Source organism: Chenopodium album, chromosome 5, assembly GCF_948465745.1.
Source record: "Chenopodium album chromosome 5, dcCheAlbu1.1, whole genome shotgun sequence".
Taxonomy (NCBI): domain Eukaryota; kingdom Viridiplantae; phylum Streptophyta; class Magnoliopsida; order Caryophyllales; family Amaranthaceae; genus Chenopodium; species Chenopodium album.
Genome location: NC_137838.1, coordinates 75,469,235 through 75,613,413, shown reverse-complemented (window position 1 = coordinate 75,613,413; position 144,179 = coordinate 75,469,235). Strand labels below are relative to the sequence as shown.

General features: G+C 35.6%; 10 protein-coding genes and 2 long non-coding RNA genes across 13 annotated transcripts in view; 1 reads left to right on the top strand and 11 right to left on the bottom strand.

Moving 5' to 3' along the window:
- The window catches only part of LOC145633178 (uncharacterized), a 2,286-nt gene extending 2,261 nt beyond the window's left edge, over positions 1–25 (bottom strand). The window contains exon 1 of the mRNA XM_081685456.1: positions 1–25. This exon is cut by the window's left edge and continues 1,629 nt beyond it. Coding sequence (XP_081541582.1) covers positions 1–25 — 25 coding nt within the window.
- Positions 26–34,137: 34,112 nt separating this feature from the next.
- LOC145633177 (transcription factor bHLH101-like) lies at positions 34,138–35,581 on the bottom strand. Its single transcript, XM_081685455.1, has 3 exons — positions 35,240–35,581; positions 34,519–34,884; positions 34,138–34,245 (listed from the first exon to the last, which is right to left on the bottom strand). The coding sequence occupies exons 1-3, from the start codon at positions 35,579–35,581 to the stop codon at positions 34,138–34,140; spliced, it is 816 nt and encodes a 271-aa protein (XP_081541581.1).
- A 2,771-nt stretch (positions 35,582–38,352) lies between these two features.
- On the bottom strand, positions 38,353–43,361 carry LOC145631099 (uncharacterized). The gene is made up of 2 exons (XR_014112340.1): positions 42,927–43,361; positions 38,353–38,582 (listed from the first exon to the last, which is right to left on the bottom strand). It is a non-coding gene; the product is annotated as an uncharacterized LOC145631099 (long non-coding RNA).
- Positions 43,362–51,281: 7,920 nt separating this feature from the next.
- On the bottom strand, positions 51,282–70,508 carry LOC145633176 (uncharacterized). The gene is made up of 4 exons (XM_081685454.1): positions 70,167–70,508; positions 68,718–69,092; positions 67,833–67,918; positions 51,282–51,648 (listed from the first exon to the last, which is right to left on the bottom strand). The coding sequence occupies exons 1-4, from the start codon at positions 70,506–70,508 to the stop codon at positions 51,282–51,284; spliced, it is 1,170 nt and encodes a 389-aa protein (XP_081541580.1).
- A 3,339-nt stretch (positions 70,509–73,847) lies between these two features.
- On the bottom strand, positions 73,848–76,005 carry LOC145631098 (transcription factor bHLH101-like). Its single transcript, XM_081683197.1, has 3 exons — positions 75,661–76,005; positions 74,783–75,148; positions 73,848–73,946 (listed from the first exon to the last, which is right to left on the bottom strand). The coding sequence occupies exons 1-3, from the start codon at positions 76,003–76,005 to the stop codon at positions 73,848–73,850; spliced, it is 810 nt and encodes a 269-aa protein (XP_081539323.1).
- Positions 76,006–78,416: 2,411 nt separating this feature from the next.
- On the bottom strand, positions 78,417–80,100 carry LOC145633175 (transcription factor ORG2-like). Its single transcript, XM_081685453.1, has 3 exons — positions 79,750–80,100; positions 79,089–79,457; positions 78,417–78,539 (listed from the first exon to the last, which is right to left on the bottom strand). Exons 1-3 carry the CDS (start codon positions 80,098–80,100, stop codon positions 78,417–78,419), a joined length of 843 nt encoding a protein of 280 aa, XP_081541579.1.
- Positions 80,101–86,895: 6,795 nt separating this feature from the next.
- Positions 86,896–88,312, bottom strand: LOC145631097 (transcription factor ORG2-like). The gene is made up of 3 exons (XM_081683196.1): positions 87,989–88,312; positions 87,488–87,859; positions 86,896–87,030 (listed from the first exon to the last, which is right to left on the bottom strand). The coding sequence occupies exons 1-3, from the start codon at positions 88,310–88,312 to the stop codon at positions 86,938–86,940; spliced, it is 789 nt and encodes a 262-aa protein (XP_081539322.1). The 3' UTR covers positions 86,896–86,937.
- Positions 88,313–112,030: 23,718 nt separating this feature from the next.
- On the bottom strand, positions 112,031–116,986 carry LOC145631096 (uncharacterized). The gene is made up of 4 exons (XR_014112339.1): positions 116,751–116,986; positions 113,499–113,607; positions 112,865–112,999; positions 112,031–112,709 (listed from the first exon to the last, which is right to left on the bottom strand). It is a non-coding gene; the product is annotated as an uncharacterized LOC145631096 (long non-coding RNA).
- Positions 116,987–117,981: 995 nt separating this feature from the next.
- Positions 117,982–121,857, bottom strand: LOC145631095 (26S proteasome regulatory subunit 7-like). The gene is made up of 10 exons (XM_081683195.1): positions 121,565–121,857; positions 121,347–121,428; positions 120,666–120,757; positions 120,496–120,573; positions 120,112–120,179; positions 119,438–119,582; positions 119,110–119,328; positions 118,831–119,012; positions 118,567–118,742; positions 117,982–118,236 (listed from the first exon to the last, which is right to left on the bottom strand). Exons 1-10 carry the CDS (start codon positions 121,646–121,648, stop codon positions 118,079–118,081), a joined length of 1,284 nt encoding a protein of 427 aa, XP_081539321.1. The 5' UTR covers positions 121,649–121,857; the 3' UTR covers positions 117,982–118,078.
- A 911-nt stretch (positions 121,858–122,768) lies between these two features.
- On the bottom strand, positions 122,769–126,060 carry LOC145631094 (AUGMIN subunit 1-like). 2 transcript variants are annotated; one of them, XM_081683194.1, is made up of 7 exons: positions 125,886–126,060; positions 125,359–125,756; positions 124,878–125,010; positions 124,646–124,780; positions 124,340–124,463; positions 123,412–123,549; positions 122,769–123,311 (listed from the first exon to the last, which is right to left on the bottom strand). In XM_081683194.1, the coding sequence occupies exons 2-7, from the start codon at positions 125,621–125,623 to the stop codon at positions 123,204–123,206; spliced, it is 903 nt and encodes a 300-aa protein (XP_081539320.1). In that variant the 5' UTR covers positions 125,624–125,756; positions 125,886–126,060; the 3' UTR covers positions 122,769–123,203. The 2 variants fall into 2 exon arrangements, with proteins under 2 accessions (XP_081539320.1, XP_081539319.1); XM_081683193.1 differs by having other exon boundaries at positions 125,359–126,060.
- Positions 126,061–127,275: 1,215 nt separating this feature from the next.
- On the top strand, positions 127,276–131,446 carry LOC145631093 (uncharacterized). Its single transcript, XM_081683191.1, has 7 exons — positions 127,276–127,413; positions 128,439–128,519; positions 129,483–129,530; positions 129,641–129,754; positions 129,849–129,892; positions 130,880–130,937; positions 131,019–131,446. The coding sequence occupies exons 2-7, from the start codon at positions 128,460–128,462 to the stop codon at positions 131,067–131,069; spliced, it is 375 nt and encodes a 124-aa protein (XP_081539317.1). The 5' UTR covers positions 127,276–127,413; positions 128,439–128,459; the 3' UTR covers positions 131,070–131,446.
- Positions 131,447–134,138: 2,692 nt separating this feature from the next.
- LOC145631092 (DNA-directed RNA polymerase V subunit 5A-like) lies at positions 134,139–137,772 on the bottom strand. The gene is made up of 4 exons (XM_081683190.1): positions 137,400–137,772; positions 135,587–135,763; positions 135,331–135,444; positions 134,139–134,567 (listed from the first exon to the last, which is right to left on the bottom strand). The coding sequence occupies exons 1-4, from the start codon at positions 137,655–137,657 to the stop codon at positions 134,442–134,444; spliced, it is 675 nt and encodes a 224-aa protein (XP_081539316.1). The 5' UTR covers positions 137,658–137,772; the 3' UTR covers positions 134,139–134,441.
- Between the last annotated feature and the right edge of the window lie 6,407 nt (positions 137,773–144,179).

Sequence of the window (144,179 nt, the reverse complement as noted above, 5' to 3'; positions counted from 1 at the left end):
GAGATTTTGTTCCTGGGTCGACCATGTTCTTATATTTCGATTTCTCCTTCTTCTACCTCTTCATCTTCTTGCAGTAGCTTCGATCTCAGAATCAAAAGGTGTTAAATCATCTGAACCTGAACTTCGAGTTTGCATGCAACAAAGAAACTAAAACGGGAGATCAAAGACACAAGGAACCATAGCCGAAGCAACAAAATATATGCTTAGTAAAACAAATCACAAATAACTAGAATGAAACCGTTAGTCCCCGGCAATGGCGCCAAAATTTAATAGGCGTGTCGCGTACCTAACAAAAATAAACCTAACTAGACCACTACTATGTAGACGGGCAAGCAAGGGTCGGATCCCAAGAGACTATGGTTCAACTAATTAAATAGACTCAAGCAATTACTAAGCAAGTAACCAAATCAAATAAGTGGGAATCAATATCTAAAGAACTAATTAAAACTATAAAATCTAATAAAATGCACAATTCAATGCTAAAAACATCCAAGATCAAGCTTCACCACAATACAATTAATGCAATAGTCGTTCTACCCCTAACACATAATTCAATTGATTAAAGAGGAAAAGTAATCCATGAATAATACCAATGGTCTCTCCCGAGTTATCAATGGCTTCTCTAATCACAATCAAGCCTACTTCCGTGGAATCATGTAAATTAGAGACCTTAAGCACATTACTCTAACTTCCTAATCATCCATTCAACTACTCCCGTGATGAACTTCAAACCCTTAATTGATTTATTCAAATCCGTCAAAACCCAACTCCCGTTGCGATTAAAACAAAGGATTAATAACAATACCAATTATCCCTAATCTAGTATTGGCATAAAGCATAATCAATTAAGCAAATCAATTATAATTATTATTAGAGAATTTAAAGAATTAAATCAAGCATTAATCATATTCGGGTTCCGCTAGATCTTGGAATAAAGAACTACTCACACATATTAATGGAAGCAAAAACAATAATCAATGAAGAAAACATGATTAATAAGCAATTAAAAGTAAAAGAAGAATTAAAGATGAATACCAATTGCTTGAATGAAGAAAAGTACCACTTGTTGATGAATAAAGATTAAAATTTGAAAGTAGAATGTAATCTAGATCTAGAGAGAATATTAGGGTTCTAATAAAGGTTTTAAAACTAGAAAATAATAACTAAGTATGTTTTAGTCGGGCTTTACAAAGGGTATTTATATCCTTTAATTAAGAAAACCCGAAAAAATAGGAAAATGCGGCCATTGACACTCCGCCCGGTCGGGCGCGAGAAGCAAAAACGACCTTACGCCTTCAAGAAATCTTTCATATGCAGTGCTTTTGTCCGCCCGGTCTGCCAGGGCAATGTCGCCCGGTCTGGGCGGATGGAAGTTGAACTCTTCCATTCTTTCTCATGACTTCTCTTCTTTTCCTTCTTCGCCCTAGCTGCCAGGGCAATGTTGCCCTCCAGGGCGGACACGGGTAAAATTCTCCTCCATCTTAATAAGCTTTCGTGGCTATCCAAAACTAGTCCAAATCATCCGGAAATCTTCATATGCCTACAAAATCAATCAAATAGACCAAGCCACACTAGAGAGGAAAATATTAGCGAGAAATAGCTCCGTAGAGCTTAGAAATCATACGAAAATAGCTACAAATCGAGGGTAAAATATGGTATAGAATGTGTACAGCAACCAACCATCCCAGAAGAAAAAGAAAGAATTTAAACCGTACGTTCCCAAGTAAGAGTTTAATAAAGACTGCAACTCCATCCTCATGGAGGTAAAGGACCGGCTGTCTATTGAAAAGCCGAATCCAATGAAGAGTTCTGTCCAGTCACGGAACAAAAATAAATTCTGTCAATTTCATGAGGAGGTTGGCCATGACACCAACGACTGCTTTAGTCTTCAGCGGACGTTGGGTCGTCTGGCTAACAAAGGGTTGTTGAAGTCCAACATCTCTAAGTCCCCAGCCGGGGCAAAAAAGAAAAACAAGGGTCAGTCCTCCAAGACTACCCCCCAGCCTGCTAGTAGTTCGGATACTGACAAGGAGCCGGTCTACACTATAGCAGGCGGGTTCTCATGTGGTGGGCCTACCATCCAGGGCACCAAGAACCATCTTCGAAAGATGGACAAAGATGATGATGAGCAGGCGTCTGCAAGCTCCTCCTTCCCAGACGTCTTGATCACTGAGAAGGATAGGGGCAGCGTCCTCCGTCCGCATAATGACCCGGTTGTCATTGAATGTAAGGTGGCCAATCAGTTGGTTGGACGGATCCTTATTGACACCGGCTGCTCTTCGGACATCATCAGTCTCCGGTGCCTGCAGAATCTGAAATACAATGTCAGCAGCATGCATCCGGTCACCCACCCCTTGGTTGGTTTTGGGGGTGGGATGGTCTACCCAGCCGGTAGAATTGACTTACCCATCCGGCTGGGAGAGAAAGGCCAGGGACGACATATTGTCGTCAGATTCTTGGTCGTTGAGGAGTTGACCGCCTACAACATTATCCTTGGCCGGCCAACCCTCAATGTAGCCAAGGCAGTAATCATCCCGTCTCTCATGCTCATCAAGTATAAGAGGGATGACGGCTCTGTTGGTTCCCTGAATGGGGATCAGAAGACGGCCCGAGAGTGCTATCTCTCAGCCGTCAGAGACACTGTGGCCCCAGGCGGCCAGGAACCAATAGACCTTGACAATGTCAAGGATGCCGACCCAGCACCTGCCCCACCAGCAGCCGGGAAGAAAAGAAAGGCACCTCTGCTGGTGGAGGTGAAAAAAGAGAAAAAATAGCAATCACTGATCGGTGAACGGTCAGATGAGCTCCATCCCCAACCGGCTGGTGAAAACATTTACCTCGTGCTGGATGACAGCCGTCCAGAACGTACTGTAAAGGTTGGGACGGTTGCTCATGCTACCTTGGGTGCAAGTTTGCACCTCCTGCTGAAGGAATTCAAAGACATTTTTGCCTTTGAAGTGGAAGAGATGCCAGGTGTCAGTCTGGATCTCGCTGTCCACAAACTCGCCGTGGACCCCAAAAAGAAGCCCATCCGGCAAAAGAAAAGAAACCATGGCAAGGAAAAAAGTCAGGCGGCAGTTGCCGAAGTCAAAAAGCTACTAGACGCCAGGTTCATTCGGCCTTGTAATTTCCCCGACTGGGTGGCCAATGTGGTCCTTGTTAAGAAACCGAATGGGACCTGGCGCATGTGTGTTGATTACACAGACCTCAACAAGGCGTGTCCAAAGGACAGTTACCCGCTTCCAAAGATCGACAGTCTGGTTGACTCTACAGCCGGTCACGCCTTGATCTCCGGTTTCCATCAGATACCCCTGTGGAAGAAAAATCAAGAGAAGACGACCTTCGTCACTGATCAGGGGTTATTCTGTTATACTGTGATGTCGTTTGGCTTGAAAAATGCGCCTGCCACTTTCAACCGGATGATTAATATAGTCTTCATTAATCAAATTGGGAGAAATGTGGAGGCGTACATTGATGACATGATAGTCAAATCCAAGCTACAGATGGATCATCTTGCTGATCTCTGAGAAACATTCACCACCCTCAGGCGGCATAAGGTCATGTTGAATCCAAAGAAATGCGTCTTTGGTGTTGAGTCTGGGAAGTTTCTCGGATTCCTGATTGATCAAAGGGGGATAGAGGCTAACCCCGAAAAGATACAGGCGGTGATTGACATGAAGTCACCCCATTCTGTCAAGGAAGTTCAGAGACTCACCGGTTGTCTGGCCGCCTTGGGGAGGTTCCCCAGCCGGTCAGGCGACAAATGCCTCTACTTCTTCCAAGCAATCAGGAAGAAGACCAGATTTGAATGGGGGGATGATGCCGAGGCGGCGTTCCAGAGGTTGAAAGAGCATTTACATTCTCTACCTAGGTTGGTCAGTCCTTTGCCTAGGGAGACGTTGTATATGTATTTAGCCGTCTCAGATCATGCCCTCAGTGTCGTTCTCCTTGTTGAGCGAGACGACGTGCAGCTCCCGGTTTACTTCATTAGCCATGTTCTTAAAAATGCTGAACTCCGGTACCCTATGGTTGAAAAATTTGGCCTTGCTTTGTATATGGCATTCAAAAAATTGAAGCCTTATTTTTTGGCACATTCGGTGGTGATTTACACTGACCAGCCACTCAAGCAGCCAATGTCCACCTTGGATTCATCCGGGAGAATGTTGAAATGGGCTATTGAAATGCAAAGTCTTGAAATCACTTACGAACCAAGAAAGACAGTGAAAGGTCAGGCGTTTGCCGACTTCATTGTTGAAATGACCCGTTCGGTGGCTCCGGATAATCTTGATCAGGTTTGGAAAGTGTACGTAGACGGGAGCTCTACAAAGAACGGCTGTGGTGCAGGCGTAATCTACGAGTCTCCTAAAGGGAACAGATTTGAGTATGCGCTACGCTTCAAGTTTTAGGCCTCTAACAATGAGGCGGAATATGAAGCCCTGCTAGCCGGCATTCGCATGTGTAAGGCGGCAGGGGCCATGAAAATTGACGCCTACTTTGATTCCCAATTGGTTGTTAGCCAGTATGAGGGAAGCTTTGAGGCTACTCATCCGGCTATGATCAAATATCTTCTGGCAGTCAAAGAAGAGGCCGGGGCACTTGAGGAATTCCGGCTGAATCAAGTGCCTAGGTCGGAAAACAACCAGGCAGATGCATTGTCAAAACTGGCGTCTTCCGCCTGCCATGATACACCTCGGTCTGTCTTTTGGGAAGTTCTTGAAAAGAGAAGCATCTATGAAGATCCCATTGGATTTCTGGACCGAAGCTCTACCTAGATGGATGGCATCGGGGCTTATCTTTCAGACGGCACACTTCCTGATTCACCACAAGAAGCAGCCATCCTGAAGAAACGAGCTGCGAGCTTCGAGTTGAGAAACGGAGAACTCTTCAAGGTCGGGTTTCTTAAGCCCCTGTTGAAGTGTGTCACCCCAGAAAAGGGGAAGGAAGTTCTCGAAGACTTGCACTCGGGATTCTGCGCCTCCCACATAGGCGGCAGCCGGCAGGTCCCTAGCCGTCAGAGCCAGACGACATTACTTTTGGCCCACTCTTAAGGCAGACGCCAAGGAGTTGGTGAAGAAATGTGACAAGTGCGGCGATCCACAGCCCAATCCCGTTTGCAAAATGAGGCATGGACATTCTAGGTCCTTACACGCCTGCTCCAGGCGGAAAGCGCTACATCTTGGTGGCTGTGGATTATTTCACCAAGTGGGTGGAGGCTGAGGCGGTTAAGAATATCAAGACCTCAGACGTAATTTCCTTCATCTGGAAGAACATTATCACCCGGTATGGGATACCTATGTCTATGGTGTTTGATAATGGTCCTCAGTTTGAGACGCCTCAACTAAAAACTTGGTTGGGAGATCAGGGGATCTCAAGTTGTTTTGCATCCGTCGGCCAGCCCCAAGCAAACGGCCAAGTTGAAGCCTTCAACAAACTCATCTCAGACGGAATTAAGAAGAAAATAGAAAGAGCCGGTGGCTTGTGGGCACAAGAGTTAATCCATGTCCTATGGGCCATCCGGACAACAGAAAAAGGGGCAACCGGTGAAACCACATTTCTCATGGTTTACGGTGCTGAAGCCGTCTTGCCCATCGAACTTTACGAGCCGACTCTCAGAGTTATGCTATATGATGAAGAGGCAAACTGGGAAGCAATGCGCCTGGCATTGGATTCACTCCCAGAACGCTGGGGCAATGCCGTCTTGCGTCATGAGATTTACCGTCTGAGAATGACCAGAGCGTACAACAAAAAAGTACACAAGCGTCCCTTGAAAGTTGACGACTTAGTGTTACGAAAAATGGAGGCAACCGGTAGGGCCACTGAGCTGGGGAAGCTAACTCCAAATTGGGAAGGCCCCTACCGGATCTATGAAGAAGTAAGGGACGGCACCTACTGCCTGGAAACTCCAGACGGCAGGCGGCTGCCTAGAACTTGGAATGTAGACAATCTGAAAAAGTACTACTTCTGAGAATGTAAATTTTTTGTAAACAATGAGTCAATTAATGAGAAATCAAACTTTGTTTGCAAGCTAGTTCTGTTTTTCCACCTAGGTAATACTCAGATGGAATCTTTATTTTTACTAAGTTTGACTTAATAATTGCCTGTTCGCCTGGGTAATGACCCAGACGAATTTTTTGTGTTTAACTAAGTTCGATACTTAGTGTAATTCAATGACATTCGGCTAAAAACTAAGCAAAAAAACTTTTAGTGGCTACACAACCGGTCTCAAACAAGACCAGAGGCTAAAATGGCCGGATGGTTGCTCGTTTTATAAAATCGCCTGTTTCAACATGGACAAAGGCGTCCGGCGACACCCCTACGGGTGCAATCGTCGCAGAGAACAGACCATTTGTCGGTTCTACGTACCCATGCAGACGACAGAAATTGAACGACCAAATTGGTCAAACTCATAGTCGTCTGACCAAAATAACCTGTGAAGAACGATCAAGTTACCAAATACCGGATGCCCTAAGGCATCAGTCGGTCACCGGCTGAATTTTTCACTTAGGTTATTTATTGCACTTCCTACCCCAATTGGGGCAAAAGAGTTGTTCAATGGCTATGAAATCTCTGCCAAGACGGACAAACGCCGTCTGGGTAGTAATTGGATCGCCTGTTGGTGTACGGCTGTGCACTTGGTTAGGGGCAATCACTATTGTGATTGATTGACTTAAAAACATATCATGCTCTTTGCAGCATCAGACGTTTTCAAGTCAATCAACCAACTCCACTTGAAACTAATCACACAGCCGTCCAGGGGCAAGGATAGCCATACTATTGATTAGTTAAAAATTGCCGCATGCTTTTGATAAGTTAGGCAAAAATAAAAAATTAAAATTTGCAAAAATTAAAATTCAGACGCAAAAGGATCTAAACCGACTTAGTCGGTGCATTTCATAAAAGTCCACCCAACCAAACGATTGTAGTGGATTAAATATTAACCGGACCCCGTCCGGGAGAAAGAGAAATTGTTAATAAACTCGGCTCCTTAGCCGGTAAATACAAATATACTCGGCACACAGGCCGGAAAAACAAGTTTTGGCATATTGCCGCTGAACAAAAGAAAAAATAAAAATAGAGACTGGCATACTGCCGCTGAATGGTCACTTCTTGCCTGCAGACAGTCCCTTTTGGTCCTCCTCCTCATCATCTGAGGGTATCTCCTGTGCTTCACCCGGACCAGGTAGCTGAGGCGCGGACGGTTCGTTGTTGGAGTTGACCCAGGCTTCGAAAGAGTCAGGCTCTGGCTCGCCTCTATCCCTTAAGTACACCACGCTCGACATAGCTGTGAGCCAGTGCCCAGACGATGTAATCCGCGTTTGGGTACAAGGCAGCCCAGGCGATCTTCATACGGGCGTCATTGTCAGCGTCACTCTCAGCAACAAGGCGGTTTTGCTCTGCCTCCAGGGTTGCTGCAAAGTTCTTCTGAGCCTGAGCAGCCTCCTTCTCTAGTTTTTCAACCTTGGCCTTCAGGTTGGTGTTCTCTTCAGAAACACCCTGAAGTGTACCAAGGTCCGTCTGGGCCTTCTTGAGCGCCTCATCAGCCTTTTTGGCGCTCTCATCCGCCTTCTTCTGGGCCTCCTTTGCTTTCTTCCGGGCCGTGTCAGCATCAGTCGCCCACTGTTTGGCCGTCTCCAGATCCGACTCCAGCTGCTGGATTCTAGACGTCTGTGTCATAATGATTGCTTTAGTTTCAAGTTCATTTACGATAGTCGAGTGTAAAGCAATATTATCAGCGTCTATGGCGGACTTCTTGGCCCTTTTTACCTCTTCCCGTTTGCGGGAATAAGGACGTTTGAGCCCGTCCACCCGCAACATGGCCTGCAAAAACAAAAGTGGTATAAGTATTGCAGGCGGGATAAAACACTTGGAAAGAAATAAATTTGACAAGTTTCTTACCTCAGCCAGAAGGGATAGAATGCGTTCCAAATTGAACGTCTCTATCCCAGGGATACTGTCTTTATCCCTCTTCCGGACGGCTTCCAGCATGGCCTTGGCATGCTTCTGGACGTCTGGCCAGCGGGGAGATTGATCTGCACCACAATCAATACGTGATGAGTGCAAAACTAAGGCGGCACCTATCTGTTGCCGACCGTCTGAGGATGACGTTTATTACCTTGGCCTTGACCTCAGCCGCAGCTTTCTCCGCAAGCTGCTTGCGGATGAGTGCAGAAGATCGCTGGGGAGTCTTCTCAGTTGGCAACATGTTTAGAGCTTCTTCTGCAAAAAAGAAAGAAATTGGTCAATATCATAAATCAATTCCGATACAATAATACTACAGACGGATATAAACTCAGGCGCATACGTTTGGTAAACATGTGTCCTAGCCCACCGGCGGCTAGGAAACACTCGTCCCTGAACCAAGCGCTCTTGGGGATCCAGTTCTTGGGGACCTTTATTGTTTCCCCGGTTGACAAGGTCGCGTATGTGAGGCCGAAAAAGTCTGCCTCAATGATCTTGTCAAAATCCTCCTCTAAGATCAGGGGAAGAGCACACTTTCGGCCCATCAAGTCGGGCTTCTTATTGTACTGACGGAATTCGTAATTCTCCCGTCTGGTGGGAGCTAACATAAAATAGAACCTGTGTTTCCAGCCGTCGAATTTCGAGACCTTGTCCAAGGTCATCATATATTGGGGATGCGTGGTTAGAGTGTACCACGCCCTCCAGCCGCCTGGGCTTCTGCTAAGATAATGCATACTAGCAAAAGCCTCCCAACCGGGGTTAAGCCCCTGGAACTCGCAGGCGGCAACATACCCCAGAATGTTTGTCCAAGAGTTGGGGGTAAGTTGCCAGACTCCGAGGTCGTAGCCTCTCAAAATTGCCTTCACCACCTGGTGAAGGGGGAAGCGAAGACCAGCCTTGAACGCCGCCTCATAGCAGCCGAAATAGCTGTTGGCGTTCTCTTGATCGTCCTCCCAGGCGATGGTGCCATTCTCAGGCGGCACCCGGATCCTATACCCGTCTCCTAGCGGGTGCATTTGAGTAAAATTCTTTAAGTTCTCCTCCATTTGGATCCGGTCCTTGGAGGAGACGTGGATGTTGAAGGGATCATCCTTCTCGTTCCATTTTTTCCTTTCTTCCTCCTCGCTATCCTCAAGCGGGGGTAAATCGTCACTGCTCTCAGAGGTAGAGGCGGAGCTGTCGCTCTCCGTCTCTTCCTCATTTTGGGTCAAGGGGGCAGAGACGGCCTCATCGCCGCCTTGGTCGCACTCTTCCAAAAAAGAATCAGCGGGAGTTGAAGGGGCGCGCGGAGGGGATATCTCCAGATCCGTCTGGTCTCCCTGACCAGACGTTTCTCCCTCAGGCGTTTGGCCACCTGAGCCTTCGCTTCTGTAATTTGGATCAGTTGTCGTCTGCATTGTCCGAGCCATTGTGTCCTGCATAGACACATAACTGGTCGGAATCCAAGGCAAAGGGTGGTCCCAACACCCCGAGACGGCACTCCCAGTCCTAGACTCAGCCGTCCCTGGTGACCGGCTGGACTCTAACCTAGGTTGTGCCGTGTGTGTTGGTGATGCATGCATTTATTGCAAGAAATATGTACAAGCGGTGAAAAAGAAAAAGAGCTGAGAGAGGCAGAGACGGTACCTTTTGAAGTGATATCGGAAACTAGGCGGGTCCGGCTGGGTCGATGGAAAGCGAGCTTCTTGCTTGCGCCTGACTCAAACGAATGACTTCTGCTCTCTCAAAGTTCTTTCTCTGGGATATTTTTGTAAACGTACAAAATTATCAGGGTAAACGGCTATATATAGAGGGTAAATACGGGGGCATTCTCGTAATTTACTCGGAAGGTGAACGGTTACTCCTTAATGGTAAAATTACCACCAATCGGAGTGTGACATGTGTCACAGATGCCACGTGGCCACGTGGCGTGCCACGTCACATCTGTGAGGGGCAAATGTTTAGGGTAATTTTACCCTGCCATGTGGCCCAATCAGAGGGTGACACGTGTCAGCCTCAGGATGGCCCAAAGTGGACCAATCCCTGCTTGACACGTGTCATCCCCGAAGTTAAGGGAAAAAAGGCGGCCTTCAGGCCCAAATCCTGAGAAAGCTGCAATGCGGCGCAGCCCACCAATGATTAGGGATTAATGACCTAATTAGGGGCACAAATCCCGAGAACCCTATAAATAAGGAGATTTCCCTCTTTTGGAGGGCACGTTTTGATCATTTATTATTACACTGTCCCTGTGATAGAGACATCTAAGCTTGGAATCCGAGCAGATACCCACCTAAATTTCCGTACTCTTTATTTCTTTTCAAGTTACTAACTTGACCGTCGGAGGCGGAGCTCCAACCACCCGGAGTCTTCGTTATTTTGCAGGTGCAGCTCAAGCCGGATCAGTCTTCGTGTTGTAACTCTCCCGAGGGACAAAAACACCCAAAACACCTAGGGCTCCCATTAAAAAATCTGTTTTGAATCGAGGTTTTTTCGCACCGTTTTGGTTGCCGATATTTTGAGTTAATCGATAACTTCTCATACAACCCAACTTCCATGGCAACCGAATTCATCCAAGTAATCCAAAACCCCTATGACAAGAGATTGGATGATCGCTAAAAGTTCCCGGGTCATCTTATCCCTACCCCAAGTCTTATACTCAGCCACTTAGGTAGCCGTCTTGACTCTTCCGTGAGATGGCCTTTATACCACTCAACTAGTGAAAAAGGTGTAGGAGTTTATAGGTACTACGTAGCGGAAAATCATGAATCACATTCAATCAAGTACCTAATTCCAAGATCACATGCATAACACACAAGACCCATAATCATACCTTTGAAGCGTGAATTCCACGTAGCAATTTGATTGAAAAATCAGGGAGATAATAGAGACCCAAGCATTGCTCCTCTACTTAGTCCACGAGCTTTGAACGAGTCATCCACCAATACTAGATTGGTCGAGTGATTGAGGAAAACCGCGATCACCACCTTTAATGGACTAAGCCGACCACCAGCACCCACCACCACCACGAACCACCACACTGGCGCCGAGGGAGGAGAGAAAGCCGTGTGATAGAGGAGAGTTTGAAAGGGGTTGGTCTTGTGTTTACTAATTTAGGTTTTTGATCTTACTGATCAACTGAATTCAAGTTATTGCAAAACCCTAGGCACCTAGTCTATTTATAATCACATTATAATTAGACTAGGGTTAGGAAGCCCAAAACCCTTCAATCCACTCCATGTGGCCGTCCATACTAGAGGATGAGGCCCATCTAGGCCTTGTCCTCTCGTGCTCGATCTAAACCCGTTATGTGACCTTATAGGATCCGTCCAATTGGAATTTGGTTATTTTACTAGCCCAAAGATCATTAGTACCTCTAGCTATGATAAAACGACGACTCAAATGTCCGAACTTAATTATCTCCAAAATTTGATCAATTGATATATCTAGTAATTGCACACGACAAAGACATAAATCCTTCAAAAGGGTGTTCATAAAATAAAATATCATCACCATCTGAGTATTTGGGAAAATTAGACAAAACAACCGGAGTTATTTCTATTATATCCGGCTCATCCAGCTCCACAAACCCCTTTTTCTTAGTCTATCTTGCTCACGACATCAGCCTCAAACCTATGTTTTACGTAATTTGTTCTAGAAGGTTCTAGTTTATCCTATTTTTGAAAAGAACTAGATGTAAGCACGTGCAATGCACGGTTCTAGTAAATCTTTTTATTTAATTTAAATTTTGTATATTTTTGAAAATCATTCATCAAATATATGGATAAAATTCCTAATAACATATGATAGTTTTTAATTGTAACACTAAAGTTATCTTTTGTTGTTTTATTTATTTTATGTGACGGTTGATTTTAAAATACCAAACATTATTCACTACTTTTGCTTATGTAAAAACTTAAATTATTAATTCAAAAAAGAAACGACAAATCTCATTTTTTTTACTGATCAAAATAAGTCTTTTGGCTATGTGTTTATTAAATTACTCATTATGTTTAAATGTTAGTATTATTTATAATTGATTAACTATTAAAAATTATGTGGAATTAGTCATATGACATTTAGTTTTATTTATCTCGATAAGTACATTATTAAAATCAAACTTTTATAATATTTACTACGGAGATATTAAAGATATTTGCGATAAAAAAATCTGCATCCATATATATAAAAAAGATAATTATTACTTAAGTTTTTTTTTTTTTTAAGAGAAGATAATTATTGGTTTTTTAAAATAATTTATTTTAATAATTCTCTATTCATTGTTTTTACTTAGATGTCAAAATTATGAAATCTTATTTGTCAATTTTGTTTAGGTGGCGAGTAAACTTTTTAATTCTAAAATAAATTATTAATCTAATTTTTTAGCGGAAAAAATAATATCTTTTCTTATGTAGTGTGCCAAATACTCCCGAAAAATGCCTACTTTATTTATATATATTAGATTTGTTCTATAAAGTTCTAATTACGTAAAACTTATTTGTCAATTAACAAATTATGTTAAAATTATTCGTAAATTAACAAATTTACGTAAAACTAATATATATATATATATATATATATATATGTATATATATATATATATATATATGTATATATATATATATGTATATATATATATATGTACATATATATATATATATGTACATATATATATATATGTACATATATATATATATATATGTATATATATATATGTATATATGTATATATATATGTACATATATATATATATGTACATATATATATATATGTACATATATATATATATATATATATATATATATATAAGAATTCCATCCATTTAGTCTGTGATACGAAGTCATTACATTCTTCCATTTGAGAAGTATTGTACATAACTGCTGATCAAGTAATTTTGAATTTGAATATTTTGTATTAATTGACTATTTAAAAGACATTAATTATTTGACTTATTTTTTCAGATTAATCCCTGCAACGGATGCCTACCTGTGTCGCTGAATCAAATAGCTCCTGCTCCTTTGTTGATAAAAGCTCGGGTCAATGACGAACTTCGTGTAAAGAATGAAGTTCCGGTTGAGAATCAAGTTTCAATGCCTCCTCCATTTTTGGTCTCCTAATTTGAGGGCATGACCCTCAATCAGCCGGAAGAGCAGCAGCCGCGGATGATAGGGAGAAATAGAGTACCAACCAGAAGGCTGCGGAGGTAGCTCAACAGCTGCGGCGGGCCAAAGCAGCTTGCTGGCATTTGCTAGCTATCTTAATCATGTATAGGAGAACCTCTATGAACTTTTATTGTTATGAACTTCTATTATTATTATAAGTATGAACTTTTTATTACCTAGCCATTAATCGGGTACGTAGGTTAGCTAGGCCGTCGAGCCAACCTAATATATATATATATATATATATATATATATATATATATATATATATATATATATATATTAAGCCTAACGAAAATCGCTACATCGTTGTCGCTTGCCGTCACACTTTTCAACCACCGTCCAATGGTCTCGACTCATACAACATTTTAGGTAACTTTGATGGTTTTCAAGTTTCTAATTTCGTATTAAACATTAATTGTTGAGTTGTTAGGTTGATTTAACTGGTCAATTAGTGTGTATGTTCTTTGAAATTGTTGATTTTATATATATATATATATATATATATATATATATAAATGGTTTTAGAAATATAATTAATATTAATGGACCCTCTATATGATCATTGGGCTCGTATATAAAGTTAGATTGAGTTCATTTTAGTATTGTATCAAATCTGAATATGGTGGAAAGTTCAATAGAGTATTGTCACTAACCTGTTTTTCGATGGTGTAATTTGCCTTCGTTGAATGTATTTGTTAAAGGTATTAATGCTCATGAACATGGAGACATATACATATGGCGATATTGCGACTACAAGCTTCATATGACGCGTGAACTACTACCACTACAAGCTTAATGAGTAATTATTTAATTTTTCTATATGCTCTATTTTTTATTTTATTTTTTTAATATTTGATGTATTATTTATTTTGAAAATTTTGATATAAAAATATAAACAATTTTTTTTAACAAAATAATTTTTTCAAATCATGTATAATTAAGTTCATGTGACTATTATAATTCTCACCCAATATAATAATTTTATATTATATAGTACTTGTATCAGAGGGATTGAATTAATTAATACATACAATTGAAAACCCAAAGAGTACATGGTTCCAGATTACTACACCTAATTAGCACCAATTTAGTGTTAGAAAAATACATGTTGATTCTATGAAAATATTAGCCAAAATAACAAATTTGTCATACTCGAATTCAAAGACTTGTTCTCCTTCAATTGTGTTGTGGTTTGGAACTCAATGATTTGGAAGTGAAATACACTACCACCAGTACAAGTGTTTTAGTGACGCATCCCACCCAAGTTTTACACAACGACCTTCATAATTCGCGTACCCAAATTCGAAGGTTGGAATTGCTTCGGAATAGATCTTAAAAGGGTATATTTTTTGTTTGTGTGTTTATGGTTCAATGATATTGTATTGTGTATCAACGACAATAAAGTGATACGCGCGTCGTAAATATATGTCTCTAAAAATAGGAGACAAATCATACAAATCTACTTCAAAAAAAAATGTAATACTCAAATATTTTATGATTTTATATGTACATCAACACACCATGTTTTGGTTTTTCAAGGTAATCATACGACCTTAATTTTTGGATTTGTTTGATTATAAATTGTTAGTATTAATTGTACTTCATATTATTATGACTAAATTTTATTGTTTGTGAATTATATATGATCATGATTTATAAATACATGGTTAGTGCGTGGTATCATGTTATGAAATAATTTTTCGTAGTTTCTATTAGAGTAGAGAAGCATATTTATACAACCTAACAAGAGATTAGGGCTCATGAGATAGGCCCGTTAGCTATACATTATATATAATAAATATAGGCCCCAACATTTAATATGATTTTAATTTTCGTATTATTTTTGTGGTATTGATTGACCATTTTATTTTTTTTGGGGTTTTTAATGTTGTTGCTACAAGGAGCATTGTTTTATCGAGGTTTTAGTGTTGTTAATGTAGAATATTGTTTTTGGGTTGTGAGAGTTAATTATATTTGGGTATTATTTTTAATGCCTTATAAGAGTTGAGATATGCTATGATTAACTTGAGTTTGAATTGTTATGTTATTAGGGAACATGCGCCATTATTAAGATATTATTGTTTATTTGTTTGTGAATGATTATGGGTGTTGTTATTTGTCGCTCCCATTTTACCGGGTAACGCTCCCTTTTTGTCTTGAAATTCCAATTTTACCCCTAATATATAAATATGGTTTTTTCCTTCCCGACCAACATTTCTCACTTTCTTACTTCTCTCTCTAACTCTCTTACTCTCAAACTCTCTTACTCTCTAACTCTATAAAACAATTTTTTTTTAAAAAAAAAAATTCAAAAATTTTTCTTTCGAGGCGGATTAGGCTGAGATTCGGAGGGAGGACCTTCGGCGGCGTTGGTGGCAGCGACGGAGGCGGCGGCGGCGATGGTGAAGACGAGGTAAATTTTTTTTTTTTAATTTCGGATCCCAGGAACTTCCGCCCAAAAAATCCGGAAGTTCCATGGAGGATCCGCCTGGAATTTCCGGATCCTCCATGGTACATCCGGAATTTTTGGGCGGAAGTTCCAATTTTTTTTTTTTTTTTTTTTTTTTTTTTTTTTTTTTTTGCCCATTAATAAAATTGTTAATTTTAATTTTTTTTTCGGATTTTGTTTTTTTTTTTTTTGTTATTTTGAAGTGTTATGGTGATTATTGTTGATATTATTATTATTGTTGTTGTTATTATTGTGCTTATTATATTTTGTAATGTAATTATTTTAAAAATATGATAATTTTTATTATTTTGTTGATATTAGGTTTTTATTATTAATGTTAAGGTTATTGTTGTTGTTGTTAATTTGTTTTTTTTTTTTTTGGATTTTGTTATTTTGTTGTTATTTTGAAGTGTTATGGTTAGTATTATTATTATTATTGTTATTATTATTGTTGATATTATTATTATTATTATTATTATTATTATTATTATTATTATTGTTATTATTATTGTTATTGTTATTGTTATTGTTATTGTTATTGTTATTGTTATTGTTATTGTTATTGTTATTGTTATTGTTATTATTATTATTATTATTATTATTATTATTATTATTATTATTATTATTATTATTATTATTATTATTATTATTATTATTATTATTATTATTATTATTATTATTATTATTATTATTATTATTAGTGTTATTATTTTTAAAAATATGATTAGTATTATTATTAAACTAATTTGATATTAGGGTTTTATGGTTATTGTTGTTGTTTAATTTTTTTTTTTTTGATGTTGTTGTTGTTATAATAATATTATTATTATTGTTATTAGTAGTACTATTATTAATATTTTTAATTATGATTAGTATTATAGTTTTTGATATTAGTGTTATTATTATTGTTATTATGGTTATTGTTGTTGTTGTTAATTTGTATTTGTTGTTGTTGTTGTTGTTGTTAGTTATTATTGTTGTTAAGTTTATTTGTTGTTGTTAATTTGTATTTGTTGTTGTTGTTGTTGTTGTTATTATTGTTATTATGGTTATTGTTATTACTAAAATCGGATTATTTTTTTATTTTATGTAGATCGAGGGTTCTGGTGCTCGACATGCAATATCACGACGTCTGAATGCGTCTGTTAGGAGACAGACATCTCGATTTTCACCGCTTCAGCCCGAGCAACAGCAATACGGGTCTACTTGTGGTTGGTCGAGAGACCAACAGTGTGGTAGTAGTCGGCCCTTGTACTCTGCAAGTGGAGCACCCATATCTGACGAGGAAGACGAATGTTCGGCTAGTCATGCTGGTGACCGGGATGAAGAACAGGACCCTCAGGATTTCCATATGGTATATAGGGGTCAGTTTGGGAGATTTGTTGGTAGTGGGTCGAGTCAGCCTACTTCCAACTCTGCAGAGGCATGGTTAGTGCAGGAACCGATGCCGGGTGGGCCTGAGGATGGGTCAGTTATCCCTAGTTTTGGCGGTCACGTGGCACGGTATATCTGGATGGAGCAGGAGCGTAGTGTTTTGCGCTGTTTGAGTAGGACAAAGTTATGTTCTGACTTGTTCACTTGGTGAGGTCGTCAATCTGTGGAGGACATTGCGGCGATTGATGCTAGTTGGTTGTCTCACTTGCCCAGCCTGATGTTTAAGAGACTTGATTGGCCGTTGATTTCTGCTTTTGTTGAGAGGTGGCAGCCAGATACGAACACCTTTCACATGCCATTTGGGGAGATTACGATCTTGCTGCACGACGTGTATAACATACTTGGGTTACGGGTTGCAGGCAATATGGTGACCACTACTCCTAGCACGGACGTGTTACGGGACGCGTGCTCGGTCACCATGGATATGACTCCAGATGATCTGTCTAAGGTTTGCGGCACAAAGACCATTTGGTAGGGTAGTGGGGTGTTGACTGATAAGATTTTTGAGTCGACATTGGCGGTTGACCGGGATTTTAGTGAGCAGCTTGATGCATACTTGTGGTTAGTGCTTGGAGGTACACTGTTTGTAGACAAGAGTGGTAACCGTACGCATCCTTCCTTCCTCCACGAGTTATGTCCCTATTAACGAGTATGCTTGGGGAACAGCTGCACTGGCCTACTTGTATCGGCAACTGGGCACGGCATCACGGAAAGGTGCTGATTCGATTGCTAGTTGTCTCACGCTTCTGCAAGCGTGGATTTACGAGTACTTTCCGTGCTTTCGGCCACAGTAGGGTACCTTGACCCGGGACCTTCAAATTCCTCGTGCGTCTACTTGGGATGTAGGAGCGGGATGTCCTAGCAAGAACCTGGAGCGCCTGTTAGCTTTTCGTACTAGGATTGATGCGCTTACTAACCGTGAGGTGAACTGGCTACCGTACGGAGCTGATCCTGCATTACGACACTTTATTCATTGGCTGCATCCAGTACCGTAACATCATTGAGTCGTACATGCCTGATAGAGTGGTGCGCCAGCTTGGTTTCGTGCAAGGCATTCCCCGCGAGATCATCAGGCCAGAGAAGGCCAAGAGGCCGACTAACTTGAAGATGTATCGGGTAGACTTCCCGACTGAGATGACAGCTGTGATGTGGAATAGGTTTGTCCCTGGGGTATCTCAGAGTGTTGTTTTAGGTGCCCTACCCAGGCTTAGTGCTGCAACTCCTTCGGTTGCGCCCGGTTACATGTAGTGGCTGTACAGGTTTTCTCACCCGCGGGTATCTCCAGGTCCAGGAGTTACAAGCAACCTGCCTGAGCGGTCTAACACTGATTACGTAAGTATTTATGCTTATTATTATATTAACAATGACTTCTATGAATTTTTGTGTTTATAATATGTTATTGTTTGATTTGCAGTGGATGGGTCGGTCCATGCAGATTCACCAAAGAGCACTAGCTGAGTATCCTGAAATGTCGAGTGAGACTCGAACAATGACTGAGCAGCTTGTATTTGATTGGAAGTAAAAAATGGGACTTTAGATTATTTTGATTAGATGTTCTGTTAGTGGTTTTAATTATGTTATGAACTTATTTTTATTTTAATTTTTTAAATGTAATGTATAAACTGGACACTTATTTTATTTTATATTTGACGTTTTGTTGCATATCATGTTAGATTAAAAGCAAATACATTTAAAATTAATTTCATAATTCTAATTTTCTTACAAATGTTCAAAGTTAGTGAATGTACATTACAAACTACCTAACTAATGCATCCCACATGTCCCTTCTCAATTGATATGCTTGATCCCATCCATTGACACTATCCTCGTGGTGTTCCGTCCACCAACCGGCGATCGGCGGGAGTGGTGAATCAGGTACAAGGTCAAGACGGATAAAATGTGATCCACCAACTGTAGCAATCACAAACTCTCGAGTCAGTGACCGAACCCCGTTGTGTGCCCTAAGCGGTAAGACTGTCACTTGGATCTACAACACAAAATTAAAAGATAAATTATTAGTAAAGCTACAAGTATTAAGTTTACATATTTTTATATTAAATATAGAATTTTAGTATTACCTGGTTCTGGGTTACCACCACGTTGAGTGTGTTGACGGTTCACATGCTCGAAATAGCTACGATCACGCCTGGTGTTATTTCTCCTCGGTCGACCACGAGTGTTAAGGTTGATATGTGGTTCTTCAAGGTGTGAATGATCTGGATGTAGCTCCTTTTCAATGATTCGCGTTACATTTCGACGTACGGCCGGGTCACTTTCCATGACTTCGTCGATTAGGGACCGAAAATGTGCAGCCTCCTCGGTCAAATCATTTACCACTTCAGGAATGTTAACACCATCACCAATAACCAGTATCTTCCAGAAAGAATGAATTTGGCTACTATACAATCCTGTCTGTGCAACTATCGAATCATGTATCTGGCAAGCACATGGAAGTCCATGGCTCACACGCATAGCACATCCACACCGTTCATGGACCTGGTAACTCAAATCTCGCATCCTTTTCGTCTCCTTATCCAGAACTTTCAAGCAATGTTGAGACACTTTGCCATTTATACGTGACAGTGGCAACTGTCTTTACATCTGACCAATTTTAGACCTTGATGCCTCCAAGTCATTACGAATTTGTATGATGCGATTACTGATATGACAATGGACTCGGGCCCATACGGTAACCAAAGCACCTGCCAATGATTCTAATTAGTAAATTCAAATACAATTACAATTAATACAATTACAATTACGTAACAACGAGAACAACTAATAAAATAATACAACTAACATGTGGATGATTCTAACCAAGTTTTCACTGCTGAATGTTGGCTCTCAACTCTGCAGTTGGTGGTGTTACCAAAATGAAGAACCTGGTTCGTCGAAAATTTCAAAAATTTCTCCTTATGACAAAACCATGTTCTCTGAACATACTGAATCACTTCCGGATATTTTCCCCACCTCACTTGCATGGCAGTTATAGCACGATCATACTCCGCCTGTGTTGTTGCATTCACGATTTTGAACCATCTCCCAGCTCTAAAACTGACACCAACCGTCTTGTTTCCAAACATTTTCGTCACCTTAGCCTCCACATCTCTGTTGATGTGCCATAGACAGAGTAAATGTGACGTCCCTGGAAAGACTACTCTCAAAGCCGCACATAGACCAAGATCACGGTCTGAAATAAATACAGATGGCTCTTTATCAAACCCAATCAACTCCCTTAATCTCTGCAACACCCACCGATAGCTAGTCGTGCACTCGTCGCGCATGAAAACATATCCAACTAGAAAATTCTGGTTTGTCGGTGTCACGCCTACTATCTCAAAGAAAGGCATGTTATATCGATTGGTCTTGTAAGTAGAATCCATACCTATGACATGTGGGTATGTGCGGAGTATGTTGACCATGATCGGGTGCACCATAAATGCATGTTGCAAAACGTTGTGATCATCGTTCGTGACCCAGTAAATGTATTTACTCTCTCTCTCGCTAGATGAAGAAATTGTTGAACAACTCCTCTTCCTTCGGACATCTCCATCCTGAAGTCATTTCGGCAATTGTAAATGTGTCGGATGTTTGGTTGATCATCAGGAAATTGCTCGGCAATAGTGGACATGATGTTACGGGGAGCAACCTTGGACTTTGTCATGTCCCGCACAACCTGTTTTGCATTCGGACTCAATCCGCTCACTTTACGGTGACCCTCTGGGTACACAATCATTGGGTGGTTATGTGTCCCGGTGTGATCATTTTTCGCAATGATCTTCCAACTTTCGGTGCTGACATTATAATATATCTTGATGTAGAATGGACAACCATTAGCTTTGGTTTTGGTGTCCTTCCGAATCGCGTTCTCCAAATCTCTCGGCTTGCTCCTTCGTGACCGATCAAATTGCAAATACCGATACGGCCGACCATCTCTGGTTTTGTTATAAGACGATTTCACCAATATAAATCCCAATTTTATGGAAACACCATCAGCCCATGTAACAGCATCGTCAAATGTAGGAAAAAACGTATCGGTGACAAAATTCCCACTATAATTCACACCGTCACCGCCTTCCTCAGATTCCATATCCTATACAAATTAAACAAAACATGCTTTATGTCAAAATAATAATAATAAAAACAACAATAATAATAATAATAATAATTATTATTATTATTATTATTATAATAATAATAATAATAATAAAAACAATACTAATAATAATAATAATAATAATAATAATAACAATAGTAATAACAATACTAATAATAATAACAACAAATACAAAACAATAACAATATTAATGATAATAAAAAATTATAACAACAACTACAAAACAATTTATAAGACCATAACATTAATTAATTAATTAATTAATTAATTAATAATAATAATAATAATAATAATAATATTAAAATTATATTTCTACTAATTAATAATAACAATATCAACAACAACAACAATAAAAATAACAGCAACAACAACAATAATAATATCAACTACAACAACAACAACAACAACAATAATATCAACAACAACTACGATGATGATGATAATAATAATAATAATAATAATAATAATAATAATAATAATAATAATAATAATAATAATAATAATAATAATAATAATAATAATAATAATAATAATAATAATAATAATATTTTCAATAATAATAATAATAATAATGAAACTAAAAATAAACATATTACTAATAATCATATTAATACAACAAAATTACATTAATTATCAAATACTAAATCACAACAATAATCACAAGACCACGAAAAAAAAATACATAAAAAAAAAACTTAATAAACATATAAAAAATTAAATAAACGTACTTAACATTTAAAAAAAATATATGAATAGGGACATCCGCCTAAAATTTCCGGATGTCCCTTGGTACATCCGCCTAAAATTTCCGGATGTACCATGGAACATCCGGATTTTTTAGGCGGATCCCATCTTCCGCTTGAAATTTCCGGATGTTCCATGGTACATCCGGAAATTTTAGGCGGATGTACCTAGGACATCCGGAAATTTTAGGCGGATGTCCTAATTACCGAAAATAAAAAATAAAAAAAAAACTTACAGAATGATCCGACGCATTCTCCGGCGTACGTATGTTCCACTCGCCGTCCATGACCCAAGACCCGTCGGAAAATTTAACGATTTTGTAAAATAGAAAATTTAGGTGGTCGTGGGGACCGATTTGGTTGCAAGGTCGTGGGGACCGATTTTGGGAAGCTCGGGACAGCAATGTCGTGAAGTGAGGGGACCGTTTCATGTATTGTGTCCAAATGGGGAACAAAGTCCTTTGTATAACACAAATTGCATAAAGGGCATAGTGGTCCATTCAAGTAAAAAAGGGAGCGTTGCCTGGTAATTTGGGAGCGACAAATAGCAGTTGAGATGATTATTTGATCAAATTATGAGATCAAAAGGTTGAGCACTATTATTTTGTTTTTGGTTTGAGGCTTGATGTTATATACCTTAGTCTTTGGCACGTTGGTAAGAGGATAATAATTAAGAGTTAAGAATGAGGTACAATCTTTATACTACCTCCGTTAACGGTAATTTGCAACATAAACTATAAATGGATGCTAACTATTATGTGCAACAAATGTTTTTTTTCCTTTTTAGGTAATCATTTCTCTCTATCTCTCTCCTCATCACATGCACCCAACTTTTTCTCTCTCCATTTTACTCTCACAAACAAATTTTGCCTAGGAATCCGCAAACACCACCTTTGTTGCAAATAATAGTTAACGGAGGAAGTATATATTTTTCTATGTTCCCCTACAGTGGGATTTGACCCATATTGGTCATGGTTTAAGGTGTTTTTTGGTTATTGAGAGTATTCAAGATTTTATACTTTTGGTTTATTTATTAGAATTACCCATGTCTAAGGCTAGGTATAAAACAAAGAGCATGACACACTTATGGGATTAGATGAGTTAATGGAGTAAATGATTGTATTGATATTCGAGGTTGAATACAAGGTTATTTTCAGAGTACGATGTGTATGTATAGTTTTGAACTACATTGTTTAAGTGAGCAAATAATATTTATTTTCTATTAATTATTCCCTATATTCTAATATGTGATGATTACTCAACTCTTTGCTGACGTGTGTTTTTGTTTGTTGTGTTACTTGTGTTTGCGACCATGTCTTTTTCTTATGGTGGCCATGCAACGATCTATTTTGGAATTTGTCCTTAATGGTGAGTAGTCAAGTTTGTCTAAGCAGGTTAACCAAGTGATCGTAGCTAAAGGAGCTCAAATGTTTCGATTAGTTTGTTTATAACGAGTTTGTAAGGGTTTATTAATAGCTCGCCTAGTTTATTGAGTTGTAACTTTTGGAATATTGTAAGCCTTAGCACTTGACAGGCTCTCGAGTGTGGCGGTAATACCTCCGATTAAGTGTATGATTCCGCAATTTTATTTAACGGTTGTTTTTTTTTTTAATTCTCATTTATTTGTAGTTAGTAAATCGGGGGTGTTACAAAAGGTGTGTTGGTCAGGCCACCCATTGCCCGGCCGGGCACGAGGGCAACCTCCTACGCTTGCAAATCTTTACATCTCACCACATTCTTGTAGTCAATTCGTTAGTCTTTCAAAAACGCTTTAATCCGCCCGATCGGGCGCAGCTCACCCTACCATGCACGAGTGAGGATCGAACTAGTTGCAATCTAATCATCCGATTGCATTACTATTTCCAACGTTCAGTTCATGCATTATTATCTTGTTTGTATGTTCTAATTTCTAATCCTCAAACACAAATTTCAAACAGTTTGTAATATTTTTATTCAAGCTAAATTAGATTTGAAAATCACTACCTCCGTTTCATATTTTTGCAACTTAAAGTATTACTTGTGAGATATAAAATATTCCAAAGTTACAAAAATATAAGATGGGGGTAGTAATTAATTTTAGATTGTTATAAAATCAAGGTACATATGCTTTTTAATACTGCATCACATTCATTGTTAAGGGGTCGTTTAGAAACTGCCCCTTAACCCATGTGATATACAGCGTGTGTAAGAAGAAGCAAGTTTTCAATTGATATAAAACTAGATATACATAAATGTAGCAATAGATAACATCCATTTCTTTGTGTTCTTAATGTATCTTTGTATTACAAAAATTTGACTTTGATTATATTTACGTATTCTACATTAACATATATAATGACTTATTTAAAACATCCAACGAAAAACAAAGTCACCTGAGATTGTTAAGAATTAATATGGCTTATAAGCTAGATATATAATACTTCCTCCGTTCTGTTAATATTGCAACAATGGACTTTTTGCACTATTCATCACTCTAGTTTGACCATATAATATGATTCATTCATCAAGCAAAATATAGTCATGTGAGATCTTGTTGGATTCATCTCATAAAATACTTTCACAATATCAACTTTTTATAATTTTTACTCTTACAAAATTATAAATATTTAGCATATAAAATGTGCATAGGGATGCGTAATTTCCTCCTTGTTGCAATATTAATAGAACGGAGGAAGTACAACACTAGCCTACTAAATACAAGTACAATACATTGCTTAACAGAGGTCCAGTTTAATTCGTCTTTATGAACTTTTTAAATATTGCTACTGAATAGTGATCAAAGATAATGCATTACAATTCCAGAAAATTTAAAGTGACTCAACCAATAAACAAAGAAAATAAAGAACTAAGGTAGTACACTAGTACTCCATAAAGGTTTACAAGAATTTGAAGTGATACAGCAAACAAAGAAAAGAAAAGGTTTATGTTCTTTGATTCAACACAAGACAAGACCTCTTGAAGGTATAAGGCCACAAGAAGTGGAAGTCTCAACTCATTTGGACCAAAGTTATTAAGGCCTACCACGGTACCGCCCCATAATTACAAGTCTCCATCCCCCAAAAAAAAAAAAAAAAAGACTTGCACTTTAATTTTTTCTAATAATAATAAATAACGGCTATTTCACCAAATGCCACTGAGCACTTTAAAAATTCACCAAATGCCATCGGAGTTTTCAGAATTCACCAAATGCCACCCAGTTTTATAAAAATTCACCGAGTGCCATTAATTACCAACGGCCGTTAACTCCGTTAGTCATTAGGGGTTAATCATGACACATGTCATGATATAATTGGTCCATTTATCTTAATTCATAAAAATTAAAAACAAAAACCCCAAAATTTTCCCAGCCACCCCCACCACCGCCAAAACCTAGTTCCTCCCCTTATCTCGCCAGAAAACGGCCGGCCACCACATTAACCACCAAATATCGGCCGACCGGCTCTTTCACACCCCCACCTAACCCACCGTCGACCCCCAAAACCACCCACACAAACTGCCCCGACCCCAAAAACCAACAGCGAGCACGAGCTTTGACAACAACATGACCACCGCGCAAAACCACTCATATCCTCCACCCTTGAAACGACGAAATCGGCCATAGAAATTGACCATTCTGGATTTCCATGGTCGATTTTGGCCGTTTGAGGGTGAAGGGTTTCCATAGTCGGGTTCAATTTTGGGTTTCCATGGTCGATTTCAGTGGCTATGGTGATGCGTCGTGTTGGTGCGTGAGGTGGTTGCGGGGGCTGGGGTGGGGATCACAGCGGGGGTGTCGGGTAGGCGAAGTTCTGTAGGTCGTCGTCAAGGTGTTGTAGTCGTCGGGCAGGCGGAATTGTGGGCAACTGGGCATTGTGTGAGACGGTTGCGGACTTGCGGTGGCTGGGGTGATTTATTTGGAGGAGGAAAGGGGGATTAAGTGGAGTCAGTGGTTTTGGTGGGGTCAATGGGTTCAAGAGGGAGGTTAGGGGGTTCCGGCGGATTCCCACAAGAGGTTAGGGGATTCTGTCGGTTGGCTTTGGGCGGTGCTTATGGTAGTGGGGGCTGTTTGGGTTAAGATTTAGAGTTTTTTTTAAAAATTTTTAAACCAATAGCTGACTGACACGTGTCCACATGTGTCATGATTAAGCCCTAGTTATTAACGGAGTTAACTCCGTTAGACAATAATGGCACTTTGTGAATTTTTTTAAAACTCGGTGGCATTTGGTGAATTTTGAAAAATTCGATGGCATTTGGTGAATTTTAATAATAATAATAATAATAATAATAATAATAATAATAATAATAATAATAATAATAATAATAATAATAATAATAATAATAATACATTGTTAAATAAAGATGATTGTAGAAAATGTAAATTATCAAGGGACTTTTAACTCTCTCTTTTTTTTTTTATCAATGTGAGACACTTACATGTGTTATTTGGTAGGATAAACTTCAACCCTCCCCCTCACATGTAAGGTTCCTTTAACTCAAGGATCACTTGATCCAATTCCATTTGGCCCAGAATACTTTAATGTCATTAAAGGTCCCAAACTTTGGGCCTTGGCAATATACTCAAACCATTAGAGGTCCTATACCACCATTAGAGGTCCCATACCGTGGGTCTGACTCTAATACCATATTAAACGCAGGTCTAGGCCGTACCCTGTCAAGAATGTGAATCCTTGGTTTGTGTATTACGTATAAGGGTATATTTATACAACCTAAGATCGGGCTAAAACATAAGCCCAATAGAAGCTAAATACATAAGTCTAGCTCAACACCCCCCCTCAAGTTGGAGCATGCAAATCACAAATGCCCAACTTGCCAAGTAAATACAAAAATTGTTGCTTGCTTAACGCCTTAGTGAAGATGTCCGCTAGTTGGTCCGTGGTCTTCACATATGATGGTCTAATAATCCCTTCCTGAATTGCATCCCGTACATAATGACAATCAACCTCAATATGCTTAGTACGTTCGTGAAAAACCGGATTCTGCGCAATATACAACGCAGACTGACTGTCACAAAATAAACTCATCGCTTGCGGATGTGAAACTCCCAAACTATCAAGAAGACCCTTCAACCACTTCAACTCATCAGTGGCCTTAGACATCGTACGGTACTCAGATTCTGCAGAAGATTTAGCAAAAGTATCCTGCTTCTTAGTTTTCCAAGAAATAGAAGAATTTCCAAGAAACACCAAATAACCTATAATCGAACGTCTCGTAAGAGGGCAACTAGCCCAATCTGCGTCACACCAACCTGTCAATTGTAAGTCACAATCTGACCTCAAAAGAATACCCTGACCCGGGAAACCCTTCAAATAGCGTACCGTACGAAGAGCTGCCTCCCAATGATCTTGACGAGGTTGATGCATAAATTGAGACAAAATATGAACCGTGTATGCCAAATCTGGTCTAGTGAAAGACAAATAGATCAGACGACCCACAAGACGCCGATACATTTCGGGGTCCGCAATAGGTGGTGCCCCTGACTTTGCCAGAGTGTGGTTTTGCTCAATTGGAGTACCTGCCGGGCGTGCCCCTAATAAACCAGACTCTGCAATAATATCAAGTGTATATTTCCGTTGGCACAGAAATATGCCTTCCGGACTACGGGCAACCTCAATACCAAGAAAGTATTTCAACACACCCAAATCTTTCATATGAAAACAATCACTCAAATACGCCTTAAAATCAGAAATCACAGAAGCAGAATTGCCAGAAATTAATAAATCATCAACATACACCAGAACACTAAGATGGACATTCCCTTGATTCAGAGTAAATAGAGAATAATCAGAATATGACTGTTTAAAGCCATACCTTTTGAGTGACCCTGCAAGTTTGGCAAACCAGCAGCGAGGTGCCTGACGAAGACCATAAAGAGATTTCTGAAGACGAAAAACCATTCCTGGTTTGCTACCATGAAACCCAGGAGGTGGCTTCATATATACCTCCTCATCAAGATCACCATGAAGAAAGGCGTTATGAACATCCATTTGATGCAATTCCCAATTTTTCGCAGCCGCAACCGCTAAGAAAGTTCGAACTGTAACCATTTTAGCCACAGGAGCAAACGTCTCATTATAATCAATGCCCTCAACCTGATGATTGCCAAATATGACCAGACGAGCCTTTAATCGTTCAACTGTACCATCAGAATTGTACTTGATTTTATAGACCCATCTGCAACCAAGAGACTTCTTCCCTGGAGGTAATTGAGCCATCACCCAAGTCTGATTGTCTTCCAATGCTGCAATTTCTTTCTGCATTGCTTCTCTCCACCCTGCATCTTGCATAGCCTCTTTGAAATTACGAGGCTCAGTCCCTGCAATTACAGCTGCAAGAAATATACGGTGTCGCAGGGAAAAATTTTCACAATTCACATAATGTGCTATAGGATAGGGAGTACCTGAGGAGCATGGAGAAGGTGAACTAGGAGGACTCGTCGCTTGTACAATATGTGCCACATAATTTTTATGCCACCCAGGGGGGTGTCTTCCTCGATTGTCACGCCCAAGCTCAAGAGCATTTGGTTCGGCTGTTGTGGCAGCACCATTTCCCGCCACAACCGAACCGCCAGCAGCCATGGAGCTGCTCTGACCCTCACTGCCACCCGCAGCAGCAGCAGCAGGGGAGACCACACCTTGGCTGCGGCTGCTGCATTCTGTCACAGGGAAGCTGCCAGCAGCAGCAGCAGCAGGGGACACCACACCCTGGCTGCGGCTGCTGCAATCAGCCACAGGGGAGCTGCGGTGTGAGCTGCCAGCAGCGTCCCCCACATCCAAGGCAGCAGTAGCCCCTCCCAACGCACCATGCATTGTGTTGTCATCATGGGCATGAGCACTCTCACTAACCTCCAACACCGTCTCCAAGTCATCCAAGAAGTCAAAATCCACCCCTTGGTCATTCTCACTCAAAGATGTCAATACCACATTATTTTCGGATGCTTAGGTTAAAGAATCATCACTAGCAAAGGGAAACTCATTCTCAAAAAATTTCACATCGCGAGATACAAAAATGTCACCCGTGTCAATGTCATAAAGCTTCCAACCCTTTTTCCCATGGGGATAGCCCACAAAAACACATTTTCGACTCCTAGGGGCAAACTTATCTCCCTTAGCTCTCTGATTATGTGCAAAGCAAAGCGAACCAAAGACTCGTAACTCATCAAAGCTAGGTTCTTTCCCGAATAAAATCTCATATGGTGTTTTGTTTTGCAGTAAACGAGATGGAGTACGATTGATTAAATAAACCGCCCCAAGAATACACTCACCCCAAAAACCAACAGGTAAATTCCCTTGAAACATCAAAGCACGCCCCACATTCAATATATGTTGATGTTTGCGCTCAACACGCCCATTTTGTTGAGGTGTCCCAACACAAGAAGTTTGGAAAATAATGCCATGTTCATTCAAATAAGGAAGCATGCAATTAAATTCAGTTCCGTTGTCACTCCTTACTATTTTAACAGATTTTTCAAATTGGCGCTCAATCATAGCAAAGAAGGATAAAAATGCGGAATAAACTTCTGTTTCAGAATTCAACAAATAAACCCAAACACCTCTTGAATAATCATCAACTAAAGTCAAAAAATAGTGTGCACCACAAGTGGAAGGAGTTTTATACGACCCCCACAAATCACAATGTATCAACTCAAAAATTTGACTAGCTCTACTATCACTATTTGGAAAAACATCCCTAGACTGTTTAGCTTGAGGACACACTACACAAGCTTTATTTAAATGTTTCTTATCAGAACTACTAAGAATTGCAGGAACTAACTTGACAACTCTATCAGACGGATGCCCAAGTCTTCTATGCCACAGCTCAAAATCCGACAGTTGAGGAACTTGCACCGCACATACTGTAGGAATCCGCCTAAAGTAATAGATTCCATCCTTCCGTTCACCGGCTCCAATCAGGCTCCCCGAATGTTGGTCCTGTATAGCACATAAAGAATTAGTGAAACGAACAAAACAATTTGAGTCATCAATCATTTTTGACACCGATATTAAATTGCATTTTAATTGTGGAACAAAAAGAACATGCTCCAAGATTAAGTCATCGGCCAAACAAACACGACCTTCCTTGAAATCCACTGCTTGTTCACCATTAGGAAGACCCACGGGACAAGGTGAGATCATACACACATCCACTAAGCAAGATTCGTTCCCAGTCACATGATGAGAAGCCCCCGTATCTATAATCCAGGACGAAGACGACTCACCTTGCATTCGGTCTTTTGAATTGCCGTTTACCATGTTTAGCAGGGCTCGAACATCCTCGGGCTTGAGGTCTGCCAAGGAGACATTGTCCTCACCAACCTGTGAAGGTGTGGTGAGAACGTTAGCGCGCACAGCAGCTGGAGCAGGGGCAGCAGCCTTCGACTGAGCAGCAGCAGGTTTCGAGGACTGTCGCGAGCTGCTAGCACCCCCCTTACGTTGCTTCAATTCGAACCACCATTCCGGATAACCGTGAAGGTCAAAATAACCCGCATTGTCATGTCCCGATTTTTGGCAGTGGGTGCAAAACAATTTGGTTTTATCTCGGCGATCAATATTCCCTTTCCCACACATTGATGGTACAGCAAATACGTGAGCATCCTTGGGTTTCTCCTTCTCTGCCTTCCCCTTAGCAATACCACGAGACTCCTCCTCTTGAAGGAGAGCCTGGTATGCGCGATTTAAATCAGCTGGAGGCTGCTGGGATAGCAAGTTCGTACGCACAGCAGCATACTTGCTATCATCAAGGCTAATCAAGAATTGATGAAGCTGCTCTTCTTCCCTATCCTTAGCAATTTTGCCCGCAACATTGCACTCGCATTTGCCACATTCGCAACCATGAAGGGGCTTGAGTCTCGTGAGATCATCAAACAAGCCCATCAGAGTTGTGTAATATTCAGAGATCGACACACCATCGATCTGTCTACAATCAATTATTTTTGACCGAAGCTGTTGAAGCCGAGGTCCACTAGAGATGCAATATCTCTGTTCAAAGTAATCCCAGAGGCGTTTTGCCTCATCGAAATACGGCAGAGAAGCCGCAATTTTAGGGTCCATAGACCGTAATATCCAAGAGACTAGCATTGAATTCACCGTATCCCAATCCAACAATTTCCCTTTCTCAGCAGGTTTTTGGATTGTGCCATCGACAAATCCGAATTTTCGACGAGATCGAAGGGACAAAGTGATAGCCCGTGACCAAGCCAAGTAGTTGTCTCCAATCAAGACCACGTGAGTGATCAAATTTCCCGGTTGATCACCGGCTCTAAGGTAAAACGGAGAAGAAGGGTCAAGCTTCCCGTCACCAGACATGATTGTCGATCAAACAGGTGAAGAAAAAAAAATTCAGTTTTTAGGGTTTTTGGAGTGTTTTGGCTCCGATACCATGTCAAGAATGTGAATCCTTGGTTTGTGTATTACGTATAAGGGTATATTTATACAACCTAAGATCGGGCTAAAACATAAGCCCAATAGAAGCTAAATACATAAGCCTAGCTCAACATACCCGCAAACCAAGAGAGAGAGAGAGAGTCCACTTCACAGATCCAAGGAGGTTCCATCCCAAAACTATATGACAATAGGAGGAGTAGCCCCTTAGCCTTATAAAGTGTTTAACTCTTTTTTTTTTTTTTTTTTTTTATCAATGTAGGACACTTACATGTGTTATTTGGTAGGATAAAATTCAACAAATAATGCTCTATAAAATAACTAAATATCAATTTTGGTATACATGGCTAATAAGTAATAACTAGGAAACTAATGACACCAAGCCACCGACTATTGACGTATCGCCGTATCGGCCCATGACCCATGTATAAGCTTGCAAATTGCAATAGGAAAATAGAACGTGATGTGCTTGGAGACGAGGGGACGTATTGTTTAGAAAGTGTTTGTGCATGTTTTCTTTTTGTCCCAAATTAAAGCATGCAAAAGCAAAAGGAGCAAATTTGTAAAGCATGAAATGGCTAGTGTAAAGGATTTGATCAAATCATATTAATTGATATTGTTTATAGTTAACAATCCCTTGATTTACTCTTTAAATTGATAGTCAAAGATATCCCTTATTCTTAGCTAATGTTCCTAGACAAGTACTCCAATGTATCTAGTCGTATTATATTGCTTACTCATGTACTATATATACTCATGGAATCACATCAATATAATTAAAGCTTTCCAACATTCTCTTTCTCATAACTCTATCAGCTAGTAGTTGATATTGTTATATGCATCTCTTATTGAGTCTTGACTTGCCTCTCTTTACTCTTTAATTTATAATCATTTTATTAATTATTTTCCATTGGATTTGGTCACTTTGAAGATTTTTCGAGATTAGATGTATATCAAGGAAGTACGGATACACCTGTCAACTATCATATTTGTAATTGTATCTTATATTAAAAGTATCCAAGCCTCGATCCAACCTAGAAAGCATTATTTTCTATTTTTAGGTTTGTGGCTAAGAATCAAGTAATTCACTTTCAAAAATAAATATTCATAACAAACTAAAAAGTTATTATGTGTTAAATCTTTTAAAGGTTAAAGTTTATGCTACTTACTAAAGTTTTTAGAATTTTAATAGATTGACATACAAGTTATATATATTCTCAACTAAATTTTGATCAAATTCAAATTATGCATTATATAAAGAATAATATAAGTTGATAAAAAAAAATGTCTAAACATATATTTGATCTATAATAAACCAATCAATTAGCAGATTAACAAACATAAACATCTTTAAAATTCACAATCACTTGTCAAAAAAAAAAAAAAAAATCACAATCTCAGTGTCCCATTATTCTCTCTTATCCCTTAAATCAATAATTGTACTTTCAATTTGGTTTCTACTTTATAATTTGCTCTTAGCATATCTTCTTATGTTTCAATAGACTTATAACTAGAGCTATTGAATCAAGCATGTAAGTTAAATTATTCGATTTGGATCTTGTATGTTTAGGTCATATCAATTGGGTCATGTTAGATTAGTGTGTGTATATAAATTAGATCTGGGTTTGATTCTTTTAGAATTTGTTTGGGCCATTTTTAAATTGAAAAAATTGTTGAGAATAATCCTAATTTTCAACTATCCACTCAAAATAATCCCAACTATTACTACTCTCAATATAATTCCAAATTTAACAAAATCTGCTCAATTTGATCCAATTAACCGTTTACTAGCTAAGTTGGTTGTAAAATTAATTAATTCCCCCCCCCCCCCCCCCCCCTCTTTTTTAAGTTTATTATTGAAAAAAAAAGAAAAAAAATATATTGCAACTACGTTCATCTTTTTCAATCTCTTTACTACTTTTGTTGTGGGTGGTGGTCACCATACATATCCTTCGTCCTCATGCACCGTCGTACACTTATTCTTTTTTTTTTTTTTTTAAATGGTAATTCTAGTTATCAAGTAAAGTACAATTCAGGCTATGACACTGATGGTGGAGTTGTGGTGGGGCAATGATGGTGGTGGTTTGGTGTGTCATGGTAGTGGACTGGTGGGTGGCTATAGACCTATAGTGTGGGTTGGGTAACTAAACTCAGACTCTCAGAGGCTAATTTATTCAAGTTAATTATATAAAACATTGATTAATTAAATTAGAATCAATGAAAACAAAACACTTGTCTAATTAACCTATTTTACAGGTTACTAACATCTCTCAACAAGTTAAGAACCAAATTGAGCTGATTTTTTCAAAGTTGGGATTATACTGAAAATAATGATTATTGTGATTATTTTGAGAAGATCGCTGAAAGTTGAGATAATTGCTATCAAATTTTCCTTTTTAATTTAAATTAGGTTGATATTTGACGATTCTTCATTAAGCAAAAAAAGCTCAAGGCACATAAAAAAAGTGCTCTACCCCAAACAACTAAGGCATTTTTTTTTTCTTCTTATTTTTAATTTTTTTTTTTAACATCTTTCTTGCTAAAGTTGATTTTAAATATATTGGCCATATACTAATATACTTGAATGAAAATCTATAGACATGAATCTTTTTAACATAAGATAATATTTATGTGCGTATGATTGAAATCTACTGCTCTAGTCTCTAGACATTTCAATAAGTTTTATAACTGCTCTTAAAACACTTAAATTACATGAATGTTAACTAACATAGATCATTAAATCTTGTAAGTTGATAACTAGGATTTGGATTAATCTCCAACTATATATATATTGCTCCACTATATATATCCTTTATATATAGCTTTCTATACAAGAAGCAAAACGAAACGAAAAAAAAAAAGAAGCATTTGCATATACGAGTTGTATATATACTTGGTCATTCCTCCACCAAATACACTAGGAATACATCTGCATTTGCATCTGCTTTTGCTCTTGAAGCAAAGACAACAACACTTCATTTAACTTTTCCAAGTTTACGTTGTACCTTCCTTGACCTCCTTCCGTCTGTTATAACAACATACACATATCAGAATGTGTCACATGACTGGATTGATACTTTACTTTACATAGGTTTGGTAGGGTAATTATAATTTAAACAATACAGGTCACGCAAATAGAGACGATAACAATTTCAAAATTAGTGAGTTTTAAAGTGGACCAACCATAATTCTAATTGGACTAGTGATTTCAATTATTCCACGTAAATTATCTAATTCGTCCTAGACACCTTTTATGCTAAATAATTAATAATGAAATACAGGAATTCAAAAAACTTACCCACAAATAGATATTGTAGAAAGTCCTTCCTCCAAAAGATTGAAAAGATGAAACATCAATAACAAGATAACCATTCTTCTCAAGCACCAAAAGTACCTCACATATTGATATCCTCTCAACTGTTGATATTTGGATCACCATTTCTTTATCACCCAATTTATTTGAAGAAATCGAACACGACGTCGTTTCATCAATTATGCATTTTTTAGGGTTTTCTTCTTGAATAATTTTCCCAACATTTCCTTGTAATGCTGATATTTTTGATAAAAATACTTCTTTCTTACGAGCTAATTTATCCACTTCCTTTTGTAGTTGAGGTATATATTCAAGCACACGTCCAACTGTTGCTGGAATGCTTAGTTTTTTCTGCAACGTAATTTAAGCATGTTAGAAATTAATTAATGATTGCAATAATAGGTAACATATATATTTGCACGTAAGAATAATGTATGTTGGATAAGAACACCATATAATTAACGTTATTTTTACGTCTTGTGAAAATTTATGTCAATAAATTAACACGGAAAATATATCTTTATAGTTTATACTCCGTAATAACTTTGTCTTAACAACGGTAAATATTGTACTAGTTTGAATAATAGATTTTCCTTATAAACTAGCAATTTTATTATATGTTATAAATACACTATAAACCCTTTTTCTTGTAAAAATTAGAGGAAAAATGAGAGAAAAAATAATTGTTTTTAAAAAAAGTACTTACCCTCTGATCAGTTGCAGGGAGCAAAGCACGTAGAGAGGAATACATGTCATTGATCTTCTTTCTTCGATCTCTTTCACTTGCATTATGATTAAGCTTCTTCGATAACAAAGGATTTTTATCAAATTGATCTGTTGAGCTTGTATTTTGTGGCGATTCGCTTTGCTTAACATGATCACTAGACACTACTTGATGACTAACGCCACAATCTTGAGCTTGAGAAGTAACAAGAAACATAGAATCAATATCAAAATCGAAATTATCAAAATCTTGGTTTGTGTCTAATTCTAAGGGATACTCCCATCCCAAATTAGTAGGGCATAACAAAGGAGACATTGCCAACATTTTTTTAATAAAGTTTTTTCTTGGGTTTATTTACTTTGATAAGATGCAATGTATGACAATAATATGGTAATTTAGTTATTAGATCGATTATATATATAGGTGGTTTAATTTAATAATGTTTATGAATGTATTTGGATTGTAACAAGTAATTAAAAATAAAGAGTGACGATTAAACCTGCTTGGCTCGTGAATTCTTACGCCGTTATTAAAATTAATCATCATTAATCTTATTTTAAACAAAGTATAACTTTACATATAAATTTTATAATCCATGATTATATTATTATGCTTGTAATGAGCTTGTGCATTTCTTGTGAAAGCTTGTGGAGTAATTATTTTTTATAGTGTTTAATCATTTTTGTTGGTATCACATCTTAAGGATAACTGTATACTATAATTTTATACTGTAAGATTAAAATAAATAAAGAAATATACACTTGTCAAATTGGAGTATTTAAGATAAGTATGTACAATAACTACTCTCTAGCATCTTATGTCTTTATCGAATAAATTTGATGCTAATTTATTAATAAAGAAGACGTTGAAGGATGATGTTCAATCATTGACTTTAAGAGTGTCAACTCCTCCCTTAGTTAAATGATTTAAGAGTTATTATAATGTATTAAAATGTTGATAAGATTAAAGAATACTTTTTTTTTTTTTGACAACCAAGATTAAAGAATACTTTTATTTGTATAAAATGTATAGAAATGGTTAAACCTTACCGTACTTCATACCAATATTAATTGAGTTCGGAGTTATTAGATAATTTTTTGAAAGTTAATTGCTTTATAAGATACTTATATAAAATATATGAAAATGGTTAAACCTTATCGTACTTCATATTAATTGAGTTCAGGGTTATTAGATAATTTTTGTTCGATTCTATGGATGTACCCTTCTAAAATTAAACGCATATAAATTGGATCTTGTCAAGTTAATATGGGAAAAAAAAAAAAAAAAAAAAAAATTGTACATAATGTCTTATAATCATGCTTTGAAAATCACAAATAGGAAAAAGTATTAACTATTCTGATCTCATTCTCAATAAATATACGGAGTATAAATTTATGCTTATGTCAAAGCCTAATTATTTTTCAACTACATTGAATTTAATCAGTAATTGACCTACTTATAATTAAAATGATAACGGTCAACTAATGAATTATATAAATTTGATAAAATTTCGTAGAAAATTCAAATGAGAAGAAATCTATAAATTTTTCAATTGAAATTAGCCAAATTGTAACAAGAATTTAGAAGTAGAAGATTCTGAATGACACCAAGATCTCAACATTGCTGCATAGTGGGGTGCATGCAAGTAGTTAGGCCAGTTGAATTAGAATATTAGAATAAATACAAAGAGCACTGCATCCTCAAATATGGATCGAATGAAGGGAAGTCCTCTAAATTAATGGCATTTTAAGTGCTCGTGCCAAGCTTAAGCATAGAGTCGACTTTAAGCACCTTATCCTATTTGACCTAACGCAGGGCACGTGCCCCTCACAAATGTAGGCCCCTTTTAGCTCTCATCTTGTATGGTATCTGCCTCTCTGGCGGACTGACATCAACAATTCAGATAATATTACATGAATTAAACAGAGCCTAGCTTATTTGAACTTATTTGGATTTAAAAATAAAAAATAAAAAAAATAAAAAATAAAAAAAACCTTATTTGAGCTCCTATTAACCTTATATTTTGTATTTATTTAAACTTATTTGAGTTTATTTTGTATGAACTTATTTAAATTTTTCTAAAATCAGCTACAATTCTATCAGAAGATTTTGAGGGGGAAAATGTCTCAACTTATCTTAACTATTAAGATGACATAAATATGCCCTGGTCTTTAATCTAAATTCGTTTTTAGTTATAAACTTCATTGTGAAAGAAAGGAAAGCTATAACGTCCTTGTCAAAATCTTCACATTGATTAACGCGTAGAATACAAATGATGTTAGGCTCTATATCATATTATCATGAAATTGAACCCATTTCACAAAACTCAATCCTCAACCTCAAAATTTGAAGTAATTTTAAGGCATTTTTTATTCTTAGTTTAAATATTTGGGAAATGGTATTGATAAACTGATATAGCTATTTTTTCTAACGTATTATTAATTGATTTTTGTCATTTATATCATGTATATAGCGTGCAGCGTGCTGACTTAATTTTTGTTCTAACAAGTTATTTCTTCCATTTAAAATTAGATAATACAATTTAATTTTGTACACTATTCACATAACTTGCTTTGACTTCGTTTTATGGTTTTGTGTTGAAAAAAAAGTCATGTAAAATCTTGTTAAATTCATCTCAATAGTTACTTTTTAAATATCAAAAAATTTACAGAGTATAATTTTTGCTAATATGTAACCAAAGATATTTGCATGAGAAAGTATACATTAGCAAACATATCGAAATGAAATGGATCATCTAATATGAAAATGGAGCAGTATTTAAGATGCTCCCTTATTTTTGAATGTTTTTTTAGCTGGGTTTAGAATCTTTAGACCAACCAACGTTTTACACCTGTTTTTTTTAGCTCGGTTTAGACCAGCCAACGTTTTACACTTCTACTTCAGGTATACAATAATCAATTAATCATCAATTCATCGTACACTTATGTCCAGCTTCTAACTATTGCACTTGATTATGTGACATGATGCATATGACCACGCTGTGGTAAGAAACAGGTTCTTTAGAGAGTTACAACAGGCATTAGAAGGATAAGTGCACTGCAGTAAACAGCATAGCAAAAAAGGATAATTACCCATGTAGTAAAAACGCTACATTTCCACAAAACTGGAAAAATTAATTTTCAACATGTAGAACAGAGATTCAATTGATTTTCAGAGGTTTACAATATCAACCTCACCCATCAATATGTTCCCAAAAATTATTATTTTTTTGGTTAATGCTGTGAAGCACTCTACAAATTCAACAGGCAAAAGCAACAAAACAACTTGACGGACTCCAACAACCTCCCAAACATGCAACTTCAACCTGCATACATGAAATAACAGATCTGGTAAGACAACATTCATATGGAAAGAAAGTCGAGCAAAGGGCAACCCATGCTCACAAGAAATATCAATAAATGCACTTCGAAAGCAATCACCCCAAAACAGCAATCAAATGAAATCAAGAGGAAATATAACCTCCAAAAAACATAACCATCTTCAGATCATTTTCATTACAAAACAGTATACAGTGTAAATGATAAGCCCCGACCAAATCATTGTTGACTGACCCACATGATAGTTGTAAGCAAAGCTTACTTACAAATAGCTCTTCCAACTTCCAAGATACAAATATTCAGTCATGTGCCCAAGTCATCCACCAAACTTACAAAAGGGAATAAGAGAATATTAACAAAGTAAAAAAAAGAAACAAGAACATGAGCTCAAGTTACAAATCCACCCATAGAACAATCCACTATAAGAGATCAACTCCGACGTCAAAATAATCCTATAAATGAAAGATAAATCTACTTATGACTTTGTGCAACACAATTCCATAGCTCTAAATTATACTTCGTAGGATATAGAATGTGTCATTAATGAACCGAGAGAGGATGTTTAAGGATCTGCCTCTTTCAGTTGGACTTGAGAGTTATTGATTTTGGTTATCAATGAAGGGTAGAATTCAAGTTTGCACTAAGTTGATTAAAACACCTAAGTCAAGTTGGATATTTACTTAAATTTCATCACATAGGTCATCATTAAACTAAGCAGGTCAGCTTTTATTTGCTTGATTTGTTGATTTTCAAAGACACCTCTTAAAATAACCGTAACTTGCAACATAAAGTAAAGCTTTCACCAACCCCATTCAAAGAACACACCAGCCAGCATTTCAGTTCGTTATTCTCTCCATCCCCCAAAGACTGCATAAATAGGCTTGTCAGATTGTCTCTAATAGAATTAGTGAATCTATTAGTAAAAAGGAAGAAGTTAAGTTGGGATAGTAGATTATAATTTAATAAGGTTCACATTATGAGTCTTTCAAGTAGCTAGACACTCCCTGATACATTCTAACCTCCTTTCTCTCTAATAAATTCTCTGCTCTAATTGACTAATCTGCATAACCAAAAGTGCTTCCCCCGGAGCCACACAACCAGGATATCGTCCTACCCTACACCCTTTTTCCTCTCTCAAACTTGGGTTGAATGAAAACCCTCTTGTGGTTCTGGATACCTCTAGGAGTGTCCGCAGTTCAGTTTGGAATTTTCCAAGACCAAACTGACTGCAAAATGCGGTTCGGTGCAGCTTACGGTTTAAAAATTGTGGTGCGGTTTCAAAATTATGTTGCGGCTTAGAATTTTGACCAAACCTTGGTTACTGATTTAGGTGCGGTAAAAAACAGTTAGGTTTGCAGTCTAGACCACGCTCTGAACAACCCTAAATACCTCCACCACACCACCACATGTAGAGTTTATAAAGCCACCATCTTCACCAACGCATTATCTGCAACCTCTAAACTCATCTGATAAGAGATGCCACACTACCACCATGGCTACTGCAGGCAAAAGGCCACCAGACAGATGCCATCAGCATCACCTCTCTCAAAAATGCTCAACATCTGCAAAACAACCAGACTCCTACCTACTGTACCACAATCGAGATCTCCTCGACCCGTCAACAGTAGAATTTCATTATGTAACTCTGTATAACAACAAACATATTTGACTGTCACAGGTATAACCACCGACATATTTGCCTAAAATGCTTGCTCAAACTCTTTGATCACTCACTCTCCACCTCGGGATGGGAAATCGCCACCACCAGGAGAGATCCTTCATCCAATGAAAAAGGTGGTAGTTGTTTTGAGTCATGAGTAACACCGTGACTTGGTGGTCCTCCTCTTCAAGCTCCCACTAATCAAAATGTAATTTGGGTACAGAGTATTTTTCCAGGACTTTTTGTAAAGGTTCTCAAAGCATGTCCTCATTATTTCCTCCATTTATTGTTCAAATGTTGGTAACGATGCAAGAACTCCAATAAAATCCATTTCATCAAATTCAAATCAGGAATAATAGTATAATAATCCAAAAGCCATAAATCCTAAATCGTACCGTCAAATACAAATAATAGACCAAAATTTTTGAAATGTAAAAATAAGGAAGATGTAAAGTTAGGGGAAATTGATAGTAGACTGAAATTCGATACAATTAAATCATCAAATGGGGTCCAAGACATTTTAGTGGCAGCAAACTCCACATGCTAAGAAAAGTTAAGTAAACTCAACCAACTAAAGCTTACATCATCCTTTCTTCCTAATAGCCTGTATGTATACACTCTTTCTTTTTCTCTTCTCTTCACCCCCCCCCCCAAATAAAAATAAATAAATAAATAAATAAAACAAAAAATAAATAAACAAAATAATAAAATAATAAAAAAAAAAAAAAAAAAAAAAAAAACACTAATTTGACTAATTTGCATAACCAAAAGTGTCCCTTGCCCCTATGCTAGTTTATTACACTAGAAAACATGCAGAATCCAACCCAAAATAATCTACAAGATACAAAGTTCAATAATAGTCACATTGTAAACACAACTGCCCAACCTCATATACTAACTTCCCCTACATATCTATATAGAGGACACAAGTAGACACACATGCACATACAACTAGAAGAGAATTAGCTAGGTTGTTTCAGTACTTGTAATCATTGTACCTATTAAATTTAAATCAAGAAAACAATGGTTCTTCATGGACACTATTGAAACGCTATTTAAAACATTAAGTGGTACTACAACATTTATCATACATTGATAATCAGCAAACTATGCATTTGAGAAAAAGCATAAATCATGGATATCTACTTCCTCAAACACAAAGCTCCATTCTATTACTTCATTACTCCACCCCTGCATCTATTTCAATATCCACATAATCATAGACATCCTTCATGACTTTACTACCTAGTATCAAACATCATAGATAAGTAGCCAATCATTCTGGTTCACATATGGCAAGATCTCTCTCCAAAATGGACGAATGCATACTCATAATCAGAATCTAATTAATTAAGCACATTTCCTATACGGTAAAAAGTAGAAACTCATAAAATCCTATCAGCAGTTCATAATTATAAATTGTTATCACCAAATACTCCCTCGAGCACAGTACACCATTTCCAAGCACCAGACTACCCTTGCCTTGACCCCTATCCCCCTTGCATCTACTACAATATCGACATCTTCATAATTTTACTACCTAGTATTACACATCATACATAAATAGTCAATGCAAGATCGACTGTAGCTCTCCAAAACGGAAGAATGCATCCTCATAATTAGAATCTCATTAGTTGCATTGTATCTCTGATAATAGGCATACACAGTAAAATGAAGCAACCCATAAAATCCTATCATCAGTTCATAATGTAAAAAAGGCTACACCAAATACTTCCTCGAGAACAAAACACCATTTCCAAGCACCAGACTACTTCCTCGCCCTGCCCCCAATCCCCCTTGCATCTACTTCAATATTCACATAATCACAGATATCTTCATAGTTCACCTAGTTTCACACACCATACATAAGTAGCGAAATATTATGGTTAGCATAAGGCATAATCAACTGCAGCTCTCCAAAATGGATGAAATTCACACTCATAATCAGAATCTAATTAGTTGCATTGCGAGTTTGAGACATCTCTGCTCTTCACACATTTTCTGAACAGCAATATGTAGCAACTCGTGTCAAAACGGCTGTCAACCAAACATCACAAAGCACCATTTGGAAGCACCAGATTACTTCCCCGTCCATCTAGCTCCTTTGCATCTTCGTAAAAAGATGCCTCAATAAGCGTCTTAACTCTTTGCTCATGACAGAATACAAAACTTGGTATCATAGCTGTTAACTTGAAACACCAGATACATATTTCTAGACAAAGGCAGCATCAGCCTGACAAATCATTTTACTCATCAGACTTTCTTCTCAGCGAGACGAGGAAATCCTACCTAAACCCTCAAAGATTCAAACCAAACCAATAAAGAAATGAACAAAATTCAAGTTAACAATGACCACCATTTCACCTAAAATGGAGTGATTGTGGTAACTCGAATCATTACAGGCCTTAAGCATTAAAAGGAAAAGGCACACCAATTACCAAATTCAAAGTTATCCAATTTCAACTAAAAAAAACTCAGAATTCAACATTATAACCCAAAAAGTGAGTACAAATCAATCAATCAAAAGCCACATTTCATCAAAAATCCCAAATCACCAAACCCTAAAACATAAAACCCAATAATTTCAAGATCAAAATCGCGATCCAATCAATTTAACCAGCTCCAAATTCAATCAATTAGAATCAATTTGAAACAATGAAAACCTAATTACCTGAAAAAGGAGGAAGATCAATGACCATGTTTCTGGGCATGCTCAAGATGACGGCGTTCCTCGGGAAGAGCAACAAGGTAAGAGAAGGCCATACCACCAAAGCAAACATGGTAAAGAGGCATGATTGAATCAGTCTCGATGTATTTAGCATGGTAACTGTCAATTCCTTTGGTGAATGATTCCTTGAGGTAGGAGAAAGATAGCATAGGCTTCACCTTGTCGGGAACTTCCTTCACTGTAACACCTCGAAGCTCGTTGATGAATCTACGGAACGCCATTGTTGTTCGATGAGAGAGAAAGAGAGGAGAGAGAGAAATTGGGGATCGAATTTAGATTGTAACCCTAGGTCAAAGATTGAATTTTGATTGGGATGTGAAGATTGAATGTGAAATGGGTATTATAGACCTGAGCCTATTTTTTGCTCTTTTAGTTCACTTAGTGGTTTTAACCAATTGGCCCAAAGCTTATTTCTAGTGATTATTAAGGAAACAAGTTAAGCCCTATTCTCGTCAGATTATTTTCATTTTAGTTTAGCTCTTAATTTCCTACTCTCATAAAATATTCATTTCAGTTCAGTTCAGTTCAATTCAATTTAGATCTAATAAGTTCAGTTCATTTCAGTCAATGAGAATATGCCAATAGGCTCACGAACTACTAGTGAACTAGGTTGGTTACTCTGTATAGCTCGTTTATGTTGACTAAAGGTGTTAATTCATATGTTCAAGTTAGGTTGGGTGACGTCGAGTTAAGTCAAGTTGGGTCGGATTTATTTCAAATTTGAGTCATGCTTTTTTTTAGTGTCTAGCAAGTCGAAATTTGAATCGATTTTTTTTTTTTTTTTTTTTTTTTTGGATTGGGTTTGAATCAGGTCGGCCAGATCTGGTTTCAACAACTTTATGTTAAGTGGATTCGAACAAATTCTAAAGTTTGCTTTGTAAATAGGTATAACTCAAACAACTTCTCGTATGATTCGTTAATGTTCATGAACCATTCATTTACGTTGTAATCATGTCTTATGGTGCGTGCCATCTAGTGGGAAAACCTTTCATATCCAAGTTGTGACAATGTTGTGTTACACAGGCCTGACCCTTAGCAGGGTGAGCAAGGCTCATAAATTACTAGGGCCTTAAATAAGTTTTTAAATATAAGGAAATTAGTTGTTATGTTTGAGAATATTAGCGTATAACTCAATGGTCAAATAAAGGAGTATTTTTTTCAAGCAGTTTCAAGTTCGATATAATCCTATTTTCTTAACTAATGGGTTTGATCTTATACTTTGGGTATCAACCCTTAAAAGCTTTAACAAACTAGATATATCATCCACAATTTGCTAATTGCTAGTAATGGTGATTGTTGAAAAATTACAATTAATCTTTTATTGTATAATATATTGAAGGAGGACCCATTTATTTTTAATTGCATAGGGCCTCCATATACTTTATTTGGGACGCCCTAATGTCACATCACTCCTTTACTTGATATCTCCTTCCTAGCTAGACATGTTACACAACCTATGCATTGGTGGATCTCTTGTTACTTTGTTAGGCCACAAACATCGTCACAACTCACAAAGGGTTTAGCTTAGCTTCATGATACTAATGCTTAAGAAGTTCTTGAAAAGTGGTTGTTAGTTTTTGCTCAACTCGTGCTTAAATGGTTATTGATATACTTAGTAGAGACTAGCTAGAGAGATGCAGTATGTACTATTATGAGGTTGTGATATACTTCCTACATTTGTAAGCAACATATATGATGTGTGTAAGTTTCATTTTGTTCACTTGTGGGTACTTGAATATTCTCTTCACGAGAGTAATAGTTGGTGAGAGAATGGTAAACTTAAAAGGGTGAGAAATTAGACTATCTACATGTTGAAAGAAAGCTACAACAACCAAAATCAATTGACATGTGGCACGAGAGAAAGTAATCCTAAATTTTATATGTAGTTGATTGTTTTTTTTTTTTTTTTTTTTTTTTTGAAGACATATGTAGTTGATTTTTTTTTAACATAACTAGTAGATATATAGATTAAAAGGCTATAGCCTTAATATTTACAATGAGCATCCCATAATTACAATGAAGATCGATAATGCAGCAAAAGACGCCTATGCAACAGGCTATAAATACATCCGAATTAAAGCTAAAACAAGGAGCTATATGTACAACAGTAGTGAACCAAAAAACTTCCAGCCACCAAAAAATTAAACTAACAGTTATTTTCAACCATACTTCCAACCCAAAAGCTATAGACATCCAAGACTAAGAGAAGAACACCCACATGACTAGTGATCAGCTGTTGCCTCTGCAACACGCTCTTTTTCTGCTTCATACAATTCAGAAACGCAATCAGGAACCAAGTAGTGGTGTTTTGTATCCAACCGCCATCTCTCTTCCAAAAACAGCAAGGCGATGGGGTAATTCATTAGCCTCTCTTGGGATATAAGTCACCACAGCTACTTCAAACTTGGAAAGAACAGTAGCAACATCACATATTGCTGCAGCTAACTCGTGGTGAGGATTAGGACCTGCTGTCATGAGCATATCCCTAAGTACCTTGGCGTCAGTTTCCACGATCACTTTCTTAACCCTTAGATCATCAGCGATCGAGAGACCGTCATTCAAGGCATACAACTCAGTAAGAAGGGGAGAGATAGCATCGTATTTGCAAGAAAAGCCCACATACCAAGAACCATCAGACCTTCTAATGACACCCCCTCCAGAAGAGACAGTTGAGTTGAGCCAAGCACCATCAGTATTTATTTTAAAATAACCATCCCTAGGCGCTTCCCAAACTGTGGCAGAGGAACTTGACTCATTGTTTTTCCTTTTGCTATTCACCTGCAACAAGGAGTTAGAAATCTTATAGCCGAAATAGAGCTTAGTAAAAAGAGAAATCGGACCAATTTGCTTATTCTCAAAAATGGTATTGTTTCTATGTAACCAGATATGCCACAAAGCAGTACTAAAAATTAGTTTCCATCTCCTATCCAAACTTAGATTATAATTAATCCAAATCTTCCAAGTCGAATTTTTAAAAATATTAAAATCAAAATTTTTTGGAAGATAAACTTTCCCAAAGATATCATTCCATAAGATAGAAGAAGCAAAACAATCCCTAAAGATATGCATGTGAGATTCTGAGAAAAGATTGCATCTTGAGCATATAGGAGAAATTAGAGGCATATAACTCGCCAAAGTTTCAGCCACTGGAAAAATCGAATGAGCACAATTCCACAAAAACATTCTATATTTAAAAGGAGTCTGAATTTTCCATAGACTTTTCCAGGAATTTAAATTAGATGAAGCTAAACACTTCCCTTTTAGAAGAAAATGGTAAGCTGATCTAATATTAAAAATACCATCCTTGCTCAAATCCCATGTGATGAAATCTTCTAGGTTTGCAAACCTTGATAAAGGAGTGGCCTTGATCATATTGAGAATATGTTGTGGAAGAAGATGTTCTATATCATTCAAGTACCAAGCTTTATTCCTGATTATATTAGACACCTTCCAATTGATCATGTGAGGAGGGATATCACAAATCATGATATCTTTCAAGGGAGCATTACCTAACCAATGATGGTGCCATAAAGAGGTAGAAGACCCATTACCAATCCCCACCCTTAAACCCGAGGCAAGTAATTCCCTCCCTCTCAAAATATCTTTCCAGATTTGAGAATTCGAAGAACTAACATGACAATCAAATAAACCTGCTTTCTTTAGATATTTTTCATTGAAAATCCTAACCCAAAGTTTTTCAGGTTTTGTAAGAATAGTCCATCCTAATTTAGCCATAAAAGCTATATTCCACAATTTTAATTTCCTCACCCCTAAACCCCCTATTTCCATGGGCTTAGTAACATGATTCCAGGCTATTCTTGTTGAATATCTAGTTTTATCAACCTTATTCCACAAGAATTTTCGACAATTCCTTTCAATATCATCACAAATAGCAATCGGAAGAATACTAGTTTGCATTAAATAAATAGGAAAAGAGGAGAGAACAGATTTAACCAAGGTACATCTCCCTGCCATATTCAATAATCTAGATTGCCATCCTTTAATCTGATTAAAAGTTTTATCAAGCAAACCAAAATAATCACTTTTTTTCAATTTGTTAGGATGAATTTCAACTCCTAAATATTTACCAAAAGAAGTAGTGGAGGTGAAACTAAATTCAGTGATCAAATCCTTTCTTATATTATGATTCATTTTCCTTGGAAATATAACAGTTGATTTATTCTGATTAACTCTTAAACCAGATATATTTCCAAAATCCTGCAAAACTTGCATAATTATTTGAATATTACTTTTTGAGGCCTGTCCAAAAAGGAAAACATCATCAGCATAAAAAATATGAGACAAAGAAATTGATTTTGTAACCTTTAAAGGCTTCCAAAGCTTCTGATTAACCTTGTTTTCTATCATCAAAGAAAGCCTTTCAAGGCATAAAACAAAAATGTAAGAAGACATGGGATCTCCTTGTCTAATACCTCGCGAAGGAGAAAACTCACTAGTTATTTCTCCATTCCAAAGGACTGAAATTTGAGGAGAAGTGATACAATACATGATCAAATTGACAAAATTCATGGGAAAATTAAAACCAATTAGGGTTTCTTTAATGAAATTCCATTCCAAGCTATCATATGCCTTTGTTAGGTCAAGCTTTAGAGCCTAATATTTTTCCCAATTTTAGCCTTATGAAAAATATGAGACATTTTTTTAATTATGATCACATTATCCTCAATTTCCCTACCTTGAATGAAACTGGATTGTAAGGGACTAATCAAATTATCCAAAAAGAATCGAAGTTTACAAGAAATTAACTTAGTTATCAACTTATAAACTGTATTACACAATCCTATTGGTCTAAATTGAGTCAAGTTAATCGGATTATCAATCTTAGGGATTAAAGAAATATAAGATTTATTGATATCCGGATTAAAAGATCCCTTAGTAAAACTATCAACACATAATTTGTGAAGAATATGACTCAAAGAATCCCAATTTGCTTGAAAAAAATCTCGGTTGAACTCCATCAGGACCCGGACATTTCATAGGTTCCATGCTAAATAAACAATTTTTAACCTCAACCAAACTTGGGATATAATTAGCTAAATACCTATTATCATCAACAGATATATGATTAGAGGGATTAAAAGAACCAGAACCACTTCTATTCCTAATTTTAGATTGAAAAATATTTTTATAAAAGTCAGTAGCCATGTCCTTTAAAATTGAATCATCAGTGATCCAATTATCATTCGAATCCTTAAGACACAAAATCTTTCCTCTACTTTTTTTAATTTTGACCAAAATATGGAAGTATTTAGTATTTAAATCACCATGTTTTCGCCAATTAATCCCTTCTTTTTGAGCCCATATTATTCTCTCTTTATCATATATATCTTTTAATTCCTTTAATAAATCTTTCTCCAAATTCATAAAAAAATCGAATTTTTAGTTGCCAAAAATTTCTGGATACCTCCTATTCTAGCCAAAAGTATATATTTTTTGTATTTAAGATTTCCAAAAATATTATGATTCCAATTTTTTATCTTACTGTGAAAATTCGACATACCTAAAACATAATCATCACAAGGCTCCATCCAATTACTAATAAAAAAACTATTGAAATCAGGGTAAGAAAGCCAAATTTCTTTACATCTTAGAGGAAAAGGACCATTAACTCTAGGATTAGAACAATCAATCAAAATAGGGGAGTGATCAGAATAGGTAAAAGGAAGATGAAAAACCTTAGTATGAGGAAATTGTTCCACCGAAGCCGCGTTTCCTAGTGCCCGATCAAGTCGTTGCCTGATAAGAGAAGTTCCCTCCCTAGCATTGCTCCATGTAAATGGATTCTCATTATAGCCCATATCAAACAAACCGGCTGCATTAGTGAAATTAGTCATATCCCTACACTGAGCATGCCTAAAACCTAGCCCTCCAGACTTCTCACTTTACGAGGTTACATCATTCGAATCTCCAAACAAGAGCCAAGGAGTATCCGGAGGGGGAAGATCAGATTGCATCTCCCTCCACATTGCATGCCTTTCCCTAGGTGTAGACGGAGCATGCATTCCAGTAACCAAAGCTTCCTTATTGGTATTCTTAAAATGAAACAAGGCGTGAAAAAAAGAGAAATCCTCCTTGAAATCAGCCACATCTACCACATTCCTCCAGAATAACCAAATACCACCTCTTCTATAATTAGCCTCAACAGCTTTGAAATCATGAAAACCAAGTTGTAACATTACTTGCCTAGCCCTTAGATCATCAGATTTTGTTTCAAGAAAAACAAAGACAGCAGGACGATGAATGTTTACCAAATGACGTGCATGTGGGATAAACTCATCCCTACAAGCTCCTCGCACATTCCACAAAATAAATTTCATCTTCAAGTTTGGTAAAGGCCGCTGCAGAGTAACCGACGGGCGATCATAAGGACTAGGATTCGGGGGAAGGTAGTACTCCTCCCAATCCTTCCAAAACGCACCCATCCCTATTGGTAACACATCCTCTAACGACAATGGGGTCATTTGAGCTACAATTTCCCTCGGTCCCTGTAGGTATCTGTAATGTCGTATCTGCAATTGCATCCCCACCACCGCATTCTGAGAGATGAATGTTGCGATAAGGCGATTTTCCATGTTTTGACCTCTGGTTTCTAATTGCAAGTGAAAAACCGGAATTCTTCTTGGAATTTGAAAGGGAAAAGTTCGATCCCTTTCCTCCGCCCGAAGAATAGACAGAGCCTCCTGCTTCCTTTTCAATGCGTCTAACAGTCTCACTGCACCGGTGATCTCCGTCGGAGATTCTGGTCGTCTCTTGATCAACAATGTTTTTATCATTGGTGAAGTCGGAAACAACTAAAGCGTATTCAATTTCGACCCCGATCCCTGATGCAATTCGTGAATTGGTATCCCCTGAAGAATCGGTTCCTTTCCTCGAGAATTCGAGTTTATCTCCTGATCCGAATTTTTGCGTCTTTGATAAGTTATCATGGGAAGAGCTTGTGAAAATGGCGGATGATTTTGATTTTGCATGGTTAGAATTTGGGGAGTTTTCGTTGTTTGAATTGGAATTAGCACTGAAGTCTAATAAACTAGTATGAGGGAGTGGATTGTGTGTGACAACCTCACTATAAGAAAGCTGAGGTTTTAAAATCAAGGGAGCAGATGAATCATCTAATTGCGTTTCCTCTAAGTGTCCAATTGGTTTTGACAACTGAGCATTAATGACACCTGTCTCCTCCAAAGCTTTGATAGGATTAACATCCACCATCATATTCTCTGAACCTTCATTAACTTCACTAACCCCTTTATAATTGGCATTAGAAACATCAGAAGCATTCTTTTCTTCTAAGCCCAACTCGTTAGAGTCCTCCTTATTAAGGCCCAAATCAGCAGAGTTTGAGCCCAAAATGGGACCAAACTTAACAGGCTGATGATTAGTAACACCTATTTCTCCTGTGTCTTTCTTTTTATACACATAATTATTTTTAACATTGCTAAAATTCTTCTTATTGTTGTTATTATCAACAATATTTGGTTTAACAATCTTTTGGTTGTTATTATCAACCTTATTAATCTTTTTAATATTATTTTTTCTGTTGTTATTATCAACAGATTTAGAAATCTTTTTTTTATTCGTTACTAATGTCCATGGACCAAATTCACCATGTGAGTCAGAATCAGCTAACACTTGAAATGAATTGGACTTAGAAGAAGGCCCAATTAAATTAATGGGCTGAGAAAAACTTGCAGCAGTAGGCTGAAGCCCAAAATCCTGAACAGAAGAAGAAGCCAAATCTAACTTCTCTGCTGCTGAAACTTGCTTATCAACACCTATTGATGTAGGTGCCACCACTTGCTTTTTATTTAACATGCAATTGGATTGAATATGTCCCACTTTGCCACATGTGAAGCAAAGAGTAGTAATATTCTCATAAGCAATTTGTTGCCACACGCCACCAATCCAGACCTTGGTCACCAAGGGTTTGCTCAAATCGATTTCAATACACACCCGGGCGTATCTACCTCTAGTTAATCTATCAGTAGCATAATCTACTCGAATTGGTGTACCTGCAACTTTCGCAATCTGAAATAAGGTTGATTTATCAAAGTACTCCACTGGCAACTCAGTGAATCGAATCCAAACTGTCATTTTATCGAACGGATTCTCAGAAGCTCTAAAATTCGGCTTCCATTTCGCCATCATCAAGTAATGATCGAACACAAACCAAGGACCCCTAAACAAAGCCCTTTCATAATCATCCTCCATTGTAAAGCAAAATAAGAACACATTATGACCAAGATCTATTGTTTCCAAACCTCCTTTAATTTTCCACATAATTCACGCACGACTAGGCATGAAAGCAGGCCTAATTGTTGTACCCAAACACTTGTCCATTAAAGTTAAACCCCATGCTTTCCTTAATCGATCAAGAGTTTCTTTGTCAAATCTGACCGATAAACCTGAATCAGGACCAAAATCTTCATCCTGAGACCATTCAGTCGAAGTTGCAACAATCTTCCTCGCTTCCTGAAACCATTGAGAAGAGCTAGCTACTACTTCACGGAAACTCACAACAGAAGGAGCATCCTTTAGGTCAGAATCCACCATCTCTTGATCGGAAAGAGGTGGTGGATCTGGTGGAATCGAGACATCCACCATCAGAAATAGCACAAAAGAACAAGAAAGGACTTGCTTTTCTTTTCCACTGAGAGAAAAAAAAAATTCTAGAGAGAGAAACTTTTACTATTTTCTCATTCGGTTTCGATATGTAGTTGATTGTTATAACTTCTTGTCTACTTTTTCCTTTTTTTTTTATATTTATTTAAAAAAAAAAATAAATAAGTTTTAACTGACTTTAATAAGAATTATAATGATTTACATACTCCTAAATACAAAACAAGGCAAATAATAACCTATATTTTTCTTTACGCACAATTGACCTAAACAATTTTTTAATTAAGAAATATTGATGCAATTAAAATGGGGAACCTTAGATATCTCTTGATGCATGCATGGTGAATTGTAGCATACGAAGTAATTCTTTCAGTTCTATTGTACAATTAAACCTAGCTTGCTTATATTTAGAATTGAGTAGAACACAATAAGGACATGTTCCACTCACCTAATTATATTATACGAGTATATCAATTAGTTGCGAAAATATAAAATTTAGTAATAAGTCTAAATAGTTTTTACGACAGTTTTAAACAAGTTCGAGAAATATAAATTCATTTTTATATGTGGTGGCATGACTAGCCACCATGGGATTACTCGATTGTGTTATATGGGTTAATCTGCTATAGTTGTATGGGGTTACTATGGTACAGTTATAAGGGTTACTAAAATTAGTAATACTAGTATAAGGGTTAATCTACCAATGTTGTAGAGGTTACTTTATTATTTAAGGGTGTTTCAATAAGTATAATAAGGGGTTAATTTGTCAATATAATAGAGGTTACTTTGTCAATATTATAGGAATTAGGAACTACTCCGTATTTTTACAAGTGGCCACACATTGTGTCAAGCCGCACAAAACAAGCGCCGTAAATTTAGATAAAGGTGAATAAGCTAGGGCTATTCATGTGTATTCAATGTACAACTGAAAGAAATTTTAATAAAATCTAATAAATTTTGATAAGTTCAAGTTCTTATGAGGGTTAAAAAATTACCCAAATTCAAATTACCACTATAATAAGTTCTAATAAACAAACTTTGGCAGAAATGGACAGTCCTTAAGTAATACATGCTCCGTTTGCCTTAAAAAAAGTTCTAATAAATCTAATAAGTTTACCTTAAAATAAGATAACTTCAAATAAATATAAATCAAACAAATTGAGCACATCATAAGTTAAAGGAAATTTTGACTTAGCTTTTAGTACCTCGAAAAAGACCCTTATTGATTTTTGGTACCCATTTAAAATTTTGTTTTTTTGGTAACCATCAAAGTTACAAAATATAGATTTTGGTACCACTTAACAGAATCCGTTAGGGTTCCGTTTAGTGGGACCTCTTATCTAGTTATTTTATGATTTAATTTATTTTTAAAAAAAAAACTTAAAAAAAAACATCCACTGACACACCTCCCCCCTCGCTGTGTCGGCTGCTGATGCTAGGGATGGCAATATTAGATGAGTATACGCTAACCCGATCCACTCGCTTCAAATAAATGGACGAAAATCCGAAATAAATAGATGAAAAGTGGGTGATGGATGAAGTGGATGATGGATTGAATCAGACGTGGATGATTATTTTTTAACTCGCTAACCATCCAACAACCCGTTTAACAATTTGTAATCTAAGAATTTAAATTAAAAAAAAAAATGAAGTATACAACAAAAATACTTTGTTTGTTGCAAATTAATGTTTTCAAATAGACAAAGAGTATGTAGTTAGTAGTTCTTCATTTTTATTTAAAAAATAATAATAACTTACGATAGAAATAACCATAAATTAATTTTATGCAAATTTTTTTTCATAAAATGTTCATCCATTAGTCACCCGATCCACCCATTTCATCTGTGGATGATGGATGGAGGGATACGGATGAATGGATGATGGGTGAAGCGGGTGATGGATTTGTGTATGATGGGATTAAAATGATGGATGGATGAGGGTGAAACCACACTCGATCCGAATCTAATTCATTGTCATCTCTAGCCGGTGCCCTAACGTTGCGGTGCCGACGCCGACGACCCCACCCCCTACCTTTCCCTCCTCCAATCTTAGTAGCCGCAACCCCTATTTTTCCCCTTCCCCAAAACCCTAGCGTAACCACCATGTACGGAAACCACCACAAAACCCTTTCTTCCCTCCCATAAACCCTGAATTGGTCCTTCCCCCCACCCTGAAACCCTAGCAACTGGGGTTTTCGATGGTGGGGGATGAGTGTTTTGCCTATTGTTGGGCAGCAATACTGGTTGCGGATGCGACGAAGAAAATTGTAAGGCTGCTGCGAATTGATGTTGTTGCTAGCCGACGGTCAGGGGGAGATTGAGGGTGAATTCTGTGGTTGGGCGTGAGGCTAAGATGACCAGTTTTGCGGATTGCGATTGTTGGTATTTGCAGTGGCTTTGTGTGTTGGAGTGGGTTGCAGTTTGTAGCGAGGTGGAGTAGGTGGAGCTGTGGTGTTGCTGCAATTAAGAGGGCAGCAAGAGGTGGTTGTTGATGAGGCTGTTGTTGTGGATTGTATTGGTGGTTGGAGTCTGTGGTGCGTTGGAGGTGAAGGGGTGGTTTTTGGGGTCGCCGGCAGCCGTTATGGGGAAGGGGGCTAGCAGTGTAGGGGCTGAGAAGGAGGAAGGGTGGCTGGAAGGTGGTTGGACGATGGCTGGGCCCTACTAATGGAAACCGTAACAAAAGTTAGACGGAGGTACCAAAAGCTTTACTTTTAGAATTTGATAGGTACCAAAATAAAATAAAATTTTAGATGGGTACCAAAAATCAATAGGGGTCATTTTTGAGGTTTTAAAAGTCAAAATTTCCTAAGTTAAATTCACATAATATAAGTAAAAATCAAGTGAGTAGAATGCTCCCTAATTTATTTACAAGAAACTAAAGACCAAAATTAGACACCCAAGCAATCATCTTCTCTATTAAATTCGTCATTAATTTGATAAACACAAATTCTTTCAAATTGATGGATATAAGCCTAAAAACGTACTTCATCTTTAAGTAAATTCTCCAACTAACTTTCAGAAAGAAATCCGCTTGAATTGATATTATTATCACCTTCAATTTCTACATCAGAAATACTTGTTCAAACTCTTTAACATTAACCTACTTCAAGGATATACATTTCCAAAAATATAATATATAAAAAAAATAAAATTAAGTGAATTGTACACCATAATATATGCTAAAGGTAGAAATATATACTAATTTCTTACAACTTTTTTTTTTATGATAATTGATCAACACCAAAAAAACTCAGCAACATCAGATCAAAGAAGCAGCTAGCTTAGCTTGTTCTTTATGGATCAAATGCAAGCACAATCCGCATCAATTATGATAGGAACTTTAGGAGATAAACACAAGGCAAAATGCAACAAAGCCACCATTATTACGACCGGAAGGAAGAGCAACAACGACGGCGGTGGCGGCAACGTAGGCGGCAACACTTGTGGCAACACCAACAAGAGCAAGGCTGCTACAAGCATCCCCATAATTGATCTAAACCCACTACTTCTTACATAAATATTTTGTTTCATCTTCATTGTGTTTGAATATAATAATTTATGTTCATGATCACCATTAGAATAATAATCCATATAAAAAAAAAAGTATATAATAAAAAAACTTAGGATATGTTTTTGACTAATCAAAAAGAGGTTTTGGAGGCAATTTATATATGGGAAAGAAGAAAATGTAACAAGGGAGATTATATTGGTGTAATGGGGTCCATATGGAATAAAGATGGAGGAAAAATGTGGGGGATATTGAGGGAGTAAGGTGGACCAAAATGGTCATGAAAGTATGCTAATTTCTTTTCATTGTTTCTTGTCTCCTAATATTTGTATGTCTTGATACAAATAACCAATAATGCATGTGTATTAGGACATGGCTAAGATGGGTTTTGATGGACTCATGTACTACATGCATATTGGACGGTTTGTGTATTTGTATGTATAGCCTTAATTTTTTGGTAGTGGAATTAATTACTTGTACTAACTATGCCTCGGTTCATTATTTATGGTAGTTACATAACTTACATTGCATACTCTATATGTTTCTAAATACTTCCTCTGTTTTCTTTTAGATGCAACAGACCCTTTAGCGCGGTAATTAAGAAAGGTGGGGTTTACTTTATATAATAAAGTTTAAAATAAGATGAGTAGTTGTTAGAAGTGTAATTTTGCGGGCCATGTGTTTTAAATAAAGGATATAGTATAGTTATTCCCTAAAGTAACTTTCCTTTTTATAGTATGTTGCAAGTATTGTGACATTTCCTTTTTAGGGAAGTGTGGCAAGTAAAAGAAAACGGAGGAAGTTATAAGTAGTATTTTTTTCTTTTTTTTTTTTCATTTGAAAGTTGTATTTTTCACCTTTTGGGAATCAACTCTGGCAATTTGATTATTTTTAAAGTAGACAAAGTCGACTTGATAAAAATTATAAAAGGGGTAGAGAGAAATAGAAACCGAAAAAAAAAAAAAAAATAAAAGACATATATGATGAGAATTATTCAAGGGAGATAAAAAGGGAATTCGGAAAAAAAAAATGTAAAAAAAAAAATTAATGCATCCCAAAAGAAACTTTATTAACACAAAATTGTGTGATGGATGTCAAAGAAAGACATATTTTTTCACTTTGTTTACTCCAATCAATTAAAACTGTCTTAAGTCTTAAGACAGTGAGGGATAGTTCAAATGGTTAGTGCTTTCCTCCTTATTTCAGGAAATCTTGAGATCAATTCTCATCCCCGTCTTTGTAGTCTCTAAAAAAAAAAAATTGTCTTAAATAATAGTTATATACTGTATTCAACATACATGGCCATATCATAAGGCATTGTATGTATAAGGGACGAAGGGAATAGTTCATCGTCTGTATTTTCATATGTAACAATCAATGGAGTATTAATCTGCTAATTTGTGGAGTAACTTGTATGTAAGGTTGATGTAAAGACTTATATAATCCACATTTCGCTCTCTCCTCCCTATTTAACCGACAGACGCAATTTGGAGGTGACATTGACATGCATGATTATAATTTATAATTAAATCCGTGTAATCTAGAATCTCCATATGAAGGTTACAACGGTATTATGACAGCCTCTTTGGTACTTTGAATGTTTTTCATTTTCTTTTCTTTTCATTTTCATTTGACAAGCGGTTTTTGATGTAAAAATGTTTGATTTTGCACAATGCTATATGACTAATCGGGTTGTTCATGGTCCAATTTGAATGTGCTTTGGCATCAAAACCACAACAAATTTGGAAACCACACCTAACTTATTAACCGTACATCACAATTTAGTTGAAATTCCAAACAATATATATTATACATTATTACCTCCGTTGCATATTATGTGCAACTTTTGATTATTATTTTTTGTGATATATAAATTAATATGTAATTGAGGTAAAAATATTTTGGAACCACAAAAAGCAATATGTTATGGTCCAAGCCTCTAGGTAGGGAGTTCATGAATGCAAAGTAATAACCACTTCAACTAAAAGTTTAAGTTATAATTAGAGTCCGCGATTGGGTTTATATCATCATGCCCTCTTACAAAATCGTTAATGGACTAACTCAACTAATACTTTAGGCTTGAAATGTAAATGCTAAATATTTCACTTTCAAATAAGAGTGGATGACATTTGAACATTTTGACTCTTGATTGGATTATAACACTAATTATATCACAACTTAATATTACGATTTAAGATAGTAACATATCGAAGTATGATGTATGTACATTAATTTTACCTATTATTAGTCAATGTCATGTCGGTTGATATCATAAAAAATTCAACACAAATTAATCAAATAAAATGTCCATCGTTTTCCCTAACGTACGTTGATCGTTAAAGGATCATTGAAGCTCAACCAAATATACTTTATGATAACCAAAAAAAAAAAAAAAAAAAAAAAAACTGTAGAAAAAATCTTAGATTTGACGGTACATGAGACATGTCTTCCTTATTAGCCACAAAACGTAAGAAGGCCATAATAATTAAGAAATATGTGATGATTATGTTTTAACTATTACTCTAATTCTAGAACTTACGACTTCATTCAATTAATCTACTGTACTTTTTATTGCAAAGGTTACCTACTAAATTGACCTTCAATTTAATTATTACATCACCAAAAAAATATTCCTTTTCATAGGTTGTCATTTTCCAAGTTCTTTTTGTTTGTTTTTAGGTTTTTTCTAGCCCAATTTCTAAGTCTAATCTCATCAAATAATTCAATTATTTCATTATTACCAATTTCTTATGTTGGTAATTAAAATCGTAACCCTAATTTTAAATGTCTAAAGTCTAATGATCTTATCTAATTCTAGCAAGGGAGATCATGTATAATGTAGTCAAGCCCATCCTTTATCCTTTTTACATCCTTTTCTTGTATTAAGGATTCATTTAATTAAAACGTAACATATTGATTTAAAATTATTAGGAAGGTATAAATTCAAAATCGCATACTAATAATTTGAAGTGATTTGATTTAATAATAGTATGATTTTCAAGTAGAATGAATTGTGAGCCTTAGGATATGAAGAGTGCGTAGGACTCTAGGGGGATGGAGCCATTGGGGTTAGAACAAACTCCCTTAATATGCTCCATAGTTAAAAGCTTAACCAAATAAGATAACTCTGATCAACGTAATTAAGCATTATATTAGCCATTACTTCATAGTTCATACTAGAAATATTTCACTATTCGAGTTTTATTCTTTTGTACTCAACTTAAATTTATTAAAAGTAAACTAATAAATTGATATGAAGGGTCTGTTCACTTCAGCTTAATTTCAGTTCAGTTCAATTCAGTTCAGCTCCAATTAGTTTAGTTCAATACATGTTATTTTCTATTTTTTGTTTCTTAGTTAACATTTCTTTCAATTCTTTTCAGATTAAAGATTACTGGTACAAACAAAAAGAGAATGAAATGAAGAAGTAGCATTATATTAGCGTTAAAAATATTATGGTTAATTTTTTTTAGTTGTATAGGCATTTTCTTCATTATTGTTCATTGAGACTACTCCACTATGGTAAGAATAAAGGTAGAAAAAATTAACTATGTGACTAACTACCAAAATTTTGAATAAGTTTGAATTTGGTAGACATACATTGCACCGACTGAATAAATTGAATTTGTGTATAAGGGTTACAATTCAATGGAGTACGATTTCAATCGAGATGACAAAAAGAAAATGTGGAACGTGATGTGCTTTTAGGCAAAGAGACGGCTTTATTGAAATCTTAATTATGATGCATTTTTATGATTATTTGTCAAAGCATATAATAATGTACAATGGCAAGTTATACATAAATCACTTGATTTGGTCATGCACTTTAATTTAATTTGCTGAAGATTTCAAATTTGGTGATTCTTTTTCATTGGATTTGGTCATTTGAGAATTATATCAATAATAGGTAGAAGTAATGTACTTGGAAAATCGATCTTTTAACTCTATATGAACATGTGATGAGGTTTTGCTATAAGCGCTAAGTTTCTTAGAAAATGTCACCATATATTTAAAGCAGTTACTAAAGCTTCTTCTATCTCTTAGATGTACGTAGAATTTTATTCAAAGCTATCAAGCAATGAGCAACCCATAATATAATGCACATTCAATGCTCCAATAGTCGAATTATTCATCACCATATATTTAAAGATGTTAGAGACGTGTTGAATAGTATTGAATCCTAACGCATAGATCAAACTAATTATCAAGTTTAAATTAGCTTAGCTTGTCTGTGTAGATTAAATGTTAATGGATTTGTTTGTAGTCTTTGTAAATCTTTCCCAAAAAAGATTATGGGGTATAACTTTGATATGGACTTTGCCCACCCTATCATATCTTTTTTTTTTTTCTTTTTTTAATTTAATTTGACCTAATCCTACTTATATTAGATTTGATAGAGAATATCCATAGAATATTCTCATCTTAGGTTTAGGATATATTTTGTATAAGATTATCTTTGATATCTATACATATCTTATGTTACCTAATATGATTAGGTTTCTCATTGTAACCCTATAAATATTGATCAATGGAAATCACTCTGATCAAGGAGTTTTACATTATTTGACAAGGTATCACAGCTTAGGTGAGATCTTGGGATCATATACAAAAAATTCTCACCCTGCCGGTGGGTTAGAAAATTAAACCCACCGGCGGTATATACAAAGTTTTTTATGCTTCCGCAAACACACATATAGATTTTTTTTCTTTTCTCAAAGTTTTTTTTTTAGAATCTTTATGTAACCTTGCGCCTCCTACCAACAGTAGCAATCGCGAAAGCCTCCTCCATCTTTGTTGGCAATCGCATACACTACCGCCTCCCACTACTGGCAGTAACCACATCTGCCAACCTACTCCATGTGCCGCACTCTATTTCCACCTCCCCATGACCAACAATGATTCTTACATTGCCTCATTGGTTTTTTTTTACACATAATCACATAGATTTTGTTTTGGTGGTGGTATATCACAATAAGGTCAACTTTTGCACATCTCTTTTGCTATCAAGTTTGCTCCTTTTATTGTTGCAGCACTTGGAATCTTTGTGGAGTATTAATTCTTGCTACCCGGTTTCTCTTTTGAGAATTGATTAATTTCAAGCGGTGGGATTTAATCTTTTCTTGCGCAATTTTATTTGTTTTTCTTCAACTGTGATTTCACGTAGTAGTGTAGTGTCTTCTTCCCGATGATGGTTTGATCCCTTAACTTCTTCTTCTCTGGATCTGCAACTTAGCCCAAGCCTGTGTGCGACTCTTCTCCTTCTCCTCCGACCTAGCAGTGCTTATCTCTACTCTACGTAGGTCGTGGTTGTTGCTTCTCATCGTCATCATCGGCACATGTCTACTACTTCCCTTTTGATCATGGGTTACCATACTATCCTTACCGCTCGATGCGTGATTCAGATCCAGTCTAAGCATCCGATTTTCTCCCGCTCCGACTGCGGGGGTGTGATTAGGGATGTCAATGGGGCGGGGGGGGGGGGCGGATGTTGGTCTTCCCATCCCCATCCCCACCTATTATTTTCATCCCCATCCCCATCCCCGCGGCGGGTCCAATTTTCATCCCCATCCCCGCCCCACCGGGTACAACTCCAAAACCATCCCCGCCCCACCCCCCACTTGGATATCCATCCCCACCTAATCCCCACCAAAGACCCGCCTAATCCCCACCCAAGATCCACCTAATATCCGTATCTTAAATACACAATCTTACATTATTAATACGAATTATAAAATAAAACATTCTATACACATTTTTGTGTTGTAATGTAAGTGTCGTACAAAGTATTATAATTAATATTGTATTTTATGTAATTATTTTATAGAATAAAAGTATGTAATTTTGCTTTAAAAGATATATAGTTGTGGGTATGAGGTGGGGATGGGGCGGGTACGAAGTGGGGCGGGTGGGGCGGGGCGGGGCGGGGATGGGGCGGGTACAACTTAAAATCCACCCCCGCCCCATCACCCATGGCGGGTATGGTTTTTATCCCCATCCCCGCCCCATCACCCGCCAAATCGAGACCCATCCTCGCCCCATTGGGGTGGGGATGGGGCGGGTCTCCTACTTGACCCGCCCCACTGACATCCCTAGGTGTGATAGAGAATATCCATAGAATATTCTCATCTTAGGTTTAGGATATATTTTGTATAAGATTATCTTTGATATCTATACATATCTTATGTTACCTAATATGATTAGGTTTCTCATTGTAACCCTATAAATATTGATTAATGGAAATCACTCTGATCAAGGAGTTTATATTATCTGACAAGATTATTAGTTAATGTAACTATGCAAACTTAAAAAAAAAAAAAAAAAAAAAAAAAAAGGTAAAAATGGAGACCATGCACATGTAGGTCCTTTGACTATAAAAAGGAGAGAGATAATGAGTAAGGGAATTACATTATGAATACAATTGGTCTCAGGTCGCAAAATGGGGTTGTAGATGATTAAAAAAATAATAGTCATAAACAAAAAAAGTTAATAGAGATTTTAAAAAACCGATGAAAATGAAAAGTGAGTAGATGGAACTTAGAAAAACAAATGGAATATGATTGTACCTATCTATTGTTAAGTGTCAAATTTCTTTTATATTACTATTCATACTATTTTCTTGCAACTTTCAAGACTCTTGTATATCAAAATTAAAGCATTAATTTAATGTCCCTCTATAATCTTATACTACGTATTTAATTTTTTTTTTAACAATCTTATACTTCATCATATCTATCTCTCGATTATTTTACCAAAAAATACATTACATGGAATGATGTAATATTATAATCGATCCCAGGATCACTGGAATCCGAGAGGGAGCTCTAACCACTTAAGCTATCCCTACTACTCGCTACAATCCTTCTTACACAACTATGAAATTACATGCCATGTTTCAAAAAAAAAAAAAATACTAGTACATGTCTTACCAATAAATTAAGGGTAAATTAATTACAACACTCTAGATCGAATATATTGTTGTAAAAAAAAATCAACGGTATATACCTGTATTTACTACCTTGAGCCTAGATTTTAGGCCTTAAATCAAAATTTTAAAAAATCTTCATGTTTTTCAATCCAATTCTTTGACATCGACGTACATCTTCATCACTATTTTTAAAATTATAAATAAATTGTATCCACGATCGAAATCTCCTTTAAATAGAGGCAGAATAATAAGCGTCTAACTGAGGCAATTTCGACGGCAAGAAGGCCAAGTGCACTAGAAAAGCCATCATAAACAAAGGAAGGAAGAGGAGCATCGACGGCGGTGGTGGCAACGGAGGCAAAACTATGGGCAAAACCAACAAGGACAAAGTTAATATGACCATTAATATTAAACCATAGCATTTGAACATAGTTTGCATCATATATAATGCAAAGATGCTCTAGTTTATGTGCTATGTTTAGGCTTATGACGAATATGGAGCAAAATATTATGATTATAGTAAGAAAAAGGCATTTTGAGGATAAGTTAGAGAACACAAGGTGTTTACGGCAATGAGATGATAAATTGTGCATATTTATGATTAATATGGTTAATGACTAATTACATGCACATGTGAAAAAGGAAAGTTTGAAAATTACGCCATGTATGTATTTGGTTAGTAAATGCACATGGGATATATATTAATCTTTGAAAGTTACTACACGATTTAAGTCATTGTTCACGTGGGAATAAATTTATTTAATGATTTGCAATAATGACTAATTAATTGACTATATGGCGACTTATTGGGTTGGGGGGGGGGGGTGTTTGGTTAAGGATTGGAACGAATGATCGTGTAGGGTTTTCTTTTTACCTTTATTTTCGTCTTATGTAGATTTGTAGAATGATGGTATGGATAGATGGAAAAAGAGTAACACTCGTTTGTAAATGAAAAAATGGTCTAATAAATCCTGCATCAGAAAATCCTTAGCATGCTTTAATTCAATGTTCAAAAAAGTTCTTACCTTTATTGGTCCACAATAAGGTTTATGGTTGGATTTTTCAATATTAAGCAGAACATAAAGATGTCGTTTTTAAGGTTCTTTCTAGCTCTCCTTTCCCTTTAAACCAACGTCTTCATACAACTAACGAGTATTTGGTCTATGTTAAGTTATAGATTCATTGATCCTTGCTACATAACATGATGAAAAGATGGGTTGCTTACGTGATCTATCTAACCTCCTAACTAACTAACGATGGCCAAACTTTAAAAAGCATGTGATCTAGCAAAATACGTAAATTCCCAATTAATTCAAGAATGGTTGGTCGAAATGAAGTCCTCCAAATTGATTAATGGGTTTTCTAACTACTATTTATGATACAATGGATTCGTAGTAGCTTTTCGGGTTGTATTGCTTTCGTCAAGTGCAATTTAGCTTGATACTTGTACAAAACAAAAATGTCTTTTAAACTACTAAATGTAAAAGTAAAAATTAACGTTGTTGCTAAAAGGTCAAATTATATCCATTTATTTCAACAAGTTTAATCTAGGGAACTTAAGTCCAAATAATACTAAGTCCAAAAAAATTACTTTAAAACACTTTTTGTTCCAAAATTTTTTTTAATTAAAGTTCTAAAAATCTTGCGTGAACCTGATCCACAATAATATTATTATCGACCTAAGATTTATACACACGTAACTGGCATTATGTTCAATATACTGACCCTTAATTTTAATATAGTAACCTTAATTTTAATATAGTAACCTTTTTAAAAATTTGTGCGACCTTTAATGTTATTATGAAATTAAAGTACGACATTTTTTTTTTACAAAGACATTATGTTGAATATATATAGTGACTTAATTTTAACATAGTGGTGTTTATTATTCATATTGACCATTGTATTAAAAATTTCATTAAAAAAAATTAATTAAACTCTTATAGCTTATGACACACTACCTTTTATTTCAACAAAATAACCTTTATTTTAATATAGTGACTTTTTTTTATTAACACAATAAATTAGTGTGAACCAGGTTCATTTAAGAATTTGTATTAAAGTTCCATTTGGTATCTTGCAGTTTTCTTTTTTTTTGGTTTTTAAAACCATATAATATAATATCATATAATAAATAAAAATTTAGTCAAATTTATTAAAATCATAATAATTTTAAAACCAACAACAAAAAATAAAAAATAATTTTTTTCTAATTTCTTAATTTTAGTTTTTATTTTCTATAAAATAAAATACTGAAAATAAAAACGATCACAACAAGCTCAACACTCCCGTTATCTATCTAACCTAACTTATAACAAATCGACTATCTAACCTAACTTATAACAAATCGACTATCTAACCTAACTTATAACAAATCGACTATAGATATAGGGTTGCCACCAAAATGGGCAAAAGATTTGGTTTCGTCAATAGAAGTACGATCTAATATGATCATTAACTTTGACAATTTTGGTAAAAGAGGCCGTACACACAACAAATACATTTGCATGTGGTGTGCTAAATTGAAAATCAAATACATTTGTCCCTACTTAATTCATTTCACTATTTTAGTCCAACGTAACTATGATTCATTCATTGTACTATCTCTGGCCTTTTTTTTTTAGGAAAAGCTAATTATTCTTTACCATTTTGTGGCCAAACATTTGAGGCTCACCTTGGCCTCAGTTTGAGGCTTGACGTTGGAGGTTCGTTATTTTTTGACCCAATTCATTTAACCCACCTTTTGGTGTCCATATAACAAAAGTTACTTTATTTAGACTTGTCCATTGAATTTTTTTTGTCCAGTGAATGTTATCCTAAGGAAATTTAGGACTTTCTCTTCGTCTGATTTGGTTTATCTGGTCTGAATATTGTAAGATTTGGTCTGATTTGAATATTTTTGATCCGATCTTATCTGAATTTTATTATCATTGTTTAATTGAAATATATATATTTATTTTATACTATTATATAATTTATATTATAAATATTACTAACTCTTTAATAATAATAGTAATAATAATAATAATTAATAATAATAATAATAATAATAATTAATAATAATAATAATAATATCTATGACCTATTATGACAAAAAAAAAGAAAAAGAAAAAAACATGTACTCTAATTTATTTTATTTTTATTTTTTTTTTGTTTATAAAACAATAGAAAATCAAAAGTCACTAATTTCAGCATAGAAAATGGCATACAAGTACATTAATTCATACTCCCTTTGTTTTGTTTAAATGCATCACTTTGACAATTTTACTATTCACATACCATGGTTGACTTAATTTTTTCACCTCTAAAAGATAAATAGATGTTATTATATAATATATCATTAGATTTGTCATAATGTCTAGTTTCATAATATAATATTGTTAAAAAATTTCTAATACACAATTAAAGATATTAATGGTCAAAGTGTGCCGGTCAAATTGATGCATAAAAAAAGGGAGGGTATTTCCATATTTGCACCTTCAAAATCAAAATCAGAAGATTCCACGATCCCCCTGATTGAACACTATTTTTTTTTATTTTTTTTTTAAATTTTGGCTATCTTATATCGTACTCGATCCATCCTGTTTTTTTTTTTTTTTTTTTTTTTCCCGATTGTCATCAAATATGCTTATATCAAATCTTGGCTCAATGTTGACAATATTGGATATTGGAATACCCAACTAAATTGTGAAGTGCAAATGATGACACTATGATTGCTAGTTGATATTCAATTTCCATCTTAGGCATGTTGTTTAGTATCCTCCAAATAATAATAATAATAATAACAACAACAACAACAACAACAACAACAACAACAACAACAACAATAATAATAATAATAATCTCTCTGTTTTTAAATACTTGCTTCATTTCTCTATGCAAGGATTTTTAGGAGAAATTGGAGAAAGTAATAAAATATGGAGGTAGTGGGGTAGGTGGAAGAATAAAAATAGTAAAAACCAAAAGTAGTGAAGAGTAGTGGAGAGAATTGGAGGATATAGAATATGAAATTAATAAAAATATGATTTAAGTTGGGTCCACTAGGTGGGAGAAATATATTAAATATTGTAAAAACATTCCAAATAAAGAAATGAAGCAAGTATTTAAAAATAGATGGAGTAATAATAATAATAATAATAATAATAATGGTTTCAAAAAAAATAAAAATAAAGTATATGTTCTGGTCTGATCAGATTTGATCTTTTCTGGTCGAATCTGAATTAATCTGATCTGGTCTGAATAGTTTTGATCTGATCTAATCTGAACAAAAAAATCTGAAATAAGTATCTGAAATAAGTTGAAGAGAACATGTCTTTAAAAGGTAATCCTAGACTTCAAACATCACCTTAAGTTTTTGGATGATTTGTCCTTTAATATGATATTATAGCTAATGTGACGAGCAGGCTACGGATACAAGTTATATCCATCATTTCAAGTGGAATACTTATACAGTACGAAGTACGGAGAATTAGATATGGAGATTCTTTGGTCTTCAACAATTAGTTAAACCTTTTGGTCTTCAACAATTAGTTTTACAGTTATACACTTATACATTTCATAGCTTATATTAAATTTGCCATATTAAAATCAATGATGGTTAAACGAGTCTAATTGGTGGAAGTTACACAGTATTGAAATATTGAGCTAGGATGATACCTAGAACAATTTCCATAGAAATTGTTTAAATCAAAATTAATTCCCAATTTGCATTGTTATAAAAACTTATTCCTTAAATAGTGTCCACGTAGGATTGGGTATTAGCTTAGTTTTATTTATTTTTTTTTTCCTTTTTTTCTACAACAGTTCTTTCTTCAAGGTTTTTTTTTTTTTTTTTTTGAAGATGGGGTTTTCTAGGTCGATCGCAAACTAGTTTGTGAGGTTGAATGTTGAGGTATTCCCATGAAATTAAAACAGGAAGTAAAAAAAAATAAGTTACATGGGAGTTCATAATTGTATGAAATTACCCAGTGGAGATTATATCAAAACAAAACTACCCAAATTTTTTTTTTTTTTTGAAACCAAAACTACCCAGAATTCGAATTTATAATTGTATGAAATTACCCAGAAAATCAAAACAAATAAAAGAAGGGAGAGAAGATCTAAGAAGAAAAAAAGGTTTGAAATGAAAAAAAAAAAAAAGAGTGAATAAAGAGGTTGAGGCAGAAGCTTGAAAATAGCATCTTTGTTGTTTTAATACCAACGACAATAATTGAATTGGTGGGCAACATTTGCGTTTTGGGGCTGCACAGTTCAAATGCATACTCTCCACCATTGTTGATTTGTTGACTCTCAGTGAGATTGTGAGAACCGAGGAGAGAGGAAATGGGAAGACAGGGAAGACGTGTTAAAGAGTTAAAAGTAAAACCGCTATTATTACTAATTGTGGTTTTATACTTTATATAAAATAAAAAAAATTAAAAAAAACCTAATACCCGATCCTACGTGGACACTATCTAGGGAATAAGTTTTTAAAACGGTGCAAAGTAGGAATTAATTTTGGTTTAAACAATTTGTAGGGAAATCGTTCTGATACCTAAGACCGAGCTAAATACACAATATAGTTATATACGAGTACATACTATAATTATGTGTCAGCTAAATAAATACAATATAGATCGATATTTTAATTTAATACTCCGTAATGAGGATATGCATGTACTATTATTGAGTAAAATATAACATAATTCATATTAGGGTTTAAGGGTTAAGATATGCTTATATAATTTCTAGGTTAACAAAAAGACCAAAATGTTACATGGGCACTTCAACTACAAGTTGCATACAATTGCTGCTTCTGCTTCTGCTTCTGAAATAAGGATGACAGTTCTTGATTCAACTGCTCGTAGTTGACAACATAATTTTCTTCCAACTGTTAAATAGATAAATAAACAGCATAATAAAAAACATTGAGCTTAATTACTATTTAATAAATGGATATCAATCACCCCTTAAGTCCTTATTTGACAACATAATATTCTCTTAATGAAATCATGACCACTATACTTAGCACAATAGCACCTAATGTTATTCTCTAATTATTTAACTACTTAATTATTATCCTAGTGTAGTTGTGTAATGACCTTGCTACTAATATAACGTGTCGAACAAATAGTGGCCACGACATTAAAAAATAATTATAGAGTTACAAAAATATACAAAAGTTATGGCCATGAACTAACACATACTAGTAGCTAAAATGTGACATATATGAAGTCAACGATTATATTGTAGACTTGTGGAGAATCTTGTACATCAACCCTTCTTCATTTGTCAATATCTCATAAAATTTACTCCTATTCTATTACTTGACTCAAAATTTAAATTGTACGAAGTATATAATAATACTAATTGTAAATATATAACTCAAGCTAAAATTGATCTAGTCCAAACCAATGTGAGTTATTATTGTGGACTAGTGTTATTAGATTATCTTAAAAAATCTAATCAACATAAATCAAACATAATTAACCACGCATACAATTAGATAACCAAATCAAATTTAAACTAAATAATGAATCATCGCTGAAATATAACTTGAACTGAATTGACATGAACAAAAACCGACTCATCATTATTTGTCATAATCAATAAACAAGTTAAATAAAATGTATTCAAGATAAAAAGATTTTCTTTTCAAATAAAGGTAAAAAATGAATTAAGGTACTTACCCATAAATGTATACTGTAGAAAAACCTTCCTCCAAAGGATCGAAAAGAAGAGACATCAATAATAATATTACCATTCTTCTCAAGCAATATAAGCACTTCACTCAATGATACCATTTCAAATAATGTTGATATTTGAATTACCATTTCTTTATCACTCAAATTATTCATAGAAACTGAAAAAGATGTTAATTTCTCCTTGATTTTGTCCATTTTCGGCTTTTCCTCGAGAATATTTTCCCTTGTATTATTTCCTTGTAACACTGAAATTACTGATAAGAGCTCTTCTTTTCTATGTGTTAGACCCTTCACTTCTTCTTGTAGTTCTGGTATATACTTCAGCACCCGTGCAACGGTCGCAGGAATGCTTAACCTTCTCTGTAATTAGATTTGTATATAATTATCATTGTTAATTACTTAATTGTTGTTTTCTCAAAAAAAAATTACTTAATTGTTGTTAGAATAAAGTGCTTTAAATAAAGTTCAACTTGAGTCAATAATGTGTAAATTAACCCTAAGCGTTCTAAGTACTTAATTAATGTGTAGTATATTGTACTAGCTTAGTATAGTTTAGTCATATTAAGCATATTTAAAAATTGAAATCATCCAAATATCGACACGTATGTTACTGTACCATCAATACATCCGTTACATTTTTATTATTCTACTATCAATTGGAAATAGATAAATTTTTAAACTTGGAGTATTAGCTATACAACAAGAAGTATTACTTAATTAATAGGGTAACTTTCATAATTAATAAATAAAAATATTTATGTTCTATTATGTAAGAAATGCGTATTTTTTTTGTTAAACTGTGATGCTATCTAAAACTTTTTATAACTAAAATATTATATAAATTATGTGGGAGATTAATCACAATTCATTGAAATTAAAATCAGGATTATCAATCAAATAAATAAATTAAAGGTATCAATGTATATATGATATACGAAGTATTTATGAATGTGATCAAAATGGTTGTTTTATTGATTGAAAAGAAGAATTATTTTGGTTAATGAAGTGAAAAATACTTAATTTTTGAGTAAGCTGAACCAGCCCACAGGCAAAATCACAAGGGATGTGCATGCAATGGTATGTACAACCTTATTAATTTTTTTTTTCTCTTTTGTTTATAAGAAAAATTAGTTTTTGATGTCCCATGCACATAATACAACTAGTTATACAATAGTTTCCAAAATTTGACGTTCTATTTATTGAGAATTATTTTGGGAGTTCAATTTCCCCTAGGAACCGATACCTTGTCTATCTCATGTCACTTTTTTCGGACTCCTACATTGTTCAATAATTAGAGAGAATCCTCACTCGTAATTTTAACCATTATACATAAACCCCAACTTTAAATAGGTAAAACATGATTAAATTATTTAAGATATCAACTCATGTTTAGTTAGATGTATATATAGAAGTAGAAATTTAGCGTTAACTTACAATTTGATCAGTAGGAGGAAGCAAGTCACGTAGAGAAGAATACAAGACATTAATCTTCTTCCTCCGATCTCTCTCACTAGCGTTATGATTAATTTTTCTCTTCATTGTTGTGGTCGTTGTCACGGCTGCCCCAAACTGATGATCGGCTAAACTTGTACTTAGCGGTGATTTTCTTTGCTTAATCTTAACATGATCATTGCTGTCATCTTGAGCTTGATACAACAAAATATTAGGAAGAAAAATGGAGTCCAAGTTTAGATAATTATTATCTAGTAAAACTTGATCATATGTTTCTAATTCTATAGGATACTCCAATCCTAAAGTGGGTACAAAAGGACACATCGTTACTATATTTTTGATCTTAATAAGGAGATGAAGGGAGGTTTGTTTTTTTTTTTTGGGTGCTAAGCTATTTTCTTGGGTTCAAGTCCTTGTAAGAGGTAAATGTGTTTTTAGTGAAGCTCTTTATATAACTACTCTTACAAAGTATTGGACATACAATATATGTGTAAAAATATTAAATCTAAGTTTTAGGATTAGTTAATAAAAAAATGGATATCCATAATAATAATTATCATAATTATTCTTAAACTTTCTTCATACAAATGCATATTGACTTGTATATCTAATTTTTAGCAAGTATTTCTTTTAGTTAAGTAATAAGGAAGGGAATTAAATTAAATGAACGGATTCCTCTCACAAGCTAAGTTAGGGCATGTTCTCATACGTTGAAATTCAGTTCAGCTCAATTCAGTTCCGTTCAGCTCCTAATTTCCTTCTCTTATATTCAGTTCAGTGCAGTTCAGTTCTGCTGAGTTCAGTCAATGAGAACATGCCCTTAATCCAGTTAATGAGTTGAGCTTAGTTAGCTCGAGTTTTGCTGAGCTTTGTTCAAGTTTTGACCAAATTAATTTTGATACCTACCTCATTGATTGATTGGACTCTATAGCATTCATGGTATAACCAAATTCATATATTGAACATTAATTCCATATTTTTTTCTTTACTGAATGACCATATTTGATAATAGATCTTTTCGAGTTTAATTTCAACTCGCTAACATCTCGAGTCAAGCCTCCTTGGAATAGTTTTGACATTTAATGAGCTCGAGTAGCTTGTGAGTTGTCTCATCTTTATTCTCATAGCAACTTTTAATCAAAACAATGAAGTAATCAACAGATAAACTTAGAGCCTGTTCACGGTTGCTAAACTGAACTGAACTGAATTGAAATGAATAATATGTGAGAGAAGGAAATTATGAGCTGAACAGAACTGAATTGAATTGAAATTAATCTAAAGTGATAGGCCCTTAATTAGCTAAAAATTCATAAGGTGGTAATATACTTTTTAGTGATTAATTAGATGTAGCTAAACATTAGTCCGTACAAAATATTTCTATTTTTTTTTAGAGATGCTTGATGAATAAACCTAGCTTCTCCATCAATTAATTGCTTAGATCAACTATTTTGACCATCACAAGTTCGCAACCAACAATGATTTTATTAAAGTTTGAGTGCGCTAGCTTTTGCTAAGGACATGTATACTTAATTGTGATCAATATTTAACTTAATCCAATAGGATAAACTTGCGTTTATAAAGAAATTAAAGTTAAATATTTAAGAATGACAAAAGTATGTAATGCACTAGATTTACACGTGGTTGCCTCAAGCCATCTTGTGCACCACTTATTTTTTTAGTTAAAAGTATGATCATTAATCACCTAAATTGTACTTATATACGAAGTTATACAAGCATTTTTATATGCTTATCTAGTTTCGCATTTTACATACGAGTGGTGTATGATTATTCATAATGCGTTTAACTAGCCGATTAAGAATTATATAATTTGTATTCAAGTTGTTAATGTGATAATGTCTTTTGTTTAATAGCAATAACTATAAAATGTTTAATGCTACTTGTTCATTTATATACTCTCCGTATATTGTTTGATTACTTGTTTACTGGAACTTTGTATACAAATAACAAGTTTTTGTCCATTAAATTTCCAACACGTAATAGTGATTAGTGAATGCCTTAACATCAAAGCAATACAAATTGTCTTAATTTACTACATGTCCAACATAGTACGCATGACCAACATCAGTAAGGGCAATATCTCCCTTGAGACTCCATTTCGCTTAAAATCTTCTAACCAGGACCTCATAATTAAGTCTCTTATCAAATAGCTTGATAATTAGGGCATTCAACCATGGAATTCTCAAGTGACGCTTCTCCTCCTTGGTAAGGTATATCGTTGGACAACTCATCCTCCAATTCCTCTTCCAATGGAACATCATGTCATCATCCATACCCCATCCGTGAAACAGAGGGTTCACATTTCTCTCAAAACCCCTAGCCGCGTGAATATAAGAATTCTCCTTTGAATTATTTTCAGTAACTTCAATCGAATTTGGGACAAAGGAGTCCTCAACTTCCATATTCTCATCCCGATTGATATCAAATCAAGTGATTCATCAGGAATCCCGACATTTATTTTAAATTTCTTATTTGAACGCTGAATAATGTCGCTTTCCTCGCTCGATAAACTTTTCTCCTGCTCTCTCGCACTTTCTATCGTTCTACAAATCGACTAATATATCTAACATTTTCTTATAAGTAAGTTTAAACAACATAAAATAAAATATTTTAAAACTAATTATTTATAAGTTAACAAATTACGTGATATAACAAGTTTGAAAGTTGCGTCACCTCTTTTGCAATGTAGACTATAGTTATCATTTACATGTTGATCTCTTCTCTAACAAATTGATACTTTATTTTTGTGCTAATTAATCAAAAAGAATTCTAAATTTATCTCAAAATAAATTTTAGATTTTCTCATAGGTAAGTCTGACTACTTTTATTAAAAGTCTAGATAAAATAAGTGTTTTAATATTGTCAAAACTTGATCAGTCATAAAATTTATTCTTTTCATCTTTTAGCACCTAAACTTTTTAATTTTTTTTTGCACTAATCAATTCTATGAGTTTTAATATGGACTTATAATTGAAAAAAATTAAATGTTTTATTTACTTATCCTCATTCCCTCATAAGTCATAACTACTATAAATTTTGTCATGAGAAAACCTTATGCTTTAGGATACTTCACAATATTATAGGTGGTAAGGCAGGGGCGGATCCAGTATCAAGCTAATGGGGTTTATTAGCATCATATCATCATATTAAAGCATATATTATGGAAGAGTTTTAGGTTATTAGTTCAATGCATAGATTTTGATCCATAGCTTGAATTGTTTAAAGTGTCGTACCATGTGATTATTGAGGAGTTAACTGTAGATAAAGCCCAATACGGTTTATGATAATGGAAGACATATTGTAAATCAGATAAGCGTCGTCATAGATATAATTAATAGCTTCAAAGTTCTACATGCAAGTAAAATTATTTGTGACTTTTTAGGCTTCTAAAGATCCCCACTCTTTGTCCTTTAAATAAATTTCGAGTTTTATAGTTTCTCATCTGAAATACATATTATATAATGTGTTATTCTCGATTGAATATCTTTGATATCGTAAATCAGTTTTAATCAACAATTTCCAAAATTCCAATGTTAATGTATAATGTGTGATCAGAATTAGAATCATGTATCAAATATTAATCAATCACAAAAGGTTAGATCGATATCTAAACAAAACTAAAAATAAGGCAGTTCTTCAATATTGCTAGGAATATACATGCATATGCATTATTTGTTGCTTTTGAAGCTGGAACATCAATGCTTCATTCAACTTTTTGGAGTTTATGTTGCACTTTCCTTCTATCTGTTACACACACAAATACACAATTAACATAAAGCTCATGGAAGTATAATTAACAAAATTAAATTACTTTATATATATATATATATATATATATATATATATATATATATATATATATATATATATATATATATATATATATATATATATATATATATATATATTTAAACTAAGATATATACATGGCTATAGGGGTAATGCAACAAAGAGTACCTAACATTTTAAATTTGGCTAAGAATATTCTAATTAAGATAATGTTATGTTACATCACTACATTTATTCCAATTCCCTTAGCCACTTTTGTAAAATGTGAAAAGTTTAATAAAAGCATCCCTCAACCTCTATACTCGTACGGAGTACAATACCAGTAACATTTTCTCATAAACTTTCATAAAATTTTGAATTATCTAAGAATTGCATAGATTATGCCTTTATTATAAATCAAACACAAAATATTTGTTCCCTTATAGAAATAATATATGTGGTATATTAATTTGTCGAAAAAAAAATTAATTTCCATTACGGAGTACTAATAATATTAATCTTAATTATAAGATAGAAACTTAGGGAACAGTTCAGACAAATGAACCGTCCTCATTTTTTTTTTCTTTTTTTTTTCCGAGGAATAATGTGGTAACTTTTAAAACTGTGCTCGATGATTTTCTATTCAAATCTCATATAAATTATACAGAAACATAAACTTGGTCATTTTCAAAGTACAATCCTAATTTCGCCACTGATGTGACTATTTTTATAAGTTCACAATGTATAAGACTCAATCCTACTAAAACAAAATTTACAATATAGCGAGAAAAAGGGACAAAATAGTAACTTACCCACAAATGTATATTGTAAAAAGTCGTTCCTCCAAAGGATTGAAAAGAAGAAACATCAAGAACAAGATAACCATTTTCCTCAAGCACCAAAAGCACCTCAGAAATTGATATTCTCTCAAATGCTGATATTTGAATCACCAATTCTTTATCACCCAATTTATTTGATGAAATCGAACACGACGTCGTCTTGTTAATTATGCATTTGTTTGGATTTTCCTCTTGAACAATTTTCCTAGCATTACCTTGTAATACTGAAGTTTTTGATACAAGATCCTCCTTTTTATGAATTAAATCCCCCACTTCTTTTTGCAGTTGAGGTATATAACCTAGCACTCGTTCAACTGTTGCTGGAATGCTTAATTTTTTCTGCAACGAATTTAAATATTTATTATTTGCATATTAGAAAAAGGTCACTATAACACTATTTTTTTTTCAATAATATGACATCATCTCAACTTTAGAAAAGCACATTATATATATATAGTGAACAAATTAATCCTTGGGAATAAACTTATTCTTATAGATCGTGAAGACATTTTGACCCAACTAAACCAAAAGGTTATGCTGATGGTTGAAATCAAAATTGGTTTATATGCTTTATCAGTTTTAATTTCATCTGTAATTTATAAATATAGAATATTAAATGATGTACAAGTAAATAAACTTTCAAAATTCATATTTTTTAATTAATTCGATTTTCTTATAAAAAGATAGACAAATATATGAGGAAGGCAAGTAAAATCATTTTAATCAAGAAAATTAATTAAACAACAAAAAATTAGAAAATAAATTTATAAAAGATTTTTCTTCCAACCTCGGAGTGCAAGTATATACAATACAAGAGAAATTAATAATATGGAAAATAAGAAAGAACGTACCCTTTGATCATTTGTAGGAAGCAAAGAACGTAAAGAAGAATACATGTTATTGATCTTCTTTCTTCTATCTCTTTCACTTGCATTATGACTAAGCTTCTTCGAAATCGAGGGATTCTTACCAAATTGATCTGTTGAACTTGTACCTTGTGGTGATTCACTTCGTTTAGCTTGATCACTAGACATTTGATTATCTTCGTAATCTCGAGTTTGTGATGTTGATGATATATTAGCAAGAAATATCGAATCGAAATCGAGGTTATCTAAAGGTTGTCTTGGCTCTAATCCTAAGGGATACTCCCACCCTAAATTAGTATTGGGACATAATAAAGAAGACATTGCTAACATATTTTCTTAGGTGGGATTAATTTACTAAATAAAGGAAATAAGAATCTTGTAAGTATAAAACAAAGTAAATTTAGCTCAATTTATATGACAATTATAAAGTGTATATAATTTTGTACTACTCGGTACAAATTAATTAACGAATAATAATACACAAGAAGGTGATGACTAGATGGTAAAATAATACAAGAATCTAAAGGTAGGCTCGTGGAAACAAGCATTTATTAATTTAAAGAAGGATTAATTATGAGATAAAAACTAGACTAAACTTATAATAATCAATTTTGCGTGTGTTAGGCTCGTGTATGTCTTAAGAAGGCTCGTGAATTAATATTCTAATACATAGTAACATCTTAGGTGTTATAGCACATACTTTGGATCCTTGCTAATTTAAATTAGGTCATACTACGTATAATATTTCATATTTTATGTGAAATAAAGTATACTTGCATTTTTTTTTTTTTTTTTTTTTAATATACAGCTTTAAGACGAAAATACTAATGAAATTGTTGAAATTGTAAATACATTAATACGTGTACACGTCACTTTGGAGACCTAACAAAGGTAATGCAAAGTATAAATGTATAATTTAAATGAAGTAAGACAAACCATGACAAACCAATTAGTGGAAATAATTTAATCAATTAGCATAACATCACGAATAACGGAATAAATATTCGACAACCAGTTAAACTTCTTTGTGACAATGTTTCGTCTTCTTATATATATTGCTTCTAATTCACCTCACTTGACTGAATCTAATCTAAGAAACACATCAAATTGACTATTAGTTTGTTTGAGAGCATGTAACTCATGGTGATCGATCTAGTTTCTTTGGTATATACATAATCCTTTACAGTGTAGTTCATTAATTTGTTAGAATATCCCTTGAATCAGTTAGCCCTCTTCGACGACTAGCTATCATGGTCGTGTTTGATATGTAGGCTATGGTTGTCTGATTAAATTTTGACCAAAAGAATAAAAAGGTTCTTTCTAATCACCATTTTTTTTTCCTACCCAAAAGATAATGAACATATAATGACCCACATTCTAACTATGATCTATAGGGTCACCTTGATTATTTATTATTATACATAGAGCACAAATATTGGTCAAAAAAAGTGTATGAAATTATGCAAAAGTACTATAAAATTTTCAAAGACTCTTGTATAAAAAGGGAGAGAATATTTTGCATTCTACTAGTTAACTTGTATAGCATTTGAAAATTTTCAATTTTTATACCAATTTTTGTAACTATGAAAATTATTGATGGACTCATTATGTCAACATATATATTTTCAAATTTTACATGAAAATTATTTATGCATTTACTATGTCAACATAGCAAGTCAAACAATGTACAGCAGTACAGATGTAGAAGATTCTCTATGAAACCTATGACCTTAACATATTCTTTCACTGTTGTTGTAGAGAGCGCATACAGTGTAGGTTACAACTTCAAATCCAAAAACAATAATGGAATAAATTACTGTAACTAATTAATTATATCCACTAATTTAATGAAACTGTAAGAGCTCGTGCCTTGCAGTAAGAAAGGACTAGACTGGCACGTGCCTCCATAAATTTAAAAACCTCCTCATCATTCACCAAATGAACAAATTAAACCTAAAATAAATAAAAATAAAAAATTAGTTAAAAAAAATATAAATAAAAATAAAAACTACTACTTCATTCTTCATAGTTTGTATTTGTGCAATAACGTGAGATATTTATTTTGTGTAAATTTTTCTTGATGGAAACCTAATTTAGATAAGACAAGGTTTTATAGCTAACAAGATCATATGTACTACGTACTCCATATAAGTTATATATTGTATAACATACAACTATATAAGTGTACACTAGTGTATAATCTTAGGGCAAAAGATAAGTTTATTTGTCAAGGCTTCACTTAGTTTAGGCCAAATAATACGAGGTATGAAAGGTGTATGTACGCAATTAATAAAACTTTAGATGTGAAAGTGTGAGACTAACTCATCATATTATGTAATGTCGTAAACTAAACTATATATATATGCATGTGCCTGAGTAGGGGGCAACCAGTAGGAAGTAAGAAGTAGCTGAAGTGGATATATACTCCCTACTTGTTACGTGCTCATTGTTAACTCGATATAAATTAGTGTCATTGAGTGTTGTATTCCACCTTTATAGATTTTTTTATGTGTTTGTTGTACATAGGTTGATTTAGGATGAGATATATCATATATGGATAGATAATACAGTAATGAGGTTTTATATTTCTAATTTCGACAACTTTATAATTTAATACTAGTACGTATCCGGTAGATAATTGCTCTAAAGGATTTGAATTTTCTATTATTCCCTCCATCCCTTAATTAGATTCCTACTTCAGGGACGGAGGGAGTACAATTTACAAAAGAATTGACCGTTCACTATATATAGACTTCGTATAAGGAACTACTTATAGGTACTTCCATCTGCATTTGCTTCATTTGTAGCAGGGATGCCAGCTCTACATTCATTTTTTCATAGCTTACAACATTGCTTCCTTCCATCTGTTACATGAACATAAACTTAATTAAACTTTAGAACTCGGTAAATAAATACTTTGTAGATTAATTCACTTTAATAATAAAAAAAATGTGTATAAAAAATTTAATTAAATGTATTACTTTGACTATAGCTTCTTAGTAGCTTAGTAATGTATGTAAAGTAATTATTATTCCTTTGTTTCATAATAATTAACACAGTCAAACTTGGCATTTATACTGTGTCAATGCACTAGTTTGACTTTAATTACAAATGAATAAAATTAAAATTAATACAAATATTATGTAACTTTTTATCAATATGATCTATTTTTTATATAATAAATTTTTTACATAATAAATTTTTTATATAATAAAATAGAGAGAGGAAAAAAAAAGGTCAAGGTCAATGTATAAATAGTGAAAAAGTCTAGCTTAGGTGTGTATATTATTATGGAATGGAGGCAATATCAAAATAAGTTATTTAAAATATATACTACGGAATTAATATGAAATTTCATAATGTTAACTTATACTACCTCCGATTTTTTTAAGTTGCAACTTTGAGGTACTTACCCACAAATGTATGCTGTAGAAAGTTGTCCCTCCAAAAGATTGAAAAGAAGAAACATCAATGACAATACAACCATTCTTCTCAAGATGGAGTAGAACTTCAGATATAGATACTCTCTCAAATGTTGATATTTGGATCACCATTTCTTTATCTAAAAGCTTATTAGCAGAAATCGAACACGATTTCGTTGTCTCCTTAATTATGCAATTTTTTTGGTCTTGTTCAAGGACAAACTCCCCTGAGTTTCCTAGCATAATGGACATTTTAGATGTAAACACTTCCTTCTTATGGATTAAATCTTCAATTTGCTTTTGTAATTGAGGTATATACTCAAGCGCCCGGGCAATTGTTGATGGTATGCTTAGCTTTTTCTGTAACAAATTAGAACAAAACAAGTAATTAATTAGTTAATGCTTGAAATGATACCATTTTTAGCCTTCTAATGAAGATAACAAGTATTTTATTTTAGTTTAAGTAGACATGAATAACATTATTAAATATTAAATTAAAACAAGCATTCATTTTAATATTAAATTGTATTATCAACTTTTTATAATATTTAATCACATATATTGTATGTGTTATGGTCAAAATGTGCATTATTGAAGATCGTAAAAGTCAAAATGTAACAAATAAAAAGTAACAGAGGGAGTAATAGCGTACCCTTTGATCAATTCCAGGAAGCAAAGCACGTAGAGAAGAATACATGTTATTAATCTTCTTTCTTCGATCTCGCTCACTTGCATTATGATTAAGCTTCTTGGATAACAAGGGATTATTATCAAATTGATCTGTTGAGCTTGTACCTTGTGGCGATTCGCTACGCTTACCATGATCATCACTCGACACTTGATGATTAACTTCACAATCTTGAGCTTGGGAAGATGAAATATTAGCAAGAAACATGGTATCAAAATCGAAATCTAAGTTATCAAATAAAGCTTGGTTTGTGTCTAAATCTAAGGGATACTCCCATCCTAAATTAGTAGGGCATAAAGGAGACATTGCCAACATTTTCTTGAAGAATTATAATTTTATGAAAGATTTTTCTTTGGTTTAATTTCTTTATTAAGAAGCCTATGTATTGTATAACTGTATTTGCTAATTTTATTTAAGTTCGACTATATATATAAGTACTTGTTTTTTTAGCTCTATGTCATTATTGTCATATATTTAAATGTAATTAATCAAGACATGTAGGTCTAAAGTGGGTCGACTCAAATTTTTTTCTGATTGGCCCGTGCATAATTGTGTTCGTTTATTATCATTTGGATTAAATTAGAAAGAAATCAAGAATTAAATTTTATAATATGCTTTACTAAGTGTGACGGGCTCGTGTATTTCTTATAATGGCTCGTGAATTAATTAATGCTCTAACAACTTTGATTAAGATAACATCTTAAAGATATGTCCTTATCGTTTAAGCGTAGACTATAATATAAAATACAAGTGCATGTCATTGTCAACGCTTAATGGAGAAGTGAGTATAGAAAGAATAGCTCCAAATATTAAAAGAAATTTTAATCTTATTTAAACATAATTTTCTTTGGCCTTAAGATGTTCTTTAATCTTTATAGCATAATGAGATTTTATTCCTGTCAACAAAAAGAGAAAAAAAAATGAGAATTTTTATGGTGTTTAACTTAGATTATTTTTTGGGGAAATTCGAACTTTTAATTTATCATTCAAAAATTGAACTTTCATATTTCATCAATAACTTAGAAAGGGGATCAAAGGTATCCAGACTTAAGGATACCGAGTCGTTTGTGAAAGTGACTCAATTGTGCTGTTAAGCTTTGATCATCTTATTTTCCTACTCGATAGTTTAACCTGTTGTAATAGATTGTTTATGTCTGAATTAAAGAAATAAATTATTGTTACATCTGAATTAAGGTTAATTTCAATGTGAAAAAAGGTTATTGCTAACGGTTTTTTTTTATAACAAAAATTGAATATTTGGAGCTATTACAAAAATTGAACATTTTTTTATAACAAAAATGAATATTTTTTAAGAAAATATATTTTACAATAATTAATTTTGAGATCGCCGTCAAAATTGAACATTTAATATAACAAAAATGAACATTTTTTAAGGAAATATATTTTACAATGATTTTGTATTTCAATATTCAAATGTTCATTTTAATGTAGTATGATATTCATTCTTATAAAATAAATGTTTATATTCATGTCGTATGATGTTCATTCTTATAAAAATAAATGTTGATTTTATTTTTTTAATTAATACAATTTTTGTGTGTTTGTTCAATTGTATAAAATGTTGGTTTTACCACTCAAATCTCTAGTGGTAATGGTGCTTCATTCTCTTTCTCTCTGCAAAACTCTGCTCTCAACCTCTACTTTTCTTTCTCTCTCATCAAACTCCATGAAAATAGACATTGAAGCTTCAATTCATTCTAGAACCTTCACTTTCTCTTTCTACTGTAAATTAATGGCGCTTTCTCTCTCCTTGACTTCTCATTCTATATTCGAGCTTAGTTCGTTTACTCAGCATACGTACATTTCGCAATAGTAATGGAAATGGTTTGATTGAAATTGAACGGAAATAGTAATGGAAATGGTTTGATTGAGAATTACTTGAGTGGTAATGGTGGAGTGAAGGGGAGTGAGAATGGTGCTGTTAATGGAGGATTATTTAAGTTTGTTGATAGTGATAGTTTATACGGAAGCGGTGAAGAGTGTGGTGGAGGAAGATTCTGGTGCTAAGGTGGAAGAAGTAGTGGCAGAGAAGACGACGAAGACGTAGAAGAAGATGTTCAAAAATAAATGTTCATTTTTTTTCAAGTAAATGTTCATTTTTTTGTTTATAGATGTTCATTTGCTGGGCGCAACCTCATCAACCTCAGCCAACGCTGGCTGAACGCGACCTCAGCCAAAAATTTGCGGATGATATAAACAACATTTAAACCCATTTAGTTGTATTGACTCATTAGGTCTATTATTGATTGATACAAAGAGTATATTTATAAAGCCTTTTATTATAGAGTTTTTTTTCCCCTAGAACTTATTTACTACTTTGTCATCCTATTTATAACAAAATACATGAGGCCTACCTATGCCCTATCATTACTTCTCCCTTTATTTTGATAGCTTTACAACCGGTGATATGTCAATTTATGATATAGCTAGAACGAGAAAGTTATGGTCGTTTTATAATGAATTATACGTCCAAGATTGCTCTAAGCTTGCTTATCCGCGCAAGATATGTAGGGGTGTTCATGTCCACGCTTTAGGTCTTCTTCCTGATGTTCTCCCTGTGTTCAGTTTTTTGTCGTATGATGTTTTTATTTCAAGATATGGCTAGCTTATAGTCATTGTGGGTTCTAATTTAATCTTAGGAGAATAATTTTGGGGTCCTTTTGTGCTTTAAAAGGAACCCTTGGATGGCATGTGTTGCATCATCTTCCTTTTTGTTCATTTTTTTATTAATTGCTACACTTTTTGTATCGTAAGGTTCTAATATGATTTATTATTAAAAAAAAAGTTTTAATATGATATTTTTATTATATTTTTCTCCACCATTCTCGAGCACTTGCACTATTTCATTTTTTTCTAATTATTTTTCTCTTCCACTAATAAATAAATATACCCTAAAACCCCAATAGTTGGACTAGTTATCATTAAACTCTTAGGGGCCGTTTGGTTCGCACAGTGGATTCGGAATGGAATGGAGAAAGGGTATCAAAGAGAATGGATTGAATCCCTTTCAATTTAGCATGTTGTTTGTTTTACAAAAAACACAAGAGAAACACCTCCACCATAGCACCACCACATCCACCATAGCAACACTCTATTTCTTCATTTTCCAGCCACCCTACAACCCAACCACCACCTCGCCGCCCCTCACCCTCCCTCTTCCGCCCCTCGTCGCCCCTCACCCTCCCTCCTCCGACCCTCATCGTCATTGATTTACCCGGAAAATTTTCCCCCACCCAAGAAAAACCCTAAAAAAAACCCTCCCCTCCCCTTAAAACCGTCGGCCGTCCCTCCCCCCACCCTCGAAACCCTAGCCGCTAGGGTTTCGAGGGTGGGGGGAGGGACGGCCGACGGTTTTAAGGGGAGGGGGAGGGTTTTTCTTGGGTGGGGGGGAAGTGTTTTCGGGGAGGGGATATGTTTTCGGGGGAAAGGGAGGGGCAGCGAGATGGTTGGGGGAGGGGCGGCGGTGGATGGGGGAAGGGTGGCGAGGTGGCTGGGTGGTGGTTGTGTTGTAGAAGGTTGCTAGGTGGGTGGTTATGGTGGTGGGTTTGGTGGCTAAGGAAAGGGAATGGAAAAGTCTAGGGGGGGTGGGGAATCATGTTAGAGCAAAAATGGGTAAAGTCAATAATGAAAGAGGGTAAAGGGTATGATTGATAGTGGCAAACAAACAACAACAAAGGGAATGGAGCATGTTCATTCCCTTTCCCTTTGATTATTACCCCCACCAAACGGCCCCTTAATTAAGTCTATAATTTTCCGAAATAATTTGCATACCTTACTATTGCAATTTGCAAATTTCAATTTGCACTATGGCGGATGTAGAATATTTAGTGTGGAGGGGCACTAAATAAAAAATATAAATAAAATGCTTGTATAAGGGCTTGAACCTAAGACTTTTAGTCCAAACTCAATACATTACCACTATGATAAAGCTAATTTGATGTTATTTATTGCATAAAAATTGTATTTAACTTATAAATTTATATATTTACTTAAACAAAAAAATAAAAAATAAAAAATTTAAAAATTTGGGGGGGCCGGTGCCACCCAGGCCCCTTCATAGATCCGCCGCCACTATTCCACTAATTTCAATTTCTTCAAACAGAAGGAAAAAAAAAGGAAGCAAATTTCAATTAATTATAATTATAATAAAAAAAAATTAAAAAAAAAAAAAAAAAAAAAAAAACCCCGAAGAAAGTACTACCTCCGCTACATATTAGTTATAATTTTGGAATATTTTTGTCTCTCAACTAATACCCCAAAAGTTACAAGACTACAACTAATATGTGACGGAGGTAGTATTTTGATATTTGTAAGATTATACGCTACAAGGGTTAAATGGGCTGATTATAGGTAGTTTACTGATTCAAAGTACATATGACAATTGGGCTTTTTGCCATTGTAGTGTATCGCAATAAAAAAATGAAAATGGGGCTTCTTAGTTTCCTATTAGACCACATCATGCACTACTTTCTACACCTATGCATTAGGCCAAAACTTGATATTCCATTACTCCTTGTTAGATTATTTATAGATTGAAAAAAAAAGTTTTTAAAAAAAAAAAAATTCCTAATTATAGATTAGCCAAGGATATACTTCTTCCATTACTGAATAATTGCACTGTTTTCTGTTACATGATCTCAATACACTGGTTTGATCATGGATATCTAATTTGCATTGTTGAAAATTATAAAGCTACGAATAATAATTTGAAAATGCATTATGATTCTAACAAGATCACACTTGAATATATCTTCTTTATGAAGTATTGAAGTATAGATCAAATTTGAAGTTTGGCCTTTAAAGGGAAATGATTCAGTATACTTCCTCCGTTTCTTTTTAGTTGATACGATTCTTTAATCACGTTTACCAATGCACTTATTCAATCATTAATATCTTTAATTATCGTTAAACAAAAATTATGAAAAGTTGATATTTTGAAAGTATATAACGTAAAAAATCTAACAAGAACCCACATGACTATATTTTTCATTACGTATAAAGCACAAAACACGGTCAAAAAGAGGTGTGTGAATAGTGCTAAAGTTAAAACGTGTCAACTAAATAAAAACGGAGATAATATTTTTTTGTAATAGAGGAAGTATCTATTTCATACTTTATCCATTCTTCAATAACCACAACGCTTTTCTTTCTAAGAAGTTGATAAATACCTACAACATCGCTTAATCTTATTAATGGCTTTCTCTATCTCTCCTCTTATACCATGAGTTCATTTTTTTTTTCTCACTTTTTATCTCTTCTTCTACCCTTAGAAACTACTAATCCTCCAAGTTGTGAGAATAATTATAAAAAAAAAAAAAGGATTAGTTTCTTAATGGAAATAATGATAGGCATACACCTAACTATTTGACATGTGGCTGCCTTTGCTTTAATTTCTACCATAGTATCCATATCGCCTATATATAAAAGATTCATTAGAAAGACAAAATGCACTCCACTATATGCACAATTGTTTTGAGATTCATAATTTGCTATCAATTTCAAGAATGATATTTTTTTTCTCTACAATGATTTTTTTTCAAACCTTAAATTAAATTGCATTTTTACTCTAAAATTTGCAAAAATAAATACTAGTTAGAATTGAAAAAACCTATGCTCTAATATTTGAATCCCAACAAATAAACTCTGTTTTTTTTTTTTTTTTTTCCTTCAGTAAGTACAAGGCATAGCATGACCCTGATATACAATTCAAATTGTAAGTTCCAAAATCCTATTATTATGAGTGCATGCACCACTTGTAGGGTTGACATGTAATAATTTGAGGGTAGGCTTGACTTGTAATAATTTAAGGATAGCACCATATTTGATTACACCATTGACATGGTGAATTTTGCTTTCAAGGTAGCGTTTATAACACACCACATCAAATCATGCACATCGATCAAGTAATTTGCCCCATGTAGTTCTCGACTCTTTTCTATCTGTACGTGATAAGAAATCAACAAACAAGAACATTGATTTTACACGGTTCACTAACAATGAGTTAGCTACGTCCATAGAATCATATAGACAAGTTAGAGATTAGTATTTATTGGTTTTCAAGAAAGTTTAATATACAAAATAGTCGTGATTGCTAGGTTAAACTCCAAGGGTTTGGAGTTTATACAATACTCTCAAAGCGGACTCTATCATAGTTCGTTTTTTGAAAAGGGCTAACAACTCAAGGCATATTCTAGCATGTATGTACAATGATCTTTTATTCTTTTACTTAGCGCACAACATGTTACTTATTAGTTCCAATGCTATATATAAATGCGTATAGGTTGTAGTGTTGTACATTATGTGTTGTTTTCTACATTAATATATACAAAATCTTTGGTTTATAAATTATAATTAGGCTATTTTCCCCCTCTATTATTTCATAATAGTACACGTAATATTTGTTGTAAATGTTCCCTAGATTGTATACTTTTATAACTTTAGTAACGTAGTTAAGAAAGTGAACAAAATTTAATTAGTTTAGAAATTAGTGGTTGGATCTAAGAAAGATTTTTTAGTATCTTTGTAAGACTACTTTGTCTATAGATTTTCTCAATTCGAGTGATGACAAAATTAAAATTCTGTTAAAAAAAACACTTGTTTTTATAGTATATTCACTTTTATTGATAACAATAATTGGCATTTATACAAATGAAATTAAGGCTGTGTGCATTAAGTGAAATGATGAATTGTTACCATTTTGATCAAATTTTAACTATATAACCATTTACGTACATAATTTTTGATAACTTGTGCTAGTTTAGATTTAGAACACTTTTATTTAAATCATTTCATTTCATTGAAGTATTGCAATATCCTTCCTATAATGATGATTTTCCCTCTAGTTCTCTTTAAATTTGTGATACGATACATATTTACTATGATAGTCTTAACGTACATACCAAATAATAGTGTGACGTAATCTTTTACAACAATGATTTAAGATAATAACTATACGTAGATATGTGTATGAACATATACGATTATACGAAGTATATGTATTAACGCATGATCAAGATTAAATCTATCAAAACTCTGGCAAAATGATTTTGATAGTGATCGACAATAATGTACAAATAGCTAGATGTTTAAAGGACCAAATTGGATTTTAAGACCGTTCCTTTGTTGCATACACTAATAATACGCTTGCATATGCTTTTGCTCCTTAAGCAAGGACATCAACACTTCATTTAAATTTTCGAACTTTGCGGTATAGTTTCCTCCCATCTGTTACATAAACATGTATAAATCTTAGAGCTTGTACACAAAAAAAATATCTATCTATCTATATATATAATTATAGCAGTTACGTAGAAATAAAAATTGAGATTAGAGAATTATCAACTTCTTGAAAAGGACGCTTGTTTTATATTATTACAATAATTGATATCTTACACGCTTGTATTAGGTGTTCTAGTTTTAAGATGAGACCCGAAACCGATGAAATAAAGTTGATTCTTTTATTCGATAAATCATTAGTTTGTAATATACGAAGTTTAAATTTAACCAATTAATCATTTTGACATATACACGACACAAAATCTTACGCGGTAAAGTCAAATATTTTACAATCAAATTATTACGGAGTACCAAGAAAGAGTGACAATGTAGAATGAAGAAAAGTACGTCAAACCAAAATAATAATATAGAATTATTGAAAACGATCGATGTAACGAACACTTACCCATAAATGAATATTGTAAAAAGTCCTTCCTCCAAAAGAATGAAAAGAAGAAATATCAATAACAAGATAACCCTTCTTCTCAAGCAAATCAAGCACTTCATATAATGATATTCTCTCAAATGCTGAAATTTGGATAACCATTTCTTTATCGCCCAATTTATTCGAAGAAATCGAACACGAAATTGTATCCTTAATCATACAATTTTTCATGGGTTTTTCCTCTTGAACATTATTTTCCAATGCATTTCCTTGAATTGCTGATATTTTTGATAAAAGTTCTTCCTTTTTACAAATTAATTTCTCCACTTCTTTTTGTAATTCGGGTATGTACTCAACCACACGTACAACTGTCCCTGGAATACTTAATTTTTTCTGTAATAAAAAAAATATGGATAATTAGTAATTAGCAATTAAATGACTAATTAATACAAATCGTGAAAAAATAACTATTTAGGACAAAAAAATTAAGATTATAAGAGACTAATAATAATTATTACGTACCTTATGATCAGAAGAAGGAAGTAAAGCACGTAGAGATGAATATAAGTTGCTAATCTTCTTTCTTCGAATGCGTTCGCTTGCATTATGACTAAGTTTCTTAGATAACACAGGATTAATATCAAATTGATGATCGGTTGAGCTTGTATCTTGTGGTGATTCGCTACGCTTAACATGATCATACACTTGATATTGGTAATCTTGAGATTGAGAAGATGAAAAATTAAGAAGAAATACAGCATCTAAGTCAACATTATTAAAACCTTGGTTTGTACCTAATTCTATGGGATATTCCCATCCTAAATAAGTAGGGCAAATGGAAGACATTATTTCGATTCGAATAATAATTATGTAGAGTAATTTGGTGGAATTCCTTCAAAGTTCTAATTAACTTTATTTGGATTTGATTCCTTGGCAAGAGACAAAGTATTTTGAGCTCTACCTTCACTTGGATATATATATGTATGTACATTTAGATCTTCTCTAATACAACATATTTATAGGTGTAATATATACGTGTATGGATGATGTATGTCCCTTAAATATTTTGTAAAATTGACATCTTTGAAATTTGCATAATTAAATAAATAAGGTTTACAATATACTACATACTTCATTGTTTTTTAATCGTAAATTCATAATGGTGGAGATTTCACACTTACCCATGTACATTCTAAACTTAAATATTCTAAGTTGTATTGTAGTAGAAATTATGAAAAATTGATACTATAAAAAGTGTATTTCGCGACAATTAACAAATCTGAAGATCCTACATGACTAAATTTTTTCCAACAAATAAGTGTGTGTGAATAGTGTAAAATTCCAAACGTTGCGTTATAAAAAAAATGGAGAAAGTGCAAGCTAAACCACTAAGGTCCTATTTTAAAACTTAATTAACTTAAACTCGATTGATTTGTAGTTCTAAGGATGCTATTGCGTTGCTAAAGCAGATTCAGGCATTCGCTAAGACTTTGGATATTGGTGCTCGTGCAACTACTCACATCTTCAGTAGGATCGGGTTCACTATAGCTAGAGGGGTGGGGCCCAGATTGTATCTCGGCTCCCCACTTATAAATTGATTGACTTTGTAGGTTTTTTGATATTTTTATAATAATACTAATAATAATAATAATAATAATAATAATAATAATAATAAAATTATATAAATGAACTGAAGTAAATGGAACTAACAGAAACCATCTCTTTTTTTGACACAAACAGAAACCATCTCACAACCTACTAAACAAACAATATACAATATCCTACCAATCAACTAAACAAACATACATAATCCTACCAATCATATAGAATTAAAGATTAGTGTGCTCTTCTCTTTTGGTCTTTGATTGTTGACCTCAGGTAGTTTAACCACCTACTAACCATAGGAAATTACTGAAAATAAAGATAGTGGAGAAATGGTCAATTTTTATCATTTATCACTACAGTGTTACACCGCGATGTAGTGTATATCCAACACTATTACTCACATAATAAGGCATAAGAGATATTTCTAAGTAGGGGAGGATTTTTATTAAGACTCATAGGGGCTCGACCCCTGTGGTTTTATAAAGCTATGTTAGACATAATGAATATATTCCATAAAATATAGATATAAAATGTCATGTTTCAATGATTAGATGTCAAGAGCTTTAACTGGTTCAAATTTTAGCTTCCAATATTACTTGATTCAAAATCCGTCACTATTTTTAAAAGAATAATAAATGTGTATCCTACACGTTGTACATGTATAAGGAACATTTAAGAGTAGTTGCTCCATCAATTTTATTTTTCTTTATTAATAACTTCTATTTCATATGGGATTTTGAACTACTCCGTTGTTAATTGTTACAATTAAGGTGCTATCTAATTGATTTGAAATTCACTTTTTATAAACATAATTCTTTATCGATAATTATAAGCAAACTAATAACATTGAATATATCAAGTGACTGATAAAAATTGTATAAGAACTTTATATGGGTCGTCAGATATTCTGAATTAAGGGAGCTAATCATTTTGCTTGTAATTATCAAGTTATTAATAATAAAAATTAATAAGTTCTTGGTCTGTTATTAACAGAATATGCTGGTATCCCTGGTAATTAAAAAAAACATATATAGTTAAAATTACATTTTATATATGAATAATGCGTGTGTTGTGCTCGAGCAATGTCTTTAGGAGCTCGTGGATCTATTAAATAAAAATTAAACAATGCACTAATTATCTGACGTGTGTGCCATTTCACTAGCTTAGGGTAATTTATAATCACCCATCTTTTCAGAAGGGAAAATGATCATTTAGTATTTCTATTTTTTTTTTTTTAATTTTATAGTATAAAGTTATGCAATTATTGCATAAATTCATTTTCCATAAAAACGTAAGTCTTTGCATCATATTAAAGCCGCTCCTTGCTTGGTCCCCTCCATCCTCAAACACTTGCTTTGAAAAAGAAAATAAAAAAATAAAAAAAATAAAAAAAATAAAAAAAGTTAATGTTTTCATTAGAATTGGTTTTGATTTGATATGTACAAAACCAGTCTTTTATATATATAATTCTACAAAAACTTTTGTATACATCCAATTTACACTAATATTAGTGTACATCGAGCAGTATATAAGGGTAACTTTTAGCTAATTTTAGGGTAACTTTTTGCCTTTCTTTGGGTAACTTTAAACATAATACAATTTTTATATAAATAGATAACAAGAATAGTTTTATAGAGGTAATTTAATTACATTCAATCACTAATAATTGATTTTTAGTCAATTAAAATGTGATTCTTTACTAATAATGCGTAGATAATTTTTATTTGAATTGAGTTACTTTTACGCATATTGGGGTAACTTTTATTCATTTCAGGGGTAATTTTTAATCATTTTATGCTATCTTTATAATGGACGTACAATAATTATTGTACACCCAATTTTTTTTAAAATTTTCTAATACATATAATGGTACGTAGATAGGTATACCTTGCATCCAAATGTATGTACATAAACAATTTCACAATATGTATAAGAGTAGCTACTATTAATTATCTAATCAGTCTGGATAGATATTATATTTATGATAATATTTGTCGCAGATTAGGATAGATCTTATGTATATTTTGTATTCTTATCGTACTAGGTTTCCTAACGTGATTAGGACTAGTATTGTAAACTCTGTATATATTGATCAATGGTACACACTCCAAGGTTGAGGAGTTTTTCCGAAATCTAACATGGTATCACCATGCTAACATGTCCATTGCTTCTCACAAATCACCACTTCCTAAATCAAATAAAATGCTCTTAATGATCTTAATTGGAATGCCGCGATGCATGATGAATATAATGGACTTGGGATTTGGTGCCTAGGCGTACGGGGGTGAATATTGTTAATTCTATGCGGTTGTTTAAACACAAATTCAAGTCTAATGGTGACCTTGAAAGGCACAAAGCTCGTATTGTCTGTGATGGCAGGTCGCAAGAAATTGGTGTAGATTGTGATGAGACGTTCAGTCCGCTAGTTAATCCGGCCACTATTCGTACTGTTCTCAGTTTAGCTTTGGCTAAAAAGTGGCCGATTCATCAGTTAGATGTCAAAATGTCTTTCTACATGGTAATTTGCAGGAAACTGTATATATGCATCAACCTCCGGGATTTGTTGATCAGAGAGCACCCTCCTATGTTTGTCGACTTCGTAAGGCTCTCAATGGGTTGAAGCAAGCTCCTCGAGCTTGGTACCAGCGCTTTGCGAATTTCTTAGTCAGATTGGATTTTTCCATTGCTAAAAGTGACGATAACTCTCATTTTTACTCTCTGGATGGCAGGGTGATGATATGACGTATTTGCTCCTATATGTTGATGATATTATATTAGCTACCTCTTCTGACAGGTTGCGTGCAGGGATTATATCTCAATTACAAACTGAGTTCCATATGACTGATTTGGGTCCTTTAAGCCATTTTTTAGGGATTGTGGTGACTCGTACTCCCTCTTATTTGCTACTTTCACATGAAAAGTATGCTCAGGAGATTTTAGAGCTTGCAGGTATGGGTTCTTGTAAACCTGCAGCTACTCTAGTTGACACTAAGTCTAAACTTAGTGCGGATTCAGGTTCACCTTTTCGAGATCCTACTTTGTATCGCAGTTTAGCAGGTGCTATTCAGTATCTCACTTTCACCAAGCCACATACTACCTATGCGGTACAACAGGTGTGTCTTATTATGCATGATCCCCGGGAACCCCATTATGAGCATAAACACATTATGCGTTATGTTCAGGGTGCTATTGATCATGGCTTACATTTATATCCGATCCATCTGCTTTTCATCGACTAATTACATACACTGACGCTGACTGGGGAGGTTGTCCCGATACCCGACGATCCACTTTGGGCTATTGTTGTTTCCTTGGGGACAACCTCGTGTCTTGGTCATCTAAGCGTCAACATACTTTGTCTAATTCGAGTGCAGAAGCAGAATATCGAGGCGTCACAAATGTTGTCTCTGAGGCATGTTGGCTTCGTAATCTTTTACTCGAGTTACATTGTCCTCTACCGCAGGCTACTATTGTTTTTTGTGATAATGTCAGTGCTATCTACCTTTCTGGCAACCCGGTACAACACCAACGCACCAAACATGTGGAGATGGATATTCACTTTGTTCGAGAAAAGGTTGCTTTGGGGCAAGTTCATGTTCTGCATGTTCCTTCTAGATATCAATTCGCGAACATTTTCACTAATTAAAGGCCTACCACGAGAATTATTTCTGGAATTTAGGTCCAGTCTTAGCGTACGACCTCCTCCCGCTACGACTGCGGGGGTGTGATAGATATTATATTTATGATAATATTTGTCGGATATTAGGATAGATCTTATGTATATTTTGTATTCTTATCGTACTAGGTGTCCTAACATGATTAGGACTAGTATTATAAACTCTATATATATTGATCAACAGTGCGTTTCTGGTGCGGCTGGCCGCACTATGCGGCAGGGTGCCAAATCAGCAAATGAAAAAGTAACCCCAAGACAAAAGTAACCCCTGACTAACTTAGTAACCCTTGACCAAGTAACCCCTGACTGACCCAGTAACCCCTAACTTAGTAACCCCAAGTAACCCCTAATCGACCTAGTAATAGGAATGGCAACGGATGGGATTCGGGTCGGATGGAGCTTTACCCGCATCCACCCGAATTAACCATCCGCTCCACCCGATCTACCCGTCACCCGCAAAACCCATCACCCACATCCGATCCATCCGTCATCCGCGGATGAAACGGGTAGATCGGATGCTTAGCGGGTAATAATTATAATCCTACTCTAATTATAAAATCTAATACATTATTATATATGTTTTGGGTGATTTTGTCCCTTGGGAGAGTTACGTCACGAAGTTTGATTCCGGCTGAGCTGCACCTGCAAAATAACGGAGACTCCGGGTGGTTGGAGCTCCGCCTCCGACGGTCAAGTTAGTAACTTGAAACGGAATAGAGAGAACGGAAATTTAGGTAGGGATCTGCTCGGATTCCAAGCTCAGGTCTTTCTCTGATGTGAGAGAATAATAGTGTAATAAATGATTGAATGTGTCCCCAAAATGGGGAAATATCTCCCTATTTATAGGGTCGTTGGGAAAAGTGCCCCTACCTAGGTCACTTGACCTAGATTTTAGTGGGCTGCGCCGTTTTACGGCGCTCCTAGGAATCTGGACCTTTGAAGGCCGCCATTTCGGAAACATATCTGAGGGCGCCAAGTGTTAAGAGGATGCTGAGCCACATGGGCCATCCTAGACTCGACACGTAGCGATCTCTCATTGGTCCACGTGTCAAGAGGATGTTGGGCCACATGGGCCATCCTGAGCTCGACACGTGGAGAGCTCTCATTGGTCCACGTGTCTAGGGTAAAAATACCCTAAACATTTGCCCCTCACAGGTCGCACGTGCATGTCACGTGGGGCCTGTGACACGTGTCCACCTCTCATAGGCGAACAGTAACGGGGTAAAATTTTGAATTTCAAATCAAAATTTTCCCCCCACTTTTACTTTCTATAAATAGAAAGTTACCCCCCCTCCTTTTCACACTTTACATTCATTGACTTTTTAGAGAGAGAAAAAGAGAGATTCCAGAGAGATTTTTCTCTGCTCCCGCCTGCATAATCAGCGAGTTTCAAGCTTCCGAGTGCTAGCAGTTCATCACCCGGTTCACCGGCTGTAGCGGTTTTCAGATTTTCCAGAGTCAAAGCAAGGTAACCGCCTGTACCACTTTAGCTTTTCTCCCTTTCGATTTACATACCATTTTTTCCGCCTGTATGCCCGGCTTTCTTTAGAAAATAAAAAATATAAATGAGTTCCCCATCCACCCACTCGGCACTGCCTAGGACACTCAGCCGATCCCCTGGAACGGCTGAGTCTAGAACAGGGGGTGCCTCTTCTGGACTTTCGGAACCAATATGCTCATCTCCGAATTCCTCCCTCTCTGTATCTGTGCAGGACACAATGGCCAGAACGAAACAAACGGCCAGGCGGTCTAAAAGCCGGCGCACCATGAGAGTGCCAGCCGATGAGGTTTTCCCGGATGGGGATCCGAGGGATTTGGAGGAGAGCGGATCCGACGAAGAGGCTCCTTCTACTTCCGGGAGCTCTGGGGTAAGAGAGGTGGACGGCGAGGGAGCCGCCTCTTCCAATGAAGCCGGCGATGCTGAGACCGGCCAGGGATCAAGAGTAGAGTCTTCCGGCTCTGACCAAGGGGATTTTGCGGCTGACTATCAGCAGCCGCCAAAAGTAGCTGACAACCCCAACCCTAAGAGAACCCGGATGCTGCCGAGCAACATTGCCCTTCTTAACAGCGGGTTCAGGGCTTTTAAGGAGAAACATCCCTTTGGAAGAGGATGGGAAGTTATTGTCCCTCCGGCTGATGCTGTAATGGCCTGGGGGGACGACATTGATCATGCAGATGACTACTTCATCTGCTATGAGGCGGTAATAGAAGCCGGCCTCCGGTTCCCCCTCCACCCCGGGATTAGGAAAATCCTCAAGGGGTACGATCTGGGGGTCTGGCAGCTCACCCCTAACTCGTGGGTGAATATATTAAGTTACATCGCCGCCTGCGAGTTTCAAAACTTGAACCCTAGTTTCTCTGCCTTCGCTCATATGCACTATTTGAGCAAGGCTCCAGGCGGCCATGGGGCATGGTATACACTGATTACCTTGCCCCAGTACTTGATGACTTTGGACAAAGTGTCCAAATGGTCCGGGTGGAAGGACAAGTTTTATCTGATTTCCTCCCCCACTCTAAGACACAACCGGACACTGCGCCGGTATAACACCGAGCCGGCTCTTCTTGGACGCAAATGCCCTCTCCCGGAACTATCTTCTAAAGCCCGGGAGCAAATCATGGAGCCGGGATTTTTTGAAACTACAACTGAGCCCATGGGGGATGGGACTCACATTATTGTACCCAAGAACTGGATCCCCCATCCGGACTTCTTCAAGGACGAGTGCTTCTTGTCTGCCTGCGGAATGAGCACAATGTTTCCCAGGGGTAGAATACTTCTCACCCGGAACAATTGTTGTTTTCTTTTTATTGCAAACTTGCTTTAATTCTTTCTAACTTGAAATTCTTGAATTTGCAGAAGAAGCCCTGAAGATGGTTGACCAGGATAAGACTCCTGCCAAATCAGTGGCGCAACTGCGCAAGGAGGCGGCTCTTGCCAAAAAGGCAGCCGTCGAGGCAAAGGACAAGAAAGGCGGGGTAAGACCGCCTGACTTAATGTTTGCATTTTTTTTTTTTTTACCGGTTGGGTATGCTTATATTTGCTTCTTTCTCAGGAGTCCGCTAAGAGAATCCCTCGATCATTCTCCAAGCTTCTCAAAAGGCAAGGAGATGGTCTGGAAAAGGCTCCGGCTGCCAAAGCCGCAAGAAAGGACCCCCCCCCAAAAACAAAGTTCTGCCCAATCCGGTCGTCCAACGACTGGGGGCAAATCCCCTGCTATTCTGAAAAAGCTAAGTGAAAGCTCAGAACAGCAGAAGACGCCGGATGTCTCAACGGCATCAAAGGGGGGGATGCCACCTGAGGTTGCAGACGGTGCGGCAACCACTGGGGAGGAGAACAAGCCGGAGACCCATCCGGAAGCTCAAGGTAAGGAAGGAACAAATACCTTGGCCACTTGATTTCATGAGAATCAAGACCAAGGTTGATTCTTCAAAAGGGTCCGTCAGCAGCCGGCAACAAATGAATGCCAGCTACGCTGCTTCTATCTCATATAACACTACTTTTGATGCAGGTCCGACTTCTGACCAGCCGGACCTTCCAAGCTTCGCAAAACGGATGGTGAGGACCCTCACCCGGTCCGAGAAGGCATCCATACCTGATCTGCAGGTTGTGGACTTTGACCGGATAATGGGCTCTCTGGCTGAGGTACATGGTTGTTCTATCTTGATGTCTTTCATCTTTAATTTGACTAAGTAACTCTTTAACCGACTGCTAATGATTCAGGCTATGGTGAGGGTGGACAATCTCCGGGGCCCCTTCAGGCGGAAGCAAGAAGAGGTAAATGACGCCAAACGGAGGGCCCTAGAAAACCTCAACTTTGCTGAACATTCTGATTATATGTGTAATTTAAAGATTAAAGCAGTAGAGTTTAAACAGGAGGAGCTGATCTGGAGTTTAACGACTGCAAATGATGAAGCTAACAGCCGGGCTGATGACCTTGACAAGCAGCTGAAAGATGCCAAGTCTGATCTCAAGGCATTAGAGGATGCTGACAAAGAGAATGCCCAACTCCGGACTGACAATGACCGCCTGAAGCTCGAGCTCATGACCCTGCGCAACAAGCAGGCGGATGGGCTGGCCCAGGAGAAGACCCGGCTGACCGAGGAGAATGAGCGGGACAACTTGGCCCGGCTGAAGATCACCTGGGGCCTCCTTTACCCAGAAATAGACTTTGAAGTCTATAAGCTGAGGTATGATTAAGCCACTGAGGTGTATGATGCCCAGCAACTGGGTGATGCTCCACCGCCTCGCTTCAAAGACTGGGCTTCTGAGCAGGGATATGAAGTCTCTGATGATGATGAGGAGCAAGCGGATGATCAGCAGGAGGGCCAAGCCAACCAAGCTCAGCCGGAGAAGACTCTGCCTAAGCCTTAGGCGGTCCTCCCACCTTTCTGCGGCAGTATGCCAACTATGTTGTTTGCCGGCTTGCATGCCGTGTTTTGTTGTATCTTTTTACCAACCATGGGGTTGGATTAACATTTCCACTTTCCTTCTGCATCGGATGTGTCCGGTTAACAATTATTCTGGCCTTTGTGCCATTTTATATATAAATGAAGTATTCCGACTCAGTCGGATTTTATATATGTCTTGAGTTTTTTTTTTTTTTTTTAATTTGAATTTTTATTCATCTGTTTGCAACCCGGGTGCTCTTGCCCCTGGGCGGCTGTGCGGTTGATTGATTGGCTTGAAAACACTTGATACTTGGAGAAATATGGAGTGTTTTTAGGCCAATCAATCACAATGGTGATTGCCCCAAACCAAGTGCACAGCCGGCCATAAAAACGGGTGTTTTGAGCTTCTTACCCAAGCGGTTAAATTCCGTCTGGGGTTAACGCGTAGCCGTTACACAAACCTGTGCCCCAATAGGGGAAGTGAGTGCAACTTTGGGATAGATAACCCAAGTAAGAATTTCTACCAATGACCGACTGATGCATATGGGCATCCGGTATCTGGAAACTTGTTCGCTCTTCATAGGCTATTTTGGTCAGACGGCTATGAGTTGGCCAATTTGGTCGTTCAATTTTTGCCGTCTGCATTGGTACATAGAACCGACAAATAGTCTGTTCTCTGCGACGATTGCACCCGGAGGGGTGTCGCCGGACACCTTTGTCCATGTTGGGACAGGCGATTTTATAAAATGAGCAACCATCCGGCTTTTTAGCCTCAGGTCTTGTTTGAGACCGGTTGTATAGCCACTAAACATTTTTGTGCTTAGTTTTTAGTCAGTTTCAGTTTTCACTAAGTATCAAACTTTAGTTTTTTTTTAAACAAGCGAGTCCGTCTGGGTATTACCCAGGCGGATGATCAGGCAGTTGAATAAACAAAGTATTAAATTTAAATGAACAAGGGATCCGAGTATTACCCAGGCGGTCCAACACACGTAACCTTTACTAAGTGTCAAACTTAGTTAGGCAAAGAAAAATCCGCCTGGGTATTACCCGGATGGATAATTAAGTAATAACTCGATTTTGCAAACAAAGTCTAAATCTTCATTAATTGACTTATGGTTTACAAAAAGTTTACAATCTCAGAAGTAGTACTTTTTTAGATTGTCTACATTCCAAGTTCTAGGCAGACGCCTGCCGTCTGGGGTTTCCAGGCGGTAGGTGCCATCCCTTACTTCTTCATAAATCCGGTAGGGGCCTTCCCAATTGGGAGTTAACTTTCCCAGCTCATTGGCCCTACCGGTTGCCTCCATTTTCCGTAACACAAAGTCATCCACTTTAAGAGGACGTTTGTGCACTCTCTTGTTATAGGCTCTGGTCATCCTCAGACGGTATATCTCATGGCGCAGGACAACATTGCCCCTACGCTCCGGGAGGGAGTCCAATGCCAGCCGCATGGCTTCCCAATTTGCCTCTTCATCATAGAGCATAACTCTGAGAGTCGGCTCATAATGCTCAATGGGCAAAACGGCTTCAGCACCATATACCATAAGAAATGGGGTCTCTCCGGTTGCCCCATTCGCTGTTGTCCGGATGGCCCATAGGACATGGATTAATTCTTCTGCCCATAAGCCACCGGCTCTTTCTATTTTCTTTTTAATGCCGTCTGGATGAGTTTGTTGAAGGCTTTAACTTGGCCGTTTGCTTGGGGCCGGCCAACAGATGCAAAATAGCTTGAGATCCCCTGATCTCCCAACTAAGTTTTTAGCTGAGGCGTCTCAAACTGAGGACCATTATCAAACACCATAGACATAGGTACTCCGTACCGGGTGATAATGTTCTTCCAAATGAAGGAAATTACATCTGAGGTCTTGATGTTTTTAACCGCCTCAGCCTCCACCCACTTGGTGAAGTAATCCACAGCCACCAAGATGTAGCGCTTTCCGCCTGGAGCAGGCGTGTAAGGACCTAGAATGTCCATTCCCCATTTTGCAAACGGGATTGGGCTGTGGATGGCCGTCAGATCAGTAGCCGGTCGGTGAATGAGTTTGCCAAATTTTTGGCACTTGTCACATTTATTCACCAACTCCTTGGCGTCTGCCTCAAGAGTGGGCCAAAAGTAATGTCGTCTGGCTCTTACGGCTAGGGACCTGCCGCCTATATGAGAGGCGTAGAATCCCGAGTGCAAGTCTTCGAGAACTTCCTTCCCCTTTTCTGGGGTGACACACTTCAACAGTGGTTTAAGAAATCCTGCTTTGAAGAGTTCTCCATTTTTCAACTCGAAGCTTGCAGCTCGCTTTTTCAGGACGGCTGCTTCCTGTGGTGAATCAGGGAGCGTGCCGTCTGAAAGATAAGCCCGGATGACATCCATCCAAGTGGAGCTTCGGTCTAAGGTTCCAATGGGCTCTTCATGTATGCTTCTTTTTTCAAGAACTTCCCAAAAGACCGACCGAGGAGTATCACAGTAGGCGGATGAAGCCAATTTGGACAAGGCATCCGCCTGGTTGTTATCTGACCTGGGCACTTGATTCAGACGGAATTCCTCAAGTGCCCCAGTCTCTTCCTTGACTTCCTGAAGATATTTGATCATAGCCGGATGGGTTGCCTCATATGTTCCTTCATACTGGCTAACGACCAACTGTGAATCAAAATAGGCGTCAATCTTTGTTGCCCCTGCCGCCTTACACATGCGGATTCCAGCTAGCAGGGCTTCATATTCCGCCTCATTATTTGAGGCTTGAAACTTAAACCGCAGTGCATATTCAAATTTGTCCCCCTCTGGGGACTCATATATAATTCCTGCACCACAGCCGTTCTTTGTTGAGTTTCCGTCTACATACACTTTCCAAACCTGGTCAAGATTATCCGGTTGCACCGGTCGGGTCATTTCAACAATGAAGTCGGCAAACGCCTGACCTTTCACTGCTTTTCTAGGTTCGAAAGTGATTTCAAGACTTTGCATTTCAATAGCCCATTTCAACATTCTTCCGGATGACTCCAGGGTAGACATTGGCCGTTTGAGGGGCTGGTCGGTGTAGATTACCGCCGGATGAGCCAGGAAGTATGGCTTCAATTTCTTAAAAGCCATATACAGAGCAAGGCCAAATTTTTCTACCATGGAGTACCGGAGCTCAGCATTTTTTAAGACATGGCTAATGAAATAGACCGGAAGCTGAACACCGTCTCTCTCAGCAAGGAGAACGGCGCTGAGGGCATGATCTGAGACAGCTAAGTACATGTATAACACCTCCCTAGGCAATGGACTAACAAGTCTTGGCAAAGAGTGGAGGTGTTCTTTCAGCCGTTGAAAGGCCGCCTCAGCCTCATCCCCCCATTCAAATTAGGTTTTCTTCCTGATTGCTTGGAAGAAGTAAAGGCATTTGTCACCTGACCGGCTGAGGAATCTTCCCAGAGCAGCCAGGCAACCGGTTAGTCTCTGTGCTTCCTTGACAGTGCGGGGTGACTTCATGTCAATCACCGCCTGTATCTTCTCAAGGTTAGCCTCTATCCCCCTTTGATCAATCAGGAATCCGAGAAACTTCCTAGACTCAACACCAAAGACGCATTTCTTAGGATTTAACATGACCTTATGCCGCCTGAGTGTGGTGAAGGTTTCTCGAAGATCAGCAAGGTGATCCGTCTGCTGTTTGGATTTGACTATCATGTCATCAATGTATGCCTCTACATTCCTCCCAATTTGATTAACAAAGACAGTGTTAATCATCCGTTGGAATGTAGCCGGCGCATTTTTCAAGCCAAACGGCATCACCGTGTAACAGAATAGCCCCTGATCAGTGACGAAGGCCGTCTTTTCTTGATCTTTCTTCCACAGGGGTATCTGATGGAAGCCGGAGTAGGCATCCATAAAACTCAACAAGGCGTGACCGGCTGTAGAGTCGACCAGACTGTCGATCTTTGGAAGCGGATAACTGTCCTTTGGACACGCCTTGTTGAGGTCTGTGTAATAAACACACATGCGCCAGGTCCCATTCGGTTTCTTAACAAGGACCACATTGGCCACCTAGTCGGGAAAATTATAAGGCCGAATGAACCTGGCGTCTAGCAGCTTTTTGACTTCGGCAGCTGCCGCCTGACTTCTTTCCTCGCCGTGGTTTCTTTTCTTTTGTCGGATGGGCTTCTTTTTGGGATCCACGACGAGTTTGTGGACAGCGAGATCCGGGCTGACGCCTGACATCTCTTCCACTTCAAAGGCAAAGATGTCTTTGAATTCCTTCAGCAGGAGGTGCAAGTTTGCACCCAAAGTAGCATGAGCAACCGTCCCAACCTTAACAGTACGTTCTGGACGGCTGTCATCCAGAACGAGATCAATGCTTTCGCCAGCTGGTTGGGGTCGGAGCTCATCTGACCGCTCACCGGTCAGTGATTGCTATTTTTTCTCCTTCTTCACCTCCACCAGCAGAGGTGCCTTTCTTTTCTTGCCGGCTGCTGGTGGGGCAGGTGCTGGATCGGCATCCTTAACATTGTCAAGGTCTATTGGTTCCTGGACGCCTGGGGTTACAGTGTCCCTGACGGCTGAGAGGTAGCATTCCCTAGCCGTCTTCTGATCCCCATTCAGGGAACCAACAGTGCCATCATCCTTCTCATACTTGATGAGCATGAGAGATGGGATGATTACCGCTTTGGCTACATTGAGGGTTGGCCTGCCAAGGATGATGTTGTAGGCGGTCAACTCCTCAACGACCAAGAACCTGACGACAATATGTCGCCCTTGGCCCTTCTCTCCCAGCCAGATGGGTAAGTCGATCCTACCGGCTGGGTATACCATCCCACCCCCAAAACCAACCAAGGGGTGGGTTACCGGATGCATGCTGCTGATATTGTATTTCAGCTTCTGCAGGCACCGGAGGCTGATGATGTCTGATGAGCTGCCGGTGTCAATAAGGATTCGTCCAACCAGCTGGTTGGCAACCTTACATTCAATGACCACCGGGTCATCATGCGGGCGGCGGACGCTGCCCCTGTCCTTCTCAGTGATCAAGACGTCTGGGAAGGAGGAGCTGGCTTCCGTCTGCTCATCATCATCTTTGTCCATCTTTCGAAGATGGCTCTTGGTGCCCCTGATGGTAGGACCACCACATGAAAACCCGCCTGCTATAGTGTAGACCGGCTCCCTGTCGGTATCCGAACTACTAGAAGGCTGGGGGGTAGTCTTGGAGGACTGACCCTTGTTTTTCTTTTTTGCCCCGGCCGGGGACTTAGAAATATAGGACTTCAGCATCCCCTTGTCAGCCAGGCGGTCCAACGTCCGTTGTAGGCTGAATCAGTCGTTGGTGTCATGGCTAACTTCCTCATGGTATTGACAAAATTTATTTTTGTTCCTTGATTGAACGGAACTTTTCATTCAATTCGGCTTCTCAAGGGACAGCCGGTCCTTTATCTCCATGAGGATGGAGTTGCAGTCCTTGTTAAACTCGTACTTGGGGACGTACGGTTTAAATTCTTTCTTCTTCTTCTGGGACGGCTGGTCAGGGTCACTAACCGCCCAGACTTCTTTTCTCTTCTTGCTCTCTTCTTTCTTTTTTGCCGGCTGAGCAGGCCGGTTGTCTTTCTGCTTGTCAGACTTCTTAGAGTCCGACTGGCTACCAGGCGAGCAGAGGTCGGTAGCTTGAATATAGCTTTCCGCCTTCCTCAGGGCCGCCTGTAGGATGAAAGCCCCTTTTCTGACAAGGTCGAACTTAAAGGTCGACCTGTCTCTCAGACCCTTAAAAAAGTTTGTAAAAGCTACCTCATCAGACAGCCCCTGAATCTGAATTCTGATCAGGTTGAACCGCCTGACATATGAGCGCAACCCTTCTCTCTCTCCCTGCTTAACAGTGCTCAAATCAAGGCTTGTTTTCTTAGCAGGGATGTTCATTGAGAAGTTGGAGGCAAACAGGAAGGCAAGCTTCCTGAAGCTGTCTATGGACCCGGCTGGCAGGTTGCCAAACCATTGTTGGGCAATGCCCTTCAATGTAGCCGGGAAGCATCGACACCAAGTGGCATCATCCAACCCCTGCAGATACATGAGGTTGGTGTAAGCCATGAGGTGGTCTTCCGGATTGGTGGTACCATCATAGGTACCGACCAACACATTCTTAACCTTGGTCGGCTGAGCCGCCTCAGTTATCTCCCGAGTGAACGCAGAAGGTTGTTCACCCAGGCGCAGCAGACGAAGCTGCCAGTCCAATGGCTGGACATTTGGGCATGCCGCCTGACCCCCAAAGAAGGTCGGCTGCATGAAGTGAGGAGGATACTGCCCGTAAGCCCGAGTAGGCACATACGGGACAGCTCCAATCATAAGAGGGCCAGAATGGACGGTATTACCGCCTGTCTGACTCTCATGCAAGGAGGGTGCACTCCCTGCAGAAATGTTGTTGAAGTTGTCTGGAAAGTTCGACGTTGAAGCCGACTCAGACAGCGATTGATTTCTCTTCCGGTTTTTCTCACCGGCTGCTGAGGCCGGCGAGTGTTGTTGGTGTTCCTCCCAGGGAGGAGAATTTTTTACCAATCAATGGTCCCGGCTGCCTTCTCCTTTGGGTGGGGAGTGGGCTGCCGGTTTCTGACTGACTTCCCCTTCTCTGGAGGAGTCTTCTTCGCCGACTGGCCTTTACTTGGACCAGCCCGGCTCTTGGTGATCAGCTCTGTGATTTCACCCTTTAAACTCGTCATGAACCTCATGAGTTCGTCTCGGGTGACAGGGGCTGATCCAGCTGCCGTTTGGGTTGCCCCTTCCGGCTGCCCAGTGGGTCTGCTCGGACCCGCCTGGGAGGCGCCCCGCTCCAGAGTCTCTCTAGACCGGATGTGCTTGACTCTGAGAGAGCCGTCTTCGGCTGTGGAGGTTTCGACCTGAGGATCCTCATCCTCCTCATGGTCTGTAAAGACTTCTGGATCTTCGCCCAGACGGTTAGGGGGTGGTACAGACTCTTGAACCATCTTCGAGGTACTCTCCCCACAGACGGCGCCAAATGTTTTGGGTGATTTTGTCCCTTGGGAGAGTTATGTCACGAAGTTTGATTCCGGCTGAGCTGCACCTGCAAAATAACGGAGACTCCGGGTGGTTGGAGCTCCGCCTCCGACGGTCAAGTTAGTAACTTGAAACGGAATAGAGAGAACGGAAATTTAGGTAGGGATCTGCTCGGATTCCAAGCTCAGGTCTTTCTCTGATGTGAGAGAATAATGGTGTAATAAATGATTGAATGTGTCCCCAAAATGGGGAAATATCTCCCTATTTATAGGGTCGTTGGGAAAAGTGCCCCTACCTAGGTCACTTGACCTAGATTTTAGTGGGCTGCGCCGTTTTACGGCGCTCCTAGGAATCTGGGCCTTTGAAGGCCGCCATTTCGGAAACATATCTGAGGGCGCCAAGTCAAGAGGATGCTAAGCCACATGGGCCATCCTAGACTCGACACGTGGCGATCTCTCATTGGTCCACGTGTCAAGAGGATGTTGGGCCACATGGGCCATCCCGAGCTCGACACGTGGAGAGCTCTCATTGGTCCACGTGTCTAGGGTAAAAATACCCTAAACAATATATATATATATATAAAAAAAAAATGTTAGCCAATTTTAAACTTAAAAAGTAAACCATTGATTAAATTTTTATTCCAAACTATAGCAATAATAATAATAATAATAATAAAATAATAATCATGAACTTACTTTTTTTTTTGAACGGAATCATGAACTTATTTCGGTACTACATAATTGGGAATTGAGGGAGGTTTTATATTTTTTAAAATAAAATTAAAGAATTTTTAGAAAGATTTATTTTTTTAGAAATATACAGTACATACATAGTGTAGTATACTAGTATATAAGACAATAGGGAAATTTTTTTATATATATACGGATGGACTGCGGATCGGGTGATAAACGGATGACGGATCGGGTGACGGATGAAACAGAGCCCCACCCGAATCCGACCTGATTCGTCACCCGCTTCATCCGTCACCCGCCCTTCATCCATTTAATGCGGATTTTCGTCCATTTATTTATTTCGGGTGGATCGGATTTGCAGATATCCATTTAGAATTGCCATCCCTACCTAGTAACCCCAAGTAATCCTAACCGACCTAGTAACCCCTAGTAACCCAAGTAACCCCTGATCGCCGACCTAGTAACCCGAAGTAACCCCTAACCGAACTAGTAACCCCCGACCTAGTAACCCCTGACCGCCGACCTAGTAACCCCTGATCGGACCACCTAGTAACCCCTGACCGGATCTAGTAATCCCTAACCCACCACCAACAAAAAACTACCACCAACAACCACCACCAACGAACCACTTCCAACCTAAACGCCTTGCCACTAGCCCTTAACCCACAAACAAACCCCGATCCAACCAAACCTTAAAAAAAATCAAATCGAACAAATACCTTAAAATGTTAACAATGTTTTTGAATATCACTTCAAATATGGCTAAAAAGGTCAAATTCGACCATGAAAATTCTAGATCTAGAGTTTTCATGGCTGAATTTGGCCTTAAAAACCTTGCACTTGTTTTCCGGCGACGGAGTCACCAAACCACCACTACCCTCCCAGTGAAAACACTACCTCCGACGAACGAACCATGAAGACAACTATTGACGCCGGTTGCGAAATTTGTGTTACATTCTCTGAAAAAATGAGATGAAGGTTTGGCTTGAAGAAGAAGAAAAGAGGAGAGAGAAGAGAGAGAAAAAGAATTATAAAAAAAAAATTATGGCTGGCCACACGGTGTGGCCAGCCATATATAAAACTTTTACATTGATCAATATTACACACTCCGAGGTTGAGGAGTTATCCCGAAATCTAACTAAGTCCATTATTAGCTTTGTTTATTATAATTTAGGCTTTACATGCTTAGATTGAAAGTGGCATATTAGGAACTTTAGGGTGATGATAAAAAGTCGTTAAACTAAAGAAATAATGAAAGTGAATTATGTATGAGGAAGGAGGATGAAGATAATGGCTTTATAAGTATACCTTGGATAATGGCTTTATAAGTATACCTTGGATAATGCCAATATAATTTGTTTGTTAAATACGTTAAAAAAAATTCTCCTCTTATATGGCTTCTCCTTATGTCTTCCATCTTTTTTATTTATATTTTATTTTGCGTTATAAATTTTTTTAATTTTAAAATTTTGTGATACTTCTATGTAAATTGGAATCATAGCTTTAGTATTTTTTTATTACAAATTTTTGTATGTGGCTGGCCCCATGGTGCGGCAAGGGTTACTTGTAGGGTGTTACTGGTTTTGTCAGGGGTTACTTGTAGGTGTTACTTGTATTCTGGGGTTACTTGTATGGGTGTTACTGGTTTTGGTCGAGGTTACTTATAGGGTGTTACTGGTTTTGTCAAGGGTTACTTGTAGGTGTTACTTGTATTCTGGGGTTACTTGTATGGGTGTTACTGGTTTTGGTCGGGGTTACTTGTAGGGTGTTACTGGTTTTGTCAGGTGCTACTTGTATTCTAGGGTTACTTGTATGGATGTTATTGGTTTTGATCAAGGGTTACTTGTAGGGTGTTACTGGTTTAGTATGGGATTTTGGTCTGGAGTTACTCAGAATACAAGTAACACATACAAGTAACCCCACGATATAAGTAACACATATAAGTAACCTCATAATACAAGTAACCCATACAAGTAACCCCAGAATACAAGTAACCCTAAAATACAAGTAATCGTGTCGCACCATCTCGCACCATGTGGCTTGCCGCACTGAAAAACCTCTGTTTTTTTTATTATTATTATTTTTAAATTTATACTATAGTATATATTTTACAGGTTGTTTGGTTTATTTATGAATACAAGAATGTAGGCATCATAAATTGCTAGAGTTGTTGAGGTATGCTTTATAATTTTTGAAACCTTAATACGTAATTTGGTTGCGAGGCAACACCTTTTGTCGGATATAACATTTTGGCAGGATTAGACCCACAACCCTTGGAAACCACTATGTAAGGATTTAGGGATGACATTCGAAAGTTGTTCATTGACATTAGTGAGGTGGATCCTATGCAAAATTTACATACGGAAGCTAAATTTGCATAAGAATTATTGTAAAATGGAGGGAATTTTAGTACAAAAATCAATATTATTGATAATTGGAAAAAAGAAATGGACTAAGGGACGGATGGGTATATATATATATATATATATTTATTGAGATGCTAATTGGATTGCTAACTACAATGCATTATGCTATGTTTGGTTCATCTGAATTTATTTTATTTTATTACTTCCAAAAATTTTGTGAAATTTGTATTTGAATTCTTTGATATTATTTGATTTGAACTTAATTTACTTTTATTTTATTTGAATTAATTTTTTAAGTCACACATAATTTAATCACAGTTCACAAGTACCCATTTTATTACATTACATAATTCTCTCTACATTAGGGAATAACTTGCCTTCCCTAAAGTAACGTATTATGTCTTTATCACATATTCAAGTATTCTTCTAGCCCGTCAAAAATATACTTGCATGCATATATTTTTAAAAAGTACTCCAACTATATATTGAAATTAAAATATTAGTTCATAAATATAATATAATCACCTAATAAATGTAATGATATAGAAAAATAAGGTTAAGAAAAGACATCGTTATGGAATAATACACGAAGGTGTATGTCAGCATCAATGGAAAAGGATCTATGGAGGAATTGTTTCAAGAATATGGGATATTCCTCTTAGAATATTTTATTACAACCTAAAAAAATTTCAAAAGTTATATGATGAATAGTGAATATAACAATGACTTTTTAAATTCGTAATTGTAGAAAAAGTTAAACGCATTTTTAAGGGGGGGAATGGGGTAATATTTGGAAAGTTAAAGTATTTCTCTTGATTGGTTTAGCTCCTCATTGATAGGAGTATAAACAAATTTTTAGGCTTCAACTATAAACTTAAAATTCTGATTGAATTGGTATTCTAACATGATATCATAGTTAACATTGTATAAGAGTGTGTTTGGATTGAAGGAAATGGAGGGAAAAGAAGGGAAGGAGGGAGAGATTATCTTTCATTTGGATAGCAAATTAGGGATGAAGGGATTTGAAGGGGGGGGGGGGGGGGGGGGGGATGGGGAAATGGAGAGATTAAATTCTAAGAAAATAATCCCTCTAACAATGGAGAGATTTGAAAAGAAAATTCATCATTCTTCTTTCCCCTTTCTTTTCCTTCCCTCCCCTTCGATCACCTTCTTTTTCTTCCCTTAACAGTACCCAAACAAACTGTTAAAAGTCACAAATTCGAATCTCAAACACTCCTCATTTCAAAGTAAAAATATTAAGTGTTGAGTCTGTGAATGATGAGGCTCATATAAAACATACATATTTACTTATTGTAATATACTTCCGCTGTTCCAATAATATTACAAGAAAAATGAAATTACGCATCCCAAAAGCACATTTTATATGTTTAATATCTTTTTTTTTTATTTGAAGGTGTGTTAAATATCTATAATTGTATAAGAGTTAAAATTATAAAAAGGTAATATTGTGAAAATATTTTATGAAACGAATCTAATAATATCTCATATGACTATATTTTTTATCATATAAATCATATAATGTAGTCAAATAAGAGTAATGAATAGTGTAAAAGTCCAATTGTTGCAATATTATTAGAACGAAAGAAGTATAAGACTATACAAGGACCGTAAGTAATCAAATACTTGTAAAACCCCTATATTTTGTTGAGATGCACTATGTTAATATGTTTTTAAACAAAAAAAAAAAAAAATCAGATGTTACTTGTTTTATTTATTTTTTTTTTTTTTTTGTTTTTTAATTACATTAGCTACTGGATCATATATTTGTTTACACTTCTAGCTAAGCTAGAGTATATGATTAGTTATTGGTGCATTATAACATTAGCTACTGGATCAATTTTTCCATTAATTAGTTGATTACAAATTAAAACAAAGTGAAATGCTGACATCTGTATAGTACAAATGAGAAATGACTAATACTAAATTACTAATAATGTATCCCCCGTTTTTAATTTTCATCACAAAAAAACGTATCTATAGGTCTAGCCTAATAAACATATACGAGCATAATTATCACAAGTTAAGTACGTAAATTTACCATAGTTGATTGTTGAGAATTTAAGTGGAAGGACAACATTTATTTTATCTTTTTGAATTATTATCAATAATGGAATTTTGTTGAAATATAAATCACTCTGTATAATATACTTCATACTCCGTATTTTGTTTGTGTAATTTATGGTGTCATAAATAAAAGGAAATTAAAATGTTTATCGATATAAATTCATTAATTACATAATTTTGCGCGTGATTTTTTCGTGCATTACTAAACTAATTTCAATCAAAAAAGATAATAAATGCTTATTTGTAATTTTAAGGGCTACATATAATATTATCCAAATAAAAATTGTAAAATGGAAAACAATACAAGCAAGATCATATTAAGTATTATACACACGTTCTACCAAATGGATTTATCACCAAAAATTGAAAATTATAAGATTAATACGTCACCTATTTTAACGTTTAAACATGTAGACATTTTGGAAGGTCAGGTGTATTTGATTAGAGGGGACATTCACCTATTGTCATATTGAGATATTGTCCCTTATGCTAAATAATCAAGACAAAGCTTCGATATTGGCTTACCTAATAAATTAACTACTCTATTATTTGATTAAGAAGAATTTGTGGTTTTAAAAGTTAGATTTGGTCCCTTTGTCTCAGCTCATTTTACTTCTACTATAGTCGATTTGCCATATATGTTTAATAACAAGAATAAGAAATTTACTCTATAGAAAAGAAAAAAGAAATGGAGGAGTAAGAGCTTGTTCTGATTGACTGCGTAGATCTGAATAAATTGAATTGAATATTTTATGAGAAAAGGAAATTAAAATATGAATTGAACTGGACTTATTGGAGCTGAACTGAACAGTCTGAACTGAACTGAAAATAAGCTGAAGAGACAAGACCCTTAGTTGGAAACAACAAACAAGTTATATAAAAATTCTCAATTCAATAAAAATAATAATAATAAATTTTCTCAAAAAAGAATGAAAATGGTACATATTATTATAGGTTTATGGAGCAGTTAAAAACATAGAATATACATTTGTGTAGAGTAGACCAATGTATTTTTTCTAAATTATATTTCGTTATCTATTGATAAGTTCAATTTTATTTATGCTTTATTTTAAATTAAGGCATATTTCAGGATTACAAGTAACTTTTAACTATTTTAACACCCATAAATTTATGATCTTGATCAACATTGCACTAAAAAACATGATGTCACATTATTCTTCCTGTTGCCTAGGAGGGTACAAAAGTTGTTTGTATGATGTCATACTACAATGTAATAACAATTAATTAGTGATATTCCTCACAAAAATAAAAAATAATATTGAGAAATTATACTTTATTTAACGTATACATACTATTAAATATTATTAAACTTGTCTTCAAAAAAAAAAATTATAAACTTCGTTCATGCAGTTTATAAAATAGAATTTAGGCAACATGTCCAAGTTGATTAGGAAATGTGCTTCCATTAAGGCGTCTGCACCAGTTAAACCTCAGTACAATCAAACTTTATTATTGTTTTTTTTTATTTGTAAATATCAAACTTTATTATTGTTGTTACCTGTAATCTTTATTATTATTATTATTGTTATTATTATACTACGTAGACATATAAATAAATAATTTTTTTTTTTAAAAAAAAAAAGAGGTTGGACATAGACCTAAGCCTCTAAGAGTGAGGATGCTAAGGCTTAATTTGGTAGTGGCGTTTGAAATAGTGATTAGCGTTTTGACTTGGTCATTACACAAGTAATAGAAAAAAAGAGTATCAAATCTTAATTTTGTAGCCTTCAAAATGAAGCTTCACAATATTTTGGTCAAATTTGTTTATGAGTGATCAGGGTTAGGGGATTGAGTCAGGTTAGGTCGAAAATTAATTTTCAGGTCTAAAAAATGCACAAAGTCTATACGAATCATCTAATTTTTGAGTCAGGTCCAATCCAAAAAGTAGGCCAACAAAATTTGTACAAACTCAGTACTTTTTTCTCATCTATCCTACAAGCCAAGCATATTAATCAACTCCAACTAATTTTTGAGTTGAACAAACTAATAATTGTTCAAGAAAGTATTGAGCAAGATGGTCTCTCAATATGTATGTTTTAAGGGTCCGGTAGAGCACCTTCATCTTAAAGACTTATATACCAAATAAAGATGATAATAATAATAACAAAACAAAAAATAAAAAAAATCTAGTGCAATTAGACTATGATAGTTTTTTTTTTTTTCTTCACGAGAACACCCTTCGACAAATGGGAGAAATAAAACATTTCGACATCATTGTGCTAATGTGCCATAGTTCATAGTAATCGTTAAAAAAACAAAAAGCTTTTCATATTGAAGTGATGAGTCATCATTCATTTTAAGTTTTCAACTTGCTCCGAGTTCATAAAAGTGGGAAGAACTTTAAATAACGGAGGGAAATTTGACAATATATACTCCGTAACAACTAACACTAGGAAGAACATCATAGCCATAGACCGACATTATGTTAGAAGCTTACAACTAAGAGGAAGAGCAACATACCATAGACGGCAGAAGCATAATATAAAATCATAGCGCAGTCCATTTAAGAAACCCTATAAATTAATCACAAGTAATAAGAAAGACTTGTGAATTCAAACAACTACGTCACTTAAAAAACTTCAATAATGTTGGAAGCACAAAGTCACCTTAAATGATATGCAATATTTGGTCAATTTCATATTTCAAACCAATGTCAAAATCAATACTTTACAATTAGACTAATGAATAAGTCATAGATACCTTCTTAAAAAAAACAGATAAACAAATGAAGCAACAACATAGCCAAAAATTAATTCAATTCTGTCTTTACTGTGGATACTGTCGTCGTCAATCGCCACAACTTGTAGACTTGATCAATCTTATATGCCATGTACCAAAAACTATACAACACATACAAGTATTAATTAACAAAAGCGGGCGACAATGGCGGAAATATTTACATCACCCTCTTGAAAATGCTAATAATCAAAGCAGCCAACACTAACAGCACCCTTTAACACGCTAATACGTTGAAATGTTATCAGTCTCAGCACTATACTGCCATCATCCGTGAGCATATCAATGACAGTGACAAGACAAACTACCTTCGACAAAGTATTGCGTTAGTTAATCATAATATTAGGATTTAAGGAAACGTTCCGCTTACAGTTTCTATAATATTGTAATAGAGAATAATGACAAATTACCATCAGAAATCACAGGCTGAGAAAAGCATTAAAAAATCTACCTTAATCCTTAAGTGAACTCTGCTATTATCTCAATGTCGACCGCTTGCTCGTCTCCTCTTCCCTCTATGGCTCCTTCATTCATAATTTGAAGGTGAAAAACCTAGTGACTGGATAGTGGACACCCCTCTTATTAAACCATGACTCTGTGTTATCAACCCTCCTGGTTTAGCCTTAATTAAGCAGACATGATGATATTTGCTCGGCCAGCAAAGCAGCCACTCGATCTCTCTCCTAAAGGAGAAGTGTCCTAATTGACAAGTGAGAAGCTGTAAAAGAAATGCCTTTGCTAAGTTTTCATCCCTCATACAACCTAAAATAATTTGACAAATGGCAGAACTAATAAATGCATAAAAGTTTTGAAGCTATTTATTTCTTAGATTATGTTTACTGTAATGATAACATACATTAAATATTAACTCACCAGCCTGCAATATCAAAACCAGTCTGCCTTCATCCTCAGATTCTGAGGGTGTAACAACATCGCTTGAACTTGTCTATCACCCATGATAAGCTCAAAGTGCTCCTCCGCCAAAGCAGTCTGCTTCTAATTTAACAACTGAGCAAAAGATAACTGGTCATCTGAGACTTTCTCATCTATATATCTTAAATTCCTTGACAGAGAAATTTGACAAGAGAAAATAATTTTGTCATGTAATACTGACATACTGTGGAGTAAATTTGTTCAGAACAGAACATCTAGAAGAGTTGAAAGACTATTACTCATTCAGCTTATTCATTGTTTGCAAAAAAAAAAAAAAAAAAAAAAAAGGCTGTGAAACTGGCAACAATACCGTTACCCTAATCTAGGCAAGTAGGCAATAAAGAACAGTCCAGAATCAATGTCAATATTGCTACTACAGCCTGAACAGTCATTTGAGAAAAGGTAATTGACAACAAATAGTCATCTCAGTTCCTCAATTTTGACGAACAAACAGAAATAATAAAACATTAGCACTTCATAAATCACATAACACCAAAAAATGGGCTTAAAACATAGAGGTGAACCTCCCAAGCCAATAAGATTTTGCAACTTTATTTTGAATGACAAAACTTACCATCATAACTCGTGAGTTCATTATGCAATGATGCATCTACTCCAGCTTCTCCTTTGGATACAAAATGTAGGCATCATATGCAAATGGCCTGATCTGCTATTACCTTCTCCTACAATTAGTACTAAATTACCTTTCCATTCAAATGTCCATATAACAAGGAATATCCAAAATTCATACTACAGCCAACACTAACCCATTCCACTATCCTGATGTCAACACAGTGTCTGAGGTATAGAATCAGATATTCAGATGAAGCATTCATGCTTTAGTTAAAACGTAAACGTCACCAATAAAATCAAGCAGTAAAAGCCATGATGGTTAAAAAGCATGATACATCCACAGATTACAACCAAGATGACAAACTAAGGATCACTAAGATTGTTCCAGTAGCACAATAAGGATCTGCATTACACTTCCAAACATGGAGAATATAAGTGGTCGCAGCAACAGTCACAATGTCAGAGGAGCTGCATCTCCTTGAAAATCTTTCCTTGTCTAGAAGCATGATTCTAGTAAGTTGGGCAATTGCAAAAACTATAGGACAACTTGCCCCACCTTCCATTTATAACTAAACTTGTATTAAGCTATATAGCCACCATGTAAAATGTTTTAACTTCAAAAAATCAGAAATGGTTCCATTAGCACAATAACGGAACTGCATGTACACTTCCAACTACAATGTCAAAGCTCTGACCTCAATAGGATAGGGTCGACTAAATGAAACAAATATTTTATCTCCAATAGTAGACAACAAAGATCTTCTCCCTTCATTCAATTCTATTGAGTGATATATGCTTCTGCAACACCAATATATTCATGTCATTCTCAATTCCGTTAGCTTTTCAAAGATTCTTATACTTACAATTCTTCAAAATTCTTAATGGTGCATCTATTGATCAACATCTCATATGCCCAAACCAATGCAACCAATTCTCTCTTATACTATCTTCAATGCAAATCAAACCATATATCAAATATATTTATTCTAAATTCAACCCCTAAATTGCTCCTGCACATCCACCTCAAAATACAAAGTTTGCTGGTAAGTAACACCACTTTCTAATATGTTCAGTCCAATATGATTTCTCCTTTAACCTTAATTGTAAATTTGTAGGTAACAACCAATAAATTTTTTATGCTCTCCATTTGAGCCAACAAATTTAAGTGACATCAAGGGACTTAAAATACTCACTTTTGTGCAGCTCTTTACCATCTAATGTTACTACATTCTCATTTGACTCCTTAGTGCTAGATTAGCACTCCATGAAATCGATAATACTCTGACTTTTAACACCAATGTTCTATGCACCAAAGCTCAAGTGTCATCCATCTACCAAAATACTATCCACATAAACCATACGCCACATATCTTGAATACACCATGACAATTTCTAATTTTGCTGCAAAGAGAAAAAGACTTAATATTGATACTTGGTATAACTCAATCGCAATAGAAAAATCTTACCCCCCAAGTCCCTACATTTGTTTTCAAAACAACATTTACACTTGACACAGAAATAGCAACGTAAGATATAACTTGCTTTGAAACATCTAATCATTCAAGTATTTTTATTACCATGACAACAAACTTTTTAACTTTTTTTTAATGCAACTAGGGTCATGTGGAAACTAAAACTAGTGCTCAAGTGGCATAAATTTATTACGATGTGAATATAGGTCCAGTTAAACAGTTGTGAGACAATGCAAGTCATGAATGCTTTTCAATATGCCGTACCAAGATGATGATCGGGAAATCTTTAGATATCAACATTATACAACAGGTCTCATCCCCAGTTTCATGTTCCTACTCGTATGAAAAAGGGGAAAGACTTTAACCTACACGGCTACACCTTAGAATATATGTGAGTGTTCTATCTGTAGTTTTGTACTAGTCACTAGTAGCCCTCAAACAGAAAGGTCAATGTAATCCTTTGGATATATTTGCCAGGTATACTAATTTTAATTTTCCAAACTAACATATTTATTCACTTCTTGAGCATGTCTAGGCAAAGGGGTAGATATTCAGATCGTATAATGGTCAGACTTGACACAAACTTTCTCATTCTCAAAGAAACAAATGAGAAGTATCACTTATGTGCATTACTTCTCTTTCCTGGAACTTCTAAGATATCTTATAAGCCTATTGTGATTTGGACTCTTAGAAAGATGGAAGTTAATCAAGTAAAACCTTCTATTCTCATCTTAGTAACACTCCACTTCCTTAATATGGGATCATCACTTGAAAGAACATTTGTCAAATACAAAAAACTTATCAAAGCAATTACATGGTCCAAACTGTAAACATTTAGCGAAATTTATTTTATCCCTTTCAGCAAAAAACAAAGAACAGAAAATGACAGCAAGAGATTTATCGGCCTCCTAGACATCATTACATAGTTTAGTAGGGTATTAGTCACTAATATTTGCCAGTAAAATCATTGCTTAGATGCTATATCTCTAGCTCACTCCTATCAAGCACCTATGCAATATCTGTATCTATGGGAATAATCAACCGTGTGCTACTAGCCTACTACTATAGGAATGCACCTTGGTACACCTCTAGGCCACTCGCATAGAGTAAGATGAAAATTCATCCCTACTATTCTCCTGTTCACTTAACTCTTCCAATTTCTCACAAATTTTAGCGCTAAGACATTCATATTTTCCCATGGCCTAAGTTGAAAATCACTGAATAATTCAGCATCCTTGTGAGATGAAATCTACTAAACCCTACCCCGAAGCAACATATAGCTAAGAAATCAAAAAAGCATGATGCATTCTTCTAAATCCTACTCCCAAGCAGCAACATAATCCCTCCGTCCCTTATTTTTTGCACCATTTGACCCAAAAACACTCACAAAAAGTGGGTTCATTGTACAAAATTAAGGGACAAACAGTAGCTAACAGCCTAACAGCTATGAATGCTAACAATAATACTCTCGATCACGAGAATTCTAATCATAATTTCAATTACAAAGATAACAAGGCAGCCTTCAAAACATGAATCAAGCAGGACTTTGCAATGACCCCTCCTAGAAGTTTCTTCCTTCAATTGTTAATAGCAAATTAGCAATAATAATAACCAAATACCACCATTTTTAAAATTATTGGCTATAATACTTTGTGGGTATTTCTCCATTTATAAACCCCAATTGCATTTGTAAAAAAAAAAAATTAGACTATATATTCGGATATATATGAAATTAATTTCACAAAAATTAGAAAATGACAAAGAAAGAGAAAAAAAAGGACCTTTATTTTTGCGAATGGTGCAGTAAACCAAAGCTCCTAGAACTTGAGTGTTGATTAATAGATTAACTTTGCAAAAATTAGAAATTTTTCTAGGGTTTTGCTGAAAAATAGAAGACAAATGATCAGTAGAGTGGAGAAGAAATCACAACGGTGGTTAACAAAGCAGCCAACCGCCTGCTTTGCCGTTAGGCTATATTTTAGCGGGCCTAAATTAAAAATGGTTTGGAACCGCAATAGAGGTTGATTAACCATACTGTTGTTTTGCGAGTAAAAAAATAAAACTTACTCAGGCCGGGTTGACTTATGAGGAGTTTCAGCCTGTTAAGACCCTTCATCATACGGTCATACCTATAAAAGAAACATATGAAATCGTATCTATTTATTGTGACCCTAGTAGATACTTTTCGTGTAAATTTGTCGATTTGCTCGTATACAGCTAGTCAAGTAGCTCATGTAAAATGGCTAGACAAATAAGAAAATGGCATCATCTTGATTGCCTTTTTTTTACGCAAGAAGGAAGTATCATATCATATATAGGAGACTAATATCAAAATTTCTTGATTGCATGTACAAAATTCAGGCTAATATCGAAATGAAAACAATTATCCTCCTACATTCCTCTCTTCCTTCCTCCAGTTCTTCTTTGGGTATGAGGAAACTGGTAATGGTGTATAAACTTATTTACTAAACTTCCTTTATGCAAAATAGTAATGCAATCAACTAATTGAATAAGCTGAAACAATAAGCTTGTAAACAACTAATAAATACTCCATCCGTCCCAATTACAACTTCCAGATCACTTATGCATTCGTATTTAGGAGAGGTTATACATCAATTCTTTGAGTAATGCTCATTTTTCTCTTACGGAGTAGAATATATGTATAGTTTTGCGCCTATTTAGGGCCTAATGTGTTTATTAGTCCTTAAATCCCTCTCATTTATCGTTGCAGACCTTGCAGTGCAGTTGCTACAGATCCTGTCTCAGCATGTCTGCAGATGGCAAACAGAACTGATTTTTTCAAGTGATTCGGAATCCTTACGCCCTCCACAGCCAGTGACAGTTTTCCATCAGGTTTTCATACTAAATTTAATGTGTATATTAAGAGCTGAAGCACAATGAATGATATAAAATTCAAGCTGTTTTCATATCCAAACTCACTAGCTTATGATTGCCTAAACAGAAGATAAAGCCTAAATGCTTAATTCAAAATACAAATCTCTACAATTAACATTGCCAAACATGTCACAACTCACAGTTAAAATAGTCAGTTTCGGTTTACTGGTTTTCAGGGGTTTGCTATTTGGTTTCTTGAAAAAAATCAACTGTTTCAGTTGTATATCATATACTTTGGGGTTGCACTAAACTTCTGGTATTCGTTGATGACTTTGTTAATTGCATCAAGGAAATCTTTCTCTTTCACAAACTTCCTTCGAGCCCGGATGGCAAATACTCCAGCTTCAGTGCACACACTTCTTATGTCAGCACCTGTAACAACAGGTTGCATTTAATCAAATATGTATTCATGTAATGTTCAAAAATAAAGAGAAAAATCTTTTGAAGTTTTATTTTCTGAAGTGAAATAATTAGCTTTAAACTCGTTCTCTCAACAATTTAGGCCACCTTCAGGAAGTGAAGAAATTGCATACAGTATAAATTATGTTCTGTTAAGGAGAAAGCGAGCAAACCTACAGACCTACTTCTGTCCTCTCCGGGTCTATGAATTAAACAGTCACAATAACTATAATTTCATGTGTGTGATCTATCTTTCCATGTTGTTTTACATACACTTAAGAATAGGGGGGCAAACTAAGTCACCTGTGCAGTTGGGACACAAGCGAGCAAGAAGTTCAAAACGAATGCCCCTTTCACAACTCATGTTCTTGGCTTGAATCTTGAATATTTGAGTCCTACCCTCTAAATCAGGAAGACCAAACTCAACCTTCCGATCTATTCTTCCAGGGCGCAGGAGGGCAGGGTCAAGAGTATCAGGTCTGGAAAATATCGAAAGAGCATGGTGAGATACGTACTCAACAACAATAAAGCCTAAGTCCTAAAATTACTCATTAGGAGCATATTAACCTGTTTGTGGCCATAACAACTTTGATGTTTCCACGAGAATCAAATCCATCAAGCTGATTTGCTATTTCCATCATAGTATGTTGTACCTCATTGTCACCACGAGCAACATCAAAAGAACGTGCACCTCCTACGGCATCAATTTCATCAAAGAAAAGTATGCAGGCCAATTTTGACTTAGCCATCTGTAACAATGCATGTGTATAATTTAGCAATAAAGCAACTGAACAAGAAGAGAACACAGTGGTATTAAATTTTTTTTGTTCTTAGCATAGTGCATACCTTAAATATATGACGAACCATTGCAGCACCCTTACCCTTTGTCCTGTAGAGAAGCTGAGTTCCATTAACACGAATGAAGCAGGCATCAGTTCTGTTAGCCACAGCTCTGGCTATCAGTGTTTTCCCTGTCCCAGGAGGACCATAAAACAAGATTCCTTTAGGAGGATCAACCCCTAGAGCGACAAATTTTTCTGGGTGAATCATGGGTAATTCAACAACCTGCAAACAGACACATAGCTTAAGAATTACTAAAAGAGAAAGCGAGTAGATTTTCTTACACCATTTTCATTTAGAAAATTTGAGCAAACTTTTATTGAAAAAAACTTACTTCTCGGACCATTCGTATCTGTTCTTTGTAGCCACCAATATCATTGTATGTTACATCAGGCTTCTCCTTCACTGTCAACAAAGATGCATCGGGATGAATTTTAGGAGGTAAGGATATCTGTATCTTGGGCTTGTTGAGAGTAATCCTGTTAAAATAAGCACACCAACTTACCAGTGAGTTTATGTGTCTAAGATGGATTTTTAGTTGGTATAGTTTCTGTGATCATGTCAGACACAGAGTGAAGGATGCATTGTAGTAAGGCGAGAGTAGAAGGTGAGCTTGTAACTATTTAACAGACAGTACTATCCATATATATATAAGTAGTAACTCTCAATTTATTCCAAAATTCAAAAAGCAGTAGAAAGTTAATAGGAATTATAGTTCGAGACAAAGAGCTTAAACTCATAGTTTGAAAACACTCAACCTACAGCCAAACAAGCCTTAGTTTATCCATGTGACAGTGCAGAATTCTGCAATAACGATCAGAAAGCGAGTAATATAGTTCAGACTACAGACACATATGTTAGCTATATAGCCAACATGGAATTGTTAGCTGAGTTATGGTGTACTAGCTTGCACTAGCACCAAATCAAAGTAATATGTTCACATTAGTGACTGTAAGTTACATCAAGGAAATGAACACACAAAAATATCAAAGAGCATCAACAACATACCCAACACGCGTGCCTTGTTCTATATCAGTTGGAGAAACTCCATCATCAAGCCCAACAATAATCATAGCCTGTGATAATTTATTATATGAAAATGGTGTAAGAAAAGTCGAAGGCAGATGTATTCCCACTTTTCTTCTCTATTTATAATTTATAAACATACGATTATGCAAAAACAAAAACCGTTAGTGAGTCTTAACCACATAGTCAATCCTACAGTGCCACAAGTAAAACAGCTAAGCCTTGATGCTAGTCTACTACCTACTGTTACATGTAACATAGAAGCCAAATGCTCTAATATTCACCAAAGAAGCCTGCTAGGGAGCTGAGAAATCAGTAAAAAGAGGAGTTTGTGGAAAACATGAGGAAAAAGGAAGCATCAATTACCCTTAATTTTCCTGACAGTCTAACCACATATTTAGCTTGTTCGGTGTTAGGGTTCATTATGCTGGTGCAGTACGCAACCTGAACGTACATCAGTCACCATAAGTCCACAACTATTAAGAAATTTGGAGACTATTATTCAGGACAGAAGAGAATTAAGGTAAAATTATTACACGGAGAGTTTCTTCTGTCTTCATCATTAGTATATCCGATTTGAGATTCCATTTGCTACGAGCTGATAGTCCTGTGTCAGAATCCTCGACTCCTGTCATATAAGAAGATTAATTAGCTCAATCCAAAACTTAAATCATAATTCAATATCTACAAATAATATGCAATATTTCACTAAAAAAGCAAAAAAAAAATGTTTAGAGTTTATGCCAAATAAATGACCTACATCGCTTGTAAGATGTAACCCTGACAAATGAAACAGGAACATCAAATACAGAACAAAATCAGAATCTCATATTTCTAACACCTTTTTCCTTATCATACTTGAACTCTTCCCTTCTCATCAAACTCGGACCCTTCCCTTCTCTTCAAGACTCATTTATCTGTGTCAAGATCCTCAACACTCCGACATGCCATTTGAGCATCGACAATTGATACTTGATTATATATATACCAATCGTGTGTACATGTATATCATTGCGTGCTTGTCCCCAAACATAGTACATGATCATGTCAATAACAACAGATCGAGCTAAAGTTAATTGCTGAAAGGCAACTTAATTATATTCATAGAACCATTAGAGATAAGCAAATCATGCAAAGAACAAGACACATTATCAAGTACCACATACTAACTTATTAACTCATACGAAGCATAATATTAAGTCGCATTTTTTCCGTACCACATAATTTCTTAACCCTCCTAGCATATTTCTTTATATCCTTTTCCAATTCATCAATGTCAGAAGAGTAAGGTCCATTTCCCTGCATATATTATCAAACTTTAAGTTTCAGAAAAAAAAAAATTATCATTTAAACAAGCATAATATTTTATTTCGTCAACCATTTTAATCAATCAATCCTTATATAATCAAGAATGAGAAGAGTTAAACTGTCTTACATATTTTTTCAAGAAATCGATGTCGATTTCGTCTAGTGGCTGAGCTGTCTCCTTCTTGTGATTATTCTCATCCTCTGTTCCCATTTTTGTACCTAAACTGAATATTTCCAGAAGCAAGTAATCTAAATTCCTGCCAAAAAAAAAGTATGGTAATGATTTCTGCCCTCGAATGAAACAACTATCTAGGATTATCCAAAACTGGGTATCTCAATTACCGCGAATTTCGACTCATAAACCTGATTAAAACAGAGGAATTTAAAATATATTTCAGTTTAATACGTGATTATCACAAATTCAGCCTTGTTTTTCTTTAGCAGAAATCCCACAAAATGCAAGTTTTTCTCCAAGAAAATTACACTAAAAAAAACCAAGTTCATCATCCATAGTTTATATACCAGAAATGATGCATGAAATCAGTAAAAGAAACGAAGCATGGAATATAGTACGAAATAATCAGGAAATTACCACAATATAATGTTTGTAATGAAATAATACAAGAAGTAGAACAATCTTGCATGCAAACAGAATAATTCAATCGAATTATGGGTTTAAATTTTATTATATGATTGAAGTTGAAGTTACAAAATGAAAAGACTAACCGATGAATGAAAACAGAATTAGTAGAAACTCTGAAGTTTGAAGTCTCTCAATAAACTCAGGTTTCTTGAAAATGAAGAAATTAACAGTGTTAAAACAAACTAAACTGAAATGGGTGATGTTAATATAAGCTGATTCTGTTAGGAAACGGTTGTACTGAAATAATCTTAACTAACTTTTGTGAAGAGTTTCATCGGTTGTACTAAAAACTAATGAATGTTATTTGATAATAGTTAGCGAGCTATGACGAACTAAAAAGTTCTCACATACCACAATAACCGATGAAATCTTGACTTAGTGGCAAAGATTGAGAGTTTGAGTACAATAGGTTATAAGTTCAAATCCCCTCCCCCATTTGAAATTAGGTTTCAAACCAAACTTATTTCCGATGTTAGAATAAATTGTTTAAAATTTTTGAAGTAAACTTATAACAAGATTGTTTAAGGAGTGGGAAATAGAGAACAATGAATGAGAGAAGAGATAAGTACTAATTTTATTTTTTATTTTTTATTTTTTCGTTAATTTTTTTTTTTTAGTAAAACCTTTGCTTTATTTAGTTTGATAGAATCTTTCAAAAAAAAAAAAAAAAAATTAGTTGGACAGAAAATACTTAGAGCGTCACCATAATCGATCATCATACATAAAGTAAGCAATTAGCGATCAACAAACCTTCAATTTGCACATTGGTCCATGAAGTTACTACAATTATAATACTTAGGCATGATATTTTCAAGGCTAATTACTCACTACTATGACATATAGCGGTCAGGCTAGTCACGTAACATCTAAATAACTCATCACAACCGCCAAAACACAGCGGCATAGAGTACACAACGACGCTTACACCACCCCTAAATATTAAGAGCACTATACAGAAATGTGTGAACAAGATTGATTTTCAAAACTATTGGTTGAGATTTGAGTGGGTGCACCAGGTGTTGTGGCTTCAAGTACAGTGCCAATTGACAAGCTAGGCGTTGACATCTTCTCAAAGTGACAAACTTGATCTCACTCTAAACACGATAAAATGTTAGATATGAAGCTAATCTGTTGTTGAAAGCGCAGACTGCAACACCTCCTCAAGGTACTTCTCTGCGGCAGCAAACTGTCTTCTCTTGTCTTCAATTGCCAGTGAAGCCAATGCTTTGTCCTAGAAAGGTAAAGGGGAAAAATAATGAGAAAAACAAGCTGAGAACATCAAAAATGAAAAATCAACTGTGGTGGCAAGTAAAAGAATTCAGATTTATTACAGGAGGCAAATCTTGGTAACTTCTCAAAGTATCGAGAATAGGTTTAGTTTTCTTCTCCATCTCTTTCCTGTGTTCCGCCATTTCTACCAATACCCCATGGCTGATTTCAGGGGCATAACCCACGCGATTCAGAAGTGCCTGCTCATACAAGGGGAGAAAAACACCTTAATCAGCCCAGTGAAATGAAGGAAAGGCAGCAAAATCTTTCTTTGATACTCTTAAAAGTTTTTCATAAAAGAAAAGGCGCCGTAATTTTTAAATATTCCAAAACAAAATTTTCATCATTCTATTGTCTTATTTATAGAGTAAAAGGGAAAACAATCTAGCAAGCAAATAAAGTGTCAAGATTTTGCTGGTTCAAGATAAGTACAGTATACTGTAACAAGATGGAGAAATCAATCCATAATGTTCATCCTATTTTCTGATCTGAACACTCATCTGATCCATAATTTCAATACTATTACATGATCAGTTGCTCAAACAGCTAATATAGCCTAGTGATTAAGACCCGCTGTGAATTGTCAAGTTTTAGCATAAAAACAACAAATATCATATGTATCTTCTCCTAGGAAACATGGAGATTCCAACATAAGTTTGTAAAGCCAAAATGATCAACACATACAAGCAGTATACAGCTTAAGCCTCCTGCTACAGATTTCACAGAGAAAAAGAAGCAAAAACATCACAAAGATCACAAATTACAAAGTAGCCTCAAAGACTCACACAGCACTGTATATTGAACCAGCAATCCATAATATTTGAATGGATGTCACATATGAAGATAAATGAAGCATTCCTATTTCTCAATCACGAGTATGCAAATATAAAAAGAAGCTTTAAGAAAGACCAGCAATACCATTCTATTTCCCAATCAAATGATAGTAAGCAATAGTTTTAAATTTCAAAGTCAGCAAGTAATGTACACTACCTTGTAGTTGGAATATCTCTGATTGTATTCACGCTCTTTTGAAACCAGGAGTGGCAAGTTTGTCTTCCAGTTTTCAATTTGAGCCTCACAAGGAGCTACTTCATCTTCCAATTGAGCAAGTATTCTTAAAATATGCAAAGCAGCTACAGCCATTAGTTCAAGCCGAAAAAACGAAACTAGTCAAACTTCTAAACAAAAATGTCCTCAAAAAGCTATCAAGGTAACCACCAGGGATTTACCAAACATAACATAAACAACTGCTCTACAAAGGACAAACGTTTTTGACGAATCTCACTGACAGCATACCTTTTCAAGTAAGTTAGCCTTGCTATAGCCTTTCGTGTATAATCAAGGAGCACCTTAGATTCCTTTTGTACCTTTGCCCTCTTCTCCTCTACACCAGACTTTCTGAGCGAAAGATCCCCCATCGACACAAGGAAACTAGAAGCATATTCATTCTTGTAAATTCTCTAGAAATCAAGTACAAAAAACCAAACCGTAGTAAAAAAACATAAACATTGTGTCAAGCAACACTCACCTGCTCAACTCGGTGTCTCTTATGTTCAACAAGTTGGCAACACTCGCCAAAACTTGCGCCGAGCCCACTATGCTGGATGGCAAACTCTCTTGAGCCAAACCCACATTCTCCAATAACTCCCTAATCCTTGCAGCTAAGCAATCCAAAACACCCATCATAATCATCAGAAAAAGAAATCAAAACCAACTTAGGCAATTTTCTTATTCTAACTTACTTTGGCTAGCCACTGTCTCAGTTTTCCAACTACACACTCAAAACCACATACTCGAAAATCTAAACTCCCGCAAACATCACCACTAAACAATTCAACATTCAAGCACAAGAAACCAATCACAAAAACCAATCCAATGTATACATTATACAATATAGGCCAACATAAACTAAGCAACAAGAAAATCAACATTGCAAACAAAATATACAATCTACAACACAATGCCCATTTATAGATATCATAAACAAGTTAAAGGGTCAAGGCCAAAACCTTGAGATCGATACTCGGCCGCCTTTTGTCGAAAATCATTGGCAACAATGCCAGCAGCCTGAGTCTTAGCCTGAGAAACAGATGCAATATTATGCAAATGTGCAATACTTCGAGGGGTGTATTCGAATTCGGGCACATCTTTTCCAACAGCATCAAATTGAGAAACAAGCCATGCTTTAACCTCCTGAATTCGGGCAGCATCAAACCCACTACCCTTTGATTCATTGCTGCCCGATGGATCGGACCCAGAAACCAAATCACTCATTTTTCTTCACAAATTCACCAAAAATATAAGAAATATAACTTTTTTACCGGAAATTGAAAGTACCCACGATCACACACTGGAGTACAAATTGATTCCTTCTTTTTTGAAATTTTTCTGGGGTTTAAGTTGAAATCTGATTCAACAAAGTTTCAATTCAGCTGCCCAATTGATAGAATTGGAGTTTGAAATGGAGTGAATCGAATTTAATTGAGAAAAATTGGAGCTTAGGGTTAAGTAATTAAATGAAATGAAGAATATATACCTGAATTAAACAAGGAAAAGGGTTGAATTATTTCGATTATTATAGTCGAAAGTGTGGGAAAATTCGTTGATAAATGCTGGGTGTGTCGGTTTTCCGGAATGATTTTCCGGTGAGGTTTGCGGGGATGTTAAGTGAGAGACGGAAAACGGTTGTTGGGTGGGATGAAAGGAAATGGATTGAAATTTGAATTTTGAGTCATAAAAATGCATCGTTTTGCCTCACAATAAAGGGTTGCTCATTGGTCCAAGACCGGACCGGACCAACCCGGATTGGACTGAAGACCGAAAATTAGAATTTTAATAACCAAAGATCAAATTCGGACCGAATCGAAAGAATCGGTCTAAAATTCGGACCAGACCGAAGATTGGAAAAACGAATTTCAAGACCCGAAGATTGGACCGATTAATTCGGTCCGAGGTGGTCCGATCCATTTTTTCGGTCCGGATCGATTTATGAACACCCCTACTCACAAATCATGAATGTCCAATATTAGAGATGGGTCACACGACATTTTTAATTAACATAAATTAACCCACTTAAGAATAACTACTACCTCTGTTAAATTTTGAATGGGAGTATGGGACTAAACAGTTTTACTTATGACACAGACGATAATACGATATGTTTATTAGATGGGTGAGGTTAATGTTGAGATCTTCCCACCCGTTTAACTTTGAACACAAGCACGAGAATGACATGACACTTTTGACAGTTCTAGTCAATATAGTCGGGGGTTAGGTTAATTTTAGCTCAACTTGATCTTGGTCCATAATTTTCTATTACGAGTTGGTTGGTCGAGTCAATAATGCTATTAATATATTAAGTATAAAATTTGTATTCATTTTTAAGTGATTTATTTCTAAATCTGTATAAGCACATAGTCAGTTTTGACCTTTATTAAGTTCGAAACCTGCTAAGTGAGTACTTAAGGTACTATTTAAGATTTAGAAATGATATTAATCTAATTCTAATTTGGTTGAAAAGTAGACTTTCAGAGCTTTCCAACAATATACACCGTATTGAGACAGATGAAGTATTATTTATCTTAATCTGAGTTCGGGATCAAAGTTAAGATAAAAACAAAAATAACGCAAAAAAAATGGAAAATACTAGGGGGAAACACCTAGATATGGAATTTTGAATTTTGTACGGAATTTTGAGATTCCTATGGCGTTTCTCCTATAGAATTTTGAAAAAATCGAGCATTTGGCATCCTTAAAAAAATGACTTTAACTTCGGTGATCAATGACCTTGCCTTCTGTTGGTGGTAATCGGTGGTAGTTTATTGGGAGGAGAGAATGTTAGGTTGAGTTGGAGGGAAGAAAAATATGGAATACACATAAGGGTATATTTGTCTATTTAAGTTTAAATACGAGTGTTATCTAGTAAAATAGGGTGTCGTTTAGCTTGTCAAGAAGTCCCAACAAAAGGCGTGAATCACAGTTCAAAGCTGCCTCTCCTCTAGTCCTCTGCACCACCTCTACCCGTCGACCGTCGACGAGCTGACCACCATTTCTGCTAAGCCACAGTAATTCTCTTTCCCATTTTTTTTAATTAAATTGTTTAATTGAGTTCTTTGAATGAGTTAACTAATTCAACTATTTAATTTGCAATACTACTGGGTTGATTTGTCATTGAATTTCAAGTTTTAACTTGCTAATTAAGCTTCAATTAGGGTTCATGTTTTTCTTTTTATTGGTAATTAGTTGAATGAATTAGCAAAATAATCATATGAATTATCAATTTGATTATGAACTTGATAGTTTCCATTGTTAAGCTTAGTATGTAATCAGACTAATTATTCACTTAATAAGGATGATCTTGCAACCCTTTTCACGGTGATTCAGTAATGTTATTGTGTCATTGTTGAATGAGCACTATGAATGTTTTGCATACTTTATTGCAATTGTGGAATTTTGCTGTGATCGTTGTTGTGTCAACTTTCAAGTCATTGGTAATTGTTTGTGTGCTTTCGTTTTAATTTTCGAAATCGTGTGGCATCCTGTTTTTTTTACCTCCGATTATGGAATCATGCTCGGTAGATTTTTATGAAGGATTGTTGTGTTTCTTACGGAGTATTTGAGTGTGTGTTATGAAAAGCTTGAGCGGTTTTTTCATTAGAAGTAGTAGTGGAACCATTTTGAGAACATTTGTTTATAGTGTTATGAGAGAATGGATGTCTTCATATGTCAATGCTATACCCAACTATCAATACTACGGAAAAACCACACGAATGCTGTGGTGACTTTTGAATGCCTTCAAAGATTGGATTCCGTCATAAGGTAATGTCAAGTGATCATGGGATGCAGTGTGGTTTTCAAGCATTACAGATTATGAAGTTGGAACTTAATTCCATAGCTTTAACTTTATGTTTTTGGAATTTGGTTATCCCTGTACTTTCTTCCACTTGTATCGCAGATTTTATTTTTTCTTTATTTATTTTTTCTATTGCTCAATTATGTGCAATTGATATGTACTTAGGTTAGTACAGGATGGAAACTTGTCCCTTCGTTATATTACTTGCTATTCTGAATAATGAGGTCCTTCTTGCAGTAACACGTTCTTGCATTCATTATGGACACTTCTCCTGCTGGGTTTCCTGTACCCCATAAGAAGCTCACTATTGATATCAAGGTTTCGCTCTCTCCCTCCCTTTCTTAGTCAAAAGTGTTGCTTTTGCTAGGTGTTGGGTTGAATATAATGTGGTGTGCTCAGTTGCTTAATTAGATATGAGATGCCACTGGTTCATTTAAGAATCAAGCTTCCCATGCCAATGCTAAACATCATAAAGTTGCATCTTTTGAGAAATCCTTTTTCTCAAATCAACAGCAAGAATAATCTATATTGTCAAAATTTAAAAAGAAAATCGAATGAGCTATTAAAGTATTGGTCATGACCAAAATATTGTGAACCATATTATTGTAAAGTTCATGCCATGTAATGCTTGCGTCGTTGTCTATGCTGTGTTTTTGTTCAGGTGATATCGTCTTGGATTTGTGCTACAGTTTAATTCTTGTTACAGAAATGTCGTAAAGGCATGAGTCATGTTTCTTACTCTCATATCAATAATTATTTTATTCACAGTACACTATCCGTAATTGTGAATAGGTTACATTTATTTTTCTTACCAAATGTTTTCTCTTTTGCTGTTATAGTTTTCAAAAATGTTTAACTGGTGCTTGAAAGAGATTTATATGATATCTTTGTACTTTTTATTATAAATGCATCCATTTGTTATGAAATTAACCGAACCTGTAGGAAACTTGAAACATTGAGACATTAATTGTAGCTCATACATGGTTCTTAACTTGCTTGCACCTTAACATAGTCTGAAAGAGATATTGAAACACATTCAATTTTTATTTTTATTTTCTTTGATAAGAAATTAATGTTTATTCTTGCTTAAGTTACGTGATGATATGCTTAGTTATTGTGCAATACTGCAATGCAATTTGAGTCATTTTCCAAAAAAAAAAAAAAAAAAAAAAAAAAGAAAAAAGAAAAAGGGAAAAGAAAAATAAAGGTCTTTTGGAGTGATTCTGAAATCTTTTTTGGCACTTTTTTTTATTGATTGGGTGCTTGCATTTTGGTTGACAGAAAATCAAAACAGATCTGGTCATTTGTCGTTATGAAGATCATTTCCTTGTGAGTATTGGACTCATCTCGCTCCATCTAGTGACTTTCATCTTTAAAGCATCTCAGTATTATTTTCTATCTACCAGGTAATTGTAATTTAAATAAGACTGTGAAAACAGGTAATTGTGACTCAGCTTGGAAGTATGGGAACGTTACTGCAAGCCAGAAAGGAGGAAGGTGTATCAGTTCAACCTACATTCAATGTGTCTGTCATATTTGGTAAACGAGATGAGGTAAACTACTAAACTGGTTTGTTAACTTCTTACTTAATTGAAAAAAGCTGTCATGGGTAAGTAAATTTATTGAATGAACATGCTGTCTATGCAGCCATTGCTTTCGGCTTGTGCTCGCCAGCTGATTGAAAATATAAGGTGAACTTTTCTTTGCTCAATCTTTAGAAAAAAGCCTTTGAACTGATGCTTTGTTTTCATATGTTAGAAATTTTGAATACTTGGTGTGCATTTTCTCGGTGTTCAATCTCCCTAAGCAGAAGCTAGCCTCATAGATGAATTTCCAATAATCCATTGAAGCATGGGCCTGCTTTATACCTTATGCCTGAAAACTTCAAGTAATATCTATGGACAAAGCATAACAATAGAGTGATGTCCGATCCTACCTTCCTCCAATGTTTATTGTCTACCCAGTTAGGGGAGTGGAGCAAAGTGATAGGAAATAGATACAATTTAGCTCCTTGGTTTGCATGAATAGTTGTAATTGGTTGTGGAGACATCTTGGAAGAACCAATTTCCACCAACTTGGGCTAAATAAAAGTCCTTTGGTGGTTATGCAGAACTTGCTGCAGAGGCAAAAAGGTTCCTCATAAACAATTGAAGTTATGCAGACTATAGTCTGGGCATGAAATCTGCGTGAAGTTAGAATTGTGTATGGAGGATTAAATTAGGCACAACAATAAAAAAGAAAATAATAAAGAATGTTACATTTGCTTGAGCAGAGGTTAAAGAGCTAAATCTATTGTGTAGGACCTGTCTCTTGCAGTTCTGCCCTAATGCTGCAAGGGGAAAGCTCAATCTTTGATATGGCGTCCCTGAACTACTACAGTTAGGAGAAGGCCCTTCAACAATCTTGAGGGCTACAGAAAAGTATAAGGCTTCTCCAAGTGAATTCAATTGTAGTGGTCTAGTAGAACATTGTTGCTGCTAAAGAATGAATTGCTTGAGCAGAGAGGTTAAAGAGGGTTGATACTCTTACAGTGAATGTGTCTTTTGATTTAAACTTGCGAAATTATCTAAAAAGGATGGCTATTGCATTTGATAGCTTTCTGTTGTCTGTTCTGTTTTTCATTTTTATGGTTACTTTATCCCGTAAGCATTGACAATTTTCTTCGATGATTTCTTCAGTGCTGCTGGCTCGTCTATGTCACTGGTGCTTTCTCTTGGTCTGAAGGACCATTCTGTGGTATGATCCCAAGTCATCCCTTGGCATTTTTTTTTTATCAATTTACCAGGATTTTTTATGATGGTTTTTGCTTCATGGCAGGATACAATCAAGGCCATAGTCTCTGTAGTGATAGAAAATCGAATGTGGTGATCTTCTTGATCGATGGAACATCCTACTTACAGCAGTTTCATCACTTTTCATTGGACTGTGGTACAGCATAGCTGGATGCACTCAAGCAGCAGAGCAGACATATGCACTGCTTTCTCTATGTCAATCTTTCCTAAGATTATGTATTTTCTAATATGCTCAAGATTTTTAGAGATATATATTCTATTTGCTCGTATTAAACCGTTTAAGTAGTTGTTTGATTCTCAATTGTTGTTTTTATTAGAAAAGTAGATCTGATAAGAGATAGTGGGGTATTATTTTATTGAAAAAGTAGATGTGATAGAAGATAGTGGGATATTTTTATAATAAATGTGAAATAGTAGGCCCTAACTTTTTTACCGATGTATATCCATCGGAGATAAGTGTCACATTATCATAATCTTTCATTAATATGAATCTGTAATCAATAATCAAGGATTCTTCTTATTCTCACAAGAATGTGCTTTATAAGAGCATCATTAGTGTTGGGGATACTTACATCCTTTCCGGTTTCTCTCTCCTTTCCTACACTTGACACATCACTTTCTCTTTCCTCCACATCACTTCCCACTATTTCCATCCTTTTACTCATCCTTTCCCTTCAAAATTTCCAACATCAATGAGTATCCTTTCCCACTTTCTCTCTCCTACTTACATATACCCCACCATTTATTCCTTTTTCAAATTACATATATTTATTAATATACTTAATTATTATTATTGTTGAAAATGTTGTTAATAATAATTAATAATAGATCGTTCTATTAACCGACACATTAATTAAACGAGACGAATTCAAAAACATAAAATTCATTGATTAAAAACATGAAATACATTGATTAAACGACACAAATAAAAAAAAACATGAATTACGTTGATAAAAATAGCAAAGAAAATAACAAACATAAGTTTAAAAATAACTGAAATGTTTAATTTTCATCGGACCTCATAGACTGTGCCCATAAATGCTCGATCAAGTCGTTCTTCAAAGCCATATGGACGTCTCTATCACGAATTTCCCCTCTCGAAGCTATCAATCTACCGAAATTATCTGGATCATACTGTCCGGGAGTTACGGTGAATGTTGTTGCATTCCTAGTTGAGGACGACCCCGGCTTATTCTCAGGCTGTTCATCGGCAAACTCGAGTGGATCCTTATAATTTAAATATGTATCACGCTCGTCTTCAACAATCATGTTGTGGATAATGATGCAAGTCATCATAATTTTCCACAACAGATCTACACTCCATGCCAAAGCAGGCTTCCTGATTATTGCGAAACGAGCTTGTAACACACCAAAAGCACGCTCAACATCCTTTCTCGCACTCTCTTGACGTTCAGTAAATAACGTATCCTTAGCTGTTTGAGGGGCAGTAACCGCATCTATAAATGTCGACCACTTTGGATAAATCCCATCGGTGAGATAGTATCCTTTTGTGTAAGTGTTTCCATTAACTGTGAACAGAACTTGTGGAGCACGATTATTTATTATATCATCAAACACAGGAGAACGTTGTAGTACATTAATATCGTTGCACGACCCAGGAGTCCCAAAGAAGGCGTGCCAAATCCATAAATCCCTAGATGCAACCGCTTCCAAGATAACAGTGGCCGTTTTAGATCGGCCTTGATACATTCCTTTCCATCCAGCTGGACAATTTTTCCATACCCAATGCATGCAATCGATACTCCATGCTTGGTTTTTCCTTTGTGCAGATGTATTGAGTTGCACTTCTGGAACAATTTCGACTTCAGCATTGTCAATCTCTTCAAGATGTTGTGCTCCCGCTAATTCTTCAACATGTTCACCACTTAACTCTATTGGAGTAGCATTGCTACTACAAACTCCACCTGGAGATTGATTCATATTTTGAGTTAAATGTTCTGATATAGGGAAAAAAGGGGTATTACCAAAAGCTTGTTGATAGGATTGGGAATTATGAGGAAAATTTGGTTGTATTGGTGGAATATTATTGAAATTTGTTGGTCTTGGTTGACTACTACACCATTGAAAAAATGCAGCTTGAATTTGAGGATTACTCAACAGATTAGGGTCAACAGGAGGATTAGATTGGTTAAATTGAAAGTTTGAATTGTTAGGAAAATTCGGGTTACGACCGTAATTAGAATTATTACGATCCATATTGAAGACTCTAAGAAATTGGAAGTGAAATGGAGAAAAATAAACTTGAAAATATGGAGATTAGAATAATTTTGTGTTTAAGAATATTGTACAAGTGAAACTGAAATTTTGTGAAAATATAGCAAATTTATACTCATTTTATAGACAAAAATTTTTTATGACCGTTGGTGTTTTCGGATTTCAAAAATAAGTTACCGTTTGCAAATTATAGCCATTATACTGTTTTGGAGCAAAAAAAATAAAGAAACAAGATGTTGACAAGTGTCAACAACTTGAGCGTTGGATGATTTCCAATATAGCCGTTGTATGCTTTTGTTTGTGATTGTTGAATTAACATGGCACTTGGGCCGAGGCGAGATTTCCTTTCCAGAGAAAGGATACTACAATATCCTTTCCCTAACAGTTATCTTTCCCAAGTAATAGCATCCATCAGGATTGGGAAAGGACACCAAAAAGCCACGGAAAGGATTGTAAAAGGCCTTGATGCTGGTGCTCTAATACTAGTCTCCTTCCGGTCTTATAATATTGGTTTGCTTCCTGTCCTCTTCACAAGTCTATTTAAGTTGAAGCTGTGTTTGGATATCTATAGGTCAAAGAGAGGAGATTTATATTATCAAAAATGAAGGGCACACAAATGGGAAATGAGCAGAAGAAGAAATGCATACTCATGAATGTTGAGGGTTAATTATGCACAAATTATATCCTTAATCCGGAAATACCCAAGTGTCTTAGAAAGTATTTAGGTTTGATTTTCTTAAATAGATCATGCAAAGATGAATACTCAATAGGTGCCCATTTGAGTCATTACATCAGCAAGGTACCTCAGTTCTTGACTACTTAAGTTGGTAACAATAATCTAAGTAGGATGCATAATTTTTAAAGCAACTCCACAAAAATTGGTAGACTGCAAAATATAAGGGGCAAGAAATAGCATTCAATTTATGGAATCATTCATGTTATAATACTCCAGAGCGTCGAACAATATAGTTCAATAAAATTACAAGGCTAAACTAATAAGCCAATTAGGCTGATAAACAGTAAGGCCAGAGAACCAAATATCAATTCCATATGTTACACAACAGGAAGAGGAATACGACAGGAAAAGAATTTCATGTCTACAATATTCCACGACATTGAACATTATTTGTTCGATAAAATTACAAGGCTAAACTAACAAGGCCTAAAAACAGAAGCACTAGAGAAAGTAGATTTGGCTCTGCACCAAATGAATTTATGATACACAGCGGTAAGTGACATGAGATTGTGTGATCTCTCCACTGTACGTCACTTTGAGTACCTGCCCCTTCTCATATCCATAATGTCTTACAATTGCATCCTTAGCCGAGATTCGAGGAAGCTGGAACATAAGGGAGACAAATTCCATGTTATTAAAAAAAACATAGGATCAAGTAGAAGAACATGCAATGAGTTGCTTTGTGATCACACAAAAATTAAATTACAAAAAACACACGAGACTAAGATCACAGGCAATCAATCACTCAAGTGATGCAGGACAAGACTTTCATCAAAAGGTGAAGAAAAACACAGATAAACTAAGAGGTCAAGCCAAAATCTTCTAGAAACAACAGCTTCCTCGAACATCCTTACGTGGCCTTAGAAGTACTCGTACCAAAGTATACTAAAGAATTATTCTGAATTCTCCATTAAATTAGGTACATTAACATAACATTCCTATTACTCTATACCATGTTCTCTCTCCCTCTTAACCTCCTCTAGTTCCATTCTTTTCTTTTGTACCCCCTTCCCATCCTCCTCTACCTATCATTTCACACAAAAGAAAAACAATTTTCCAAAAAGAAGTTTCTAGGTACTTTTAAGGAGTTCAATACAGATGTTGACTAACATATTGCCGGGCCGTTATCCTATTCCAACTTTCCAAACTCTCATGCCTTATGATACCACTGGTATTCCATACAAAGTTGCCCCAAACATCCTAGGCACAGACATACAGATAAGAGTAATAAAGGCTATAACGATCCTTGGTCCAAAAAACAAATAGTGGCATGGCATGAAGATCCATATTCTTAAATGTTCTGTTGCACTTGCATATGACAAACTATAATGATCCACAGTATATCCACTATAGATAAGCTACCTACCTGCTTTTCTTCCAAATTGTATTTCTTCAAGAGCTTCTCTTTCTCTCTAGGAGTCAGCACTTGATGCTTTGGCTTCAAAACATGCTTTGTGATATTCACGAGCAAATCAGTTATCTGAAAACAATTGTAAAGATTTAGATTACTATTTCCATTTATGACATATATACAACGAAACAGGATGTAGAGCTCCCAGAATCATTAAGAAACTCAAAAGGTGAAATCTAGCAGTTAGTATTTTGATTCTCAATAAACTTACTTGAAATATCTCAACTTTAAACGGGTATTCATCCACGGCTTTCTGAGCTTGGCTTGTTATTTTACTTTGTAATATCAGTATCAAGCCATTCAAACCTTCTTTGTTAACAATCTGAGCTCCAATGCCACGTATTGAGTTCACTTTGACCAGCTGAGGCCCACAGAAAATCACCATGATCTGCATTCAAAGTCAAGAAAACCAAATTAGAAATAGATTGTATGGAATTAAAGCAGGTTATTATTTAACAGAGGCAGACAAATGCTGATAGCAGAGAGTGAGGGCTTTGCCAATTTGATTCATTACAACAGTAACAAGCGCATCAATAATTGATGATACTAAAGGGAATATAACTACATAATACGAAGTATATGTGTTTCCACCTAATAATGGCCAATTCATTTCAGAGCACATCAGCACAGAGACAGCAAGACATTTTGGCAAAGCATCTTCAAAGATCGGAGCTTAAATATTATGGTTGGAAAAGTAGAGCTATTTGTTACAGCACATAATTAGCGATACAATGACAGATGAGGTAACATTTGTCATAAATGATTTCACAACAGAGGTTACAATACCAGATATGACTCAACAGTCCCAAAAGTCAAATTTTATGTCGTCCAATTTCAATAACACAATAAAAAGAATGATCCATGGTGAATTAGTGATCATTAGTTGAGTTTTTCCATATAATTCAAGCCATATAGCCAAAGACGATTTCTAAACAAGATTGGTACATAAATTTTGTATAAGGCAACATACGATCATCCATACATTCTACACATATGCACCGGTATCCATACACGTGTGCTAATTAACATGGGCAATTAATGTAAAAGGTAAAGATATGGTAACAACCTTTAATAAACTTCACCAGATAGTAAGCTGAATTCATTAACCACCAATCTTAGCTAATAAATCACAAAGCTACCCAGTTCAGACTTCACAGATTACCTAAGTACACAATAAAAAGAAGAAAAATCTTGGAACCTTCGCATCTAAATCACTGCCCTTTACGTCTTTATGACCTCCTCACAAGTTCCTAAAATTAAATAGATAAACGAAGTAGAAGGTTCACCAACCTCAACCAAGAACGATACTTGACACATGCAACTATGCAAGCAATGCAACATGAATCAATAGTCAAGCAAGTACTAGATAGTAAACAATCAAACACAAATAGGTAGTTTCATACATAATCAAACACAAATTTATCAAATTTAACTGCAATTCAATAAAACCCAGACCCCATTAAACCCAATTACTCAAAAATAACACCAAAAAAAATAAAAATGTAAAACAAAAAATCATAAGGTTTTTGGGGAAAGAGGGAATCCATTGTGGCATAAAGCAGGAAGTTGTTCACCAAGCTTAACCAAGTACAGTAAATGGCACATGCAAGCAATGCAACATGAATCAATTGTCATGCCACAAATATCATACATAATTAAACAAAAAGTTAGCAAATTCAAGAGAAATTGAACAAAACCCAGACCCCATTAAACCCAATTACTCAAAAAAATCACAAGAAAAAGAACACATTCATTTCATACATAATCAAACACAAAGTTACAAAATTTAAGATAAAACAAACAAAACCCAGACCCCATTAAACCCAATTACTCAAAAAACCACAAGAAAAAGAACGCATACTATTATATCATCCATAATCAAACACAAAGTTACAAACTTTAAGAGAGATCAAACAAAACCCAGAAACCTGAAAACCCAATTACTCAAAAATTCACATAAAAAAGACAAATTTAAATCAATAAAACCAAAGGGTTTTTGAATAAAAGGGAATATATTGTTATACCGTTTTAGAGGGGTCGGAGGCGAGAAAGGAGGTGATACGGAGACGATCAGGGTCGGGAATAGGGCCAAAAATAGTGCGAAATTCATGAAGAGATTGATCAATTTCGGAACTGGGGATTGCATAACCCCTGTCTTTGAGCATCTCGAGAGTGGTTCTTCGAGCAAGGTAGTAGCGGTGGCTTTCGGTGGTGCCGTCGTCTACGAAGCTACTTAGGCATCGTCCTACTGCCTCGCCGTTGATTTCGCCGTCGATCTCCATTTGTCGACCGGGAATTTTTGTGGGAGAGTTGGGGTTTTAGGAGAGAGAAAGAGAGAGAGAGCACTCTGGAAAGTAATGAGCAATTAAAAACTCTCTGAGATTAAGAGGGAAAGGCTGCCCCAGTTTGAGAAACAAAGTACTACGTACTTCGTAATAACGGCTGTGCAAAACTAGTCGAAAAATCGATCTGTAACCGTTCGAGTATCCGTTCCGATAATTTGTTATCGGGTATGGTTATTGAGCACCGTTTTAAAATTAACAGTCATTCGATCTGATAAGCATTTTTTTGCCTTTTTTTCCCTACTTAAATCTATATTTTTTTAAAATCTAAACTCTTACTTCGCTCCATAATTACTTTATACTATAAATGATTTGTAATATTATTAATAATTTGGTCAAATTCATATGATATTGTTGTTATTTAGTGGTAAACTATATCATAATAACTACATAATTCAGTTTAATTATCATTATTGGATATCTATTGGGTACCCGATAACAGATCCGAAAATCCGAATACTTGAAATTCGGGTACCCGAATTTATTGGTTCGAGTTATGGATATCACTTTAAGGGATTTTGGTTATTAGGCATCAGAACCATTAGTACTAACGGTATGGGTGTTTTGGGTGTTTTTGTCCCTCGGGAGAGTTACAGCTCGAAGACTGTCTGGTGCAGTCTCTACCTACAAAACACGAAGACTCTGGTTGATTGGGGTTCCGCCTCCGATGAACAAGTTAGAACGCGTTGGAGAAAGTAAAAAGTGCGGAAAGGTAAAGGTAAGATCTTCTCGGATTCCGAGATCAGGTGTTTTCTCTAATGTGAGAGAATATAGGGTATGATGCAATAAATTGTAGATGTCCTCGAAATGGGGGGAATCTCCTTATTTATAGGGTCATCGGTAAATGTACCTCCGATTAGGTCACTCTGACCTAATTCTGATGGACTGCGTCGAATTACGGCTTTCTCGAGATTTGGGCCCTGAAGGCCGCCTTTTTCCCAAATTCTGGGGATGACACGTGTCAAATGGAGATTGGTCCAATTTGGACTAATCAAGGTCTGAAACATGTTACTACCTGGTTGGCCCACGTGGCTTGGGTAAAAAGTACCCAAAACAACAGATACCCGTTCCATGATCACCCCTACTTCGTATGTTGTTAATCAAAAGGTTACAAACGATAACACTGGTAAAAGCCGTAAAACCACTATTAGTACATCAAGTTGCGTCTTTACCCTTAAATTAGGATAACTACCGTGTGCCCGTGGCCCGTGCTCAAGCATGGGATATATGTAATATGTATGTAAAAAAAAAAGAAAGTTATTAATGGGAGGTTATTGCCTTTTTGGCTACTCCCTTAGTTTTCCATGCAAGTTTTACCTATCTTAAACCACAAATATCTTTAATTTCAAAAATTATAAAATTTAGATACTGCATGTATCAATAATGTACTCACCTACACGAATCAAACTAAATCTCACGTGACCATATTTGTTTTTATAGATTGAGAGAAATTTTGAATAATCTCTCTCGATATTTTAAAAGTCAAAGATTTCAAATGGGAATATCATTGTGGAATGGATGGAGTACTTTTTTTAATTGAGTGATATGAGTAGTTATGATCATTAAAAAGGGTGAAAAATAAGAGGGATAGATTTTAATTGAGTAATATGGGTAGTTATGACTTATGAGTAAAAAGGGGTGGTTATTGGTTATCTTAAAAAAAAAAAGTTTAGAATTGCAAGGGATTTAGAGCGATGTGAATGAAGTTAGAAAACCAACTCTACATAATAGTTTTGTCAATTGCAGTCCTTTAAAAAAATTGCAAATTGCAGCTTAAAAGTACTAATAAATTGTTGATTGTCATCCAGTCTAATTTTTTTCTTTGATTTACGTGCCAATAAATGTTACATAAATGTTTTACGGGTCATTTATTCCTTAAGAATCCAAATTGAGCACGGAATTAATAAAAAATTAATGTAAGTGTCTCGTTTTCACGGCAAATCAAAAGAAATAGTTGCACATATCAATACATTTTATGGTACGCAGAACGAGGCGCTTACACGAATCAATAGGCACTTAGAACTTACAAGTAGCATTTTGAAGGAAATATATTTCACAAAATTATGTCAAATCTCCTATCCAGTGATTACTTTAATACGGAGTATTCGTTTATAAGTTTGCATATATATAAAGGGCAATAGGGCATGATTGGTCTTTTTCAGTTTCTTATATGGGCGACATTATTGTCATTTCCACGATAAGAGCTTGTTTCCATTTTCTGGCTCACACAAAGCTTGTTTGTCCAACACTCTAACCCTAGGAGCTTGTTTGGCTAACTCAAAGCTTGTTAAGGTGAGGGAGAGACTTGGAAGTACCCCCCCCCCCCCACCCTTCGCCCCAAATCCACATCAAACAAGGAAATCAGCGTTTTGACCGTTGATGCAAAGCGAGAAAGCAACTTAAGTTGAAACAAAAAAAAAATTGAGATGATAATTGCCCTAATTTAACCTGAATTCATACTTATTTCAATTATTTTGAATCATAATTTATGTTGAATGCCTACCCTATTGCATTTCATTCATGCTCTAGTTTATAATTTATATACTTATTAAATGTCTATTACTATTTCAATTGTTTAGAACTATTTTTTGTTATAATTCCAATTATGTTGTTAAAATTATAGTTGGTTTTTGTCTGTTTGTGATAAATTTGGTTTGGTATTTGAGAAAGTAGGTGCATTGAGAATTTGATGTGTTGAACTGTACTGTAGGATATTAGACTGTTTAGTTACTGTAGCTATGGATAGAAGTCAAGGTTTGAAGCGAAAGTCAAGTGACGAAAATCGAATGGTATACTTTGATTTAGGTTTTAATTAATTTTATGCTTTGTGTAATCATCTAAACTTCATGGCACAATTGACCTTAATGTTACTAAAAAAAATGATGCTCGAAGACAACTTGTTGGTAATAAAAAATACTCTATACTGTACTACTATAACCGGCGTCAAGTGGTCCATAAATTAGGGTTGAGATCGTAAGAAGACACGCGTGTACTTCACTGTTTTGTTTGTATCTACTAGTCGTATATTTAAAGTTGAAGTATAAAGAGGGTAAGTGAATCAATGTTAGCAATTCAATTTTTCGGGCAGGCTAAATTGAATGAGAGAGAGTTGTAAGAAAAGTTAACGTAGTATTTGGCATGTTTTGTTGTAGATAAAAGGTTTAAGGGAGAAAAGGAAGAAAAAAGTGGTTGTGTATTCTTTTTATTTGTGTGTAATTTATGTTTAGATCAAATGTGAAAATATTGGTTGACAAAAAATAAGTAAGGACTAGGTAATGTCAACTGCAGAATCAGAGTAGTGAGATACTGAGATACACACATGCCTTTTTCCAATGGAAAACTTAATTTATGTTCCACTTAGCTTGATGTCGATTTTATTTTTAAACTAGTACTATGGCCCTGTAATACCCCATATTTTCATACGTATTTTATAATTAATTAATTAAGAATTATTTTATAAAAAGGGTATTTTAGTAAATTAATTATTTAGGGCCAAAATAATATTTGAATTTTGGTGCCAAATATAAGTATTTAATCATTTGAATAATTAATTATTTTCGGATTTCTAAATTAATAATATAGGTTTAATTATCTTTTTAAGGTCGGTCCATATTTTACTAACTATTTCAAGAGAAATATTTAATATACATTATGTATTTAATAATTTTGATATTATCTAAAATATTTATTTAATTTATTCAATTATTTTATTATTATTGATTGTTATCACTTTAGTTTGTTAATTATTATATTTTAAATTAACCTCTAATTTCCTTCTTCATTATCTCATTTTGTTTCTATCTTTCTTCTCCCAACCATATGTATATCTATTTAAATTTTCTTATCTTTTAACCCAACTATTAATCTAGACTTAATTTGATTCAAGTACCTTAACAATCCCAAAAACTTATCACATTTTCTAGTAATCATATCACACCTTAAACTCTATCCTTTGTACACCCTCAACACTCTAAGTAGACCCTTAATTCTTCCCACTTATTCACACCAATTCTCTACTTTTCTTCTCCTCTTTTTACACAAATTATCCCGTTTATCTTTGAAGCCAATTTTCGGGCATTTCTGGTCAGTTTTGGGGTATTTACGTTTACAAAATATTATTCCTCTCGAAAAATCCTTGAGATTAGGCTCAAGAATCACCCAATTCGGAGTTATATCGAAGGAGTTATAGCCTCTGCAAGTTCTGTCTATTCTTTCCAACGCAAATCCAATTCTTCTCTTTTCCTTGGTTTCTTATATTTTCTTATTCTCTTCTCTTATTCAACTATTATTACTATTATTATGGGGGATTTATAAATAATTATTATGAGTAGTTTTAATTATATAAAATCAGATTTTTAATAATATTTATTTGAAAGGTTCATGTACATATAGTTGGAAGGTTTTAATTTAATTATTTGTGAACCTTATATTGATTAAGGTTATATTTATTTGTAGGGAGTGTTCAATCAAGGTTCTTGAGGTTCTTTTTGTGTGGTTTTTCTAGCAAGGATCAAGATACGTTTAGGTGGCTAGATACCTTTGAAAGTAATTGGTTTGAATAAAATGTTTTACATGATTTGATTGGTGATTGAATTGAATTGATTTTGAAATAAATTATGTTTGAAGGTACTTATTTGAATGATTGATTTGTTAATATATGTTTTGAATGGTTTGGATTACTTATCGTGTTTAAATAATATTGGGAACTATTGGATATTAAAAGGATTTATTGAACCATATTGAATTATTATTATTATTAATGCTTTATAAGCATGTTAGTAATCCCACTATGCGGATTTGGTTTATTGATAAGGCCTTGGACTTTGTATAACCGGGTCTTTCCTCAAGAATAGCCTTGTAATATAAGGAGACTAGCTTGGGGGGTGTGCACACTTAGGTGAGGAATTGGATTAAAAGGAATTGGTTCTTAATAAAGGAATTGGTTTTATTAACTATTATTTTGAATATTGAATCATTGGAATCGGTTTTGGAATAATGAGTTTTGAATTTATTGGATTAATTATTGGAATTGGTTTTAAAAGCATGTTTGCAAATAAATTGAGTTTACACTATCTTGCACTTATCGTACTTAGCATATTTTGCTAATCCGTATTTCTTATTTGTTTTGGTTCGCCTTATTTACCATAATGGTAAGCAGAGCATATTGGAGTTCAGGGATTTGCTTCACCTAGTTTAGGAATGTTGATCTTGTTTTTATTTTTAAGCACTCATAACAATGTTACTATTTTTATAAGTATTAATAAGAGAAAGTTGAGTTTCCGCTGCAAGTTTTGTTGTTGAATTAAGTTTTTTTTAGTAGCTTTGCGTAATCACGCGGCGGTAATACGCCCAAGCCTATCTCTACGATATAATTATACGTATTATACTGGTATTTCTGTAGAGGGAGATTTGGGGGTGTTACAGGCCCTGTTATCATCATATTATTTCCATTTCAGTTTAGCTCCTAATTTTCTTCTCTCATAAAATATTCAGTTCAGCTCGGCTAAGCTATAATAAGTTCAGCTCAGCTCAGTCAACGAGAACAGGCAGTTATTGTCAACTATCACCAATCACGTTTTTTTTTTTTTTTTTTTTTTTTTTTTTTTTTTTTTTGTTTAATCATATTTTTGGTCAATTGGCCGAACTTCATGGGACATTCAATGCTGTAAATTTAACCTTGTGACGCCTTAAGGGCTCCTTTTGACAATAGGTTGAATGTTTATTAATTGTCATTTTTTTAGGATGCTCTTGGGTTTAGTAAGCAGCAAATAAAAGTGCTTTCCCCAGAGTTGTTCACGGTATTGTTAATTTTTTAGTTGCTTGATATTTTGAGAAAATACGTAGTTGGAGGTATGGATATGATAAACTAGTGTCTGTTTTGTGCTTCACATATTCATAGGATGACTCCTTAAGTGTTGGTGGGCAAGTGAAAGCCAAAGGCGAAGCTCTGAAGGTGTGTGGTATGCCCAACTTTAGGGTAAGTATTATTGTTCCCGCATTGGCTTGTGCTGCAAATGTCGCTGAGTATGACTGGTGCAGCTTGGTGCTGGAGTAGCTGATGAAAAGTGTGACTACATTTGCACGTACGCCAGTTTTATAGTTCCGGTTTTGCTGGTGGCTGTGGTGGATGCTTGATTTATGCTGTGATAATTTATTGTACATTGCATAAGCTTTCCAAACCCTCTTATAATTTGTCAATATTGGGATACCAGGTTTATAATATACTTTATATTAACAGTTATATTATTTGGACCGATTTGATAGAGATCCCGTAAAATGGGGTTTTTTCCCTAGATCACCCAAACTAACAACATCGTCTATTCTTTGCTCCATTGAAACACTACTAAGAATATCCCATGTTTCCTCTAACCCATCCAACTTCCTTGACGTCTCTTCCCACATAGCGGCTAGGTCCATAGTCGTTTCTTCCATGGCTATTTCACATAAAATTTAAGAAGGTAA

Bases quoted from the DNA above. Each gene is read 5' to 3' on its own strand.
- LOC145633175 (XM_081685453.1), bottom strand. From the start codon at position 80,100: ATGTTGGCAATGTCTCCTTTATGCCCTACTAATTTAGGATGGGAGTAT. The intron at 79,458-79,749 runs GTACGCTATTAC...AATTTGTTACAG, and splicing joins TTCCTGGAATTGATCAAAGG to AAAAAGCTAAGCATACCATC. The intron at 78,540-79,088 runs GTAAGTACCTCA...TTCATGTAACAG, and splicing joins TCTACAGCATACATTTGTGG to ATGGAAGGAAGCAATGTTGT.
- LOC145633177 (XM_081685455.1), bottom strand. From the start codon at position 35,581: ATGTTGGCAATGTCTCCTTTGTTATGCCCTACTAATTTGGGATGGGAG. The intron at 34,885-35,239 runs GTAAGTACTTTT...ATTACGTTGCAG, and splicing joins TCCCTGCAACTGATCAGAGG to AAAAAACTAAGCATTCCAGC. The intron at 34,246-34,518 runs GTAAGTTTTTTG...TTGTTATAACAG, and splicing joins TCTACAATATCTATTTGTGG to ACGGAAGGAGGTCAAGGAAG.
- LOC145631092 (XM_081683190.1), bottom strand. From the start codon at position 137,657: ATGGAGATCGACGGCGAAATCAACGGCGAGGCAGTAGGACGATGCCTA. The intron at 135,764-137,399 runs GTATAACAATAT...CTTTGAATGCAG, and splicing joins CCTCCGACCCCTCTAAAACG to ATCATGGTGATTTTCTGTGG. The intron at 134,568-135,330 runs GTAGGTAGCTTA...CTTATGTTCCAG, and splicing joins ACAATTTGGAAGAAAAGCAG to CTTCCTCGAATCTCGGCTAA.
- LOC145633176 (XM_081685454.1), bottom strand. From the start codon at position 70,508: ATGTGTCCTTTTGTACCCACTTTAGGATTGGAGTATCCTATAGAATTA. The intron at 67,919-68,717 runs GTAAGTACCTTA...TCTATTTAACAG, and splicing joins TCTACAGTATACATTTATGG to TTGGAAGAAAATTATGTTGT. The intron at 51,649-67,832 runs GTATGCAACTTG...TTTTTCTCTCAG, and splicing joins CAGAAGCAGAAGCAGCAATT to TGGAAAAGAAAAGCAAGTCC.
- LOC145631093 (XM_081683191.1), top strand. From the start codon at position 128,460: ATGGACACTTCTCCTGCTGGGTTTCCTGTACCCCATAAGAAGCTCACT. The intron at 128,520-129,482 runs GTTTCGCTCTCT...TTTGGTTGACAG, and splicing joins AGCTCACTATTGATATCAAG to AAAATCAAAACAGATCTGGT. The intron at 129,755-129,848 runs GTAAACTACTAA...CTGTCTATGCAG, and splicing joins TATTTGGTAAACGAGATGAG to CCATTGCTTTCGGCTTGTGC.
- LOC145631095 (XM_081683195.1), bottom strand. From the start codon at position 121,648: ATGGGAACAGAGGATGAGAATAATCACAAGAAGGAGACAGCTCAGCCA. The intron at 121,429-121,564 runs GTAAGACAGTTT...TAATATATGCAG, and splicing joins TCGATTTCTTGAAAAAATAT to GGAAATGGACCTTACTCTTC. The intron at 120,758-121,346 runs GTACGGAAAAAA...CTTATATGACAG, and splicing joins GAGGGTTAAGAAATTATGTG to GAGTCGAGGATTCTGACACA.
- LOC145631094 (XM_081683193.1), bottom strand. From the start codon at position 125,623: ATGAGTGATTTGGTTTCTGGGTCCGATCCATCGGGCAGCAATGAATCA. The intron at 125,011-125,358 runs GTTTTGGCCTTG...TGGATTGCTTAG, and splicing joins GGCCGAGTATCGATCTCAAG to CTGCAAGGATTAGGGAGTTA. The intron at 123,312-123,411 runs GTAATAAATCTG...TTACCTTTCTAG, and splicing joins GTTACCAAGATTTGCCTCCT to GACAAAGCATTGGCTTCACT.
- LOC145631097 (XM_081683196.1), bottom strand. From the start codon at position 88,312: ATGTCTTCCATTTGCCCTACTTATTTAGGATGGGAATATCCCATAGAA. The intron at 87,860-87,988 runs GTACGTAATAAT...TTTTTATTACAG, and splicing joins TTCCTTCTTCTGATCATAAG to AAAAAATTAAGTATTCCAGG. The intron at 87,031-87,487 runs GTAAGTGTTCGT...TTTATGTAACAG, and splicing joins TTTACAATATTCATTTATGG to ATGGGAGGAAACTATACCGC.
- LOC145631098 (XM_081683197.1), bottom strand. From the start codon at position 76,005: ATGTTAGCAATGTCTTCTTTATTATGTCCCAATACTAATTTAGGGTGG. The intron at 75,149-75,660 runs GTACGTTCTTTC...AATTCGTTGCAG, and splicing joins TTCCTACAAATGATCAAAGG to AAAAAATTAAGCATTCCAGC. The intron at 73,947-74,782 runs GTAAGTTACTAT...TGTGTGTAACAG, and splicing joins TTTACAATATACATTTGTGG to ATAGAAGGAAAGTGCAACAT.